Raw genomic sequence first — 104,913 nt, forward strand, 5'->3', positions numbered from 1 at the left:
GTAAATTTATTTTGAACTAAATGTGGGTTGTCTTTAGACATATTTCTTTATTTTGATCATTTATATCTCAAAATTTTATATTTGAATTTTTATATCTTGATAAATGTATTTCTTACTCATTCAAAAAGTAAATTTATTTTAAATTAAAGGTGAATTATTTTTAAATATGTTTTCTTATTTTAATCATTTATGTCTCAAAAATTTATATTTGAATTTTTATATATTAATAAATATATTTTTTTCTAATACAAAAAATAAATTTATTTTAAATTAAAGGTTAATTGTTTTTATAGATGTTTCATTGTTTTAATCAAATTAGAATAGTCTACTTGCAAAGAGATCTGTGTCAGCCTCAAAATCAAAACGATTCATTTCAGTTTAGTTCAATAAATTTGGTAATTGGTTGGAATATAGTATAAGCAAAGATATTGCATTTTGCTTATATTGTTATATTTTTAAAACAAATAATGGGAAACAATGAGATGATAATTCTTTCATGAAAGAAAAGTTCAGTAAATTTTTTTTTTTTTTAAATATACTTTAAGTTCATGTTGGAGATGGTAATAGTGCACATAATTAAGCTCGAAACAACTGTGAAATATTAATGAATCACGAGTAAAATATTGAGATAGTTTTCTTTAGCCATTTAGAACAAACACTGTATAATTATCGAATTTGTCTAAATGTATCAATTGATTGTGTTCGACTTATTCTACAACAAGAACTAGCATTTCGTGATCATGACGAGTCTAAAGATTGAAATAATCAATATAACTTTCTTAAACAATTACAATTTTTAGTATGAAAAGCTGTAAGAAATAATTATAAGAAAATATATTTTAATATTATCATTATTATCTTATTTTAAAATTATATTTTTTGTATTTAAGTTCGCCTCCACTAAATCAAAATTCTGGCTCTGCTCTTGCTCACGTGAGTTGAAAACTTATTTTATTTATTTAATAAAAACTTAACAAATTCTTTGAAAAGTTTAAATTTGACTTTTTATTTATGAAAATTTAACTGATATTTCTCAGATATTTTCTCTATATTTTGTAAAATTTATACTATAAATTCATGAAAAAGATATTTTATGAAAATATCGCAAATATTTTCAGAATATTTTGACGGACATAAAATTATACTCTCTATTTATATCGGTATATTTGATTTACGAAAATATCGATATTTCTATTGCGAAAATTAAGGATATTTTAAACTGTGGATACAGGAACAGTCCACAAGCAAGTAGCAACAGACTAAGGCTGTGAGAGACGTAGCAGCAAAGGAGAGTGAAGAGGAACAACAGCGGCTGCTTGAAATGGGGAGCATTGCGGAACTAAGTAATGACGAGAAGCAAGTGGCAGACACAAGCGAGGGAAAACAAAAGGTACATGCAAGCCAAGGGGATCACCACCTTGAACTGTCATTTTCTTGCTAAAATCATCGTTTGTGACCTGCACTTAAGCTTTACATGGTGAGTAGTACCAGAGGCAAAAATTTCACACCCGACAGATATGCAGGGCTGTATCAATGCAGACATACCTGCAACTGGTTGTAATCGGCTCCCCGTGTGGCAGATTGGTGGACCGGATAACCCAAACATGTCGTCTGTTGACAAATGATTCTCATCTTGACTTTGTTCAATCACAGGACTTGGCATTCTTAGTCTATTTGTTATCTGGAAACCTGTTACAGAGCTCAAGGAGTCTCTGCGATAATACGTCCTTCGCTGAGGTTGTTGAATGCAACGAAGTGCCTCGGCTGAAAGTAGGGTAAGGAAATTTGTTCATTTTACTGTTTGAAATTTGTTTTTCCATCTTCTCTTTCTAGTTGAGGGAACCTAAGGGTTTTGTAATTTCATCCTGAAATTAGTCTCTGGAAACTTCATTTCTGTTTGCTTTGTTACTTCTTAATCTGAACCGAATCTCTGAAGTTGTGAGAGGTCCCAGACCTTATTTTAATGTAGTATTTCTTGTCACAGTGGTTGTTGCCATCTGCTAAATTTGCTGAAGCCATTGTTGTACGAATGCAGTCATCAAACAACCACCTTCATCTAATGGGGTTTAAGCATAAGAATCATAATATGTTGTCGGGATTCCATGCATTTGATTTGACAATTACAGTGTAGATCTCATGTAGAGATATAATGGAAAAAATTACTCATTGGACCTACATTTTCGACCCACAAATTCAGACAATATATCACTTTCCCAAAGCATGATATACAGGATTTAGTAAACTGGGGTATGAGTGGCATGGTTGTTTGAGTAGGTTGTTAATTTTAAGTGGCCTGGCTCATTTAGATATTGTTTCAAGCTATATATTATGATTCCAAATATTATGAAAGTCAGGATCGTGTTAAAATGTCTTGAAACATTCTAATTTGAAGAAACAAAGTTGATTTTAAAGATTGTCATCCACAAAAGTAAAAATTACATGAAAAATAAGATATTCTCAATTTCCTTCATTTTTTTTAAAATTTGTTGAAAACAAGATATGTGAGTTCCATCTCAAGATGCTTTGGATATGTGAATGATGATTACTCAGTGCATTAGAGTCGATAGAACAAAAAGAGTATCCAAGGAAGGTAGGCGATAGGACTACTAAGATTGTGAGTCCACGAGGAAGGAAAAGCTACCATTCAACTTCAAGTATTTTCAAGGAAAAAGACAGAATCACCACCATCCACAGTAAAATTGGCACTGCTACACTTGCAGTGCCACCTACAACAAATGCTTTCAATTGCTGCAATTTACACAAGCTGTTGTCCAAAATCTGTAAAAACCAAGCCCATTGGAGAAGGGGGACAAAAATTATGCATGAATAACTCTACAATCAACTCAAGTGAACAGTGGTGCATGCACTGGAAATCTCCAGTCGGCCCATGTTCAGTCTTTTGACTCCGGATTTGTTGTCTTGTCGTCTGCTTATGGTTGTTCTATCTGGCCGTTCTATCTGTGAAGTTATCCACGGGGCAGGTGGTAGGAAAAAGTCCCTTCTGTATAGAATTTACTGATCTAAACTAACGCGTCGCATCTTACAAACAAGGTTGGCGGTTGGAAGGTCGAGCTGAATTCCCGAGTCTGACTTGATGAGGTCTTTCAATTGATCTCTTGGGGTTGAAAGGCATGCATGGAAAGTGGCTAAAACTGGAGGGATTGACATTGAAAGCGCTGAAAGCACATTGCTCAAGTACTCGATATCAGCAGAAAGTTGCTGAGCACCGCGGTCAGTTATGTACTGAATCCCCCGCAGCTGCTCCATGTAAAGGGCTGTTGCACCTTCTGCAACCTTAGGACAAGAAGAGAAGATAATTTCTGATTTTTTACCTTTTTATTGCAAAATGGACTTCATAAACTAGTATATAGAAGAGAATAAGTGTTTTATAAATAATTTCACGGAAAATTATACTTAATGAGTCTATCGTACATCCACCTAGCCATGTTCCATACAAATCCCATGTCCTATTCAAAGTCACCAATTTATAAGAAGATGGAAGTAATTTATTAAAGCAACGGGATGGCTCCTATTTGTTCTTACCACTTACAACTGCCGCCCCCCTCTATAAAGGAAAAAAGAAATGCTGAGAAGAGAGAAAGGTGGGTTACCTTGAACATCCATTCAGTTGCGAAGAACTGAGCATCATCAGCGTTGGCATCATTATTAGAAATGCCCTCAGCGAGTGGTTCCAGTTGTTGGGGTAGAGTGAGAAGATATTCACCAACACTAGTCACATAGGACTGGGGGTATGCACTAAAGCTTGGAAGAGGGAAAGCACTTGGTTCCTCAACAGACGACCAGATTGGCAGACGAGACACATCACTAAGTCGTTGCCGTACTTTCGATATGAGAACATCATAAACAAGTTCATTCACTGCATCTGTAAATGCTGTGACTCGTTGCGATGCAACTGGAAGGGCATGGAACCGGGGGTCTTTTGACTGTAACAGAATACACGAACATAAGATGGAGGCAAGATAAGTAACTCGATGCCAAATGAAAAGAACAACGGAATTTAGTGTTTGGGATGAGAAAGTATATGAAATGGGCAAAAACCATCAAGGAGAACAAACAAATCCATTCTCTCAAATTATACATGTAGGATCATTCATAAATTCTAGAAGAAAAAAAATGCAGAAATTGTCAAAATGAATGGTTAACATGGCATACAGGTTGCAAGGAACTGCAGAGATTGCCCTCTTAAATTGCGTTCAACATTAGCTTCCATCAGACCTGGACTTTTCATTTTTGTTTTTCTTAAGATTCTCTAGCTGAAGCAACCACTGCGCCAACATATATTTCAATCTAACCATTAGCATCAGCTGTTTTTGCTAAAAGTAATTCTTCCAACTAGGATCTTACTGTGAAAATCATAGACAAGGAAATGCACTTGAACACATGTATTCAGAAACACTGTCACTTAAGCAACGGAAGCCTTCCTTACAGTCCCAAATATGAGATGCAACAACTAAGATCTTAACATGTTCGAAAAAGCTTAGTCAAGTTTATACAGTGATTAAATATATGTAATAATTTCAGTTAATATTTTTATCAAAAATAATTTCAAATACAATAAAATAATTTCCAAATTTGGGTGCGAAGTACATTGCTAGGTATAATTTCAAAAAAAAAATAATTACAATGAAAAAAGAGAGAGAGAAACAAAGAGAATGAGAAATAAGAGGAAGTCACCATTTCAAAAGCCTTATTTGGCCATCACAAATGAAAGAGAAGAAGCAAAAGAAGAAGAGAAGGTTGCCAAGAACCTCCAGTGACAGTGCTTTCTTTGGCTATTGCAACAGATAGAAACAGAATAGAAGAAGAGAATGTTGCCATTGCCATCACCATTGCAGGAGGCTTCTTTGGCTATCCTCACATAGAGAGGAGAAGAAAAGGACTTCACCACTAGAGCCCCTGGGGATGGAACTATCTTTCGCTGTACATTATTGGAGGGAGGGAGGGGGAGAGAGAGTCAGGAAAATACATCATGTAGGCACTCTTTAACTTAATTGCATCAGTTTGTTGATTCCTTGATTTTGTTTATTTGGCAGCTATCCTTCTGGCCGTTTAACTTAAAAACTTTTCTTTTCAAATCATGTGCCATCTAATCTATTCCAGTTAGATCACATTATTTCATTGTTTTCAGGGTGGGTATTCGGTGACATGTACATAACTGGAATGTAGGGAAAATAATCAGATTCATCAAAGGATGGACACAAAGAAGTAGACTGAGGCAACATGAGGTTCTTCCCAACTCCTAACCAAATAGAACAGGAAATAAATGGAAAAAGGGAGTTCAAAATAACAACACAAGTATAATGTGAACCTGCTCTAAAAGGTTGAAGAGTTTCCGAGCCTTCTCAGGAATGTCAAGAAGCCTTAAAGCTGCCACATCCAAGGCCGCCCTCCCACCTGAAGATAACTCGCCACTTCTATCATCAATGGACACATGGGCATGGTTTTTTAGGTCCAGCATAGAACCAAATACTGAAAATGAGAGGCTTGTGCTAAGTCTAGCAAGAGTAGCTCTCAAGGAAGCCTCAAAGACTGAGGATCTGCTTGTTAAACAATCTGCCACAGTGAGGATCTGCAATGCACCTTGGACAATGGACCATTCCTCCTCATTTGAAATCAAGTCAGTCTTACGAGAAATATGAACTCCTTCCTTTTTGTCCAGTCCAATTTCCTTCTTTGAACCAACACCATCACCCGCAATATCCACTATACATATGGCTCTCAATGATTTCAAGGTTTCTTGCAGGATGGAAATATACTGTAACACAACATCATCAAGGGCAAGAATTAGCTCATCTGCCTCAGACCCACCAGTAAAGCTGATGCATCTCTCCACAGAGGCTTCAAGAAGAATAATGACTTGTGGAATGGATTCTTCCATTCTTCGTACTGTCTCACTAAGTTCAATTCCCTGGGCCCCAACTCCACGAGCAACAGCTCCCCTAAGATCTACTCCTGCAATCTCAGCAGAGAGGATAAGACGTTCCATCTGTCCATACCTACAATGCAGGTTATGTAGTAGGTTATCAGATGGAAAACAGGATACATTCTTGAGCCAAATAATTATGTTTCTCAAAACTGAATAATTTACTGCAATTTCCCAATTGTGATACAAGACAAAAGTAAATATGTGCTTGGTCCAACTTAAGCATGAGGCATGTAATTAACATGTACTCAACTCAGGGGTATATTATATGCATTATAATCAGAGTGAATAAGTTTTGGTTATAAGTTTTGAGTCATTCTAGACATATATATGATGAGAACATGTTCTTGAATCTGAAGTCACTATCAAGCACGATTACCAAAACATAATTCCCAAGAGATCCTGACATAGTGGGAGATTGAAGAAACAAGGAAACAAATCAAAGCTGGAACAATAACATGAAAATTAGGGTTTAACAAAACCTCAAAAGTTGAATTAGAATAATAAGGATATTTACATATTGTCTTGAAAGGTCATAGCAGTAATAAGTGCAAGTCATTTATCACAAAGGAATCCTTCTAATTTCAGCCATCCCGCTATACTAAAAAGTCATATTATAGTCACATGACTACTTGTTAAAGCTAATAATATAAATACTAATAATAAGCTAAACAACAACACATCAAGATTTTATCACTTTATATGGATTTGGCTACCTAATTCTAACTCACCAGTTCTATCTATGACCTTATCTTATGTAAGGCCTTTACAACTTATAACTTAAGTGTCTCCCACCAAGTTTTTCCTAGTTTTCCTCTGCCTCTTTTGCTAGACACTTGTTCCATTCCATTCGCTCTTCTCATAAGAGCCTCTATTGGTTTTCTTCTTGCATGAATCATCATAATTGTCTCCCAGACATCAAACTGATCTTTGCTTGAAATGAATTGATCTTCCAGTTTCACCATAAACTGATATTTTTACTAGAACTTACATTCCATGTATTCAATTTTCAATATGCTAATTTAAAATCTCTAGATTTTAAAGTGTTCCTCCGCATCTAGAGCTTAGTATTCACTTTTTTTTTTTGGCTCATCCATCGACAAAATGCCATCAGCAAATGGCATATACACCAAGGCACTATCAGAACCCTATGGTGGTTAGAGGGTTGAGATGGTAGTATGGGGGAAGTAACAGTGGGTTGGCAGTTGTAACAAGTAACAGTAAGTTGTTAGCTACAGCTGTAACAAGTAACAGTAGGCTGTTAGCTAGGGGTTTAAACGGTTGAGGGGGCAGTTAGGTGGTTGGGTAGATTGTTAATATGGTTGGAGAAATAACCACCGATTGTTAGGGTGTAACTGCCAATGATTGGCGGGAGGATGGGCCTATATAAAGGAACTTTCCCTCTCAATAAAAGGCATCAATGAATTCTTTATCAACTTTCAATTCCTTCCCTATCTCTCAATTTCCCTCTGTTTCACTCTGTCTCTCCCGTTTCTTCCTCTCTCTTTCTCTCTTCATCCCTACCCTAATTCCCCTCACTCAAGGAGAATTACCCTGTCAGGACCAAGACCCTGACAAGCACCTTTGCCTGGATAAGTTCAATGAGTTCATCCATTATTAGGGAACTGTTGACGTAATCCAATTGTAACTGAAAACATTATCTCCACATGTTTTGGCACATGTTTATACTCCATGACATGTGTCATTTGCAGCTGGAAGTCGAAAAGCCCCAATAATTCCACATGAAGTTCTTTCTACAGGCAGTCCCAAGCTCAAATAAAGGAGAATGATTGTGTTAGGTAGTACAACCAACTTAAAATTTGTTAAATCAAACATCATGGATTTTCGACAATTGACAACATAAACTAAACAAAAAAGAAAAATAAAAACACAAATAAATCAAAGAATATGCTCCAACATCAGATTTTGTTTCACATGCATCCAACTTAAGACTCTCTCTAGTGTGTGGGCACACATGGGCAGGTATCTTTAAGCATCCATAAAAATAATTAAAAAAAAAACAATATCCTAGTAGGTGCTCCATCCTTGAACTTATTGGGATGGCATGATCCACCACTCATTCTAACAACTATTGACGAAATATCCTTTAACACTTCAGTTTGTTCATTTTCATCTAATAAAACTTTAGAAGTAACTTTCTTTGAGTTCTTTGACCACCTAAAAATGCAAGACTTCTAATAGCAATTGTTTCTACAATTCCTGTTCTAGTTCCCAAGTTATAGCATCATTTGAATGAAATAGCAAAAGCAATAAATAAACAAATAAAGGGCATGCATCAAGCCCAGTCATACGTACTTCTGTTTGAATGATTCATAAGGGAAATATATTGCCTTCAGTGTGTCCAATAAAACCTGGAGATCAGATTCTGAAAACAGGTGTTGAATATTTCTAGCAAAAGACCCCGTCACATTGTGTAGTTCAATCAGTGCCTCAATATGTTTGGTCTGAACTTTAATGCCCTTTGGCATATCACCAGAAATGATATCTAGCAGACCTGCAAATTGAAAATCACAACTGCAAATGGATTCAGTACCTAAATCCAGATCCATCAAATCTAGAAATTGTCTCTCTGAAACTCAGGCTTCTAGATCAAATTTGAAATGCATAAAAGATGAAAATCAAAATGTATTAGTGAATGAGGGAGCGATTAAGGAGAGATGGAATGAGTATTTCACAAAATTATTCAATGATGATGGCGACACAAGAGTTAGGTTGGGACATCTTAGTAATTCCATAGGGAACGTGAGCTATACATTTTATCGACGCATAAGTCCAAATGAAATAAGGCAAGCATTAAAAAAGATAAAAAATCATAAGGCGGTGGGACATGATAATATACCAATAGAAGCATGGAAATGCATGGGAGAATAGGGTATCTCCTGGCTAACGAAATTATTTAACGCGATTCTTAAATAAAAAAAGATGCCAGATGAGTAGAGGAAGAGTACTTTGGTCCCTATATATAAGAACAAAGGAGATGTTCAAAACTGTAAAAATTACAGAAGAATTAAGTTAATGAGTCATACCATGAAACTCTGGGAGAGAGTAATAGAATAGAGGCTCAGAAAAGAAACAGAGGTCTTAGAAAATCAGTTTGGTTTCATGTCCGGTAGGTCAACAATGGAAGCTATATACCTACTGAGGCGCCTAATGGAAAGGTATCGGGATTATCAGAAGGACCTACATATGGTGTTTATAGATCTAGAAAAGGCCTATGATAGGGTCCCTAGAGAAGTATTATGGAGAGTTTTAGAGAAGAAAGGAGTCCAAATAGCCTATATACAAGCCCTTAAGGACATGTATCATGGTGCAGAGACAAGGGTCAGAACATGCGGAGGGGATACTGAACCGTTTAAAATTACAATAGGATTGCATCAAGGTTCTGCACTAAGTCCATACTTATTTGCTTTAGTAATGGATGAACTCACTAAAGATATTCAGACAGAGGTGCCATGGTGTATGCTATTTGCAGACGACATAGTGTTGGTGGATGAAACAAAAGAAGGAGTGAACACTAAGCTTGAGTTATGGAGAAACAATTTAGAATCTAAGGGGTTTAAATTAAGCAGAAAGAAAACATAATGTATGGAATGTAAATTTAGTAAGAATACAAGAATGGATGATGTTATAATAAAATTGGAAGACCAAATCTTACAAAGAAAAGACCATTTTCGATATTTGGGATCAGTGATTCAAAAAAATGGAGAAATTTACGAGGATGTCACACATAGAATTAAGGCAGGTTGGCTAAAATGGAGAAATGCATCGGGAATGTTATGTGATGGTAAAATCCCATTAAAATTGAAAGGAAAATTCTATAGGATATCTATAAGACCAGTTTTGTTGTACGGCTCAGAATGTTAGGCAGTCAAATACCAACATGAGCAAAAGACGAGTGTAGCGGAGATGAGGATGTTAAGATGGATATGCGGCCATACAAGAAAAGATAAAATTAGAAATGAAGTTATTCGTAATAAGATAGGAGTAGTGCCAATAGAGGAGAAGATGAGAGAGACTAGACTAAGATGGTTTGGTCATGTGAGAAGGAGACCAAGAGATGCTCCTGTGAGGAGAGTTGATGAAATGGAACAATTAATCAAAAAAATAGGTAGAGGCAGACCTAAGAAGACTTTGAGGGAGACATTAAAGTTTGATATGAAGTGTATGGATCTCAATGAAGATATGACAAAAGATAAAAATACATGGAAGTCTAGAATTTATGTAGCCGACCCCACATAGTGGGATAAAGGCTGGATATGTTGTTGTTGTTGTTGTAATGATATGACACCACAGGGCTTAAAGAAACTAGTACAGATAATCAAACAAGCAGCAAAAACCCATAGTTGTATTATCACATCAAAGACCAACAAACTCATCTAGCCACGGAGATATATTTACAATATCAGACTTAAGATTGTTGCAAGTCACTTGGCATCTTACCAAGGTTTCATACAAAGGTCCCCACTGCTAGTGAACTGTATATCAAGTTACGTGCATGTATTGGAGGATCACATACAAGTGATAAATCAAGGATTTGAAAACATGGTCGGATGATATGTTCATATATGAACTCTGTGTGCGGTTGTGTATCACAGAGAGGGAGAGAAAGAGTCTGTATATGTTCATATATGAACTCTGTGTGGCTGTGTTTCACAGAGAGGGAGAGAAAGAGTCTATATATGTTCATATATGAACTCTGTGTGTGGTTGTGTATCACAGAGAGGGAGGGAAAGAGTCTATATATGTTCATATATGAACTCTGTGTGTGGTTGTGTATCATAGAAAGGGAGGAAGAGAGTCTGACAAATAATGATTGTGTCACTTTTTTTTTCAATAACAAAACAGATTTCTTGTTTTGCTTTATCATGTATATGCTCATTAGATTTGTTGAAAAACACATGTAAAGTCTATTAGATAATAAACTTCCTGCTAATATTTTCATCTTTATTTTTTTTTTAAACAAAATGCAGGAAGTTTGCATTGACTAGACGCAGGGGCGACATACAGGAGGAAAATGTAAGACATAAACCATCAAAAAATTTAATGAGCTTCACTTCTGAAAATGGAAAGACAAACCCAACAATATATACCATATTACCCTGTTGCTGTCAAATCATGCAGAACAAAATATACTGTCTAAAAGAAGAAAATTCTACTTAATACAAACACATAGAGGTGCTAAAGCTCAACCTTTAGCCAATGCTTTTGTTTCAGGAACAACTTCTCCCGTTGCTAGGTTGGTACGGGCTACAAAACTTGAACCCACTGTTGCCATTGTGTCAATTAGAAGCTTTGGGACAAGAGTCCTATAATCATCTGGAAAAGCAATCATGCACCTGTGAATAAGACATGCAAATCCAGGAATTAAGTTCTTTCTGAGAGAAAAAGTAAATCTTATAGAATATACATTTCAACATAATATCTTCATTAGCAAACCTGAATTTCCCAAGGCATAAAATTTTCTTAAAGGAGGAATTACCAAAGACCAAAGGTCACCATCCAGGAATTATGCTCTACCTAACTAGATGATTTTGGAGATTAGAGAACTACATTAATATATATCTTTGCAGATTTAAGTAAACGCAGATCTTGAGTTAAAACACTTAAGCAACACGTAGACCACAGTAAACATTGGCACTCCATGCAGAAATGTGTATTGCAGTTATCACATTGATCCTTCATGTTCTGAATATGGCACCCAGATATGCGTGGTATCATGGTCATCCTGCATATTTTGCCAAGACACTGGTGTTTCAGAAGAACCCTCACAGTGCCTTTACTGTCTACCAAGTTAATGTAAAAGTAGAAAATACGTGTACATTCCACGTATGATAAAATACAGAACCATAAGGTCGTTTACCAGTAAAGCCTGGACAATGTAGGAAACCTTGAGACTGTAAACCAATTAATGAATGCTTCACATGCACTACCTATTACAAGTTACACAAAAGCACATCCTCTCATGATAAGAATCCCAAGAAAAAAGAGTAGGGAAGAGGATGAAGTGATTCAAATATTCCTTGGAAAGGGGACATAACCAACTCTAAAGAGGCCATAGACTTTTCTAATTACTTTACTCTATAAGTAAGGCATGGCTTATAAAAGCATAAAGCAGTTCTCTATAGTGTGCACTTATCAAGGACATTTTTAATCAGCACCCATGTGAAAAATAATATTAGCAAGAAAATCCTCAGTTTAGATATTTATTGTCCCTGTCTATCAACTCTATCCTAACAACAAAAGGAATGTGAAACAGGAACTAAAGGCATCAACTTTACCACTTCCATTCTTGTTCTAAATAAAGCAGCAATTCGTCATAGAAACTGGGCAACCAACTGGAGAATGAAACTGCAGGCAAGCTTGACTGAATATCTTGACTACTGGATATCCTTTCAAGTTCATTTTTCTCACTTACAAGCTTCATAGCTCGCTGTCTTGATTCAAAATCTTCCCAAAGCTGTTTTATAGGCTTTAAATGAACTTTAGCGTATTGCTGCTCTAAAGACTTGAACCTCCCAATTCGAATAAGAGTTCCCTTCAAATCTTGAGCAACATCGACCTGGAGATCGAGAAATGGAAGAAACAGTTGAAGAAATTTACGTGTATAGGAGCCAAGAGCAAAAAGGTAAAGAAGTCAGGCAAACAACATGAAGGCAACCAATGTAAACCAGTTTTGAAAGCATTTAACCTTGCGGTTGGATAAAGCATCTGTCAAACGTGGCTGAACCATTGTATCTAATCTGTCCTCTAAAACTTCGAGCTGCTTCCTAATATTTGCAAATTCGGCAACCTGAAAATTCAGGGCTTCAGAAAAATTGGAGATGGAGTATTACAGATGACAAACACAGCAAACTTGGCTAAGATAAATATTTACCTCACCAACAGCAGACAAACAATGCCTCATGTTAGCCAAGGTTTCAGCAGCACGTTGAAGATCACCACTAGCAAACACATCTTCAACAGTTGCACTTAATTGAGTTAACCCAGCGGCGTCCTAATTATAAATGACATAAACAAATCAGTTCCTAAAAGACCTCTTGTTGAACTGGTAGACTTTGCACCAGAAGTCAGAAAAAACAGATTATTATAATCTTTACTACCTGCAATGTTTCGTATGCAGCTTCCATCCTCCTTTTGACTGTATCAACTTTGGCTAGGGTGGCTACAGATTCCGCTGAGGATCCCTCTGCCTGTGAAAACACATTCTTTGTCTAAAAATGATTTTCTTGATTTGGTTATCCATAAAAATGTACAGATATAAGCACTTATATTTTCCTTCCCCTTGAGAAATCATAATCTCAAGCATGGTTGTCAAAGGGGCAAGGCACATTGAAGTGCAAAAGAATGTTTGGGGCCTTGGCATGAGGCACAAGGCGAATCGTAAAACTCGTGCACAAGAGGCACAAATTTATTCAAAATGCTTAAAAAATACTTATAAGCCATTTTTTTTTCAATATGTACCTATAAGGAGATGGAAGCAAACTCATAAAATCATAAATGAAAAATAACTAACCCTATAATAACAACTAATATTATTGCAGAAAGCAATTAGTTTCTCCGCACTGCAAATGAAATTAGAAGAAAGAAAAAATTACAGCAGAACACATTACAAAAAACAATTACAGAAAGATAATTAGTTTTTTCTAATTTCTTTTGCAGTTATAAGAAAGAAAAAAACTACAGCAGAAGACACAGCAAAAACAGTTAGTTTCTTTTGCAATTAGTTTCTTTTAAATTGCAAAAGAAACTAGAAGAGAGAAAAAAGAAATCAGTAGAACACACAGTGAAAAACAAGTATAGAAAAAAAATTCTTTTGCAATTAATTTATTCTAAATTGCAATAGAAGTTAGGAGATAGAAAAATAAATTAGAGTAGAACAAAGCAAAAAACAATAACAACAAAGAATTAGTTTTTTTTTTTGCAATTAGTTTCTTCTAAATTGTAAAAGAAATCAGAAGAAATAAAAATAGAGTAGAACGCACAGGGAATGCACAGTGACGCAACCAACAACCACAATTTCATGCTGGCTAACACAGAAAAGGTCACCAAGAGGGTGGTCACCTGCCTCCAGTGACTCAGTAGGTGTAAACAGGTCACCAGAGGACAGGCCACGAGCCCACACATGCAACTAGTTCTCCAATGTGTGAATATCACTGCCAAAGGATCCCGGCCAGTGGGAGATAACAAAATGGACAAGAAATAGGGTTTTAATACACTTACATATACAAGGCACATGAGGTGTGCACCTCATGCATGGCACTACACCTCAGTGGTGATGAGGCACATAGAGCTGCACCACACACCTAGGAGTGCCTCATCTAAAAACTTAAGTAGATAGAGGATTAACTTTATCTTTTCTATTATTATTTTTACTTTCAACATGTCCCCTCTCACGTGGCCAGGCTTCAATGCATAACTGGTCCAAACACATGCAACTAATGAAATATTGGGTTGGCAATGAGATCAGAACTTAGGACCTTTTGCCTGCTCTAATACCATGTTGAGTTGTTAACCACCATTTCATCTAAAAGCTTAAGATGGTAGATATAGGGTTAACTTTAGCTTTTATATTACTATTTGTATTCTCGACATTGTTGAATGTTGATTTTTTATTTAACTAAAACTTAGTCCCAGCTGCAAACTGCCCAACATGAGTATGTGCCAGCCCAGCAACCAACAAACAACATTGCCTTAAGTTGGCTGGTTGGGCTTATGTATGCATAATGCATCAACACTATACTAAACAACATTATATATATATATGTATACATATCTACAATCATCCAAGTTGGGGGCCTTATACCTGCCCCCTACTCTCCCTCCCCCCGCCACCACCACCCCCCCCCAAAAAAAAAATTAATCATAGCCTCCCTGTTAGACAAAATTTTAGATCTATACCAACCCCAAATGGACCAAATTTGTCAAATAGCGGTTGACTTAGGTAAAAATTGTCATCTCTAATAAAGGGTGTCTTCCTAAGGTTGTGGGTAGATTAGGGATAAGAGCGTTGAAAATGTTTGACAAACCTCTCTTTGATAAATGGTTATGGAGGTTTCTGTGCAACAGGCAGGGTCTTTTGAATAGGTTTAATGTTGGTAAGTGTGGGTCCTAATAGGGGTTGGTCCGCATGCCCTCTTAAGTCCCTTAGCATGGTAGGATTATGGGAGGGGATTGTGAAGGTCTAGGGAGAACTTTTTAAGTTCGTGTCATTTGAGGTTGAGAGTGGGCGTAGAGTTAGATTTTGGCTAGATATTGTAGTCACAGATCACTGTGTGACTTGTTTTTTAACCTCTTCTGATGGCCAATCATCATCACAAGCTACTAGGTGGAGATAAAAATAGTTACCCCCAGTTTTTTTTTGAGATCCTTGGAGCTCATTTATGTATGATACAGGATGAGGATAAATGAGTTCAGCATCTGCTGAAAGGAGGTGACCTTTCTTTTTGCTTGTTCTACAATGACTTTTATGACGAAGGAGGAGACCTAAAAGATATTCTGGATGTTGACAGCTCCTTCCAGCTTGGTTTGGTTCTTAGTTTTGATAATTTGAGAAAGTGAGGTTAAGTTATGGCTACTTCCCATTTGGGCCTTTTCTTTCCCATTTTGGTGTTCAATGGATGATGCTAGCTTCTATAAAATGATTTTTTAGGTCCATGGAGTTGGCTTGTCCATGTGAAAGGTAAATACTTCATGTAGCATATTAGAGAGGAACTTGAGAGCTTTTGAGGGCATAGACTCTCAGACTTTTTATTGTTATGGGAACCATTCTCATTTACTATTATTGTAGTTGTTGGACAATCCCTCCCTCTTTCTCCATTCATGTATGCATTTTTGTTGCTGAGATTTTTTCGTATGTAACTTTTGTGCTTTCTTTTGTATAGGATTTGCCCTCTTTTGGTGATTGATTCCTATGTATATTTTGTTACTTATTCAGAGAAAAAGAAAAGAAGAGCAAGTACAAGCCTTAATCTAAACTCAAGCATAGCTGACTAAAAAGCCTTAATAACTCCCAAGTGCGTGATGCCAATTCTGATACAATCAGCAGATAAAACCAGTACCACCTAAAAAAACCTAGCTATCTTTCCAATTGGATGCATTCAGATTTGGGTTTTCTATATTAGCCATTGCAAATATGCTTCTACAGCATATTAATCAAGCTATATGTATCCATATATCTACATGTAACCACAGATACACATGCTCCGGATGAATCTGGTGCAATTACTAAAAGCCTAAATCTAACACCAAGTGATTATTCTACATTAAGATACAATCCGTAGATATATGTGTGTGTATCCAACTGCCTTGAAGGCAATCCATCCAATTGGGAGAACTCTGATCCAGGCCTTTCTATATTCACTCTAACACTACTGTTTCAACAGCATATTCCATGTGTACCAACACGGGATGTCATAAATGTTAGATCCACGGGGATGTGACTAGGACCATTCACTCAAATTCATCACAAATTTTCCAATTTTTTGAGAAATTAGGTACAACGCCATCAACATGAGGCCTTGTAAGCGTCGCCTACAAGTTTTGGGGGGACGCCGACGACAGGGTGCCAGAGGAGAGGGCCGGTAAGAGCTTTAACTTAATTCAGTTACTAGATCGACGTGCAAGCGAACACGCAAATGCATACATTCTAGACCGATATAGTGAAAAAACTTGAACAATTCATCCAAACTGAAGCACATTTTCACGAATTTCAGAACAGAACATAATGCTACAAACACGAGGACTTGCGAGTACGGCGTAGATGTTACCTTCTTGAGTTTTTGGAGGATACCGGCGACTGAATGGCGGAGGGAGAGGGCGTCCTCGCGAAGGCGGAGGACGTCGCGAGTGGCGCGGGGCACGCGGAGGAGGGCGGAGGCGCTCTGCTCCTCGAGGGAGGCGGCGATCTCCTCGGACAACATCTGCAGCTTCATCTCCACATCCACGAGGTGCTTCTCCACCGGCTCTTGCGGGTGCCGCGCCTGGCACGCCGCGTTGATCCATTTCTTGGCATCGAACTTCTCATCGGAGAACGAGGTCAGATCCACCATCATATTTACAGATCACCAGATGATTCGATCTCTGTTCCACTCTACTTGTTCAATTCATCGGTTCAGTTTAACGGAGAGTTCTTCTCTTCTGTTCACTCTTCGCGGTATGAGATTTCTGTTTATTCAGGGGTGTTTGGATATTGAACGGGGTCGTTCTAATCTATGGACGAAAACATATCCTCCCTCCGGATAACAAACAAACAGGCTATGCGGATTTTTTCTTTTTCCTTTTAAATATTTTTCTAATTTGATATTGCCTAACTTTTTGATAGTCCAAATTATGGTTGGATATTACTCGTATTAGGCTGTGTAAAATTTTAGTTTAATCAAAATAATTGAATTGAATCAATTGAAATTGTCAATTCAATTCAACTTTTGATAAAATTTAATTCGATTATGTTCAATTTTAATTTTTGAAAAATCTAGCTAATTTGATTCAATTTGATTTTTGTGTTGAAAATAATTGAAATAACTAAATTAATCAAATTTACAAAATGACGTTTTTTTTTTTGTCTAAGTGCGTGCACTAAAGAAAAAAATAAGAAAATAAAAATATAAATTTGAAAAGTATGAAGATCCTTTGTTTGACTTTCCTCATTCTAGTTTTATCTTTTCTCTTCATCACGACTTTGTCTTGGCCTTTGATACTGTCTTCGTCTTTTTATTTGATCCGACCAAGGACTCACAAGTCAAATGGAGATTCGAGCTCCTTTGCCTTTGACCTTCCTCCTGCCACTTTCTCTTTTATCTTTGCCCATTTACCTTCGTTGTCCCTATCTCTTGTCTGTCGCTATTGTTTTTGTTTATCTATTTGCTCTAACCGACAATTTGTTTGTTGAGCAGAGAATCGAGTCCGTTTCACCTTCTACCTTCCTTATGCCACATTTCCCTTTGCCAACACCTTTTAATACTATCATCCACATCTTCCATTGGCTACCATCATCCCCGTCTTCCTCTTTGTTCCAACGGACAACCCACGTATGAGAGTTTTAGTTAGGATTTTTTAGTTTTTTTGGTGGGTTTGGTTTCTTCGATCTGTTTGATTTTTTTGTATTTGTTCGGTGTATTAAGTTGGTTGGATTTTATTTTTATTTTTTTCAATTTCATTTTATTCCATTTACTTTTTTTTAAAATTAATTCAATTTGTTTTCAATCATTTAATTTTAAACACTTCAATAATCCAACACACTATTTGCACAGTCTTATTAGATATCGCGTGAGAGTAGTGGCCACCCTAATCAGACACATGGTTATCACAATAGTGTAGTTTGTTCGAATAATTGATCACTTTTTCTCATCATAAGAGCACTTTCCATGATAAAAAGTTATGCAGGCCAAAGTTACTTGGGTTTGAAGTGGACAATACCCTGTTTGAGACACAACTGGAACTTTGACCGCATCAAAATGCGTCGCTCGTGACAAAACCCATATTATATTCTTTACGTACATAATTTACCTTCGGATAGATGACCTGTATTTAGGAGAAATAATTCCATATTTGGTGAAAGCCAATTAAAAGTTGTGGCTTATATATCAAATTGTCTTTTGTGATGCCTTGTTTTTTACGATAGAATTGAGTGATCATCTCACAAAATTAAAATAAATAATATAATATACATGATGTAAATAAATTTTAATTATATTAACAGTGTCATCTATAGAGAATTTATATCAATAAAAAAGAAATCTCGTGTTAAATAAAATTATTTTAAGAACAAAATCATACGAGCACACCTTAACGCATATACCATTTCAAAGTCAAAATCAAGTAATATTTTGTGCGAAACTGGACTACTAGCAACAATGTTTTTTAAAAAAATATAACAAATGATTAATTTTATCAAAATGTAGATAATATTAACTGAAATTAATGAATAACAATTCGTAGTCAACTTACATGTAGCTATAACAAAAAATTACTTTGAGTTATGTTTAAGAATAAGTTAAGTCAAACATGATCATAAGCTTTTGAAATAGTTTAAGTGAAAAAAGTTTGACTATTTATTAAATATGTGGATATGTATAAATAAATTTATTGTATGGCTTATTTTGTATTATCTAAGAGGTCAAATATTATATATAATATTTTATAATAAATAATATTTTTTATACAAAATAAAGGTGTTAATTGAAATCATTGTCATTTTTTAGTTAAGAGCGGTGAGTGGATTTTAGCTTTAAGCTTGCCATTTACTTGATAAAAAGACTTAAAAGGAGATAAGTCATTATTATTATTATTTTTTTTATCGAAATTGAGAGCTCGAGAGATTGTGCAAGAAGACTTAATGGTAGAGCAACCTAATTAAAAATGGGGACATGCTATGATTTGTACTTGGAAAATGGGGAAAGATTGGTTGTTTGCCCAAGTTAATTTGGTAGATAGAATGCTGCTGTTCGTCCTCTTCCGGTCTGAGACCAAGCAAAGCATTGGAATCAAAGACGAAGGTTATGGCTTCTACTGCCCCAATTGGCAATTGCGGGGGAAAAGGCCACGCGGAAAGCAAAGAAGAGGAATCTGAGAGAAGAATGGGTACCATCATTGCCATAGGCCTAAAGCAAACCAAAGCGAGCAACGGCCCAAAACTCGGGATCACAACACGCAGCGCAGGGGCCCGAGTTTTGAGCTTCCATTTCCTCCATCAGAATTCAGCAGCGGCTCACAGGTCCTTGAGGTCAACAGGGGAAAACAGGAAAAAGAAAAGGAAAACCTCACCACCTTTTCCTTTCGTACCAAGTAAAACCGCCCAACAACACGTCTCTCTCCGCCTTCTATATTAAATTCCCCCCCTCCCCCCCCCCCTAGTTTCTCCAGAAGCTTCGTTATCCTCCCCTCCCCCAACAAGAAAAAAAAAAAACGAACACTCCATATGTAAATCTCTGTTTGTGCTTTTGGAGTTGAATATCATCTGATCATTGGTCGTTGGAATATGGGCACCGAAAAGCTTCTGAGCGTTGATCCACTGGAGCTCAAATTTCCGTGTGAGTTGTTGATTCATTCCTCGATCGACTCGTCGTTTTTGTTCTATATACGTAACGCAACAAAAGGAGCAAAGTGAAGGGAAAAAAAATATTAAACGCGTTGGTGATTAATTCTTTCTAGGGTTTTCTAGGTTTTGATTGATTTGTGTTTTGTTTCTAATTTGGCGTGAGAAGTCGAGCTGAGGAAGCAGATCTCGTCGTCTTTCCAGTTGTTGAATAAGACTGATAATCACGTTGCTTTCAAGGTAAGCAATCTATTGTTGCACGTGATATCGTTTGGTTGACGGGACAGGCAGAGAAAATAAAATACGAGAAAATCGAATTGTTCGTTGATTATCCGCAATCAACGTGCAGTAGTGTTGTATTTGGATTTGTAACCCGGAATTTGTGCCTCTTTTACGTGTTTCCGAGACATTCGATGTTATTTATGTAAATGTGAATTGCTGCTTATCAGGTGAAGACAACCAATCCCAAGAAGTACTCTGTCCGACCTAACAATGGCATTGTTTTACCGCGATCTACCTGCAGTGTTATTGGTATCTTCTGAGCATGCCCTTCTGCGCATGTTATGGATGCTTCTGATTCTGCGAATCGTTATGAATCTTATTTGTTTACTTGTATTTGGATCTTCAGTTACAATGCAGGCCCAAAAGGAGCCACCTGCAGATATGCAATGCAAGGATAGGTTTCTTGTTCAGAGTGTGGTCACACGCCCTGGTGTCTCCTCGAAGGATGTCAGCCCGGAAATGGTGATGATGTTTTAATTAAAATGTTTGTCTGGGTTTCAGTTGAGCTATTGCCTTTTCAATTTGTTATTATGTTTGCAGTTGGTGCAGTTATGATTTGAGAATTATTTCATTTTGATTTCACTTAGTTTAACAAGGAGGCGGGTAATCACGTTGAAGAGTGCAAACTGAGAGTTGTTTATGTTTCACCCCCCAAACCACCATCACCAGTTCCTGAAGAATCTGAGGAAGGGTCTCCGCCTAGGACCTCTGAATCTGAAAATGGGAATTTTAATACCTCTGAAGTGGCTGCTGTATGCTTCTAAATGCCTGTATTTTCAATTTTATTACTTTTCTTGTCTTTCATTTCCTTATTTATTTATCTAGGTGTGATTTGTATGTCATATGTTCTCAGCAAATGTCTAACATGCATCCATGTTGATTCTTACAGATTTCAAGAGAAAATTTTGAAGTTCAGGGCAAGTCAGCTGAGGTATTTGGTACTGTTTGGAGCTTTATACACTTGTCTATATATTTGATTTATTTTGTTCACCTTCATCCTTGCATTAAAATCTGAATTGGTTAAAAATTGCTGCTGTATGCTTTTAGTTCTTTATATTTCATTTCTTGAGCTACTGACGTGGGAAAGATGATACTGCTAATCATCATAAGAGTTCATTATAGGTTGACTACTTTATTCTGTGATTGTGAAGGAGGTGAGATTAATTTTCAAACCAAACAACGACATATCAAAGCCTTAATCCTGCTATGTGGGGTCAGCTACATGAAATCTAGTTCGCTAATCATTTCTATGTATAGCCTTATCTTCTCCTTGTCAGAAATTCATCCCAAGTGTTGTTGTATAACTGGTGCAATTCTTTACTAGATATATTGTAGTATACATGCGACATTAATTTTCCTGGTCTATTGCATGAATTGTGAATGGGTCAGTAGAACAGCAAGAATACTTGTATCTTAAGTTGTGTAATTTTCATAGTCTTACCATTGCTGCACATTTTAGTGTTGCTTGATCTATTTTTAAGTATTTGAAGTATATGGTACTAAAATACCTTAGTGATGAAGCTGTTTGAGCAATTATAAGGATGCAGAAATGAGCTGGGCAAACCCTGGTTTGAGTTTTCCAGTCTTTGGTGTGGTTCTGTTCCCACTCACAAATATGTGGAAGTTCACAGCTGACCCGCATTCATTTTGGTGACCTTAGCCAACCTACAACTTGAAATGACTTCTAAAAGTTTAAAGACAATATATATAAGCTACCAACAAACTTGTGATTGTGGCAACGGAATGAAGAGTTCAAATAATGGATGAGCTAAAATCGAGGATGTATTGTGGAATTAGTAAGAGAATAATAAAATCTGGCCAGCAGGTATAGTGAATTGAATGGCAAGGCCTGCCTTACTTCCAATCTGTCTCTTTTAACAACCCACCCCCAAAAACCCCATATGTCCACTTAGAACTTTGAGAGACAATTTTCACCTTGGGATGGATGAGCCAAAGACAGAAAAATACTTGGCAATGACATACAATGCCTGCTTGCTCTTATGAAAGTCAATTACATGAAAGAAGGTGTGCTGTCTGGCATCAAAACAATTTTAATGGTGGGAGATCATAATCATCTCTTTCTGCATTTGCAGACCTTATTTTAAACTATTTTTTTTTTCTTAGGGGGGGCGAGGAGATCAAAGGTATAAAAAAAATAATAAGTAAGCACTGTCGGTGCACATTTATTTGCCCCTCGACCAGATTAGCCGCCGACCCCAATAAAGGTTTGGTTTGTTGTTGTTGTTGTAACAAACCCATTCTGCCATTCTTTCTGCTGAGGTTAGACATCCAAGTATATTTCCACATACATATATTAACAGCTATTTAATTGGAGAAAGAGGAGTGAGGATTTGACATGGCAAATAAAGGTTTGGTTTGTTGTTGTTGTTGTTGTTGTTGTTATAACAAACCCATTCTGCCATTCTTTCTGCTGAGGTTAGACATCCAAGTATATTTCCGCATACATATATTAACAGCTATTTAATTGGAGAAATAGGAGTGAGGATTTGACATAGCAAAGAAGAGAGATCATCCTAATTGGGACAAATCTAATTTTTTACATGTCAGCTCCTTTGTTTGAGGGGCGGAGGTACAGTTCAGAATCAACAAGTTGGATCTAATAAATGAGCAGGCTAATGCAGTGGCCTATAGAATTTGGTGTTGGCCATTTTATGTTTGATCCCAGTCTGTGAGAGCTCCTCCCCCACCCCCCCCCCCCAAAAAAAATATATATATATATGTATATATTACAGTCTGGTAAAATGCATGTTCTGATTTTTGTTGCTCTTATTCAGGCTAAGAATCTTTTTGTGAAGTTGACCGAGGAAAAGAATCACACTGCTCAACAAAATGAAAAGCTTCGTCGAGAACTGGTGAGTGAGATGCATCATGTATGCAAATTTGCTTTCCAAATTATTATTTTCGGCTAAAATTTCACTGGAGTATTAGTGAACTGGTAAGCGAGATGTATCATTATCATGTATGCAAATTCACTTATCAAATTATTATTTTTTGCTCAAATTGCACCAGAATATTAGTGACTTTTCTCATGAAATTAGAAGCTCTGTATTTTCTGGAATATATATGGAACTTTTGGCAAGGTTCTAATGGTGTTTAAGATAGGAATATGTTTTTTGTACATGTGTTACTCTTTTTCCAGCATACCCTTCCTCATCTCCTGCAATTTCTGCATTGTTCTCTTGATTTTATACTCTTTTATATTCGTATTTGAATTGGGCAAGCATCCTCCTGTACAAGTCTTTAAGATTTAGTGAGGTGTTAAATGAAAATATTATAAATCTTTCAACAACTTTAGAATTGACATCTAGTTGCCAAGCAATAAAGTTCTGCTATTTATTATTAATAATTAATATTTTGTGCATTCTTGACTGAGCTGTTGTTTCATTGGACTTATATAGTTATTTTTTCCCCCTTTTTGTGCTTTTCTCAAACTGTTTATTTGCTTGATCATTGAGAAATAAGATAATCATAATGTTATAATTTCTAATGCTATTTGAGTGGACTTGCCATTAAAGGTGTATAGCATGCTATAGGCATTTTAGTTTTATGATAATTTTGCTTACTGCAGACATCTCTTGTTTTTGGGGTGAATCATGAATGTTAAGCATTGTGGGCAGAATGCATGGAAGGTCTTTCTTAATTTTGTAGTGTTCTGGTGTTATTCATGTAGACTTAATGACATGAGTCTTATGTCCATGAGAGTTTTCCAACAACGATACTATTGCATAATTGGGGTCATAACATTTCTTGGATTTCATAGCTTTCTATTCTGATATACAACTTGGTAATGAAAGATGGGTTCATGAGCATCTGTTTTTCATTTTTATACAGCCATACGATTTGCAACTTTCCTCAGTTCTGTGGCACCAAACTGACATCTTGTTAGAAGTTCGAACTTTCAGTTAGTGGAGGACCATCTTTTGGAATTTTCTGATAGTTCTATTTCAAGATCTACCACCCTCATCCCCCCTATTTCCTGCATTTCCATGATCACTTTTATATGTCTTTCATATTTTTATGACAGATGCGTAGACTTGTTCAATTGTACAATGTCATTTGGTGGTCTATGCAGGAAATGTTGAGGCATGGTAGTACAAAAAGCAATGGCGTACCTTTCCTCTATGTTGTCCTTATTGGCTTGCTTGGCATTCTTCTGGGTTATTTTGTGACTAATTCATGATCAGCCCTGGGTATACATCTCCTTGTTTCTTATTAGTTCTCTCCACCAACCACCGAATGAGGAACTGATAATCATACGAAGAAAGATCTATAATCTGTTAAGGGTGACGCATTTCTTGTTTATAAGTTGTGTCTGGATTTAGAAAGCATGCTGAAGGCATTTGTAACTGAAAATCATGTGGGAATGACATTTTATTTTCTTAACATGGCTACTTTTCTGTAATAGGTAGTTAAAAAACAAATCCTGATTCCCCCCCCGGGGGGGTCTCCTATAGGCTATAGCAATTATTTTATGAACTATTTTCGCAAGGAAAAAAAAATCTTCATGCAATAATGTTGTATTATATTGTTTTTATGCAAATGTCAGGCACAGTAATGCAGAAGTTCTATGTTCAGACCTTTTGTTTGACTTAAAAAGATACACCTTCAGGATTCAATCTTATGACAGATTTAGGAAGGAGTCTTATGCGGGGGGGATTATTTTCCCTTCGCTCCCTGGCTTAGTCACGGAGGCCACAAGTCTTTAGCTCTTTCGGGTGGGTTACATACTCTTAAGGCCCATAGGAATGGCGCCCTCCGGTTTGAGCCTGGGACCTTCTTTTGTAGATTGCCCGATTATTTTTGTGAAGCAGTTGAGTTATTTGAGGGGTGTCTTTCTCTGTCTTGAAGCTGTTTTTAGCCAAAAGTGAGAGAGATGAGGTTTTAGAGGTTGAGGATTGGCTTTGGCTGTATTGCGGGTTGTCTAACTTCTACTACTCTGGGTCCTTTGGGGCTCCCTTAGAATCTAAAGGGGGTTGGAATGGGACTCTTGACTGGTGTGAGAGAAAATTAGTATCCTAGAAGGGCTTATACATTTCCAAGTGAGGAAGATCTACTCTCATCAAAAGCTGTTTGCTTGTTCTCTCTACTTAAATTCTATTCTTGTTCTTGGTTCCTATTTCTATATGGTGATGCTAAAGAAGCTTCAAAGAGACTTTCTCGGGGCTAGTTCTAGTTGAGATAAAATTTGTGACCTTGTCTTGCTCTCAAAGGCAAGATTTGGTATCTAATACTAAAGTTTGTTTAGTTTCATAAAATATTTTATAATTTTTTATTTTAATTTTATAACCAATGATATCGCAACATCTATATTCAAAAACTTATGACATTTATTTATTTTTTTAAGTCTGCTTTCTTTTGTCTTATATAAGGGTACTTTTTTGCGTTATATGGGTGTATGTTGTGCAATTCACTTTTCGGTCAAAGATTAAATATTGTATCTTCCATGATTTCATGCGTCGTTTCCTAAAAGCGAAAAGAGTTAAGCAATGGAATGGAAAATTAAATTCTTATACAGTTTATTAAAATATATAAGATGATATTTTTATTTATTTAGTTAGTTAATAAGATAAAATGTAAGGTTGCCATAAAATTTTAAAAAACTATTTGAAATTTAAAATTTAAATTGCTTTCATTTAATATTCTTTTATTTGAAATTTTTACGTTTAAAACTTAATTATTTGAAGTTCTGGATAATTATAAATTATTATAAATGAAAGAACTTTAAAATCTATCATTTTAAATTTGGATTAATGTTAACATTTTGCTATCATGAAGTTTAAGATAATTGTAAAAATTTTCTTCGATATTTGTAAAAAAAATATATCAAATACTTTTGAGTTTTTCTCTGTTGTTATCCTAGTTAACTTTTAAAAAAAATAAATATTTTTATATTTTTAAATTTTTTATTCTTCATTTTTCTCTATTTTTCTTAAAATGAACTAGACCAAACCTAAATATTAATTAACCAATATGATATCTGAGTTTTATTTGCAAATCCAAATTATGAGTTTTAACCATTAGTTTGGTGATGGCATGGCGATAGAAGTAAAGATAAAATTTATAATAATAATTCGTTCTCTCTTAATTTTTAAAATTTTGTTTTTTGAATAACTTTAAAAATTGAATTTTTTATTCAATAAAAGAATGGATGGATTTTAATCATTAGTTTGGACGACCACACAACAATAATGGCATAATAATAAAGATAGAGGTAAAACTAAATGAAGCAACAGGAAATATCTCTCTCTCTCTCTCTTAACCTTAGGAGTTTTGTCACTGAAGAATCTAAATTTTAAGTTCTTTGTTCAATTAAATAATCCAATACTATTTCTTCATGAACCCAAATAAAATAAGATAAAAAAAGGTTCTTCAATCTTCTCGATTTGCAAATCAAACACAAATGATTCATCTAAGTTTGATTCACAATGCAAACTTAGACTGTCATGGTCATTGTTGGTTGTTAGTTGGTGACCATTGATTTTTTTTTAAATCATAAAAGAGATAAAGAGAAAAGAGATGAGAGGTATAAAGGGTAAAATAATTATTTTATCAATATGAAAAGTAATTACTAAAATGTATAAATATACAACAAATTCTAAAAAACGTAATTGTTTGTGTATATATATATATATATATTATAATAAAGATACATATGTTTTTCAAAAATTAGGTATATGTACAATATCAAGTATATGTGTACATGTCTTAATTGACCATACGTTTACTGTATATAATTTTAGATCTATGTATACACAATATGTATTGTAATATATGTTAAAAATATTTTAAATATTAGATTTATTCCTATCCTATTTAGTTTTAAATCACATAACCATTCCTACATATGTCATTTTAGAAAATATTCTAATGAAAGTTATTTTAAATGCTCTATTTCTTTTGGGTCCAAATCTAAACACATGGGAGAAAATGTACCCAAAAGAGCCAAAACAAATAATTTGAAGAGCCAAATTCAAAATGATGGGGTTTAAACTCAAATATAAACACATTAGAGAAAATATGTCCTAAGGAAGAATATACTGAACAGTGGCGGATCTAGTAGTGAGCTGCCCTGGGCTGAAGCCCAGGACAGCTCTCAAAAAAATTAAAATTTATAGTGTAAATGTTTTAATTTTTTAGTAATAGCCCACCCCAATTCATGTGCCTAGATCTGCCCCTGACACTGAACCTGTCTAAAGGGTAAATTAAGTCAAATAAGAAAGTATTGAAATTCAAAATTTTAATATTTATCCTTATAACAAATCTAACAATCTAACTCAAATTAACTAGAAATTCTTATGTAGACTCACTAGATTAAGCCAATTAGGAGTGTTAAAATTTAAATTTTATATTTATATTCATCTAAAATCTAAAAATTTGACTCTAATTTAAAAACCATAAACAGTTCTAGTCGACTCACTTTACCTTTAGTAAACTGAGTTTATACAAGAATTTTTCAAAACAAACACACAATGATCCCTTTTGCTTGGTTTAGTCTCCCTTCGCGACATAGAATAAGTCTATACAAAAATTTCTTGTTGGGAACAGTTTTGTATAGGATTGGATTGGTAAAAGAAACCAGTATTTGAGATGGATACCTGCATGAACTCTCCCAATATTTAACTTATTTTCCTACACAAATGATTCAAAGTATCAATATTTAACTTATATTTAGAGAAACATCACAGAGATCATAACAAAAGCATCCAACCATCAATTTCTCAGAATTGATTCATTCTCCCATTCTAATATCTCTATAATCTCAACAAACTTTGACCAAGCGCCACAGACCATAGAAAGGATCAATATCAAAATATTGGGGGAGTGGAACCTGCAGGGTTCACACCAGAATAACCATTTCAATCTACAACCATCAATTTCTCTATGTTTGTTCAGTTTCCACTACAAAACACTCAATTGCATAAATTTATATATAAACCAACACTTAGATTAAAGAAACGAGGCCAAGAAAGGAGCAAAAGATACATTGGATCAGTAACAAATCAGTGTCAACGCTCAATATCTGTGTATTCTCCACATATTTTCAAGTAGTCGTCCTACATAAACTATAAAAAGCATCAATATCCAAATAAATGTAGGAGTTCATAACAGAGACATGTACTAAATCAACCAACCATTAATTTCTCTGAATTTGTCCAGTTTCCTTAACAAAACCCTCAACCACATGCATTTTATAGAACCAACCAAATTTGTATATGATCCAGATGAGAAAGAGTTGGGGGGGGGGGGGGGGGGGAATGATTGATCAGTATGTAACCATAGCCAGAGATCAATATTGCTGCAACATCCACGTATCATCATTTCTCATAAATAAATTATAAAAAGTATTGACGTTGGAATATATGTACAGAGAGCTTGCAAAGGCCATAATTAAAACCTCTACTTCAATCCCCCATATTACTATTTCTCTGAATTGATTCTCTTTCCTAGAAAAAAATCCCTAATTGCATTAATTTATATAGAATCCAACAATTTCTAAAAATGAACCAGAAAAAAGGGAAAGTGACTCTCCCAAAAACAGCCCTCATTTGACCCTTCCAAAGTGAGGCCTCGTGCACTAGGGACATCCTTTTAGTTAAAATTTCTGTAGCTTGAACATATTTTTATCTCTGACATGGGTTTCTTATTGGTCCAATCATTTTTCTGTGCCCCAACTTTAACTAATTCTCATAAATAAACCATAAGAAGTATCAATTTCAGAATATATGTAGAGAGAGCTCAAAGAGTTCACAAATCACAACTAAATGGCTGTTCCAATCCACAGACCATCAATTTCCCTTGACGTTCATTCACTTTCCTTAACAAAACCCTCAATTCCATCAATTGATAAAGAATCCAACAGTGTCATATTTGACACCAATTGAAAGGAACATAAAAAAATGATAAGAGTTAGTAACAAATCTGTATTGGAGATTAATAATCTATACAATCTCCACGAATTTTAACTAATTCTCATACATGAACTATAAAAACTATGAACATCAAATAATGTGGAGAGAGATGAGACAGAGTTCATAATAATAATAAAAAAAATTCTCAATCCACCAACCATCAATTTCCCTGAGCTCATTCACTTTCCTCCACAAAACCCTCAACCACATTGACTTTTACAGAACCAACAGTTTCATATATGACCCAGAGGACAAAAAAGACTGCAAATATATATATATATATATATTGGATTGGTAAGAAACCTATGTTAGAGATCAACATCTATAAAATCTCCACAAACTTGACCAACTCTCATCTACAAACGATTGGAAATTTTATTCCCACTCCGGGAGTGTTAACCAATGTAGTTTTTACCACACCAGCGTAGAGTGCGGTTAACAATTTTTGGAGTGAGAACAACAGCAGCCCTCAATACAAGTATCAGTACTCACATGTATGTATGTAGAGAGAGCTTGCACAGTTAATCACTAAAACATTGTTCCAGTCTACCAACCATCAATTTCTCTGAACCAATTCACTTTCCTTAAAAAATATCCATAATTGCATCAATTGTACATAATTCAACGATTTATTATATGAGCCAGATGAAAAAAGATGGCAAAAACTTATAAAAGAAAACGATTTGATCAGTGTGAAACCTGTGTTATAATCAATATTTCTGTAATCTGCACAAACTTTTAACTGACACGAACCATTTATCAGTATCCAAATACATATAGAGTGAGGTCGCAAGTTCGTCAATGTCTCTTAATTCATTCAGTTTCTGATGAAAAGTTAAATAAAGACCCTGAATTGAATCGATTTATATAGAATCCAACAGTTTCGTAGAGGAATCGGATGAAAAAAGGGGCAAAAAAAAAAAAAAAAAAAAGATCAGATCACTAAGAAACCTGTGTCAATAATTTCCACAAACTTGAGTTAGGTATCGTCGTCGCCTTTCTTGGGCTTGCGGTACTGTTCTTCGACGTGCTTGGCCTTGAATAAGACTTCGTTGGTGAGCTTCTGAATGTTGGGCACGTTGTAGTTCTGAGCTATGTATATTCCGCACACCGTCCCGGCTATGAACGAGAAGCTGCTCCGTATTATCCCCATCCCTCTGCTTCCTTCTCTCTTCGCCTGTGGATCCGAATCGAACCACCGGAAAAACGTCCGGCGAGGCCCTCTAGGTGCTCTGTCAATCTAGGTTTCTCAGGAGAGTGAAGATAGCGCTCGCTGCTCTGGAAGGAGACTTTTCTGAGCAGTAGATATTACGAGTACGACACCTTGACTTTGACCCGTTTGGAATAAATTTTAGAGAAAGCTACTAAAATATTTTATATAATAATAATAATAATAAAAGTATGCTTAATAATAATAATAATAATAATAATAATAATAATAATAATAATAAATACTTTAAGTATATTTTTGTTAAGTTAAAAATACTTTAAGTACAAAACTATAGGGTTAAAATAGAGTCAAAATGAAAAATATGTTTTTGTAACTATTCATGAATTATAATGAAATCATAATTTTAGTGATTCTAGAACATAAATAATAAATTTAATTAATGAGATTATTAGTCTTTTCAATCGTTATTATTTATTATAGATAAAAACAAAATAATCACAATTTAAGAAATAAATAAATAAATAAAAATTAAATGAATACAAAGATGTAATATTTCACTATTGATATTAATGTCTTTGTCTTCTTCACACTCTCTACCTCATTGATATTTACCAAATTTATTTATTTTTTTGGCTATAATTTTGATTTTCTATTTATTCTCACACCCAAAATTGAAGGTTTCAATGAGAAGGGTAAAAATTTGAGAGAGAGAAAATTGAAAGTTGCAATGGAAACTTAATGTTGTTGGATAAGACCAGACCATGGTTGTTACACGAATCCAAGGATTAAATATCTTTAAATGACTTTGTAATAAAGGGAGTAAGAGAAAAAAAAAAAGTTAAAAAATGAGATAAAAAAAATAAACTTGTAATTGCCAATGAAGGAGATAAAGAGAAGGATCAGGAGTTGTCCAAATAGACAAAGGAGGAGAGAGAAAAAGGGTATCTTGATTATTTTAATAAATTTAACCTAAATAATAATATTATTATAATAATAATATGATGATAAAAACCATACACTATTTATAAAGTGATGTGAGATTTATATTTATTTATTAAAACATAAAAGTAATCGATATATTTTTACTAAATTTCAAATGTTTTACGGATAATAATTTACAAAAACAATAATCATGTATATATATATATTTCTAGAAATAATCATTTATTTGTTTTTTTTTTTCCAAGTAAACTTCAGAATAACAATTGAGTTTTCTCTCCCATTAGTTTTACCTTAACGCAAAAACAGACTTGGCTGCCCCCCCCCGCCCCCCCCCGGTGATTTTCCCTCCCCAGTTCCCCCCCTCCTCCCTCTCTCTCTCTCCCCCTCTCTCTGACAAAGCATAATAGGCGAAGGGCACAGAAACTCGCCCCGACGCCAAACGCCTTCGCCTTGAGATCGAAACAGGTTCTCAATTCGCTCGCTTATCCCTCTATTTTATCTCGATTCTCTCAAATCTGTATATATTTCACGTATTTTTTAACTTTATTAAAGAAATTATTAACAAATGCATCTTGAGATTCATGCCTCGAATCACTGTTTTTCTCTACGTCGATTCTATACGCGAGTTTTTTCTCGTTGATTTGTTTGGCATGTTTCCTGGTCAATATTAGGGTTTCCGGATCGTCCCTGTCTCGGTTTAATCCGGAGAATTGTGCATGAATTTTTTCTATACTTAACGATCCACTAGGAAGTTCTTTTCGTCAGTTCGGGTCATTATTTTATTGGATGTTTGTAGATACCTCGAATTTCAAATTTTCAGAAAAGCATATTTTGTACTCATTATTGTTTTTTGTTGGCTTGTAAGTAAAGTGAAGGTTCTACATTTGAATTGTGGCTATCTTTTCCTACATTTTAGTATATTGCAAAGTGACAAGCGGTTTTTGCTGGTGTCTACACCAACTTGGCCTAGAAAGCACTTAAGAAATTGCTTTCGGTGCGAGTTAGAGACTTAAGTTCGTTTGAGAAGGGAATTTGTTCCGTATTGAGGCGTTGCCAGGGGGCAACAAAGTAAGAAGCATAATTAGCAAATTACTGGTTACATTGGAGGGAAGGATGGGTCATGACCTATAGTGTATGGGTTGCATAAAAACTACTGGTTCTGCCGCTTCTGTGCCCAAGAAGATACAACAAGCATTATTGATTTGAGGCTTGAAATGATAGAGTATATCAGAAACTAGTAAATCCAGAATAGAACGAGGTCAAAATATTTAGGGATGTGTTTTTTCGGGCTTTCATAATGGAGGCAATGTTGGTGGGTGGGGGGCTGCACAACCTGTAGCTCTGGATGGAGGGCTAGGGGTGGTATCTGCTTGGGGAGAGGAAGGATGAATAGAAGAATGATGAAAAGAAAAGCAACAAATCTCAGCCTGTTAGGTTATTGTGGTGGCTGTTTTCTTGTTTCTTATGTAAATTTTATTTTGGTTTCTTTAAAAAATTAAAGTTTATTTTAGGTATTGCAAAATTTATTTGAATGATATTAGAACAAACCATTACATCTCATAAAGCAGCTTGATGGCAAAAGGGAATTTGAAACTAAGAATGAAAGTAGGGCAGTTAATCCAGTTTTCCAGAATTAGAGGATACCATTTGCATCTTAGAGTCTTACTATTGATACTAAAAATCAAAATAAGGGAAGTTAATGATTATTATTATTTTTTAAATTAGAGGATATCACACCGTTATCATCTGCATCTTAGATGTACCTTGAGAATGGTTATAATACATTATGCTAGCAAAATTGTGTGAGAAGGTCCAAGACCGTGGAGCCTAAACTTAAAACATCCTAGCCTATTTGTGTTATCTATGAATATAATTATGTTTTCCTTTCAATTTTCATTGCAGGTTATTGTTTTTTCTGCTTGGGGTAGTTTCCGAATGATTTAAGGCTCTGGAGAGTGTACAAGGTAAGCCATTGTTTTGCCCTCTGCAGCTTGCTTCTATTTGATATAAGTTATGCAACTAATGGTCATACTGACTTAGGTCTCATGAAAATTTGTAACATTGGTTGTGGCAAAGAATCTACTGTTGCTACCCATGGCTGTGAGGTACATATCGATCTCAGCCGTCTGCACATTGTTAAGCTTCATTAGCCTCCAGTACTGGACAGATCTGTCACTTGGGAAGCTAACATCAGACGAATTAGTTAGCGAGGATTCTATTGAACATTCAAATACCCACCATGCTTCACAGCTGCTTCTGGGTTCTCAAGCCAGAACCCTGTTGTTGGCCAATTTTGCACTGAATGTATTTGTTTTGCTAATTCTGGGTCTCAAGGTAACTGTTTATGGTTTTTGGTTGCTTTCTCTTATCAGATTGTCGATTACTATTTCCTGCATGAAAGGCTTGAAAAACCATACATATCCCATCAGAATTAACTTTTTTCCATTGGGGAAACTAGTACTATAAACTCATATAAACGGGTGGTTTTGGTAATGTTGAGTTATTTCATAATGTATCTTTGACAATGAAGCTGAAAGAGTTGATTTATTAGATACTATGGTCTTTATCTTATGTACATGCCTCAATGCAGCCGTTATGCGTAATCTTTTCTTTTGTTGAATAAATCAGTTGAGCATAACTTCAGTCTAATCATTTAATGGAACGTTGTACATACACATTGATTTTCTGTTTCAAGTTATCATGTCAGCATGTCAAGAAGCAAATTAACTTGTCAAGCAGGTATTATGGACTAGATTGGTGCCGGAACCTTTTATTGAATGTGGATGGTGAATAACCAAGTATAACATTAGTTGTTAATGAGATATATTATGATGGACAATTTCAGTGTAAAGATAACAGCTTTAACAAACTTGATGCATATATAATCTTTGCTCTTTTTGATAAGTTCACGTATAATCCTTTTGGAGGAGAGGGCAATATATAATCATTTGTGAAAACACAAAAAATTGCAGGGTCAGATGTAGTTGTTTCTAAACAACTACATTTTTATTCTTATTTAAACTGCTAAATTTCTAGCACTTGGGAATGAGATCTTTTAATGTTGAGTATATCCATAAATTATGATACTAATCAAGGTTTGCAACTGGGTTGGTATCTTTAAAGGCACAATAATGTTGCCTAACATATTTGACCATGCCAAATCATTTCACATTGTACAGAAGAAGCATTTAATAATAACATAAGTGAATAGCAGTAGCTAATAATTAGTAACTGATTGGTGATAACCATACTTATGTTGTCTTATTAATTAAACTATTGATTCTGTGAAGGCTTGGGGGGTTATTCTATGTCTCTTGTGGTGTAGTTATGGGGTTGGAAGAAATATAAGTACCTTTTCCTGGTCTGTACTCTTACGAACCTTTTGTTTTATCATGTGAAGGCTGTGGGTCTGCCCCTCTTTTAACCCTGTAGATTTTTGGATAGCTTTCTTTTCCTTTGATTAATTATGTATTTTGTACCATATTTCACTTGTATTTGGTTGGTCATCCTTTTGGAATTTTCTTAGGATATGCAGATATTTAGAAAACACAGAAATATTATTCTATGAACATTCATCACTTCCTTTTAACTTAGCTGTGTATAATAGATTCTGTAAGGATAATAATGCAGTGCGAAGAAGAATCAGCAAAAAATAAGTGCAAGATTTGGGATAAAACAGCATTAGATCAATTGTGCAAAGATAATATGAAATTCAGGGTTGAAGAAAATCTCAAACGTTGAATTAGAATAAAACAACTGCCTAAAAAGTGTCTTAAAAGGCTATTTATACTAGGGTTACAACGATGATAAATCCTAGCCATTGATCACAAATGAATCTTTCTAATCTTAACCATCCATCTATATTAAAAGTCATATGCTAATTACATGATTACTTATTAAAGCTAATAATATAAAATACTTCCTAAAACCCAAGTACTTAAATACTAACTATAACTAAACAAATAAAACATTAACAAATCAAAGATATTCTCTTGGATCAGATGAAGTCCCTTTGAAATAATCATCTCCTTTCTGCAAAAATGTATGTTTTAGTGCAACTTCATGTCCATTTATTTGTAAAATTGTATGGCAAAATGAAATAAGTGTGGCCCAATGTTGCTAGCTTTTGTAACATTTTGTTACCTAATACCAGGTTGCCCAAATTTTCAGCGTGGTACTCTCTGGATTTAGATATAGTTATTAACTAAGTCTGATGTAGCATTACAGTTGTAAAATACCGAAACGTACAAGCAACAGAGTTTTTTTTTTCTTGGCTTTGTAAGCAACAAATAATTTCATGAATGTTGTTTTAGTGCACTTTTGTTCTCATTCACAAATGATTATGCAGGATAAATTTATTAGGGGATGCTTGTGAAGATTGGGGACGCACATCAGAGTCAGCATCTCAGAGTTACATGCTATATAGCCATGTGACAATTAGTTGGATTTAAGAAGTTTATGTAACTATTTAAGTCCATATAGACAAGAATTGGTCTGATATATCATTATAATTATTGAAATAATGAAACATTTTGTCCACCAACACGTCAAGCCTTTGTTCTGTTATGCGGGGTTGACTATATGAATTCTATTTCATCAGAATTTTTGTGAATGTTGTTTGTTCTCATTCATGAATGAGTATGCATGCTAAACTTATTTATCAGAGACTTGTGAGGAATTGTGGGTGCACATCAGAGTCAACGTCTAATAGTCATATGCTATAGCTGTGTGAAAATTAGTTGGGTTTAATAAGTTTATTTGACCATTCATTTGTCAGTGTTAATCTAACAGAGTATTTGTGGATGTTTGTTGCATATTAGTAACTAAAATATTTTTGAAAAGGTTCAGTTCATATTTATCTGAGTTGTTTCTTTTTAATATTTGTCTGAAGCTTCTTGAGTAACTTGCTCCTCTCTCCCTGAATAAGAAAAGGTCTACATGGGAGACTGACCAATCTTAAAATTGAATTGACGAGACCAACAAAAATGTATGTCCCCTAAATGGAGGTCAATCTTTCCCAACGTTACCCTTTCCACAATTTGTTTTTCATCTGCAGGGCCTATTTTCATACCTCAATCTTTATTAATGTCATAGAACTTGTCCCTGAATCCATTCTAACCACATGATCACAAGTAAGCTTTAAATTGTACTTTGAATACAATTGAGGCTCTTAACATTGCGAAATTTTAGTAGTATATTCCAGTAATCTTGTTATACTGCTATTAAATTACAATGGTTAGATGTATTGTCATTTGGATGCTCAATTAATTGGATATATGAATCCTTCTTGCAAAAATAACTCTCCTTTCAGATTGGGTTTCTTGATATTGGAGCGATCTTCACATACCAATACATGTAATGTGCTCTCATAAGTTTTTATTTGCACTGACTGATGGGCGTATAAGTGTGCAAACATATTTATTGTTCTAAATGGTGTGATAGAGATAGGTAGAGAAGAAAGGCGAAGCAAGACATGGGGGAGAAAGTATATCCCCTTTTCACGTGTCTCAGTTATAGAATAACATCAAAATAGGAAACAACAAGAGGAGGGGACCAGATGTAGGGAGATGACTCATATCTTTTTGCTTTTTCTTCTAATATAAATAAACCTCGAGGCTAAATGGTTTTGCACAATGATAGCCTACTTATAGGCTTAAGTAAAACCATCTAAAACTCATCTCATCCCATAAGGTAATAAATAAAGCACCAAACTTTATCCCAAGGATAATTAAGATCTATGAAACAAATCCTAAAGTAACTAGTTTAATAAGCCATCTCATAAATTTTTGCATCAATTAAAACCATTGTCTTGTGACCTCCATTGACTAGACAGATTACATTATCATGATAATGCCATTGGTTGGGCATGCAGAGCTGCTGCATGCTCTACCGTATATCACTGGTTTTGGTTGATGGGTTCATCTTGGATTATTTTCATTAGCTTTTGATTTTATTGGTGAAAATAGTAGTCTACATTAATGGCATTTTTTTTGGTTGACACAATCAATTTTATGTTCTGCAGACTGTATTCTTTGTGGAGCTGTACCCTTCTGAAATTCGAAAACTAGCAGAGAAACTTATTAACTATATTATCTACAAGGTAAATGTTTATAATCCTAGATGAAGTGGATGCACTTATTTTCATTTCGTGTTTACCACGTGGTTGTGATGACACACTGTTGTTTCATGATTGCTATTTCCATGTTTGTTTGTCTGCCTTTCTGTTCCCTCCCTGGTTGAGAATCTAGGTGGTTTGCTTGGGGTACAATTGAGTACTGTTAAGATGTTTTCTATTGGAAATAGGAGATATTAGTTTTCAGGGAAAAATGAGAATGAAGTGTATTTTGTTAATAGGACCAGGTTTACATTAAAAAGAATTAGAATATTGTTGTGAGCAGAGTATTATTTTCTCTGTATTACATGCATACATGTTAAGCTTTTGAGATTGAAAGATAAAATTAGTGCAACAGAGATGGAAATAATGGGGAATTTCATAGAGATGAAAAATTGTTTTGGACCTTTATAGTTCTAGTTATGTTAGGTTTTTGTTCATTTAGAAACTGAAAAGTATAGGGATTATTCAGATTTGAATTATTGATTGTTGAATATAGATTGATACTGGTGTATATTTTTCTTCCCCTAATTTATTCTCCTTCGATATTATTTTCTTGTTCTCTCTTTTCTTCTTCCCTTTCTGCTTCTTCATCTGATTTTTATCTTCTTCACTTCTACTTTATGTAGGCCCCCCTCCCCCTTGGGGCGCGTGCGGGCAGGTGAAGGAAGCCAAAACCTGGATCAGGGTATTCAACCCAAATTGTGAGAGGGTCAGAGTGAGGTTGAAGCAGGGTCAAACTAGGATTTGTTTTATTAAATAAATAAGTACATACAAATTCATCACACAATAGTCAACACTATATAGTCTATAATAGACACTTAAAAAATTTGTGAAGTATCATTATATTACAGGCAATAATTACAAATTGATTATACATCAACAATATCCAAATTACATAAATACTTATCATTATAAATATTTTTATTATGTTGTCCGTTATTTTGAATGGGATTTGATCCACCAAACTTATAGATAATCCAAATGGTTGATATTAATTCCTTTTGGATCTTTCAAATTATTGTTATCTTCTAACATTAAAAAATAAAATAGAAATTATAAAAAAAAACTTTCGTGTTTAATTGAATCAGTTCTTGATTCAACTGGCTAGTTTACGCTTTAAACTGGCAAAGACCACTTTTTGCTTCCAATTCGACTGGTTTATTGACTTGTTCCTGATTTTCTCAGTTGTTCCAAAAATCTGGTTTGATTCTCTTAACATTGGCCCTCTCTAAGCCTAAAAGATAACAACCTTTTTCCTTGTTCTTTCTTCTTAATTGGCAAATTGTTATTGCCCTTTTTTCTTTCTTACCTTTGCTCTCCAATTTTCTTAAAGGCGGGAAGGTAGCTTCTTGCTCTTTCTCTAAACGCTACTGTGACTCCAATGCAAATAAGAACACTTGGGCAGGTGGCTTCTACCAAGAAGTTGGGGTCAACTGTTGGAGAATAGTCAACTTGTAGATAACATATCATCATCATCATCATCACCACTACCACCATAAGCCTTAATCCCACCAGTGGGGTTGTCTACATGAGTTTTAGCTCTCCAACCATCTTTATTTATGACCAAGTCTTCTGTAAGACCATTATATATAATTGTCATGTCATAGGGCTTTTCATCATGTTTTCCTTGGTTTTCCTTTACCTCTTTATCTATGAACTTATTTTGTTCTACCAACTTGCTTCACAAGTGTCTATTAGTCTTCTTCTCACATGTTCAAACCGTAGTAATCATGTCTTGTGTATCTTATCTTCAAAGGCTGCCCCTCGAACTTATGATGGATAATCTTGTTTCTTTTTTGTTTTTGTTTTTGTTTTTTTTTTTGGGGGGGGTGGGGGTGGGTGTTGTATGCCCATACATTCACTACCATACCATTCTCATCTTGGTAACACTCATATTTGATATATTTTGGTATTTAACTGTCCACATAGTGAGTCATACAATAAAGATGGTCTTATAGTCCTCTGATAGAACTTTCCTATCAGTTTTAAAGGAATTTTGTGATTGCATCTAATGTTAGGAACACTTCTCTACTTTAATTATCCTACAGTAGCATTTTCAAGTGGCTCCACATCTTTTTTAGCATTTGATCTGATATATGAGTTGATCCTTTCTATGAATAGCTTGATTTCCAAGCCTTAACATGGCATCTTCCACACTTCTCTTTTTGTTAAACTTACATTTTGTGTCTTTGGTTTTTGACTTGCTCAACTTGATTCCTTTGGATTGAAGGTGTTCTTCTGTAATTTGAGCTTTTCATTCACAATTTCTTTTGTCTTCTTCACTAAGATAATATCGTATACAAATAATATACACCAAGACATCTCATCGTGAATATACTTGTCATGTACCTAGGAGTATAGGAGGGTCAATGTTGTAATAGGAATATAATAAAAGGGGGGTAATCTTGTAATAGGTTTATAATAACTGTTAGGATATATTGTTAGCAAGTGGTTAGGCTGGTAGAAGTCAATGATGCCTATATAAGGCTGCTGTTAGGAGTTTATTGGATATGCTTGAATTGATGAATTGAAATCTCTTATTTCCCTCTCTAATCTCCCTCCAATTTCTCTCTAATCTCTCTCTTTCTTTCCCTTTTCTTTCCCTCACTGTTTTGTTCTCCCTAACTTCCTCCCATCTCTTCCGATCTAACTTCCGAATTCCTTCTAATTACATCTTAAACCAGTCATGAACCCTAGGGACATGACAATACTTTATGAGCTGTCCATCACAGGAGCAAAAAGGTAAGGGCATTAATGCAAATCTGTGATGTAATAGGTAATCCAATTATAATTGAAAAAGTTTATATATTTCCTCTACAAGTTCTAACACACATTTTTACTTGATGAATGATGATACATGTCCTTAATAACCTATATATAAGCAATACTCCTTTTTTCTCAAAATTCCCCACAGGTTTTCTGTGGGGACTCTGCCATAGGTTTTCCTCCTAGACTCCTAGTCTATGAACACCATATTCAGATCCTTCTGATTATGTTTGGACTTTTCCATTAGACATCTCAGTAGATAGATAGCTTTCATTGTTGACCTACTGGGCACGAAACCAAATTGATTTTTTGCAACCTTGGTTTCTCTTATAACATTTGCTTAATCACCCTCCACCAAGAAGTAAAATTAAGCTCTGATAACACAATATGTTCACTTAATTGTTGTTTTGTGTTATTGGAAAAGTACGAAGTCTAACAAGGTGTAAGAATTAGTCGGGCATTGTCATTATCTTGTTTGAGGTGTTGTATGAGAGGACTACATGCAAATAAAAAATTGAAATCCTCTGTAGCAAATTTTCTTGATAGAAAGATTTCAATATGTTTACTGGCATTGCTATTCTTGAGAAGATTAGGAAGGATTACTTTGTGTTTTAACTTGCAAACCAACTAGTCTGCCACTGGGGAGACGTTAGTTTCATATTGATGATGTCTTACCTGATGCTGTGTGGATGTGATATAAGTTGATGTTATCCTAGATCTTTCTCAATTTTCAACACCCTCATATTGAACAGTTGAAGTGATGCAACTCCTTTTCCTTTTGTAGCACGATTTATCATGATCTTGTATCCAAGCTATAAATTTAATTTCTTGCATGTGTAGTAGCTTCCTGCCCTCTGTTTCCCTTCTTATTTATTTTCACTTCAAATTCTGTTTTTGGAGGAATCTAGTTCTACCATACATTTTCTCATCAAGACCCATTAGGTCTTGTCATGGTTTTCCTGATAGGTGGGAAATCAAGAGAGGGAAAATGTATGGTTCAACTATTTACTCAGGAAATAAAGGGGATGGAAAAATTTATGCTATTTGGAGTACTGTACATTTCAATCCCCATGCTTAGAGGATTGTTTCAACTATTACTTTTATTAGCAAGCTTTTTGGCTAATTTCAACTTTTTTTCAGTTCTTCCACATAAGGGAATCTTTGCACCACATTTACTCCATTGGAGTTGGAAATTAGAAAATGTTTTCTACAACTGAACGGGCCCTAAGTATTTCAATGAAAACTATATCTATCTATGAGTTTTTGGCTATCAGATGAATTGTATTCCTCACTATTATCAATACTGATTTTTGTTATTGCCTAATTTATGTCTATATATTGATTCTGTTGAGCAGGGGTTATTTCTTCCCTTGGTTGTCCCACCAACAATATTTCAAGCAGGCCTTTGGTCAACATGGTTGACTATACTTTGTTCATTGAAGGTATGTGGATTATATTTAAGAGAAAACTGTGGCATATAATTCAGTCTAGGTCACCCTTTGTGAAATGTACAGATGTTCCAAGCTTTGGCAAGAGATCGACTTGAGCGGTTGAATGCTTCTCCTTCTGCAAGTCCATGGGCATATTTCCGTGTATATTCTGTGTTATTATTGGTTTTATCCAGTGATTTGCTCTGGTACGACTTAATATGTTCAATTTTCAATAATCAGTCACGCCAATTGCTGTGTTTAGATCACGGTTCAAAAAAAAAAAAAAAAAAAAAAAATTGCAAGGATTAGATGATCTGTTGATATTTTCTCTCTCTTGTTTTCTTTCTTGGTGTTTGCAGGATAAAGCTGTGTGTAGTGATATATGGAACATTGCAATCATCTATGTTTCTTCTGTTGTTCTTTGAGCCGCTTAGTATTGCTTTTGAGACATTACAGGTAGTCTGACTGGAGAACTTTTTCACCTTTATAATTGATAAATCTATCCATATATCTTATAACATTTCACTATGGAAAAAAATAATAAAATCATGATGAAAGTTCTCTGGTCTGCATATTGTTTCTGTAGGCAATAATGGTACATGGCTTTCAGTTGCTTGATATATGGATCCATCACTCAGCAGGGAACCATTCAAGCTCAAACAATCATCAATTTAAACTCTTTGATGTATCGGCAACAGGTAGTTAGTAAAACTCTCCCATGAAATCATTCCATTTTTGTTGCTATGTTAGCAGCTGGTTGTCAATTCTGATACTTATATCCCCCAATATTCATCTACTTTTCTTATCCATTAGTAGCTCCTAAAAATTTTCATTGCTTCATCCATTTTTCTATTCTTCTCTGTATTCCTTTTATCCAGCTCATTATTCCATGATCTTGATAATAACATACATTTTTGTGAAGCATGACACTTTATGTTTTCTTTATAAAGTAAGTTGTCCCTAATAAATTTTATCTAGTTCCTTTCCTTTTTTTTCCTCTCTAGAAATATAAAGTTATTTTAATTGTAACTAAACACGTTTTCCAACAAAAGGATTATCTATCAGAAAAATGAGAAAACAAATAAGGGGGAGAGGGCCGTTTCTTGGTGCCAAGGTAGTTGAAACTTGGTTATTAAGCATAAGAATGTAGGTCTGTTTTCCCAGATTAGACACTTCAGGCAAATAGAAAGTGTTTCATTCTTAACGACATAATTGACTAACACTTCTTAGTGTCTCTTTAAGTTGAGAAATGGGGGAATATTGGGGAAATACTAGGTGCCTGATGATGGGATATAGGACTTTCTTCTTTTTGCTATGTTGAGCCTTCTGGGGTAGCGTACATTTCAAGGAAATGTGGCACTTATTACTTTAAAAGAATAAATGTTTATAATTATTTAAATTGGACAATCTTTTGGTTGGTGGATTGTTTTGGTCATTTATTAATCTTGCCGGATAAAGGAGAAGGGTTGTGTTAGGTAGCCGACAGCTAACGTAAAACTTAGTCGGATCCAAAACATGAACTCTAGACAAATTATGAAAAATCGTTTGGGCGTGGGCGTAACCTTTCATAGCAACGCGCTACACTGCCCCCGTGTAGTGACAAGTGAGCTAGAGCCGCTGCATTGGCGCCCGGATGTAGTGATAAATGAGCAAGGGTTCCTGCATTTGCTTGGACGGATGTGGGTAAAGAAGCTAGTCCAAAATCAAAATCAAAACCAAAATCAAAATCAAAATCAAATCAAAATCAAAAACAAAATCAAATTCAAAGTCAAGGCCAATAACAAAATCAAATCCAAAGTCAAGGCTAAAAACAAAATCATAGATTAAGGATTGGGTCATGGAACATAGGAACATTAATAGGCAAAGCTATGGAAGTGGTGGATGTGATGATTAGGAGAAAAATTAATATTATGTGCCTTCAAGAGACGAGATGGGTAGGGAAAAAAGCAAAAACTTTATCAGAAGCTGGATATAAAATATGGTACACAGGAACTGATCGAGCGAAAAATGGAGTGAGGATTATTATGGATAAAAGCTTAATAGATGAGGTAGTGGATGTAAAGAGAATAGGGGATATGATTATTATGGTGAAGATTAGTTTAGGAAGAATGACTATGAATATCTTTAGTACATATGCACCACAAGCAGGGTTAGGTGATGAGATAAAAGCAAAATTCTGGGAGGACCTAGAGGGATTCATACAAATGATACCAAGAGGAGAGAAAGTGATTATAGGAGGTGACTTAAATGGGCACGTGGGTAGAGACGGAAACGGATATAGAGAGGTACAGGGAGGGTATGGATTTGAGAAAATTAATAATGAGGGTAAATCTATCCTAGATTTTGCTATGGCATATGAGCTCATTATAACCAATACTAGGTTCAAAAAATGGGACGAACACTTAATCACATATAAAAATATCACCTCAAGCACCCAAATAGATTACTTCCTCATGAGACAAGAGGATCGGTTATGTTGTAGGAATTGTAAGGTGATACCGGGAGAGTGTTTGACTACTCAACATAGACTTCTAGTACTTGACGTCTAAGTAAGAAATTGGAAGAGAAAAAATCACATAAAACAAAATCCAAGAATCAGGTGGTGGAATTTAAAAGGGGAGAAACAACTAATCTTCAAAGAAAAATTAAGGGGTAGAAGGGAATGGAATGGAGAAAGACAGACAAACCAAATGTGGAAAGAAATGACTAATACTCTGAGAAGCACGGCAAAGGTAGTCCTTGGAGAGACAAATGGTAGAGCCCCTAACCTTAAGGAGTCTTGGTGGTGGAATGAAGAGGTACAATGGAAAATTAAAAATAAGAAAACTTGCTATAAGGCAGTATATCAATGCAACAATGAAGAAAATCAAAAAAAATATAAAGAAGCAAAAAAGGCAGCAAAAAGAGCTGTTAGTGAAGCAAGGTCAAAAGCATATGAGAATCTATATAAACGATTTGATACAAAAAATGGAGAAAGGGATATATATAAATTAGCTAAAGCAAGAGAAAGAAAAACACGGGATTTAAATCAAGTGAAATGCATAAAAGATGACAATCAAAATGTTTTAGTAAATGAGGGAGCGATTAAGGAGAGATGGAAAGAAAATTTCACAAAATTATTCAATGATGGTGGTGACACAAGAGTTAGGTTGGGACATCTTAGTAACTCCGAAGGGAATGTGGGCTACACATTCTATCGACGCATAAGTTCAAATGAAATAAGGCAAGCATTAAAAAAGATGAAAAATCATAAGGCAGTGGGATCAGATAATATACCAATAGAAGCATGGAAATGCATGGGAGAAGAGGGCATCTCCTGGCTAACGCAACTATTTAACGCCATCCTTAAATCAAAAAGATGCCAGATGAGTGGAGGAAGAGTACTTTGGTTCCTATATACAAGAACAAAGGAGATGTTCAAAACTGTGAAAATTATAGAGGAATTAAGTTAATGAGTCATACCATGAAACTCTGGGAGAGAATAATAGAGCAGAGGCTCAGAAAGGAAACAAAGGTGTCAGAAAATCAGTTTGGTTTCATGCCTGGTAGGTCAACAATGGAAGCTATATATTTACTGAGGCGTCTAATGAAAAGGTATCGAGATCATCAGAAGGACCTACATATGGTGTTTATAGATCTAGAAAAGGCCTATGATAGGGTCCCTAGAGAAGTATTATGGAGGGTTTTAGAGAAGAAAAGAGTCAAAATAGCCTATGTACAAGCCCTTAAGGACATGTATCATGGTGTAGAGACAAGGGTTAGAACATGCGGAGGGGATACTGAACCATTTACAACTACAATAGGACTGCATCAAGGTTTTGCACTAAGTCCATACTTATTTGCCCTAGTAATGGATGAACTCACTAAAGATATTCAGACAGATGTGCCATGGTGTATGCTATTTGCAAACGACATAGTGTTGGTGGATGAAACAAAAGAAGGAGTGAACACTAAGCTTGAGTTGTGGAGAAACAATTTAGAATCTAAGGGATTTAAATTAAGTAGAAAGAAAACAAAATATATGGAATGCAAATTTAGTAAAAATGCAAGAGTGGATAATGTTATAATAAAATTAGAAGACCAAATCTTACAAAGAAAAGACCATTTTCGATATTTGGGATCAGTGATTCAAAAAGATGGAGAAATCCACGAGGATGTCGCACATAGAATTAAGGCAGGTTGGCTAAAATGGAGAAATGCATCGGGGGTGTTATGTGATGGTAAAATCCCATTAAAATTGAAAGGAAAATTTTATAAGACAGCTATAAGACCAGTTTTGCTGTATGGCTCAGAATGTTGGGCAGTCAAATATCAGCATTAGCAAAAGACGAGTGTAGCGGAGATGAGGATGTTAAGATGGATGTGCGGACATACAAGAAAGGATAAAATTAGAAATGAAGTTATTCGTAATAAGGTAGGAGTAGTGCCAATCGAGGAGAAGATGAGAGAGACTAGACTAAGATGGTTTGGTCATGTGAGAAGGAGACTAAGAGATGCTCCTGTGAGGAGAGTTGATGAAATGGAACAATTAGTCACAAAAAGAGGTAGAGGTAGACCCAAGAAGACTTTGGGAGAGACATTAAAATTTGATATGAAATATATGGATCTAAATGAGGATATGACAAAAGATAGAAATACATGGAAGTCTAGAATTCATGTAGCCGACCCCACATAGTGGGATAAAGGCTGGGTATGTTGTTGTAAATTTCTTTCCAATTGCATGTTTCTAATGTTGTTTCTGCATTTGCTGAAGATCAAGGGTTCCTTTGATTCTTGTTTCTCATTGAACTCATCATGACTGTTTTACTGGGATCTGCAGGTTCATTGTGGGAATGGAAAGGCATTCTTATCCGGAACTTGGGATTTCTTCTAGACATCATGACGTTGTTGATGGCACTTGGTCATTATGTGCATATTTGGTGGCTACATGGCATGGCATTTCATGTTGTGGATGTAGTTCTTTTCCTAAATATACGAGTATGTGTTTCTTGCTGTTTAGATAGTTTATATCAAAATTCATTTGACTTGGCCACTTGGCTTTTAAAAATCCATTTCATTTTGTTTTTTTTTTTTTTTTTCATTTTTTGTTTTGACCAGGCCTTGTTAAGCGCAATAATAAAACGCGTAAGAGGATTTATAAGATTGAAGATAGCTTTAGGTGCACTTCATGGGGCACTTCCTGATGCAACATCTGAAGAGATACAGGCATATGAAGATGAATGTGCCATCTGTAGGGTTAGCTTCTCACCCCAGTTTGCTCTCCAGTCTCTGTTTGATATTATGTTTATCTCAAGCTTTAATGGGTGTGCTAATGGCAGGAACCAATGGCAAAGGCAAAGAAACTATCTTGTAATCACCTTTTCCATCTAGCATGTTTGAGATCTTGGTATGATCTATGTTGATTGTATTGGATGATCTTGATATGTAAATTAAACTGTGTAAAGTTGAACATAATACTGACAATGGCACATCAATATTAGGTTGGATCAAGGTCTAAGTGAGAATTACTCTTGCCCCAATTGTCGAAAACCACTTAACATGGGCAGATCTGAAGAGGAAGCAAACCATCTTGTGGCTGATGTTTCAACTGATGAGCAACTTGCCCGTCAAATGAGTTCTGGACTTGATCGACATAATCCTCCCAGTAATGCCTTGCCAACAGGAGTGTTCCCCGATCAGATGCATAACCCATTAGAAACTGGTCCTTGGAGGTCTGTGTCCTTACACATGTAAAGTTACTTTGAGATGTATGTTATGCCTCAAGGTTGCCCTTTTAGCTTATAGCTGAGATAAGCCCCTCATTGTTCATATGCTGTGTTGTTTCAAAGGTGCTTTGTAATCTTCCATTCTATGCTGTTTTCTCATGTATTTTTGGATGAGCAAGATAGCAACTGCTTTTGGCATGTGCAGGTGGAATTTACTTGTGCACATAATTCTACCGTTTTAAAATACAAATTAGCTTCGGCATGCGGATTATAGAGAACATTTTGATAACTGTGTAGATGATTTTGCTATGCAATAAACCTTTTGCATGCATCACAAGCTAAGTAATTTTTTAAGGCTATTATATGCAAGATAAATACGAGTCATGGTCTGTTCCCAAGAAAATGAAGGGAAAAGTATCAATGCTTACATGCCCTATTCTGTCTTACTTTGACTTTCTACCTTAGGGTCATTTTCACATTTAAAAAAAAAAAAATACGTTTCTTGATGAATAAAGTCAGTGCTATTTATTCTCTAATATTTCTTCTCCTTTTGTTTTACATCCTTAGTGGCGTAGGGCTTGATTCAAGTTGGCTGAATACATGGTCAAGCCAGGGTCTAGATGGGGCTGGTCCATCTACTGGTGCAAGATCAGTTGGACTAGGAAGAGTTCAGATGATGATGCGGCATCTTGCAGCTGTGGGAGAAACATATGCCCAGACTGCTCTTGAAGACGCAGCTTGGAGCCTTTGGCCTATGAATCCCTCTCAGGCTGGTCCATCTGGTTCAGCCCTTCATCATAGTGGTTTTGTCAGATACCCTGGAACTGCTGGTGGTTTACATATGAGGACTACCTCACGAGCTGCAAACAACAACATGGCAAACATACTTGCCATGGCTGAAACTGTGCGGGAGGTGCTTCCCCACATTCCTGATGAACTAATTTTTCAGGTATAATTTGGATTCAAGCAACATCTTCCTAAGTTCTAAGCTGTCCTCCAGTTACATAAAACTTGGAGGGGCATTGAGCACCCCCTCCTTCCCTGCCTTTTCTTTTTTTGATAAAACATAGTTTAGCTTGGCCCATTAATCCTATGGAATATGACAATATATGGCAACAATAAAGATTTTACCCTACACAAATATGTACAGGCGGGCTCTGATAAACATCTTCTATTGCTTGGCATGGTTTTGTTAAAAAGGATGGCCTCATAACAACAGCAATGGTTGTTCCATTGCGACACTGTCGTGGCCCTCATTCTTACATTGTAGTTGCATGTGGGGTTGGGGCTAACAACCTCTGACTGTCTGCAACTGTGCTCTGGGTGGTCCTTTACATTTTTTTGATATTTAGCACCAGTAAGTGGCTAGTATTGGCTTCTTTTCTTTTACATATCTGTTTTTCTCGCTGTAAATTTTTATTTGTCTTTGTTTGGTTTGTTCATAGTCTTCCAAATAATATATAGCAATTTAGTTATCTAATTTGAAAGGGAAAAGATGATATTGTTTAACAGTAAGTGTCAAAGACTACAAAATGTATTTTGCTGCCATTCTACCTTTACGATCTAGTTCCGTTTTCATTTATAATCTGTGCAGTGGATTAAGTGGCTGCTTATTGTGTACAAAAGTATAATTCTTTTGGCTTAAAGTCCTCTTGTATTGCTTAATGGTAATCCAACTGTCATTAAATTTTGCAGGAGTTGCAGCGCACAAATTCAGTTACCGTCACTGTGAATAATCTGCTCCAAATGTGAGTTGCCCCCGGAGACTTGCAATCATCTAAAGAAGGGGAGGGCCCGGTGCCATCTTGCTGTCCAATTTTCCGGAGTGTTCGATATATATATATATATATGCATAATATATAATCACAAGCTTGCTTCACCAACCTCTGTATATACTCTCTCTCTCTCTCTCTCTCTCTATATATATATATATATATATAGGACAGGCTGGCTATGTATGGTAAAAAATGAAGAAGTGTGGAAGTATATATTTCTGGGCCTCCTTCTGGTCTGGTTGAAGGAAATAAATTTGCTCTGTTGAAATGTGGGCAAGCAGTGCTTTTGCTCTGTTAATTGACATATATCAAACTTACAACTTACTACTGTCTTTTATCTTATGGTGCCAAAATTCTACTGTATTCTTTTGGTTTAGCCAGAGAGAAGTGAATGATTTATGATGTCTTTAAGTTTCCATGAAGCTGGGCCATCTCAGTTGTATTTTCCCAGTAAACAAGTCAATTCATTCACGTGGCACGTTTAACAGGGATTCATTTCATCAGGCTTTGGGATAAATTAACAAGTTTTTAATTTTACAATTAGAGTTGATGGGCCGAAACCTTCCCCCATTAATTAGGGTTTTAGCTGTCTCTGAACTTTTGGAAAGGCTAAACCTCATTTTTGGAATTATCATTTTCGTGTGATGTCTTGCTCTCGTGTCCTCAATTTCGAGACTAAACCTCACTCCTAATTTGATTCAACTGCAAAAGATAAGTTATTTGGTGGCTTTAGCCAGTCGACCCCACGCCATACAAAGGAAGGAAAATTGAAAACGAGAGAAAACATTGGTGTGATGCGGTGAGCGTGGATCGAACACGCGACCTTCAGATCTTCAGTCTGACGCTCTCCCAACTGAGCTATCCCCGCTGTTGGTATGTCTGTAACGTAAGAAAGGATATGATGATGATATCTTGTTAGAATTTAATAATACAATCGGTGATTTTTAATAAATTTAAAATATCAATTATCTTATTTATTTATTTATTAATTTTAGTAATTTGAGATGCATAAAAAACTTATTAGTATTTTATAGTGGGTATCATGCATGATGTCCCTAACAAAGTGAAAGAGGTATTTCTTTTAGTTTGTATAATATAATATAATGAAGAAAAAAAAGGAAGGTAGCTTTGTTTCTATTTCTATGCGTGTAATGTGGGAAGGCTACAAAATTTGGGTTGGTGTGATGATGTGGACGACCGTGCAACTGCAAATATCGCTGTCCCTTTGTGCAACCCTTTGGTTTATTTTTTTCTCCATTTCTCATTACAAACTTTTATTTAGTAAAAATTCCGGATAAATCTCAAATTTTTCTTTCTGTGAGAACGTGGAATGTGTGTGTGTATGTGTGTTTGTGTTTTCGGATTCAAGTTCTCATCAGTGTCAACCACCATGATCATGTCTCTTGCCGTCTTTCTTTCCCTTCGTCTTCTTCTTTTCATTGTTCCCTTCCAAAACATAAATTATTAAATTCGCATTCACACGTTGTATTTTGTATATTATTACGTCTGCAATCCCTCCTCGCTCCCTGCAATTTCTTGGGTTTTGGCTTAAGAAATTCTGCAGCTTTTTTTTGATAGGTGGAAGGTGATGTCATCTCCCTCTCCGTTTCTATCAGCTTGTTTTTCGAGCCTTTTCTCGCTTCTCCTTCTTCTTCAACCTCTTTACTGGCTTATTGTTTCGTGTTTTTTGTTTCTTTCTTCAGAAGCTTTGGATCTTGTCACCTGCATTTCAAGAACTTAAACGGGTTTGAATTTGACTGGAGAGCAGGCTCGCGAAGATTAATGTTGTTGACTACCATTTATGTTTGCGTATCTTTTGCTTCTTTTAGTTCATGGTATGTTCCATAAACTTAAACCCCTACTACTCTTCATTCATCATTAAGGAAGGAAATATCTATGTACATAATTATCGAAATATAAACTGTCATTCCCTATTTTCTGACCTTTTCTGGGTAAATAAGAAAGATTTATCAAAGGGTATTGGACGTTTTCTTATACTAGGCTTTTATGGAAAGGAAAATGAGATTGGTTGTGTATATGTATATGTGTATGGGTTTAGAAAAATTATTTATTAAATTTTGTTTTCCTAACACAATTCCTAATTCCAAACACCGCATCAGCTTTTACTTCTTGGTGGAATGTGGGTAAGAAACTTGTTTTCTTCATGTGAAACTACATTTAGTTCATTATTTTGCCCCAGATTCATCAAGTTTTCATCTGGGAAAACTATACCAAATTTCTTGGCTAACAAAGGTCACTTGTCTGCAATTAATCAGACAGAGAGGGAGAGGCTGATGTGATATGTTCGTTGAATCTTCAATTAATCTTTGTAGTGTTTTATATGCCCATGATTTGTTGGCTAACAAGGGTCACTTGTCTGCAAGTTAATTTATATCACTCTCCACCTCTCATTGTTCAAATCAGAACATCTTTGACAATAATTCCATTCATTGCAAGTTCTCTTTATTCTTTGTTGTTCTTTTCCCGAAACTCTTGTTCATTCTAGTGGTTGCAATGAGATGTTGGATAGCAACAAAACTAATGTAACATTGTTTCTGTATGCTATATCTAAACTGCTGGTCGTGTTGGGTCCATATGTTCAATAATTACAGTGCTGGAATTTGGTTGCATATGCTGTTGTCTTGTTCTGCACCATGTGGGCTAGGAAAACTCTCTATTGTATAAAACCACTAGTTCTGAAAAATTTTGCTACTGAATATCAGTTGTGGGCCATTTTTCATTTCTGAACACTGTTTCCTCACCTCTTCTTCTCTATTTCCCCCTCCAAACAAACAGACTCACACGCAGGTAATTTTTCGGATGATTGAGCGAGTCATCTTCTGTTGCTGCACGTTCTCTTTATCTTAGCTATAAATAGAATCTAGACATCTGTTCTATTTTTTGGTCACATTTCATTAATGTTGGATGGTGAATTGTTGGTCTTTCTTCCAAACACTGCAGCTGTTGCAATGAATTATTCATGGATTTAGGAACCCATGATGCTTGTTAATTGACGTATATTTAGCTCATTCTGAGTCTTATCATATTAAAAACTGCATGTATAAATAAATTCTAGTGAGCTTGGATGTCCCTTAACCATAATTCCTATGTGTAGACAGATATATGACTTCCAACTTTCCATTTTTAGGTTCTCAAATGAAGTTTGGCATCATGATGTTCCTGTATTCAGATTTATAAGAACTCTTGGCCGCCAATTCTTAACTAATTGTAGCATTGGACTGTTATGTGAAGCTGGAGATGATAAATATCAATGAAACATCATGATGTTTCTATACTGAAAGTAGATGGAAGACTTTTTTTTCATTCTCATGCAAAAGGTTCTTTTGCCATGAATTTATGTAATGAGAAGGCGGCTAGACAGGAAAAAGCAAGGATAATGAAAAATCATGGAAGCGGAAAAACTTTCTTTTCATCCCTAAATATCCTCAAATATTTTTTTTGACAATTTTGGCCTGTCTAGAGATTAGAAGATGATCTAATCTTACTTATTAGCTGTGTCTGGAAGAAAAATTCTTAGATTTTCAAATTTATTTGTTGCTTTACTGTTTAATCAGTACTTTAGAACAATTATTCTTCTTCTTTTGTGTGCGTGCACGTGTTTGCATGGATATCTTGTGGTTACTTTATCTTGATTGCCTACCCTTCTACTTCGGCTTACCAATTCTTTTTTTTTTTTTTCAGTTTAGCAGTTCTTGCTTTGTAACTTTTTGGCAGATATCTTGTTTTCTTAGCTTTTAAGGACATTGGTTGGTGAAATGAAGATTTATGTGTAAGACCAAACTGTGTCTTTGTTCGTTCTCTTCTTTTGATTGCTCGTTGACTCTTTGATTTGATTTGTGTCAACGTCATTAGTTTTCAGGCGGTTTCCTGATTGATGGACTACTCTCCAAGCAATAGTGACAAGAAAACTTTGAAGAGGTGGTTTTTCATTGACAAAAGGGTTGGATAAAACAGCTTTCTGAGTTTGGTGTTTGAAAATTAACTAGGTTGCATTTGCTTGGACCAAGTGTCAATTATCACATAGCATTTAAGGTTGTATCTTTCTCAACCTGGATTTAATGGATCTTAAATCAGACCACAGTGCTTCTCTACTCACTGATCCTGCCCCCATGAACGAATCAAGATTAGGGATCCATTCTAGTTTATACTCGCCCCCAGCTGTTGTTTTCTCTTCTGGAATCTTCTCGACAATCCCAAGGAAAAAAACCCTCATACTTGACGATGTCCGTTCCAACTCCTGGCTGGATGCCATGAAATCCTCTTCCCCTACCCATAGCAAGAGACAGACTGAGCTTGTATCAACTGATACCGATGCTACTTATAGCAATTGGATGGTAAGCTGCCTCCACCCCACCTTTTTCTGTTTAAGATTTTGCTTTTTGCTTGAATGAAATATTGGATTTTTCTTTAATTTTACCTCCTCTTCTGGTTTATGAAGCTTACATATCCCTCGGCACTTGCATCTTTTGAGCAAATAGCAAATTATGCAAAGTGCAAAAGAGTAGCATTGTTTCTTGATTATGACGGCACTCTTTCCCCTATAGTAGACAATCCGGACTATGCCTTCATGACTAGTGCTGTGAGAATCTACTCCTTCAACTTGTAAAATACAGAAATCTTAGATGAATGCTCCTTTTTTGTCTCTGTTCCACAAATTGTTGATGTGCCTTTTCTGTCTTAGATGCGTGCTGCTGTGAGGAATGTGGCACTATGTTTCCCAACTGCAATCATTAGTGGGAGAAGTCGTGACAAGGTGGTTGAAACTCTTCTGTTTCAACACTAATGTCTTATTGCCATTATGGTTTATTCTCTGCTTTTTTGTTTTTTTGGTTATCTTCAACTATGCTCGTTGAACCTCCATTTGGACCGTAACTTCATTGATCCCTCAGGTATACGAGTTTGTAGGACTAACGGAACTCTATTATGCTGGTAGTCATGGAATGGACATTATGGGCCCTGTTACGCACCAGATTAATGACCATCTGAACTGTATTAAGTCCATAGACAAGCAGGTACAAATATGCATATACAGCTATCCTTCTTGCATACCAATATTGCCTCCAAATTGTAATGTCCCTATTGAAATGAGTTTTTGATTTGTTTTGTTTTGTGATTTTACTTCATGTGAACCTAGGGTAAGGAATATAATGTGTTCCAACCTGCTAGTGGATTCTTCCCTATGATCAATGAGGTTTGTAAATGTCTTCCTGCGTTATCTATTCTACTGTGTATTTCTGACAGATAAAAAACTTGACGATACATCAATACTGGAGCAGGTTTTTAGATCCCTTGTAGCAATCAGCAAAGAAATTAAAGGAACACAAGTGGAGAACAACAAGTTTTGTGTCTCTCTACACTATCGTAATGTGGATGAGAAGGTATTGTATTAGCACCAACTAAGCTGTTTCAATGGCAGTTCCCTTTCACTCCCTTCAGATCTTTTGCTTAACATGCTTCTTGTATTATTTATTTTCAGAATTGGGCAACAATCGCTAAACGCGTCCAAGAAATTTTGAGGGACTATCCAAATCTGCGATTGACGCATGGCCGCAAGGTTTCTTAGAAAAAATTTAAAAAATCCTGCTCATACATCCAATTCAAAAGTTCAGTAGTCTCTGATTTTCATCCCCTTTTTCCAATGTTAAAATAGGTTTTAGAAGTCAGGCCTGTGCTTGATTGGGATAAGGGTAAAGCTGTCCAGTTCTTACTTGAAGCACTTGGTGAGTGGATCTCTTGGTCTTGCTCATGGTCGTAAACAACAACACTAACAACATATCTAGCCTTTATCTCACTATGTGGGGTCGGATACATGAATTCTAGACTTCCATGTATTTCTATCTTATGTTATATTTTCATTTAGGAGCATCCACTTCATATCAAATTTTAATGTCTCTCCCAAAATCTTCTTGAATCTGTCTCTACCTCTTTTTTTTGACTAATTGTTTCATCTCATCAACTTTTTTCACAAGAGCGTCTCTTGATCTTCTTCTTACATGACCAAACCATCTTAATCTAGTCTCTCTTATCTTTTTCTCGATTGGCACTACTACTTTATTATGAATAACCTCATTTTTAATTTTATTTTTTCTTGTATAGCCGCACATCCATCTTAACATCCTCATCTTTGCTACGCACGTCTTTTGTTCATGCTGGTATTTGATTGCCCAACATTCTGAGCCGTACAACAAAACTGGACTTAAAGCTGTCCTATAGAATTTTCCTTTTAGTTTTAATGTAATTTTACCATCACATAATACCCCTGATGCATTTCTCCATTTTAGCCAACCTGCCTTAATTTTATGCATGACATCCTTGTGGATTTCTTCATCTTTTTGAATCACTGATCCCAAATATCGAAAATGGTCTTTTCTTTGTATGATTTGGTCTTCCAATTTTATTATAGCATCCTCCACTCTTGCATTCTTACTAAATTTACTTTCCATATATTATGTTTTCCTTCTACTTAATTTAAATCTTTTAAATTCTAAATTGTTTCTCCACAACTCAAGCTTAGTGTCCAGTCCCTCTTTTGTTTCATCCATCAACAATATGTCATCTACAAATAGCATACACCATGACGTTTCTGTCTGAATGTGTTTAGTGAGTTCATTCATTGTTAAAACAAATAAGTATGGACTTAGTGCAGAACCTTGATGCAGTTCTATTGTAATTTTAAACGGTTTAGTATCCCCTCTGCATGTTCTGACTCTTCTCTAGGGATCCTATCATAAGCATTTTCTAGATCTATAAACATCATATGTAGGTCATTCTGACGATCCCGATACCTTTCCATTAGGCGCCTCAGTAGATATATAGTTTTCATTGTTGACCTACTAGGCATAAAACCAAACTAATTTTTCGAGATGTCTGTTTTTTTTCGGAGCCTCTACTCTATTACTCTCTCCCAGAGTTTCATGGTATGGCTCATTAACTTAATTTCTCTATAATTTTTACAGTTTTGAATATCTCATTTATTCTTGTATATAGGAACCAAAGTACTCTTCTTCCACTCATATAACATCTTTTTTTATATAATGATCACGTTAGCTAGCAGATGTCATCTTCTCTCATGCATTTTCATGCTTCTATTGGTATATTATTCGGTCTCATTGCCTTATAATTTTTCATATTTTTTAATGCTTGCCTTATTTCTTTTGAACTTATGCGTCGATAAAATGTATAGCTGACGTTCCCTTCGGAGTTACTAAGATGTCCCAACCTAACTCTTGTGTCTCCACTATCATTGAATAATTTTGTGAAATACTTCTTCCATCTCTCCTTAATCGCATCCTCATTCACTAATATATTTTGATTTTCATCTTTTATGCATTTCATTTGGTTTAGATCCCTTGTTTTTCTTTCTCTTTCTTTAGTTAATTTATATATATCCATTTCTCCATCTTTTGTATCAAGTTATTTATATAGATTCTCATATGCTTTTGATCTTACTTCACTAACAGCTCTTTTTGCTTCATTTTTCACTTCTTTATAATTTTTTTAGATTTTTTGCATTACTGCACTGATATACAACCTTATAGCAAGTTTTCTTATTTCTAATTTTCAATTGTATCTCTTCATTCCACCACCAAGACTCCTTAAGATTTGGGGCTCTACCATTTATCTCTCCAAAGACTACCTTTGCCGTGCTTCTCAGAGTAGTAGCCATTTCCTTCTACATTTGGTTTGTCTGTCCTTCTCCATTCCATTCTCTTCCCTTCTACCCCTTAATTTTTATTTGAAGATTAGTTATTTCTCTCATTTTAAATCCCATCACCTAATTCTTAGATTTTGTTTTATGTGATTTTTTCTCTTCCAATTTCTTACTTGGAAGTCAAGTACTAAAATTCTATGTTGAGTAGTTAAACACTTCCCCGGTATCACCTTACAATCCCTACAACATAACTGATCTTTTTGTCTCATGAGGAAGTAATCTATTTGGGTGCTTGATGTGACATTTTATATGTGATTAAGTGTTTGTCCCGTTTTTTGAACCCAGTATTGGTTATGATGAGCTCATATGCAATAGAAAAATCTAGAATAGACTTACCTTTATTATTAATTTTCCCAAATTCATACCCTCCATGTACCTCTCTATAACTGTTTCCGTCTCTACCCACGTGACCATTTAAGTCACCTCCTATAATCATTTTCTTTCCTTTTGGTATCATTTGTATGAGTCCCTCTAGGTCCTTTCAAAATTTTGCTTTTATCTCTTTATCTAACCCCACTTGTGGTACATATGTATTAAAAATATTCAGTCATTCTTCTTAGACCAACCTTCACCATAATAATCCTATCCCATATTCTCTTTACATCCACTACCTCGTCTACTAAGCTTTTATCCATAATAATTCCCACTTTATTTTTCGCTCAATCATTTCCTATGTACCATATTTTATATCCAATTTTTGCTAAAGTTTTTATTTTTTTCCCTACTCATCTTTTCTCTTAAAGGCACATAATATTAATATTTCTTCTAATCATCACATCTACCACTTTCATAGCTTTGTCTGGTAATGTTTCTATGTTCCATGATCCAATTTTTAATTTATGATTTTATTTTTGATTTTGTACTAGCTTCTTTGCTCGTATCCGTCCAAGAAAATGGGAGGGCCCTTGCTCATTTGATGGTTGTAAATTATACTTTTTTTTTCTCACAATTGGACAACCATTAAACCGTGTAGGATTAAGTAACTGTGATAACGTGCTACCAATTTACATTGGGGATGACCAGACTGATGAAGATGCATTTAAGGTAAAATGCTGGACTGGCCTAGACATTATTGACCAGTTCAGTTTTCTTACAAATATACTCATTTTCATGGGTTTCTGAACCATTAACAAACCAACAAAATGGTTTTTGCCACAGGTTTTACGGGAGGGAAATTGTGGTTTTGGAATTTTGGTGTCTTCTGTGGCCAAGGAAAGCAATGCTGGCTACTCTCTTAGGGACACATCAGAGGTACTGTTTATTCAGAAACCCAGGTTCATCATCTTCTCAAAGGACCTAATCAAATCCCAAATGTGCAGAAACCAGTTTTTACCTTCTTGAAGAATAAAATGAAACAAAAACAAAAGGGGCTCATGCTTTGCCTCTTATGTCAAATCATTTTCATTTTTAACTGCAAAACCGCGATTTGTATGGATAAGAAAATTGTTTCAAGTATTACAGGATGCTATTTTAGAACTTGTTTCGATTCAAATTTCATCCAGCAGCACAAATCTTGCCGAGAACAAAGCCTTTTTAGGCCTTTTTGCAGTTCTGTAACTAGCCTGTAATAATGTTTACCCGTGCAGGTGATGGAGTTCCTCAAGGCACTGGTAGCTTGGAAGAAGTCAAGTTCAGTATGAACATGATACAAAGTTAAAAGACTTTGATATCAATAAGTCCACATTAGACAGGCTATGTGTGCTGATATTTTACAGAATTTAAGCAAATATTACGAGTTGGGTAGCTGGTCGAGTAATCGAAACAGCTCCATTCCATTTCAAATTTTGCCCATGAATTCCTCTTTTGTTCTTAATTTTTCTCTGTAAATCCTTCTTAATGTTTGAAATTTGCTTCCAAGTTTAATCTTTGCAGTTTGCAGCCTAGTGGATTGGTATGTAGGAGAAAGATCTTTCTCTGTTCATATTATGAGTTACATTTGCTGATTAATATGCCCTGCAGTCTACATGTTTTGAGTTAGATTCAGCCCCTTGGCCGATATGGACTCGGCTCACTCCATCCCCGGGCACCTCTTTTACAATCATAAAAGAATTATTCTAAACACCCTCTCTCCCCCTCCCCCCTTTTGGAACAAAGGGTCATTAGATAGTATATATCAAGGAATTATAGTGTTTACCTAACTTCTGTCTTTCTTATAAGGTTAGGTTTTATGGGCCAATTGTGACATTTGATCAGTTACTCACCTTGTGAGAGTATCATTAATTTATTTATCTTCTAATGTTTGCTCAAGTATGACAAATGATTACGCAAATTTCATACAATAAACCGACGACTATGCTCAAAACTTCTAATTTTTAAAATAAACACTTTATAATAAACGTAAAATTATAGTTTGACTTTCAGGCCCATGTGAGGCTTATGTCAAACTTTACCTTTTGAAAGGGGACGCTCAATTGCCCAAGCAGTTGAGGTGTATGGGGCTGGCTTACCAGTGCCAGTGGTCCATAGTTTACTTTGATATTAATAATTTCATTACCACAGCCACTAGAAGATATTTTTTATAATGGGGATAATATAACGTGATATAATAAATTAGTTATATATATAACACTTTTTATTAGTAAATAAATCACGTTGAACTTATTTATTTCTAAAATATTATTTAAGATCATAGTCTACAATATTTAAATAATCTAAAGTAACGCTTCAAAACGTAATAAAATTAACCAATAAAAAAAATCATATTATTTTTATTCCTTGAGGAGAGATCTGGACAGCAGGAAGCATATGTAGCATACAGTTAATTAATTTGGTAAATAATAAAAAAACGAAGGAAGAATAATCAACAGAGAGGGAAGGGAACTGATCCAATACAACACACCCAATCAACCCAGCTAGCCCCATTAGAGCCCGGCCGTGAATGGCACGCCCGTTGCCGGAAGCCACGATCGGCCGGCGATGAAATTCGCGACGGTGAACTTTGACGCTTCAGTTGAAGTGGTGATGACTCTGTATCCACGCCACTTCACCCGTTTTTGGGTGGAAGAACCAGGCCCGGAGTTCTTGTACTCCCCGTAATACAATGTGTTGAGAGCAAAATTGCCGTCCCATTCTAGCCACCCCGCCGGATCAATCAAGCTGTCAAGATAAGTCTGCAGATAAACGGTTCTTGAGTACTGCTTCCACGGCCTGCCCAGGAAGGTTTTGAAGGAGCTGAGAACTGGAGCTAGATCAGAAGCAGCCATGACCCGGGAATTGTGGATGGAAATGCCGGTGTTCTGGTTCGGGTCGGTTCGGCCTTGAGCAGTGATGACATTCTTCTGTTTATCCATTGGTTTTCTAGCGTAAATCATGGAGTTCTGGAGGACGACGGCGGCGTTGCCGAAGATGAAGTCAACGGTGCCGTAGATGTAGCATTCTTTGTAGAACTGGCGCTGGGAGTGGACATAGAGGGTGTCCTGGTAGCCCTCGAAGCCACAGCGGTAGAAAACGGAGAGGTCAGAGCCCGATCGAAGCGCCACCGCTTGGTGGTTTTGTGGGCCAGCGGTGTTGCGGAACGTTATTCCCCGGGCGATGAAGCCTTCGCCGGTCACCGCTGTAGAACAAAAACCAAAAAAAGAGATTATTTCTTTAACTAACTAACCATATATATGCATGACTATTAATTTTGTTCAGATTACTACTTATGAGCGTGCACGTTAGACTATTTAATTAATTAATTTATAGAACTTGTATATGAAAACATGATTAAAATTATGTAGTAAATAAATATTAATATTAAAATTGTGATTAATTTTGCAGCACATAATTAGTCAAGCCTGCTGCAATTAAAGGTCTTCGCTTCTAGTTCTAGAGAAGAAGCTGAAAGCTGATCAACTTTGTAAAAATATGAATTGAATGAATGAAATAGACTTCCTAACAAATTAAAGAAAGAAATAGACAAATTCAAACACCCAGCTTTCAGATGATCAAAGCAACTTTAATTAAGCGCCCGATCGAGGACCTGTAAACTTTATATATATAATTATGTTATGCCCAATAAAAAATAAAAACTAATAAATTAATGATAGTTTCGTTCTGCTTGAAAGTTTTTATTTTTTAGTGTGTGGCATTCGAGAAAGCTTAATTACGTACCAACGGTGGAGGAGTCGTAGGTGGTGTAGCCGCCGCCCACGCTCCGGCTGCCGGTGATGATGGTGTATCTCAGGCCTTCGCCAACCAGCATTATGTTCTTCATCTGGTTGCCAATCTCAAGGTTCTCCTTGTAAACGCCTCTCTTCACATGAATAACGAACCTGCCGCTGCCGCTCCTCTTCGCCGCCGCGTCCAGCGCCGCCTTAATGGTCCGGTAGTTCCCCGACCCGTCCTGGGCAACAACAAGATTAGCCGCCGGAGACGACGACTGCAAAAGCTTCCGGTCGCCGGGCGAAACCCAGGTCGGAAACCCGTCTTTGTGATAGGTTTGGTTCTCGCCGGCAGTACTGGCATTGTTCTTGTTAATGGCCAAGCTGTTGCTGATCAGCTCCGACACGTTGTTCCTGGAAATCAGAGGCCACATGAAATCCGAGACGCCCAGCTCCGCGAACCCGGCGCGGCAAGTTTCCAGGTTGGTCAAGGCGGTGCTGAGCCAGGTCTGGGCGTCGAATTCCGAGCACTTGGAGTCGATGGTGTGGTTGAGCCGGAGAATGGTGTCTTCGTAGAGCTTCAGGCAGTCGGCCCACGCCGCCCGCTCGCGGCCATTGCGGCACTTGGCGCCGAGCTCCTTGGTGAAAGCCTCGGCGTTGAGGGCTCGGTCCATGGCGGCCTGAATGGCCATCTTTCGGAACTCTGACTTCTGCTTGGGAGCCAAGGGGTGGCGGCCGCCGTGGCTGAGGAAGCGTTTGCAGGGCTCCGGGTGTGGGGTTTGGTTGCACCACCAGTCGATGTCATTGGAGGCGGTGGCCGCGGCGGGTGAGAAGAAGAATAATGAAGAAAAGGAGAAGGATAGAAAGAGTAAGATGAGAAATTGGAAGAATAAGTTGGAGGAAGCCATTGATGAAAACTTAATTAGCTTCTTCTTGGTTGAATTGGGATGCATGTGTAGAGTCTGCAAATTGGGTCTGTATATATAGGTGATCAATGGAAGTAGCTAGCTAGGTGGCTGACATGACAGCTTGGGTTGGATTCAACAATGGCCAAGTTGACATGTCCGGGGCGTAGCCAAATGGCATCCAAACACAATATTTAAAGATTGATTGAAATTGGTGATTCTTCCTTCTCCATTTCAATCATATATTAAAAAAAAAAAATTAATATCAAAGTTGACATGTTTATTTTTTTGCGTCCTAAAATTAAAAAAATAATAATAAATTAATGCAAGGAATCATATATTTTCTTGTTAGATCGATCGATATCCCAGTTTAATGTAAATATATAATATTATAGGATGTCACGTTGAGCAATAATTTTTTCGTGCCATATAATAATTGGACCACCGTCACTGTCAACATTGATTGCTGGAAACTTAGAACATAAGATAATTAAAGGGAGTTTGAAGTTTAAGAGATCAAATATATATATATATATGTGTGTGTGTGTGTGTGTGTGGGGTTTAGCATAAGATATTATCTTAAAAATTATTATTAAATTAATGTAATTTAATTAATAATTCAAACATAGATGAATTGTACGTACACACCAATTACCCGCGTACGACATGACATGTACGAAATTTTATTTGAACAGATAGCTAGCTAGCATCCCATTTAATTAGTTACATTATTAATCCACAATTTTTTAATCTAAGTTTTATTGGGATGCTTAATTGGTTTAATTTAAATTAATTAAAAAAATACAAACGATATACCCTTTAACATTTAGTTTAACAGTAAGTGGTACCTTCTGAAGTGAAGTACCACTAGGTATAATAAATAATCCTTAATACATAAATTTATTCTTGAAGTACCACTAGGGATAATAAATATTAATCCTTAATACATAAATTTATTCTTGTATTATTAATTAAGTAAATTTTAATTGAATTTTTCAAAATAACAAAACGACTTCATCTTATTTTTCTCGATCCATTTAAAATTATGTTTGAATATCAACCCATCTTGTTATGTCCGTCCTATAACTTTTAACAAGATAATTATCTCTCTTTCTAATTCATATATATTTAGTTAGGACTACTTGATTAACCATTAATTAATGATTTGTTGAATAATCAATAATTATTGTCTATAGAGTGAATAATAATCACTAGAAATTAACTAACTGGTCAAAAACATTAATTATAAATGTTGGACAAAATATCAAAATTTTGTTCACGCTTGACCCCACAGCATGGGAATGCATGGCGATATGGCGGGCGGGAAATGATTCAATGCGGGCAACCTCCGGGCGGCAGAATATATTAGACTCCTCGTAGATGTTGCGACTCTTTCAATCAGTTGACTTAGTGAGCCAGCCGCGTTTTGGGCCATCCATTCTATTGGAATTGGTCTTTGTTCAGCACAGCACAACCAAAACTACTAGAATCCAATCAGACTACGCAATCACTTTATCATCATCCATTCCCAGCTGCCGCGGACCGCCAACGGATGGATAGCCGTACTAGTAATAATAATTATTATTTTTAAAATATTATATGAGACTAATTATATTTATAGCTTAATTAGAATCCGTTTGAATTATGAAATATTTGAAATGGCTCTAACAACACTTTATTTTTATACAATTTATTAAGAGATATTTTAAAATATATTTTTCTCTTTGTTAAGTATTCTGGAGGTATATTTCAAAACATTGGATTGGATATTATAAAAAAAATTTATTTGTTACAGCTGCAATCCGATCCGGTTTTAAGAATTTCTTACGTTAACTGGCGCCCGGCCGGAAAAAGACAAATCTACCGACCACGAACATATATGTTTTGGGGAAAGTGTATTATTAGATAATGTATGGTTTGGTGGGGGGGGGGGGGGGGGGGGGGGATAGGATTAGTAAAAAAATTATTTTTACTTAATTGTCATTTAAAATAAAAAAATACATTAAACTCTTCTTCATTTAATTGGTTATTATTTGAGTTTAAAGTGACCAATTTTGCAATATATATATATATATAATCTCTCATGTTATAATTGATTTTTATAATAGTAAAAAACTAACTTTATTTACAGACCATTTTGATTGTGGAAAGTTTATTAAGTTTGGATGAGACAGGTAGGTCTGGTCCCATAATTAATTGTGGTATAATTAGAAAATTTTAAGGGTTAATAAAGGAAACTTCTTTTGATGTTCAATTACTAATAAATTGGTGTCTTTATCACAATTATATACTTTGCACCCTGAATTTGTCAACCTCCCAAGCCGACCGCCATTTCACCTTATTTATACACACCCCATTGCCATCCCAATTCAACCAAGGAGATAGAAGCTAATATTAAGCTTTCATCAATGGCTTCCTCCAACTTGTTCTTCCAATTTCTCTTACTCTTTCTATCCTTCTCCATTTCTTCATTACTCCTCTTCTCACCCGCCGCCGCCGCCTCCAATGACATCGGCTGGTGGTGCAACCAAACCCCACACCCGGAGGCCTGCAAACGCTTCCTCGGCCACGGCGGCGGCCACCCTTTTGCTCCCAAGCAGAAGTCGGAGTTCCGAAAGATGGCCATTCAGGCCGCCATGGACCGAGCCCTCAACGCCGAGACTTTCACCAAGCAGTTCGGCGCCAAGTGCCGCAACGGCCGCGAGCGGGCGGCGTGGGCCGACTGCTTGAAGCTCTACGAGGACACCATTCTCCAGCTCAACCACACCATCGACTCCAAGTGCTCGGAATTCGACTCCCAGACCTGGCTCAGCACGGCCTTGACCAACCTGGAAACTTGTCGAGCCGGGTTCATGGAGCTGGGCGTCTCGGATTTCATGTGGCCTCTGATTTCGAGGAACAACGTGTCGGAGCTGATCAGCAACAGCTTGGCCATTAACAAGAACAATGCCAGTACTGCCGGCGAGAACCAGACCTATCACAAAGACGGGTTCCCGACCTGGGTTTCGCCCGGCGACCGCAAGCTTTTGCAGTCGTCGTCTCCGGCGGCTAATCTTGTGGTTGCCCAGGACGGGTCGGGGAACTACCGGACCATTAAGGCGGCGCTGGACGCGGCGGCGAAGAGGAGCGGCAGCGGCAGGTTCGTTATTCATGTGAAGAGAGGCGTTTACAAGGAGAACCTTGATATTGGGAACAAGATGAAGAACATAATGCTGGTTGGCGATGGCCTGAAGAAGACCATCATCACCGGCAGCCGGAGCGTGGGCGGTGGCTATACCACCTTCAACTCCGCCACCGTTGGTAAGTAAGCTTTCTCGAATGCCCCACTGAAAAATAAAAACTTTCAAGCAGAGCCAAACTATCATTTATTAGTTTTTATTTATCTTTGACATATTATTATTGTAATTAAAGTCTATAAGTCCTCGCTATCAACAACTTGACTAAAGTTGCTATTACATCTCTTTCAATTTGTCTATTTCATTCATTAATTTCATACTTTTGAAAGTTCAGCTTCTCCAGAAGCAAGACCTTTGCAGCCTGCAACCTTGACAGTACTGCAAATATATATAAATATATTTTCTTACTACAAATATATTATCAAAACAATTTATAATTTTGTGATCAATATTACTTCACTTAATTTTAATCATGCTTTCATGTACGAGTTCTATCAAATATATAGATTAATTAATTAAATAGTCTAACAAGCATGCTCTTAATTTTTATTTTGTTTTGTTTTGTTTTACAGCGGTGACCGGCGAAGGCTTCATCGCCCGGGGAATAACGTTCCGAAACACCGCTGGCCCACAAAACCACCAAGCGGTGGCGCTTCGATCGGGCTCTGACCTCTCCGTTTTCTACCGCTGTGGCTTCGAGGGCTACCAGGACACCCTCTATGTCCACTCCCAGCGCCAGTTCTACAAAGAATGCTACATCTACGGCACCGTCGACTTCATCTTCGGCAACGCCGCCGTCGTCCTTCAGAGCTCCATGATTTACGCTAGAAAACCAATGGATAAACAGAAGAATGTCGTCACTGCTCAAGGCCGAACCGACCCGAACCAGAACACCGGCATTTCCATCCACAATTCCCGGGTCATGGCTGCTTCTGATCTAGCTCCAGTTCTCAGCTCCTTCAAGACCTTCTGGGCCGGCCGTGGAAGCAGTACTCAAGAACCGTTTATCTGCGGACTCATCTTGACAGCTTGATTGACCCGGCGGGGTGGCTAGAATGGGACGGCAATTTTGCTCTCGACACATTGTATTACGGGGAGTACAAGAACTCGGGCCTGGTTCTTCCACCCAAAAACGGGTGAAGTGGCGTGGATACAGAGTCATCACCACTGCAACTGAAGCGTCAAAGTTCACCGTCGCGAATTTCATCGCCGGCCGATCGTGGCTTCCGGCGACGGGGGTGCCATTCACCGCCGGGCTCTAATGGGTGTAGCTAGCTGGTTCTATACGTTTGTTGTGTTTGATCAGTGGTTCTCTGGCTGTTGATTATTGTTTGTTCTTATTATTTTTCTTAGCTTGTATGCTTCTTTGCTTTCAAAATTTCCACAGAGAAAAACATTAATAAGATGAATTGAATTTAAATATATTACATCACACATTATTTTAAACAGCCAGCCCCATGCAACTCATGCAGATGCTGTGGTAATTCAGATCAGACTCCTTCCGAGAAAAATAGCTAGCCTAGATATGATGCCAGTAAAAGATGTTAAAATAAATATTGTTGTTAATATTATATAGATAAAATATTACACACAATAATTATATGATTAATTGATATTAATTGGTGTCAAAATGAATATTATATATTGTTAAATTATTCAAATATTTTTACAAGAAAAATCCTCGTGTCTACGTACGTACGTATGTACCACTACATAAAATCACAACCACCATAATGTAAACCCAATGTAAATATATATACACAACGCCATTATTTTATGGATTATTATTATAGATTAGAGACCAGTGGCGAACGGCACTCCCGTGGAGCCCAACCACGTTCGGCCGGCGATGAGGTTCGCTGCAGTGAACTCCGCCGCCACTGTTGCATCTGTTATCACATGGTACCCTGGCCAATTCACTCTCCTGTCCGTCGAAGCTCCCGGCCCGAAATTCTTGTACTCTCCATAGTACAATGTGTCTTGAGCAAAGTTTGTATCCCCCCATGCCGACCACCCTGCCGGATTCACCAAGCTGCCCATATAGCATTTTAAGAAAGCTGTTCGAGAAAATTCCTGCCATGGCCGCCCCAGGTAAGTTTGGACGTCGTCTGTCAGGTCGGCGGCGGCGAGGATCCGGGAGTTCTGGATGGATATGCCGGTGTTCTGAAACGGGTCCCCCCGACCCTGGGCGGTGATCGTGTTGGCTTGGCCGGGGAGGGGCTTCCGAGCGTAGAGGTTGCAGTTCTGGAAGACGACGGCGGCGTTGCCGAAGATGAAGTCGACGGTGCCGTAGATGACGCAGGATTTGAAGAACTGGCGCTGGGCTTGAACGAAGAGAGTGTCCTGGTAGCCTTCGAAGGCGCAGGCATAGAAGACGGAGAGATCGGATGCCGACCGGAGCGCCACCGCCTGGCCTTTTTCCTGCCCCGCCGTGTTGCGGAACGTGATTCCGCGTGCGATGAATCCAAAGCCATCTACTCCTGAACATTCCATATATGTGGGTAAAATCTTCAAACGGTTTAACTGTATTATTAGTTTTATAATTGTAAATTAATTTGACATTAATTTTTTTAATTAATATGTGATTATTGATATGTTATATCATTTTACGTAAAATATTATTATTTTGTATGATTTTTTATAGAACATGTTATAGATTTTTAATAATCATACGTCAATGGTAAGGCATAATTGTAAACCATACTACTTGGCAGAGAGAGTGCGCCGACGGCCGGCGGACTTTCTTACCGACGGTGGCGGTGCTGTAAGTGGTGTAGCCCATCGAAACGCTCCTGCTGCCGGTGATTATGGTGTTTCTCAGCCCATCTCCGACCAGCGTTAGGTTAACCACGGCTCTGCTTATGTCAACGTTTTCGCTATACACACCTCGTTTCACGTACACTATAATCCTTCCATTCCCGACCTTCGTTGCCGTCGCACGGTTTATGGCCTCCTGAATCGACCGGAAACTTCCCGACCCATCTTTCGACACCACCACCGTAGCCTTAGCTTGCAGGGACGACGAAGATTCCAGAAGCTTCCTTTCACTACGAGAAACCCAGCTGGGAAACCCCTCGTCTTTGTCCTCTCGCTGCTCAACCTGATATCCTCCAAGCAATAAATTGTGTATTATTTAAATATATTATTATTATTATTATTGAAAATATTTAAATTTGAATGACACCTACGTAAACATTTCAAAAGAAATCCTTTAAAATCCGAATCTTAACCTAAGAATAATGAATTTATATGGTGTTCTATAGAAAAAGAAAAAATATTATACCAAAGCCCCATTGATGGCCAAGCAGTTGCTGATGAGCTCCGATACATTGCCGGAAACCAATGGGAGAATGAAACCGTCTGACAAGTTGAGGTCCCCCGATCCCCGCCGGCAAGTCTCCAGGTTGGTGAGGGCGGCGCTGAGCCAGGTCTGGGCGTCCAAATCGGTGCAGCTTCCGTTGGTTTTCAGGCCGTGGAAGGTGGTGTTGAGCTGGAGAACCGTGTCGTCTATTAGTTTGGAGCAGTCCGTCCAGACGGCCCTCTCGTGGCGGCTCCGGCAGCGCCGCCCCAGCTTCCGGGAGTGGCTACGGGCGTGGAGGGCTCGGTGCAGGGCGGCTTCCACCGCCGTCAGCAAGAATTCGGCCCTGCATTTTGGGCGGGAGCGGCGGGCGAAACGGCGGCAGAGGTCGGGGTGAGGGGTGGTGCTGCACCAATAGTTGGTGTCGCCGGCGGGTTCAGTGGGCGGAGCTTGAGAGGAAGAACAAGATGGAGTGAAGAAGGAAATGAATATGAAAAAGAAGAAGAAGAAGAAGAATGGTAGCCTCATCTCCATATTGTTAATGGTGTTAATTAGAAGTGCAAATTAACTGCAGGGTTCGCTTTTTCTTGTGATCTTGCTTGATATCGGTGTTCACAGGAACCGGAGAAGATTTGTTTCTTGAGGGATTTGTGATGATATATTTATACATATATATATATTGAAGAGAGAAATGGGAGAAGGAAAGACAGAAGCTTAACAGGACAGCTGTGCTGGCTGCTTGTTTGGAATGCAAGAAAGCAAAACATTTGACTTCCCACCGTTGTTTCCTTTCAATTCAATTCTACTCACACGATTATCTTCTTCTTGTTTACGTTATTGATGATGAATAGATATATAGGGTTAATGCCATCTAACAAGGATAAGAATTCTTTTTTAATTAATTATATACATATATTTGTTACTTGATATGAGCATGCAAAAGGTGTTTGGGGGGGGGGGGGGGGGGGGGGGGGAAGGCAGTGTTGTACCTAAGATTTTGGAGCCTTAAGGTGAAATGTAAAAATGAGCCCCCTGAATCTAATGAGCCAATCGACAATCAAGAGGCAGCGAGCCACTAGCGACAGCGAGCGACTAAGCAAAAGTCAAGAGCGGCAAGCCACTGACCACGAGACCCAGCCGGCGAGAGTGCAAAACTGTTATCGTATGATAGAGCGAGAGAGAGAGACAATGAACAATGGAGAGATAGCAATTGACCAGGTGGCCACGAAGGTGAGGCGAGCGACGAAGCAGCGAGAGTGAGAGGGCGAAGGGCAATGGAGTAGCGAGAGGCAAAAGGGTGAGAGCAAGGGCGAGGATGAAGCCAGGAGTGACAGAGCAAGAGAGACAAGCAGGGCAACGAACGAAAGCGAGAGGGACAGAAGGGCAAGAGCGAAGCTATGTTTGTAGAGAGGGAGAGGGTGGACGACTAGGCAGTAGGCCCTTACATAGAGGGAAATATTCATGGGTCTTGAGGCGACCGTCTCATGGGCCTCATAAAAGGTTTGGCTCTGGAGGGAGACATGCACCCCTCTTATTTTGTTCGCATTGGGCAAACGTTACGTTGTCTGACACGAGCAACATAACATACTTGTAATTATATATTTTACAATAACTTTTAAACAAAATCTCTATACCAGAAAATAGAGTTACCTAACACAATATCATGATAATTTTTCTTAATTTCTCTAATGAGTACAAGGTGGCTTTGTTATTGAGCTTTTAACTTATAAATTTACAAGACCAAATAATATAGCTAAGGCCTCCTTAATAAACTGTATTCAAATGTTACACTGTAAATCCAATTAATTAAATTGCTTAGCAGATGGGGATGGGGTGGTGGATTTCTTAGGAAAGAAACTGTGGGAGGATTGAGTAACATGTAATGCATCAAAGGGTATACCGTATACGTATCCATCTCACCTCACCTCATCCACAAATTAAATTAAATTTAATACGTTCCGTACGTGTTAAATTATTTTAATTAATTAACAAAAAACATAGACGCTGAGACTCAGAGAATGTCTGTACCCTTCAATCTCACGTTGCCTAACTAAATAAATCAACATATACTAAATTACTAAAGTGGCACTCCTGAATTGCCAAGACTAAGTTGAAATAGCATCCAAACTGGACTGGGCTTACAATCCTAGTGGATTTGTTATGGGTGGCCAGAAACTGGGCCATGGCCCCATAGATGCTGGTGGATTAGAACTCAATTGGCCCAAGATGGGTGGTCTGTTCGGCTGTGCTTCGTAATCATCCTTCTAATATAGAGATGTATTTGAGATTGAGATAGTTTGAATAAAGATGCATTTGTGAGGAAAACTAGACAAAAGAAAGAATGCATATTAAACCATGTAAAGAAAGCTTTAAAAAAATTGTTGCAAGATAATATATATGTGATATAATAATAATAACAATAATATCATATAATAATAGAATAGTAATAAGATTAAATAATCATATCTTATGTTTAGTACGTATTCTAAGTGTAAAGGAGATTGGTACAGTAAATCTGAAATCACCTATAATTTCACATTAATGAATAGAGAGAAGATAAATATTTTGTCCCATAAATTTATATATCAACTCATTCTTAAATAAGTTCAACAGTTAGCAGCAGAGAAGACGTACTGTTACAGCACCTTGTTGCCAAACCAAACCAACCTTATATAAAAGTTATCATTTTGTATGTGTGTTTAATTTGTAAATGCATTCATGTTATTATATATATATATATATATATACATATGCATATGATTTGCATTTATATTATTTATTAATTATCTTATCATTAATCCCATATAAATAATAATAACAGTTGTCAGCTCCTATGATAAAGATTTAGTTTTAAGTGTGTGTTAGTTAAGATTCTATCATATTCAATGGATGGAATGAGCCTAGACACATGGATGACTTTATCTGTAAAATTTTCATTATAATTAAATTGTTTTTTGCCTAGAAGTTAGAACTACAAGGGAGGAAACTTAAGTAACAAAATTATTGATTTGTTAGTATAAAGTTAGAATTAATAGAAGCAACAATGACCAATGTTAAAGGATCCTGGACATCATGATGATATATAGTCAACCCCCTTTGACTTTTTTTTTTTTTTTTGGTTAATGAATTATAATATATTTTTATTATTACAAGCATTACTTATATTTATAACTAATTCTTTGCTCAGTTTTGAAATTTGAATTGGTCTCTGTAATCTTTTGTATTTATTAATTATCTTATCATTAATCCCATATTGATAACAGTTAGCTCCTCTTATCATAAAGATTAATATTTTTTTTAAGTGTTTGTTAAGATTCTGTCATATCCGATGGATGGAATGAACCTAAACAGACGGATGAAATTGTTTTGTTTTGTGAATGAAAGGGGGAAGAATGACTTGAACGACAAAAAAAAATATTTGTTAGAATAAGGTTAGAAGCAACCGGGTACGGATGTATTGTGTTTTGCGAAGTGGATGGGTAAGATTATATATATTAAGAGATACTCTAACTAATGGGCTCATAACTCAAACTAATTAGACGTGTACTAAGTAGTTTTACATTAATTAATTGTCAAAATGAGAGAGAGAGAGAGAGAGAGTCAAACAAGTGTAGGGTAAGGAAAATGTACCGAGTTTGAGTAGCATTTTATCAGCCACCCAATAATCAAACTATCTAAGCAACAAATAATCAGCCAAATTAGCACCACCCCTATATATATAGTGACCAGGGGGGTTCAAAGTGATGGAGAGAATGCATTCATGTAATATATATCTTCTTCTTTCTTCTTCTTGTTCAGTCCTATGAATCTATTGAAACGGTGGTGATAAAGAAAATATGATGGAGATGGAGAAGATGATGATGATGATATTTGTGTCGATGATGACAAGTGTGATAGTGCTGGCTGCTTCTTCTTCTTCTCCACATGATTATGGAGATGCCTTGTCCAAGAGTATTTTGTTCTTTGAAGGCCAGAGGTCTGGCAAGTTGCCCCCTTCCCAGAGAATCACTTGGAGGAAAGATTCTGCTCTCCGTGATGGCTCTGATGTTTCAGTAAGTCTCTCTCTCTCTCTCCCTCCATCGTTAGTTAGTTCACAAGAGTTCAGCCTAGCCAGCTTCTGCTTGAAGATGTTGCTTATCTTATGGCAATCCATTTGTATGTTGCAGCCATTCTACAGCATATGGAAGATTATTTATTTAAAGCATATTATGCAGTCACTATATATAATTAAGTTATATATAACATATTAATTAATGCACATTCAGGTGGATTTGGTTGGTGGCTACTATGATGCTGGGGATAACATGAAGTTCCACTTTCCAATGGCCTTTTCAACAACCATGCTAGCTTGGGGAGTTGTAGAGTTTGGCGAGTTCATGGGTCCAGATTTGCAGCATGCACTTGAAGCTATTAGGTGGGGAACTGACTATTTCCTCAAAGCCACCACTGCTCCTGGTGTTGTGTATGCTCAAGTCGGCGAACCTCATAGCGACCATAGCTGTTGGGAAAGGCCTGAAGACATGGACACCCCTCGAACCACTTACAAACTAACCAAAAAAAACCCTGGTTCAGAACTCTCTGGTGAGATAGCAGCTGCCCTAGCTGCCTCTTCCTTGGCTTTTAGGGCTTCTGATCCCCGCTACTCCAAGTTGCTTCTTCAGAGGGCTTCCATGGTAATTTACTAGCTCTATATGCATGATTCATCATAACCCATAACCATAATTAATAAGATACATATTGATGGATCTTGATAATAACTTAATCAATTACCATATATATATGGAACTAGGTTTTTCAATTTGCAGATAAGTATAGAGGATCCTACGATGACAGTCTTGGAGACGCAGTATGTCCATTCTATTGTAGTTTCAATGGCTACCAGGTAATTGGCAATGTTAATCCAAAGTGTACTAAGCATTTGGACACATGATCATGTATAAGGCATAACTATTACACGATGAGTCACAAAAAGAAGTACTGTTACATCCTGTAGGATGAGTTGATATGGGCAGCAGCATGGCTACACAAAGCCACTAAGAAAACTTACTACTGGAACTATGTTACAAATAACATAACAAGCATAAAGCTGGGTAGTTTGGAATTCGGATGGGATGCTAAGCACGCTGGAATTAACATACTTGCTTCTAAGGTAATTTACCTTCATTGATTTATTCTCTCTCTTTTTTTTTTTTAATTTGGACAAGTAAGATGACTATATATATATATATATATATAAATTCTTTGGTGTTTACAGTTTGCGATGAATACCAACTTAAATGTCACACTCTTCCTCCCCAATGCCAACAAATTTGTGTGTAGCATATTGCCCGAATCACCATCCCTAAGCATATCTTATTCTCTAGGTATCATCATCTCTGCATCTTATTTATTCGCATTATCAATTCTAATTTTATTTTTATTTTTTTATAAATGAGTACTGTTTAAGAGCTCAATAATGAAATCATTCATATATATATGTATTGTAGGTGGTCTTTTATTCAAGCCTGGAGGAAGTAACATGCAACATGTAACGGCTTTGTCCTTTCTTTTACTTGTATATGCTCGCTATTTGAATGTTGGCAAAAGAGTTATTCATTGTGATGATGTTGCTGTCACTCGGGCCAGACTTGTACGATTTGCAAGAAGTCAGGTAACTACTAACTGACTGGATTTCATATACAGAAAATACTATTAGAATTACGTGACAATATACATATATATATCATTTTCTAACTTGTTGATTATTAAAGAGTCACATATATAAGCATAATTATGAACTATTTTAAAATTTCCAATTGATTGATGCAGGTGGATTATATATTAGGAAACAATCCCATGAATATGTCATACATGGTGGGATATGGCAACATGTTTCCTCAAAGGATACACCATAGAGGATCTTCATTACCTTCAATTGAGAAACAACCAGAGCCTATCAGATGTGCAGATGGAACTCCATTTTTCTCAAGCAGTGATCCCAACCCTAACTTGCTACTGGGGGCTGTTGTGGGAGGGCCTAATATGGAGGACTCATATGTTGATTCAAGAGCAGATTTTGCACATTCGGAGCCCACTACGTACACAAACTCACCCCTTGTTGGTATTTTAGCCTACTTTAAAGTTCATTAAGAAGTCTTTCATGACGTTTTTTGTCAAGTGAGAGAGATCAATGATTAAAAGGGGGCAGTGCGTATATAGCTTCATATTGATGCCTTGTGTAAATAAAATTATTCGTATTTGTTTCCACCCTTATTTGTGTACAAAAGTCATGATAATGAGAAATATTATTTTGGCAGTGAAATTTGTAGTTTAAGCTGAAGTATAAAATAAACCTTTTTACTTGATATATTTACCAAAAACATCTACTTCATATATTTTTAATATTTTTAATATATAGGTTGATATTTGTTTCGATTCAAACAAGAATCTTTGACTATAAATTATTATATAAAGCCGTGTATTGTCCAACTTTTGTAACGACGAAGACTCAATTGTTAAGGGCCCATTTGATGGCAGTTTAATTTTTAATTTTTGTTTTTAGTATTTTAAAAATGATAACAAAAACGAAAATTGGCGTTTATTTACTTGTTTCGTTTTCCAAATACAATGGTTGATTGTGACTACAGGCAAACATTCAATCAGTTCGGTGAATTGCTGAAACCGAAATAGTCAAATCTGTATAAAATCGATTGAATTGACCGAACAAATTAAAAATTAAAAAAAATCAAACAAACACAAAAAAACTGAACTGATCGAAAAATTCAACTGAATAGTTGTTCAAATAGAAAAAACTAAAAAAAAATAAAAATAACAAAGAATATTACTCTGACTTAAAATAATAAATTCATAAAACGTAAAAAAAATAATATGTATAAGTAAATCCACAATATTACTAATACCAGTAAATAAATTTAAAAAAAGGGAATATGCTAATTAGCAAAAGAGAAATGATATTATTATAGGTTTATATCTAGGAAAGAGGAAATATTAAGAATAAAAGTAAGAAAAGAACATGAGGCTCAAATCAGTAGGTTTGAGATAAATTTACCATTTCAGGATGCGTGACCTATACAGAATAAAATGTTTTAGGAATATACAAATTTATTAAAAATTAAATTAAAAAAATTCACACATGCCTTTTCACAATAGCAAAGCCAAAAATTTTCAACAATAATGTGATAGTCATGGTGATTCCTTGGAGTGAGTTATTGAAGAAAAAAAAGTGTCTATATGTGAGGATTGAGGATAGGAGATCATGGTGCTTGATTCTGAGGTAGTAAGTGGAGAGCAGTGACACAATAGGGTAGTTGTAAAATTAGAAACAGAAGAGTATTAGTTGGCGATATTGTCAGCATGAGACGAGAGAAGCCCAAGGAGAGAGGGCAAAACGGTTAATTGATTTATTCTAATCCATTATTGTATCCAAACATCAATTTCTTGAATATATGGGTCTGAGAAGCAAACAAGAAAACTGTATTAGAGTGTTTAGTCGAGCAAGTGTTCCATTTCTTCATAACAACAATGAACAGAAGATAAAAGAAGAATTGAAAGCGGGAGCATCAAGAGAAATAGGCCTTTAGCAATGAGATATGTGAATCATGCAAAGTTACAAAATGCCATCAAGAAGCTCTTTTAGGAGGAGACATGTTACCAACAAGAGAAACTGTTGTCCTTATCGATAATGTTTGCACAACCACTCCTGCCAACATTTAAAAGGTGAAAATCACATTTGAGGTCAAATAAAATATGACATAGAAGGGGCCAAATGAGGACAAACATGGGTACATGAGTATCAACTATAATGATTATTCATTATTCAACAAAGATAAAGGTGTGTAACTCACCAAGTAGAACTGCTGCAATCTTGAGAAGTTCAAACTTATGTGCTCCCAATTGACTAGAATCTTGGATAGCCTATAATTTTCCATGCAACAATCAGAAAGTTTTCCGTAATTTCTACAGGTAAGATTATCATACTAAACTCTACGTTATGGGTGTGAGATGTAGGCATTTCTAATTCACGGTCAAGGACACGAATAAATCCTATGAGTTGGGTTTTCTAAATAATGTTATTTATTTAAGATATAGTTACAAACTTGTATAGAGCAATTTATGTTAGAATAACAGTTACATATTCCCATAAAAACTAATACAATTTATCATATTTTTGAGTCCATTCCAAGTTGCCAATGTCAGACATGCATCCTATTTCATATTCCAAGTATCATGTGACCAACATGATTATTTCATCATTTTAGAAGAATCCATGTAATATAAGTTAGATTTCCTAGAAGTCAAGACAATCAATTGTTATCTTTTCTCCTGATAGAAAAAATTGAAAGTTGGGAATTTGCAAGCAAATCACTTTTTTTAGGGTTGAAGGCAAACATTACATGACTACAAAGCAAGTTGTCAAACTGCAGGGAGAAAAGAGATGATTAATAAGGAGTACATGGAAGAGAAATTGAGAAAAAACAGATTTTTGTTTGCTCAAATTGCATGCAAAAAGTGTGCAAGCAGAGTTACACTTTTACCAATAAAATAAGGCACTAATCTATACACAGTATCCTTCTTCTAAGGAAAACGGATTTATGAGCACACACAGTGGACCTTACCTCAACCAAGAAATTATTCCTAATGACACAAGCAATTGAAATCAATATGGCTATAGATGAAGCAAACATGTAAAACTTCAAAAGGCTCACTTTGCTACTCCTTCGGCCTTCATGACAACAAAAATGAAATGGAATTAGTTTTAAAAGAAGCTGCAGTTCTGAACAAATTCAGGAGTATAGGTACTTGCGAGCAACCTAATTCTCCTACAAAGAGAGCGAGGAAACCAATAATAGTGGACAAAACAACAAGCACGTCGGCAGTCTCCTGCTTCAGTGTTGATATCAAAAAGCTCAGACCTCCCAGCAATTGTACAATGCCCTGTAGTGTACAACTAAAGCATATCAAGATAGTACAAAAGATACACTACTAGAAATGTTACAAGATTCATAAACAAAAACAGAAACTTTCAGAAGATATGAAAGAAACAAAAACCAAATTTAACATTAAAAATAAGAAGGGGGAGTGAAAACCTAATCTGGAGACCTTAATTAGAGTAGCACTCAACTGATTTCAAAGAATTTGTCCAGCCAAATGCTTGGGATAACGAGCTTGGCTCTATAAAATGGCCTAAATTGTTCTCTATTCTTCCAAACATTACATCAACACGTTTTTTTGTTTTTTTTTTAAAGGGAGTCTGAAAAACCAGTAAGCACAGCAAAAGAAATCACAAATTACATGCAAAATTAAGACCAAAAATAAAAAAACAATAAACTAGGATAAAAATTGATTGTATACATATTCGATTTCAGGAAAATCTTGGAGAAATCACTTGAATTCACGTATTAGAGAGAGACGAGAAGATAACCTGAGCAGCAATGAGCCTACAGAGGTGAGACTTCCCTTTGGCTACCTTCGTATACCCTATGATTTGAAATGCATTTGATGTGTAAAACCCTAGAAATGGAAAAACAATAGGATCAATGAGGAAGATAAAGGGAGAAAGCTCACTGGAGTCGACGACCATGCGGTAGGAGAAATCAGAACCGTCCGTTCCAGACGGTCTCCCACTCCCAGTCGCTGATTTCCTCTGCTGCATATCTCTCTCTCTATATCGACCTTTTCTGCTATTTCAACACTGAGAATCGTGCGACGATTCGTGTTGCACGGAAACAGCAGCACCGGGCAATCGGAGTTGTGAATCGATTTGTGTTGCACGGAAACGGTGGCACCGAGCATCAAGCAACCGGGCGGCAAGGGGGAACGATGATAAGGGGACGGTCGGAGAGATAGAGAGTAGCTGCAAGCTGTGACGAAGATAAACCTGAGAGACAGAGAACGGTTCGCAAAGGGCAGCACTCGAACCAGAATTAACAATATGATGGTTAGAGACGGAATTTTTTCCGTCTCTAACTTCTATATTTTCCTAAATTATGAGATCGCCCCGAAGCTTTTCTAAAATTATAGAAATGATCCCAAAATTTTTTCCTTTTTTGTTTTTCGATGTTTTAATACACAAAACATTGAAACAGCACACCCTAAGACCTTTCTATGCATCATAGCAATGCACCAAATAGATAGACTTGTGTGCTTATGCATAAATGGTACCTATTTACATCTTTTATGGAAATTTATTCAACACTCATGTTTAATTACTATACATATAAATTTTATTTATTTATTATATCCATATCTAGTTTATTAAATAAAATTTTAGATTTGATACTAACCTCAAAACATTGACAAAAATTTATCAGATACTTATTAAATTGGATAAAAATTATCATCCTCGTGCCTAAATTCTCATATTTTAGGAGGGTATTTGACATGACTTCTAATTTTCAAATTTTTGTGTTATTTTTCATTTTAGGTTCAAAAATAAAAATAAACTTAACATGGTATGGTGTTCGATAACTTTAAATGTGTTACTTTTAATTTTTTACTTGATTTGTCTTATTTTATGCATTTTCTCCTATCAATTGAAATGTTCGAAATCCCCATTAAACTTTTTTTAACATTTGTTATTTCGATTGATTTGGATCTTCTGGTTATTTATTTTGGTCATTCTAGTAATTTCAATTAGATCAATTTTTTAATCTAACCCTAGCTATGATTTTATCTGAAATTCCCATTAAATTATTGTACTATTAATAATATTCTTGTTGTAAATAATACAAAAGGAAAACTTAATAAAACAATAATGATTAATAATAGTATCTTAGTGATATTTATAATTGATTATTATTACCATTGGAATATTAGCAATATTATGAAATTGAATTGGTTTAATTGATTTCATATTATTATTGAAAATTATATAATTTAGTATAAGGGGAAAAATGTGCTTAATACCTCTTAAACTTAAAATAAATACAGTATGTACCCTAACGTTTGAAAAAAAAATATTTTTATATTTTAATACTGTATTGCATATTCCATCATACTGTTAACTAACCCCAATTAAAATTTTGAAAATTATCAAAATATTATTATATTTTACAAACCTTTTTCCTCCCTTCTATTATTCTTTTTCCTCTCTTTTCTTCTCTTTTGTTTCAAATCAAGTAGTCAAGGATAGTTAGTTTTCTCCTTCTTTCCTTTTCTTTTTATCCATCTCCTCTTTCTTTTTTCCTTTCAAATTCATCTTTGCCATAGTTATTGTTAGTTTCTCACATAACTTGAGTGTTGACCAAATCACAAAAACAAGTGTAAAATCATAAAAGATATACCAAAAACATAATGATCACAAGAACATGAGATTTATGTGTTTGAATTCATAAAGAGAATCTTACTCACGATAAAGGATTCGTCTTTAGTCAATTCACTAAATATTTTATCGATTACAACAAATTACATTGGTTTATAACAAGAACTCAAGAGAATACAATATTGCAAAGAAAATTGTAGAACTTGAAACAAGTACATAATATTCAAACATCAAGAACTATCTGTACAAACAGTCTCTTTACCTCAACCTCTCATGCCTCAGGCGTATTTACAATAGAGATTATGCAATAAAAGTAGATTTTACAAACAATAAGCCAATTAATCAAATGAAGGGATTCATAAGAGTGTATCTCTCTTCATGCGCCAAAATATAGGGTTTTCAAAAAGAGAAATAAATAATTTATTGATTAGGACATCAAAGAGCCATTATATAGCAATGAGAAATTGAGTTATGCCAAAGAGAAACACGCATGGGCCACACATAAGCTCGGCTCAATAACAGATTTCGCCCCATATTGAGAATGTAGATGTTAGCCCACAATATTAATCAGCATATTTACAAACAACAAATTATATATACACAATAATTGCATTTAAATGTAAGTAAAATAAAAATCCAATTACGTATAAGAGAAATGCAAACAGAATACACATGAAAATTATAAATGATAAAAATCATTTTAATGCATTTTGAATCACCTTATTTAACAATTGTCTATCTTTCTTCGTTTCTTTATATGTATGACATTCATTTCTATCTTGCTCAAATCAATCTCGACCAACCTACATTTGCAATTAGCGATATCTCATTCAATATCTTTCTTTTCTATACCAAGTTGGTTATTGTTTACTTGTCACTACCATTGCCTTTGATCTCTGCCAAGAATCTCTTTATCTAATTTCTCTATTATTTTGTTTTACTCTTTTTTCTTTCTTGTCTATGTCTATTTTCTTCTAAAAATTGTGTTGTACTCTATTTTTGATTAAATTGCAATTTTTTTAAGAATTTGGAGTTCCTTGTTTTGGTATTCTTTTGGGGTTTTCAATCTAGTGTTTTGATCTTACTTTATTTAAACTTAGAGACCTAATAAGATTTTGAAGGTAATTTGAGAAAGAAGATGACGATGAACATAATGGACCTAAAACATGTTCTAGAGTATGAAAGATAGTCTATTAAGGTACAAAAATTGTAAGTTTATTATCACAACTACAACTGCAAGAAAATGACGACGAGATTTAGATGTATAGTCATGTGGTGTTCTTTTTTTTTTTATCTTATATTTTTAACAACATAGGTAGTTTTTATTATTTTTAAAAAATGAGAGGTATTTTTATAATTACATCAAACTTCAAAGATGGTCAATCTAATTTATCCTTAATACAATAATTTACTAATATATTTTATTTTGTATGACAAAAAATAGTATTTTATTAGGAAAAGTTCCAAATAAGGTATTATGCTTTAAAAAAAAACTAAAAAAACTTTTATATTTTAAGATTTGGTGCTAAATTAATCACTGTAATTGAAAAAAAAAAACACAAAGCGTAATTGTGTGGTATTTTTTAAATTTAAATTTGGAGTTTAATTTTAATTGAGAATAAAATTAATGTCGTTAACAAAATAAAAAATGATAATAAAAATATTTATAATAATAATTAATATAATTCTGAGTCTAATGATTAAGTTGTATATCATATTTCCAAAGGTTACATTTTAAAATGATTTTTTATTTTAAAAAAATGAGATGGAGAAGATGACGGCACGAGATAAAGAGAATCATGTCCATTCTCAGCGGCTGGGCTCCAGCAGCGATTCCCGCACTCCACGTCTACACGGCGTGCGAGCGGCATGTGATTGCCTGCACGTCTTCCGGTGCCTCTGACGTTTCCCACGTGTCCCGATCTTATAGCCCAAACCACATGGCCGCTCCTGATCCTCTGTCTCGTCTTTCCATTTCTCATTCCTACGCTAAATTTTAAAACTGGCAACATTATACATAAAAAAAAAAAAAAAAATCTACATTATTCCTACAAAAAAAAAAAAAATAGAAAAGACAAATGAGTCATGAAGAATTGAATCCATGGACTTGTCTACATTTCAATTTCTTTCAATAGCCCGATGGCCCTAAGCCAATAGCATGTGTATTTGACAGCCAATTTATGTATATTTTATAATGTTCACACCTCATCCTAAGTGCCCATCTACTCTACAGTTGGTAATTTCAAATGAAAGTTTTATTTTTATATCATCACTTCTAAACAAATTATGAGAGAATAATTGTATCTTAATCCGTTAAAATCTTTCACAAATAAAAGGGGTTTCAAACAAAGAGAGAGCACCTTTACCGTAGTTAGCAAGCCGGCCGGCCGGCCGGCCCCACGACTGTACTGTAGCATGTATAATATAATTCATGATGATTATGATGGATAAACTTTAAGAAACCGTTACCCTATAAAACTGTAATTGATCCTCCCCCTCTCTCCAATCCACCATTTCAAGTTCACAGATCGATCTCGATCGAGAGAAAGAGAGAGAGAGAGATGAAAGGGATCAGGATTCCGGCGCCGTTCCTATTCCTCACCGCTCTTCTTCTGCTAACTTCAGAAATTACACTCCTCCATCCAGCCTTCGCCGCCGCCGCCAACACGACCTACATAAGAATCTCGTGCCAAAACACTACCTACCCAGGCCTCTGCTACACATCCCTCTCCCCCTACGCCTCCGCCGTCCAGACCAGCCAGTGGCGCCTCTGCAACGCCGCCCTCTCCGCCACCCTCCAGGCCGCCCGCAACGCCTCCCTCTCCGTCGACAACCTCTCCAAGCAGAACGGCGTCACAGCCCATGAGGCCGCCACCATCAGCGACTGCGCCGATAACATCGGCGACAGCGTCGACGAGATCCAGAAATCCATCAAGGCTTTCGCGAGCCTTCGCCGCAGCGGCGTCGACAAGAAGTTCCAGCTGGCTAACATCAAGACCTGGATGAGCGCCGCCATCACCGACGAGTACACTTGCACCGACGAACTCGCCGACGGGAAGGTGAGCGCCGGCGTGAAGAAGCAGATCCAAAAGAAGATTGGGCGCTTCAGCAGGCTAACGAGTAATGCTTTGTCTCTCATCAACCACCTTGATTACTAATTAAGAATATATACGAGGGGTTTCGAAATGGTTTAAATTATATATGGCGTTAAGTTGATTCCTCCTAATTCTGTGTAAGTGTTGATTAATGGAATTCGTTGTATATTTTTGGCGCTGAAGCCATTGATGAAATAGAAGCATTGCTTCATTGAGGAGTGGGATTCATCGATCGCCACCCCCTATGAATTTATCATTCTTAATTAATTATATATTCTTCATTTTTATGTAATTCATAAACTATATAATATATAGAAAATAATATAATCTCACATTAGATGTTAATTATGAAAAAAAAAAACAATCCTTCCAACTCTATAAGATTTAAGAAAAATTATTTTATCTTACATAATTTAAACATTAAGACTCCGTTCTCTTTACTTTTCAATTTTTAATTTTGAGTTTTAAATTCATTTTCAGTTTTTTGTTTTGGTAGTCTGTTTTTAGAAAATTGAAAACGCATTCTCTTTGTCATTTTGAAAAACTATTCCTCAAAACAGAAAATTAGAAAACACGTTCTCTTTGAAATTTTGAAAATAAGTTTTTAATTATATTTTATTCAATAAATTTAATTATTCAATAAATTAAAAATATTTAATGTTAATATATTATTAAAAATATATATACATTTAAAGTTAATGAATTTTATAATATTTTTTTCCATTACAATAATAAAATATGAATAAATAAATAAATGTGTTTGGAGTTTTAAGTTTGTTTTGGTTGAAAACACTCAAAATAACTTTTTGTTGTTTTGAGTTTTCTTTATAATTTTTTTGTGTTTTCAAAAATACGTTTTTAAAAATAATAAAGAGAACGTGTTTTCATTATTTTAAAAAATTAAAAATTAAAAATAATTTAAAAACAGTAAAAGAACACAATCTAAACATTTAACTCACAGAATTTACCATTAAACTATCAACTTAGTACTAAATATGTAAAATAATTATTTTTATGTAAATATCATGTGATTTACTATTAATATTAAAGTTTATATATATATATATTTTAAAGAAGTCAAGATTTTCTATTCAATCCTTGGATTTTAATTTTGATATTTTGAACATTTATGACTTAAAATAAGTTTTTCTGATTCAAATTGGACATAAAAAATAATTTATTTGAATTATGAGCTTAACATATGAGAGTCTTAAAAAAACCATACGATCTTAAATGATAAAAAAAAAAAGTATTAAAGGGTTTTATAAAAATAAAATAAAAAAACACAAATTAGAATAAAATTTACCCAAAAGTTAAATCCACGCCTCCAAACTCTGTTTCAAACTATCTAATCCGACCCGACCCGACCGAAACCGAATTGCTGAGATGCCCAACCTCACCTGCAGGCTGGAGTTGGCATTTAAACGCACCATTTTGTGAGCGAGGGTTGCTGCAATTCCTTCCCGTCGAATAACTTCAACATTGAAGCACAGCGAGAGAGAGAGAGAGAGAGAGAGAGAGAGAGAGAGAGAGAGCGCGCAATCATAGAACCCTGCATTTCACTTCTGTAAGCCAATTTCTCTTCTATTTGTTTTTTCCTTTACCTGTCTCAGCAATCGCTTCTTCTACATCCTTATATGCATATGTTCGTTTTATTTTTGGGTTTATGATTGTACTCTTAAATAGGGGCATTTGATTCTTGATATATGAGTTCTGAAAATCGCTAGACTTAGTCGTCGATTCGTATATATATGTGTTTGTAGTTGTAGAAGTCAGAAGTGGCTAGTGCTTTAAACCAAACTCTTGCATAAAGAGAGGACGCCAAGGTCTTATTTACCAATATTATCTTCCACTAATTTTTGTAGCTACTCTATTAAACATGTTTATCTGAAGTAACTTGTAACTGATTGAGGATCAGTATGGAAACTAAATTTATCCCGGATTGAACTTCCACCAATAATTAATTGCCTCAATTTGTTTGATCTTTCTTTTTAGATTTACAGACAGATAGAGAGGAAGAAGAATGACCTAGTGGGGACAGAAAGAAATAAATATAAGTTAGACATAGAGGGGAAGAAAAAAATCTTAGAACAAAAGAACGAAATGAAAAAATAAATTGAGATAAGGCACACACACTTGTAAAGTTGCTTCTAGTTTATGTAATATGTACATCTGGTTTCTGAAAATTGGTTTCTTGTGTATTCTCTTTTATAAATTCTTTTTCTTGTCCCCGTAAAATGGGGTCTTCTAAACTTTCATATCATCACAAGGAAATCAACCTCCTTGCTGGTGCAAGCTGCTAAAAAATGCCATTTGATTTGAGTAATGCAAATAACCTTCCCTTTTATGAGAATATTTATATGGAAAATGGAAAGGCTGAAGGTGTTAAGACCTCAATAATTATGTTTTTAAATTTTGAGGTTTGATGAATAAGCGTAACATGATTGATGTTTTTCTCATAATTTACCAAGTGGCACACAACCTACTTTCTTTCTTCATGGATCAAGCTGCCCTTGCTGGTAGAAGTGTGTACAGGTTCGCTTCAATCCTTTGAGTTAAAGCCAAATCATAAGTGGTTATGCATAATATATTTGTAATTATCTTCGGCAAAGTGATAAATGCATGATAAGAGCTCTTCTATGGGCAAACAATATATATACATGTTTATTAGCTCGTGTCCCTAAAAGCACAAGTGTTTATGCTCTTGTGCATTTCCAGTATGCCTTGATTAAACTATTTACTATTACTCATTGTTCATTGCAATTTTTAGTTCTTGTATTTGACATGAATGTTTTATGTCTTTTTTCTTTCATTGCTGTGTATGGCAATTAGTCACTAGGGACATGAAATTCTTTATGCTATATATGGAACTAGAATTTGAAAAAAGAACAAAAATAAAATAATCTGTTTGTATTTAAACATGCGCGCACACACATATATATATGTAACTTCATTTTTTTTTTTTTTTTCATTTTTGTTTAATAACTCCTAGTCTCAAACATAATCTTAATGCACCTTATAAATTCTCAACTGCAGGCTTTGATGTGGTAATGTCTGGAAAAGTTCCTGCTTCATTAAAATTCCTAAGTAATCCAAGATATGTTTCTCTTCCATCATCCAGGAGCTTCCAATCAAAATTTCTAGTTGTTACTTGCCCACATGAGACTGTTTTGCCCATGGAGTGGAGAGTCCACCCATCGTTGTGTTTCTCTCTTGGAGCTCGTCATTCATCAATCAGCATTTGCAAGTAAGTCCGACAAGTAAAGTAGCTCTGCAGAGTTAGGAGGAAAATCTTTTGAATTACATGAATTTACAAGAATAAACTTGCTTTCAGTTTTTATTTACCCTAGGAGTATACCTTGTACCTTCTGATGGACTTGATGCTTAGGTGTAGCTTGTAAAAAATGAAAAGGAAAAAATGCTAAAATAATAGGAATATTTTTTATGTGGTTATCTCCACAAGTGCCGTGTAACAAAGATATTTCTCTGCCTGTTTTGTTTAACTTTTCTGTATCCTCTTAAAGCATGTTTCAGTGAACTTCAGCCTTGTCTGGCCAATAATTTTAACATGATATGCATTTTCATGACTACAAATACATTGGCAATCATAATTGTATCACTCTGCATCCTGTTCTGAATCCATTAACATGGTACAGCAAATATCTATATTTGGAAATAACTCAATAAGAGATTTGAATTATCCCTTCTCTAATTTTAACAAGACAAAAAAGTCTCGTACCACTTCAAATTGGGTTATCATGAAGTGGGACATCTTAAATAAACATGTCTTTGTCTAAGTAAACTGGCGGTATGCTATGACACAGTCTTTTTCTTTTAACGTTTATGTTTTTTTTTTTCATAATCATACCTCAAATGGAAATTGAAGCAATAATTGCCAAAATAGGAAGTGGAAACAGTATATGGTAAAGAAACAGTAGCAGGAAATATGGCCAAAAAATATGGAGGAAATGAGAATTGGAAAAGGTGAACATGAATTTAGTGAGAAATTTGATAATAATTAATAACTTTTGCAAGACTAAAAGAAGTCTCTATGAAATCTATTAAATTGTTATGTATACTTCAGAGGGGCAAACCTTAATAGTAATTGTAGATCGGAAGCTGTTAGGCCGAGCTGCTGAGCTAATGGTCGAAATGTCGAGTTCATTATTTGCTGATTTATCTTCCATGATTTATATTACTGTTGTATCTTATGTTAGTTATTTTTTATTAGATTTGTTTGTATTTAAGGTTGTTGTAATATAATCCTACAAAGTAGGAATCTAATCTCTAAAATCTAGGAGAATTCTTAGGATCCATTGTGTATATATTTGTGGCATTCCAAGGGAATCAATATAGTGTATTATTCACCCAAAAAAGAGAATTTATGCATGGTATCAGAGCAGAAGTCTTTTCTCCCTTCTCTTTGTTAACTCTAGCCTTTATCCACCCCTTTTATAGCCGCCGAACTTGATCGACTTACATCATGGCCGGCAAAAGCAGCCAGTCATCCGAGATTATTCCTTTCCAAACCACCAATTATGTAAACACGGATAACAACAGTCTGTTTACTATCACCGGTCACAAATTGAATGGCCAAAATTACATTCAATGGTCACAATCAGTGATAATGTTCATATGTGGAAAAGGAAAAGATGATTATCTAACCGAAGTTGCCAGCAAATCGAAGGAGGAGGAATCACAGCACCAGATTTGGAAGGCCAGAAACAACATGGTGATGTCTTGACTAATTAATTCAATGAACAATGAGATAGGTGAGAATTTCTTGTTATGCGACACAACAAAAGAAATTTGGGAGGCTGCAAGGGAAGCCTACTCCCATATTGAGAAATCCTCCGAGTTGTTTGAGATAGAGAGTAATCTCGATGATCTAAGGCAAGGTGAGTCTCGAGTCACTCAATACTTCAATTCTTTGAATCAGTTTTGGTTTCAACTGGATAAGTGTGACACTATTCAATGGAAGTGCACTGAAGATTCAGCACAATACAAGAAAATAGTGGAGAAGAAGTGGATGTATAAGTTCCTAGTTGGTTTAAATAAAAATCTAGATTGCGTGACAGGTAGGATTCTTGGCACAAAACCTATTATCCCAAATTTGATATTCAGGGGAAGAATACACCAAACAATCCTCAAGAATATCAGTTTTGGGAATACCAACAGTAGCCTGAAATTCAGCCACCTGCAAACCCTACAAATATGTCTTCTCCTCCCAGCCTACAATCTGAGGAGTCAGAAGCAAATTAGTCTTCTTCCAGTTCACCTCCTATTGGTCATAATCCTTCTTATCCTCATGAATTACAAATTTATTCTAGAAAAAGTCTAAACAAAAAGAAAGTGGGGAACCGACATGTCCTAGGACTAATCAAGAGTTTGATCCTAACCCAGATCCAGAATTGTTACAGAAGAAGAATACCATGATTGCTGGTGAGAATTCTGAAATTTCAGCTATGGATGAGGATTTACATTGGCCTATAACATTGAGAAAAGGAGTACGATCATGCACTCAACATCCCATTCATAATTACATTTATTACAAAGGTCTCACCTAATTTCAGAACATTTATATCAAATATCAGTAAGGTGTAGGTTCCTAGAACTATTCTGGAGGCCTTTCAACATCCTAAGTGGAAGGAGGCGGTTCTTGAGAAAATGAAGGCCTTGAAAAAGAATGGGACTTGGAAGATTACAGAATTACCCCGTGGAAAACATCCAGTGGGCTGCAAATGGGTATTTATAGTCAAATACAAAGAAGATGGAAGAATTGATAGATTTAAGGCTCGCCTAGTTGCGAAAGGGTTCACTCAATCTTATGGTATAGATTACCAAAAAACTTTTGCTCTGGTGGCAAAATTGAATACTATCAGAGTCTTGCTATCCCTAGCTGTAAACCTGGATTTGCTACTTTACCAATTAGATGTGAAGAATGCTTTTCTAAATAGAGACCTCGAAGAAAAAGTATATGTGGAAATTCCTCACGGATTTGAAACTAACCTCACAAGAAACAAGGTATGCAAACTAAAGAGATCTCTTTTTGGGCTCAAACAGTCTCCTAAAGTCTGGTTCGAGAAATTTACAAAGGCAATCAAGAAGTATGGATATAGCCAATGTCAGGTAGACCATACCTTATTCATCAAGCATTCTTTGGAAGGTAAAATATCCATTCTTATTGTGTATGTTGATGATATAATTGTTACAGGAGATAATATTTTTGAAATTAAGGATCTTAAAGAAGTCCTGGCGAGAGAATTTGAAATCAAAGATTTAGGAAGCCTAAGATACTTCCTAGGCATGGAAGTAGCAAGGTCCAAAGAAGGAATTTTAGTTTCTCAATGAAAATATACCCTAGATCTTCTTGCTGAAATAGGTATGTTGGGATGCAAACCAGCTGATACACCAATGGAAACCACTTCAAAACTAGATGTTGGCAAAGAAAGTGCTCCAGTGAATAAAGGGAGATATCAAAGATTGGTGGGAAAACTTATATACTTGTCACATACTAGACCAGATATAGGTTTTTCTGTAAGTGTAGTAAGTCAATTCATGAATGATCCTAGAGAAGACACTTAGAGGTTGTATATTGGATTCTGAGATATTTAAAATTGACTCCAGGCAAGGGTTAATGTTCAGGAAAACAACGAACAAAGGGGTGGAAATCTACAGTGATGCTGATTGGACAGGTTCAATTTCTGATAGAAGGTCAACCTTGGGATATTGCTAATTTGTTTGGGGAAATTTAGTTACTTGGCGCAGTAAGAAGCAATAAGTGGTTTCTAGGAGTAGCGCAGAAGTTGACTTTAGATCTATGGCTCATGAGTTTTGTGAGGGTATGTGGCTAAAAAGGTTGCTACAAGAGTTACAAGTGACTATGGCACAACCAATCGGTTATCAGTATTGCCAAAAATCATGTCCACCATGATCGGACAAAACATGTAGAAATTGGCAAGCACTTCATCAAAGAGAAATTAGAAAAAGGAATTTTTCAGCTAAACTACACTTCTACAAACAATTAGGTCGTAGATATTCTGATTAAGTCATTACAAAGAAAAGTATTTAATGAGCTAAGTACCAAGCTTGGCTTGAATAATATATTCAGTTCAGCTTGAGGGGGAGTGTAAATCGGAAGCTGTTAGGCCGAGTTACTAAGCTGATGGAAGGTCCAGCTACCAAGCTAATGGAGGGCCAAGCTGCCGAGCTGATGAAGGACTGAGCTACCGTGGTAATGGCCGAAGTGCCAAACTGCTGAGCGCGTTATCTGTTGATTTATCCTTTGTGATTTATATCTTAATTTATATTACTGTTATATCTTATCTTTTTTAGTTATTTTTTATTAGATTTGTTTGTATTTAATGTTGTTGTAATCTAGTCCTACAAAGTGGGAATCTAATTGTTAAAAATCTAGGAGAATTCTTAGGATCCATTTTGTATATATTTGTGGCATTTCAAGGGAATCAATATAGTGTATTATTCTCCCAAAAAAGAGGATTTCTGCAGTAACAGTAAGCTTGCTTCTTTATGACTGAAAGGTGATGGGTTTGAGTTACGAAAACAGCCTCTCGTGAAGGTAAGGCTCCATACAAATGACACTCACTAGGCTCTTGCAAAGCAGGAGCTTCGTACACTTGGGAGTGGGGACACCTTTTTTAAGAATATTCTAACAAATGCTTTAGTAAGTAGAATGGATATCGAATTGGAACTCAAGGGGAATTAATGTGTTAACTAAGCACTTCAAGTTTCAAATAACTTTCTCAAACATTTTTTAGAGGTTTTCCCATGAATTCTATTAGTTCCCTTCTTGGGTATCCTAGCCATATTGTACCTTTTTCCCTAAAATATCTGTGACAATTTCTTGAAATATCTGAAACCTTTTCCTGAGAGCGAGATTGGTAGAAATGACAAGGTTGCTTTTTGGTAACTAGAAGGTCACAGGTTTGAGTTATGAAAATAGTCTCTTTGCAAAAGATGCAAAGAGTAAAGGGAATGCTGCATGCAAACACCACTGTCTCCCAAATGTTGCAAAGCACGGAGCCTTATGCATCGAGGATTCCATTTTTTATCTGGAACATTTTCCCAAAAGGTTCAATAGAGTATCAAACTATATACTGATATCATAATTCATTCGAAGTGCATGTCACCACCCAAATAAGCCCCGGTAACTATGAGGAAACCTATCAGTACAGGAATCCCCAATCAAATGAGGATTGATATGTTATAAGTTCAAAAATTGTTACATAGGTTGCAATCTGATCCTTGAATTAGATGTTCGCATGTTTGTGACATTTCCTTCCTTTTTTTTTTTTTTAAATTAATATCCTCCTAGTTTGTGGGGAAAGAATAGGAAAATGGCCAGACTAACTCTGTAACATCTTTTGAATGGTTTAGGAGGTTCGATTGGTCAATCAGGAGCAGAACAGATGGCAATGATTTGGATTCCCCTCCAGGTAATGACCCAAGCAGTAGGACCCGACTGTTTAGGGCCATTCAAGCTCTTCTGGTGAAGGTGAAGTCAAGAATCCTGGAAATCAGGAGGGGTTTTTTCATGAAAGCACTGTTTTTCTTGATTGGGTTTTATTGTGCAACAGCCTTTTCGACTGTCATAGGACAAACTGGTGAGTGGGATATATTTTCTGCTGCCTTGGCTGCGATTGTGGTTGAGGGCATTGGTGCTCTCATGTACAAAGCTTCTTCTTCTTTACTCAACAGAATTAGGAGTCTCATTACCATGTTTAATTATTGGAAAGCTGGGCTTTCCTTGGGCCTTTTCTTGGACGCATTTAAATATGAAATAGATAACATTCTTGGGTTTCCCAACCCTTTTAATTTTGAATTAGATGCGTTTCCCCTGTTCTTATGAAATTTTGTTCATTCAAAAGCTAATTTTGCACTCATTTCTCTTGATGATAATCTAATAGTAATTGGGACATAGGGTTTGCTTAAGAAAATGATGACATAATAACTATTTACCCCTTTGGGGACACCAAATGCACTTCCTCAATTAAGGTTGTCAGAGAGTAAAAATGATAGTATAAAAAAATAAAAATTAACTTTCTATCTAACGGATTAAATTTTTAGATAGAATTATGGTTAAGAACTCAACAAAGATATTGAAGATCTAATTCCATTATGTTAATTATCAGAAAATGCTCAATTAGGTTTGTTCTTGAGAATGCTCAAGGGTGTTATCTGTGCGCCAAATTGAGCTAAAACTTAGCAAAGCACTAAGGGTACTTGTCCAAATTTAGGCTAGCTACTCTTGAGTTGAAATGTATGTATGTTCATATATAGATACATGTATTCACATGTTTGTGGCTTATTTAGAAGTGTTCGTGTAACCCTGTCTTTAATTGGCTCAAACTTATCCTGTGCATATAGTTTAATCAAGATGGATATAGTAAGCCCTAGATTTGGGTGGGAGGTACGGTACTTAGTTTCTGGATCATTCTTATTAGCCTATTTCCCTTTTGGTATGGATTATATATATACACACATGCATGTATATACATAATGTATAAAAAAAATATTTTTTTAACGATGTTGTGGGTCTTAATATTTTATATAGTTAAAGGAATTTATCATTTTTAAATAAAAAATCAAATAAGGGTAATTTTAAAAAAAGAACATTAATTTTCAAGAAATTACATTTAAACCAAACATAGGAAATTAAGATTTTTATAAAAAAATATTTAACATTGTTGAGAATGTTTAAATCTAACCAAACATAAAATTATATAAATATTGGGAATCAAATATTTTCCTAATATGAATAAATTTAAAAAAATTTCCCATACCAAGCGTCCTTATCTTTAGGGTGTTATTCCCTTACATAGCTAAAATAGATAATTAGAAATTAATTCAGTCAAACCCCGTTTGCCAAAATTATCATTAATCAAAATAATTTGGGGATGAGTTTAGATATCTGTGTTTATTCTTTATCTTTTTGTTCTAGTAACTAAAAGAGATGGCAACTGCTACAAATTTGGCTCAAATGAGGTGAGTTTGGAGGTAAGAAACCACAAAAAAGAACTCTGACCGGGGACTTATATATAATTTAATTAATTTTTTTTATTTTATTCAATTTACATATGCTCTTATTTGTCTCTCTAGGTATAGATATAGGGTTTTTTTTTCCTTGAGATATAATTCTTTTTAAATCTATTCGCTTCCATTACCAATTTTAAATCAATATTACATTATATGTATATATTATTTTATTTTAAGTCATTTTACACCTTCACAATTGCCAATGATTTCCATCATTTTCACTCTAAATTTTCAATTATTTAAGGGTTAATCATAAAAATAATTTAATCATTTTTACTCAATTGTAATCTTATTCAATTCTTTTAATTTTGATAATTGTATTTAAATTAGTTTAATTAGATATAATTTTATCTAATATATAAAATTAATTTAAAAGGAGGGTGTTTTTATTGATTTGATATATTAGGTGTTATATAATAATAATAATAATAATAATAATAATAATATTTATAAAACTAACATGTATATATATATTTATGTGTAATACGTTATATTTTTTTTGCTTGTGTGTATATATAATTTTTATAAATATTATTATTATATGATATTTACCATGTAAAGTCATTACAATCACAATTATTTTAAATTAATTTTAATTTAATTATTAAAATTAAATAAAATTATAAATTAATGAAAAAAATAAATTATTTTGATGAGTAGCAACGAAAATTTTTCATTTTCTCTCCTCTTGAGATATATATTAATATAATAAAGTTACGTGGTTGTCATAATATTTTTTTATGTAAAAATGTTTTATTCGTGCCTAATTGCTAGGGGTGCAAATGAGTCGACTTGTTTGCCCTTGATTTAGTGTTTGACTCGATAAAAACTCGTTCAAATTTATTTGTTAGGAGAAATGAGATAAACTTGAATTTAACTTTGAAGCTCGATTTGTAAACGAGCTAAACTTGATTTCAATAAAATTTGATTCGTTAGTTTTCGAGTTGGTTTGAATAGAGGTTCATGAGCTGGCTCAATTATAGGCTCATAAATTGTCTCGAATAGAGGCTCACGAGCTAAGTCGCTTATAGACTCGTGAACACCTTGTTAGTTGATATTGGTAAAAAATATTAATTTTTATATTTTTATATATATAATAACATCACTGAGATTTTTCTGTCACACGAAACAAAATAAGATATGTGAGTCTTGAAAGCTTTTGATGTGTTGGTATTTTGTAGGTTAATATATGTGATTTGATATATAATTATGATTATTGATTAATATTATAATTTCAAATTGCTGATTGATATTTGGAGCAATTAACTTGAAGTTGAATTGGAAATATTTTTGTTGTGTTATAATTTTGATTATGTTGTATTTTGAAAATAACTAGACAAGTAATTTAATCATCTTTTTATACGATAAATAATATTATGTTTATTATAATTTATAAAATTATTATTACTTAATTATCATGTCGATGTTATATTTATTGATTATCAGGTTAAGTTTATTTAGATATATTTGTTTATTATTAAATTATTTATTTTTATTGTACATTAATTATTAAATAAAATTTTCATAATAAATTATAATTCGAGCTGGATCGAACTCAAGCCAAGCTTCTAAACTCGACTCAAACTGGAGCTCGAATTTGTGTCGGTTGATTTGCACGCCTGCTCACTGCCACTGCCACTGCCACTGCCTCTATTATTATTATTATTATGTTAGAAAATCTTAATGAATCCCCACGACAGCATGATCATGAGTGAAGAAAATATTATAATACTTTAGCGATGATCACTAATAATAAAGTAAGTAAGAATGATGCTTGGACCAAAAGAAAGAAAGAGATGGGTGACGTGGCCTGCTTTGTTTGTCGCCTTGTGCAATTTTTTTAATATTTGTGTCCTTCCTTGTCGCAATTTTAATACGTTGGATGATGAGAGAGATTTGGTTGGAAGAAAGACCCAGATCTCATATTTGGTCTTAATTTGAATAATGTTTTTGAATTCCAATATATTTTGTAATTTTAGATGGTGTTATGTTATTGGGTATAATATGTATAAAATAAAAAAAACATAGTGTATTCCTAAATTGCCCAAAACCTATATTATATTATATTATATTATAGCATTCAATGGCACTGTATATATAATATGAAAGCTGTCACTATTTTGTATGATAAAATATATATATCTATTATTTAATACTATTTTATATATATATGACATAATATATAAAATAGTATTAAATAAAAGATATATTTTTATATATATATATATATAAAAGTTACGATTCTTAAATAAAAGTAGGAAGAATTAGTCTTGCTTTAGCAACAGAGAAGGAAAAATATAGCAGTAGTCAGATTCAGGACTCAACAGTTCGTTATTGAAAGAACCTCTCTCTCCCTCTCTCTCTCTCTCTCTCTCTCGCCATGGCTTCTTCTTCCACCTGTTCCTCCTCTCTCTACCAGGCCCTCCTCTCTCGCTCATCGCCCAACCATGGCTTGGTCAAAACCCGACCCGACCACGTCGTTCTCACGGCCTTCAAGCTCCGGCCCTGCCCCTCACGCGCCGTCACAATCCGGAAGCAATCCGGATCACGGCCCGCCACTGTCAGGGCGGCTGCGGTGGGGACGCTGGAAAGCGCTGACACCACCTTGGTTGAGAGGTCCGTCAACACGATCCGATTCCTGGCGGTCGACGCCGTCGAGAAGGCGAACTCCGGTCACCCGGGCCTGCCCATGGGGTGCGCTCCTTTGGGTCACATATTGTTCGACGAGGTGATGAGATTCAACCCCAAGAACCCCTACTGGTTCAACCGTGACCGGTTTGTGCTCTCCGCCGGTCACGGCTGTATGTTGCAGTACGCTCTTCTGCACCTTGCCGGGTATGACAGTGTTCAGGTACACTTGTTTAATTTGTTTCATTTCCTTTCTCTGCTGGAAATTTCATATTTCTTACTTGGAGTTTATCTTGATCATTGATTGTGTTAATTTTTCTAAAATAAAATTATACCACTTAAATTAAGTGGAAGAGTAACTGAAACTCACCTTATATTCACCGAACTTAAACTCTCGATCTCCAACTAACCAACATACCTTAGGCTATAACTCCATTGACTAATTGTGTATATTGGGATTATTATTGGCGGTTTTTAGGTGTAACACTTAATGTATCCAATGCACACATGAAAAGTAATAATTGTGGGTTCTTATTATTACCCAAAAATAAATAAATAAAAAATTGGGTTGTCTCCGTTCTGGCTATTTTCAGTTGGATTTGTCTCCATTCTGGCTATTCTCAGTGGTGTGAGTCCAGTTGTGTTTTGTTTTGTTTTGTTTTCCTCCTGGCTATATTTGGACGTTTGTTTTTGTTCTGAAAAGGATTTTGTGACAGTGTCAAGGTTGGTTGATAGTGACCCGGGACTGGGTTTGCTTTTGCTTTTGATTTTGAGGGTTTGCTTATGTTTGTTTTTCCAAAGCTGGCTGAATATTGAGAAGTAGGTATCTGCGTGCTTGGGTTGGATTTTTCTTATGCTATGCGTAAAAGATGCTCTGTGATTTGCGAACTAAGGGGTCAGTCCTGAATGGAGTTGCTATCATACAATGATCCTAATCATATTGGCAAAGAATATTTGCAGTGAAAATAAACAGTAAGAAGGGTGTAAACAATAGAAGGTTGAATAAGATTGTACTGCAGAGTTTTCTTGCAGCTCAGTTAATTGTCCAGGAAATTAGAAATTGAAACACAGAAAATTTGCTATACTTTACTGAAATATTTCTGGGTAAAGCAACAATTTTGGCTGTCAAAAATTAAGCATTCATTTGGCGTTTGGGACAAAGTTGGGTTCGGGTTGCGATGAAGCAAAGGATCGAAAACCTGCTGAACTGTGGGATGCTGATGAAATGCGTAAAAATGTCTGTCTGTATTACTATATTCTTTTTCATGTAGCCTGTTTCTTTTTAATGATGAAGCAGAAAGGAAAGATAATATTTGTCATCACTGCTATTTTCTATTGAATGCATAGCATTATAAAGATGCGTAAATTGCTTAATGTATTTGGAAGGCACTTTCATTTTATTTACGTTGTGTTCTCTTCTAAAACTTAAATAAGTTTTATTGAGATACTTATTCTGTATTTTATTCAAATTTTGAAACTAGGAAGCAGACTTGAAATCTTTCCGCCAATGGGGGAGCAGAACACCTGGTCATCCTGAGAATTTTGAGACCCCCGGTATTGAAGTAACAACAGGTTGGCTCTTATTCCTTAAATTGTTCACATATGTTAAAAGTTACTACTTTCAGACGTTCGTAACTTGCATTTTCTTGTCTTTGTAGGACCTCTTGGGCAGGGTATTGCTAATGCTGTAGGCCTGGCCCTGGCAGAGAAGCATTTGGCTGCTCGATTCAACAAACCCGACAATGAGATAGTTGATCATTATACGTAAAACTTGTTGCATCCTATCCTGTTATGTCCTTTCATCTGCTTAATTATAGATGATCACGATTTTTTGTTTTGACTTATTTGCAGCTGAATTAGTAGAAGGAAAATGTATTCATTTAAGTAGGCTAAAGCAAATAGAAGGAAAAAGTAGTTGGATAACCGTTCTTGATGCTTGTATGTTTCTTTCGCCCCCTAAAACATGTGAGGTTTACTTGTATGTTTTCTTAGGTATGCTATATTGGGGGATGGTTGTCAAATGGAAGGAATTGGGAATGAAGCTTGCTCCCTAGCTGGACATTGGGGCCTTGGCAAGTTGATTGCTTTCTATGACGATAATCACATATCCATTGATGGTAACACAGAGATTGCATTCACCGAGTGTGTTGAGAAGCGCTTTGAGGGACTTGGGTGGCATGTTATATGGGTGAAGAATGGCAATACAGGATACGATGACATTCGCGCTGCCATCAAAGAAGCCAAGTCTGTCAAAGACAAACCTACCTTAATCAAGGTCTTCCCTCCCACCCAATAATACCAAATTCCTTATATGCTGTAAATTTTTTTCAAAATTTTTGTTACAAACGATTTATTTTTTACCATTTGTCGTTGCTCTTGTATAGCTGACGACTACCATTGGCTATGGGTCCCCGAACAAAGCGGGCACGCACAGTGTGCACGGAAGCGCATTGGGTTCTAAAGAAGTGGATGCCACGAGGAAGAACCTTGGGTGGCCATATGAGCCATTCCATGTGCCGGAGGATGTTAGGAAGTAATATGTTATTAACAAAGTTGCATCTCCTCTACCCCCAGTACTTCAACTTAGACTCTTATATTGAGTTTCTTGAAATTGGCAGGCACTGGAGCCATCATATCCCCGATGGAGCTGCTCTTGAAGCAGAGTGGAATGCCAAATTTGAAGAGTACGAGAAGAAATACAAAGGGGAAGCAGCTGAACTAAGATGTATTATTAACGGCGAATTGCCTGCTGGTTGGGAGAAAGCTCTTCCGGTGAGTGATGCATTAATGCTTCTGATCGTGCATGTTAATGAATGCTGCACCATTTCTGAAGCTCGATTTTTGTGTCCTTTTGTGCTAGACTTATACGCCGGACAGTCCTGCTAACGCCACCCGGAATCTCTCTCAGCAATGTCTGAACGCGCTCGCGAAAGTTCTGCCGGGGTTTCTTGGTGGCAGCGCGGATCTTGCTTCCTCCAACTTGACCCTGATGAAAATGTTTGGCGACTTCCGGAAGGACACCCCCGAGGAACGCAATGTCCGGTTTGGCGTTAGGGAGCATGGCATGGGTGCCATTTCTAATGGCATTGCTCTGCACAGCCCTGGATTGATCCCTTACTGTGCTACCTTCTTTGTCTTCACTGACTACATGAGAGGAGCCATTAGGCTCTCGGCTGTGTCTGGAGCGGGAGTCATTTTCGTGATGACCCACGACTCCATCGGCTTGGGAGAGGATGGACCCACTCACCAACCGATAGAGCATTTGTCGAGCTTCCGGGCGATGCCCAACATTTTGATGCTCCGGCCGGCTGACGGGAACGAGACTGCTGGAGCATACAGGGTTGCTGTACTCAACAGAAAGAGACCCTCAATTCTTGCTCTGTCAAGGCAGAAGCTCCCTAACCTTCCGGGAACATCAATGGAGGGGGTGGAGAAAGGAGGGTACATCATCTCGGACGATTCTGTAGGTAACAAGCCAGACATTATTCTGATCGGAACCGGCTCAGAGTTGGAAATTGCTGCCAAAGCCGGAGACGAGCTACGGAAGGCCGGGAAGACGGTTCGGGTCGTGTCGTTGGTTTCTTGGGAGTTGTTCGACCAACAACCCGATGCATACAAGGAGAGTGTTCTGCCAGCTGCTGCTTCTGCGAGGGTGAGTGTTGAGGCTGGATCCACATTTGGGTGGGGGAAGATTGTTGGAGACAAGGGCAAGGCAATTGGGATTGACCGGTTTGGGTCCAGTGCCCCAGCGGGAAGGATTTACAAGGAATTTGGAATTACTGTGGAGGCTGTGGTTGAAGCGGCCAAGGCCCTGTGTTAGGGCATCTTCACTTCTTAGTTTCTGCTTCTGCACCTTCGATATAGATATTAGATAGCAGCTCTCGATCGAAAGAACGTTGAAAATAAACTTCTGTAGCTTCGTTTTTCCTGAATAAACGGTCACGGTCTTCTGCGGTGAAACTTTTTGCAAAGTTGAGTTTTGTTGTAATTAAGATTTGTGATGTGATGTTTTGGATACAAAGTTTGGAAGATGATCGTTTCACGAAGGATTTGAATACATGTGAAACATGGTTTCCCTAATGGGTTGGTTGGTTGTCACTAGAGAAGCATTCTTTAATTTAGATACGTAGGAGGGGGCGGCAACTGGAAATTGATTGCATCACCAAATCAACAGGCTAGAGAGAGAGAGAAAGAGAGACATTTTCAGGCAGAGTCGGAATATAAGAAGACAGAGCATTCAAACTTCTTAAACTTAACACAGTGAATTTGTCATATGCCTCCAAACGTCAAACTTTGACATTTTAACTATCAAAAATTGTAATTGCAAAACTCTCGCTACAGAAGTTCTGATGGAAATCTCAATTCCATGATCATGTTGGACAGAAATAGGCTACTCCTTTTTAAGAATCGGCAATGGTGACCTCAACTTCAACACCGGGTTCAATGGTGATGGAGGTGATCTGCTTAACCACATCCGGGGAGCTGAAGAGGTCAATCACTCGCTTGTGGACACGGAGCTCGAATCTGTCCCACGTGTTAGTTCCTGTAAACAAAATGCCATGGTCAAATTTGCCTGTCATAGGAACAATTGCAAATTCTATTATCATCGGCGAGCATAAACCAAGCTATGCCCAGCTGCACTAAAAATCCCCAATAGTAAGAAGAAAAGTACGAACACTGCAAACTTCAACTAATTGACACCAAAAATGGGCACCCGCCGTGCACAGGTTATTTTGAAACTAAAAAACAAGAATGACTACCAATATCAATCTCACTCAAAACTAGCAAATTGTTATTTTGAAACTAATACCAGGGCGTGACCCTTGCACACTTGTAAGATAATGGACAAAGGCTTTGAATGGAGGAATGAGTTAAAACCAAATCAATATTAACACACTTGCTATATTTTTGACAATAATGTCACACGCCTAGCAATGGCTTATGATTGGAGGAATTTGGGGAGCAAGCATAAAACCACAGGTCAAAGCTGAAAAGGCAGTTTTCAGCAGTTTTCTTTAGGGTCACTTGGCCACCAGCCTTTTTCTTTTCTAAAGGAAAGCTGGCCATTTTCAAGCCTAGCTTTCTTCAGTATAACAAAATTAGATAATCTATATTTTTCATGTAACCTCCTCTATGAAATATAACATTCATTTATCTGAAAGTATTTATCATTTTAAAAACATGCCTTCTTCCAAAAACCATCACAGCAAATGGCTATTTAGCAACCTGTCAACCAATCATTTAAATATGTGGAAAAAGGAAGGGAACGAACAACTGCTATTCATCAATTTTGCTGCATAAAAATATTGGCTAAAAGAACTAGCGAAGGGAAAAAACTATCTTTGAGAGTGATCAGGCAGAGTGTTCAACTGAAGGGGAAAAACTATCTTTGAAAGGGATTGGGCAGAATGTTCAACTAGAAGATGATAACACTGCCTTCCAAATAATCTTCCCTTTCAAGATTTTTCAAAATTATAATATTATCTTTATTTTCTTTATAGTGCTAATGGAAATACCAAGGTAGTCAAGGGCAAAAGGCGCCCTTAAGGTGCTATGAACCTAATATCGATTGAGGAGGCACTAAATTTACAAAAAAAAATTAATAAAAATCTATTTAATGTGAATAAGATAATCAGGCAACATAATGTGCAACATAAACACACAAATCTAAGTTACATAATAAATGTTTAATACTTATATAAAAAATAGGCACTGTTAAATTCTTAAAGGAAAGAAAACATACAATATAATATATAAAATGAACACACAAAATATAAGTTATATTATGACTAATATAAATTTATATAATATATCATATTCACAATATTATAAATAAAGTTATTAGGTTACAGTGTTACAGGGTTCCAGTTATAGCAAACAATAGCTGAGTATTGACTAAAGTAAAAACAAAAATGGAGGAACTCAGTGTGAGTTTTGATCAGTTAGGTGAACAACAGAGGAGCCAGGTGCATTTGATTTTACTCTTTTGTTTTTTTCATTTTTCTTATTACAACTGAGAGACCTTTTGCATGCCTTTTTACAGACAACCCCTCACTTCAGTTTTTCTTTTGATTTTGATTGGTTACACCCTAGGCGAGCACTTGCAGCACTCACACCTCAGCAGAGATGATCAACTATGTGACGCCTGAGTAAAGGAGCCTCACCTAGCAGTAGGCTGCTTGCCTTTGACTACCGTGGGAACTACTAGCATAATTGTTCTTTTTTCCTTGTGTTGGTGGATAATTAGTTTTACTTTTTCTCTCCAGTGAAATTTAAGAAAACAACAACATATCATATTGTTGGCCATTCATATCTACAGATGAAGAGGGTTCCAAACACCTACAACACAAAGATCATAAGCACAAATTTCAAAATGAGGATCGATTATAAGCCTACTAAACTATTTTGGCTCAATTTTTGCATTTAAAAATACTAAAAGAGCATATACCATCCAACATATTATCTATTAGTTATTAAAAGGTAAAATCAAAAGGTTTAACTTAAACTAGTCCCAAACAAGGTCAAGGTCATATATTGACCAATGACCACAGAGGCATTGATCACACGGCACCCAAAAGAAAAAAAAAACCACCACTGAACCCATCCAAGGAGACCTCATCACATGATTAACATAAAAGCACATTCAAAACTCAAATAAAAATGATGTAACTAAAGTTGTGTTTTCTGCAACTACAAGCAAAAACCATGCACCATGGCAAGCTCAAGCACAATACAGATAAAAATAGATAATTTCCAAAATGAGGATTGATTATTAGCCTACTAAACTATTTTGGCACCTTAATTTTTGCATTTAAAAATACTAAAAGAGCATATACCGGCCAACATATTATTTATTAGTTATTAAAAGGTAAAATCAAAAGGTTTAACTTAAACTAGTCCCAAACAAGGTCAAGGTCATATATTGACCAATGACCACAGAGGCATTGATCACACTGCACCCAAAAAAACAAAAACAAAAAAAAAACAACCACTGAAGCCATCCAAGGAGACCTCATCACATGATTAACATAAAAGCACATTCAAAACTCAAATAAAAATGATGTAACTAAAGTTGTGTTTTCTGCAACTACAAGCAAAAACCATGCACCATGGCAAGCTCAAGCACAATACAGATAAAAATAGATTATCTAGTCAAGAAGTTCAAAAAAACAGTACCTTCACCACAAGGGGACTTCCTTGTAGTGATATGAAGAACTTTCGTGGGCATTCTCACAGGTCCCTTCACCCTCAGCCTCTTGTCCTTGGCACCACGAACCAAATCCGCACACACTATCGAATTGTAACAAACCCAAAAACAATAACATATTATCAACTGAGAAATATCCATACAAGAGGTACGATGGAAATTTTTCATCAAATACCTGAAATTCAGGTAATTGTAGAAACTAGAAACAAATAAATACAGATAAACAAGGCAGTTAATGGCATAGACAAATTGTTTGTGCTCCTAACATTCAACTGAAATATTGTACTACAATAACAAAGGTTTGAAAAAAAAAAAAAGGAACCATAATGCCATCTAGCTTACCGCGTACGGTGTCAACAGTATAGTCTAATTGGATAATAAAACAAAATCAATGTGAACATAGCTGAGTAAATCATATTCAGGTTTGAACTGTTGACACGAACTTTCTCTGATATTGGATCATTCTAAGAGCTAATTACAAATCAAAATGCCTGGAAAACCAAAAAAAATATGATAAAAAAATGAGACCTTTCTCAAGGTTCTTGACGTTCTTGGAGGAAAGTGTGATCCTGATCTTGTGAATCTGCTCCTGGGGCTCCTCCAGCCCGGGCTTCGTCGGCTTCATCGCTGCGTACGCCATTGTTTCTTCGCCTTCTGCATCACAATAGCAAATCGAACAAGAACGCCAACAACAATCAATCAATCAATACAGACTTCTCAGATCCACACTAGGAGACTAAAAGACACTATACATAATCGAACGCGAACACAAAGAAATCATCGCGTTCAGAGAGCGAAAGAAAGATACCCGAAGATGTGTGAGAAGAGGTGCAATAAGCAGAGGGGACTGAGCCGCTTCAACCTCTTCAGATGCAAATGCAATCCGAAGCTCGAGTAGCCCGCGGGACGAATATATACGTTCAGTTAGGGCTAGGGTTTTTTGTTTGGTACAAGCTTGGGCCGGGCTCCAAGTCTGGCCCATTTATTGGTTGGGTTGAGCCCTATGATAAAAGGAGCCATTTGACCATCGTGCGCTCTAAACAGTAATTAACTAATTTTATTTGTTTATTAATTTAGTTTGTTATTTATTATTATTCACTAACAAGGAAAAATATTATCCAGCTGAACGAATAATTCACCTTCAATCATTAGCAAAGGAAGAAAATCTTTGTGCTTTTGAGACATAGATCAAGTGATGATTAACTGATACATTGGAATTAATACTAATAAATCATGAGTTTGATATTCAACTTAAGTAAGGATCAAAGGTCCGTTTGTGATTTACTTCATTTATCGAAATACAGAACACGAACAACAGAACACCGCACAAGAACGATAATCGCGAGAAAAAAACCTTTAAACAATGATTAATTAATATTGAAATCAACTAAGTTTGAGTTTTAACTTCATTTCGTCTCTCAAATAATGAAATTAACGAAGGCAAAAATTAAGCACTGATAATAAGTTAGGACAAACACCTTTATCACCACCTTATTGGTGCCGGTTATTAATTATCTCGATAGCACATAAATAATTTAAATAATTAAAAATATAATCTCATTGATATTTATTACAAAAACGTCAAGCTCATAATAAGTAAGTTAAGTTCATCACAAAAAAATAAATCATTTTATCATAACTAAATCTCTTAATAACTTTGTTATTTATCAATATTGTAGTTAGCTAACAATAAAAAGCATGGCAACAATATGAGATATGATGTTTTTGAATATTTTATGTTCTTTAATATATTTTTACATCTTTTTAAGGTTTTATAATCTCTTACTTAGATATCAAAAAATCATTTCAAATATATCTTCTTGTGATTTTTTGTTATGGCTTTTGACCCATATCAACTATTAACATGTAATGCCTAACATTAGATTTCAACTTTTTTAGGTAGTGTTTGTTAAAACTAATAAAATAAAGTCATATCAAAATAATGTTATAATGTTTTTTTTGTATAAAAATATAAAATGATTAAAATAAAATTGAGAAATATTCTAAATTTTTTATTAAACTATTTGTTAAAATTTTTAAAATACACCTAGAAGACACAAGTATTATTTTTTCCTATATGTAAGGACCAAAATATGTTTATCTCGATAAAGAAAGAGATGAACATATTTGAAAAAATTTAGATAAGAAGTCACGTGAGTTATTTTTTAAAATTCATCAGATAAATTTAAAAAATACATAAAAAATGATAAAAATTTAAATAATTTTTTATATCTTATCTTTTTTTATTTATATTTTAATTAAAAAAGATTACTCTAATATAAAATTCAATCAACACCTTATCCAAACAGGAAACGGGGATCCCATAAACGGGCCCCATATCCAAAACTAAAAAAAGCTAGA

General features: G+C 35.8%; 12 protein-coding genes, 1 non-coding gene and 1 pseudogene across 22 annotated transcripts; 7 read left to right on the forward strand and 7 right to left on the reverse strand.

Annotated features, from left to right (window-relative positions):
* Positions 1-2,593: 2,593 nt before the first annotated feature.
* Positions 2,594-17,140, reverse strand: LOC127797776 (conserved oligomeric Golgi complex subunit 7). The gene is made up of 10 exons (XM_052330917.1): positions 16,732-17,140; positions 13,066-13,155; positions 12,840-12,959; positions 12,654-12,755; positions 12,244-12,524; positions 11,156-11,301; positions 8,261-8,459; positions 5,330-6,017; positions 3,612-3,944; positions 2,594-3,294 (listed from the first exon to the last, which is right to left on the reverse strand). Exons 1-10 carry the CDS (start codon positions 17,014-17,016, stop codon positions 3,013-3,015), a joined length of 2,526 nt encoding a protein of 841 aa, XP_052186877.1. The 5' UTR covers positions 17,017-17,140; the 3' UTR covers positions 2,594-3,012.
* A 2,242-nt stretch (positions 17,141-19,382) lies between these two features.
* Positions 19,383-24,683, forward strand: LOC127798075 (vesicle-associated protein 1-1-like). The gene is made up of 8 exons (XM_052331376.1): positions 19,383-19,992; positions 20,167-20,237; positions 20,447-20,528; positions 20,626-20,741; positions 20,867-21,031; positions 21,169-21,210; positions 23,075-23,152; positions 24,373-24,683. The coding sequence occupies exons 1-8, from the start codon at positions 19,941-19,943 to the stop codon at positions 24,478-24,480; spliced, it is 714 nt and encodes a 237-aa protein (XP_052187336.1). The 5' UTR covers positions 19,383-19,940; the 3' UTR covers positions 24,481-24,683.
* A 3,283-nt stretch (positions 24,684-27,966) lies between these two features.
* Positions 27,967-30,513, reverse strand: LOC127797702 (uncharacterized). 2 transcript variants are annotated; one of them, XM_052330811.1, is made up of 2 exons: positions 30,161-30,513; positions 27,967-28,128 (listed from the first exon to the last, which is right to left on the reverse strand). In XM_052330811.1, exon 1 carries the CDS (start codon positions 30,360-30,362, stop codon positions 30,189-30,191), a length of 174 nt encoding a protein of 57 aa, XP_052186771.1. In that variant the 5' UTR covers positions 30,363-30,513; the 3' UTR covers positions 27,967-28,128; positions 30,161-30,188. The 2 variants fall into 2 exon arrangements, with proteins under 2 accessions (XP_052186771.1, XP_052186772.1); XM_052330812.1 differs by lacking the exon at positions 27,967-28,128 and adding an exon at positions 28,345-28,363.
* Positions 30,514-31,653: 1,140 nt separating this feature from the next.
* On the forward strand, positions 31,654-49,437 carry LOC127797116 (E3 ubiquitin protein ligase RIN2-like). 2 transcript variants are annotated; one of them, XM_052329676.1, is made up of 14 exons: positions 31,654-31,787; positions 33,225-33,286; positions 33,363-33,656; positions 37,345-37,422; positions 41,559-41,645; positions 41,718-41,839; positions 41,993-42,089; positions 42,220-42,331; positions 46,453-46,610; positions 46,731-46,868; positions 46,952-47,019; positions 47,114-47,344; positions 47,906-48,287; positions 49,034-49,437. In XM_052329676.1, the coding sequence occupies exons 3-14, from the start codon at positions 33,417-33,419 to the stop codon at positions 49,088-49,090; spliced, it is 1,770 nt and encodes a 589-aa protein (XP_052185636.1). In that variant the 5' UTR covers positions 31,654-31,787; positions 33,225-33,286; positions 33,363-33,416; the 3' UTR covers positions 49,091-49,437. The 2 variants fall into 2 exon arrangements, with proteins under 2 accessions (XP_052185636.1, XP_052185637.1); XM_052329677.1 differs by having other exon boundaries at positions 33,399-33,656.
* Positions 49,438-49,908: 471 nt separating this feature from the next.
* Positions 49,909-49,981, reverse strand: TRNAF-GAA (transfer RNA phenylalanine (anticodon GAA)). Its single transcript has one exon. It is a non-coding gene; the product is annotated as a tRNA-Phe (tRNA).
* A 561-nt stretch (positions 49,982-50,542) lies between these two features.
* LOC127797523 (trehalose-phosphate phosphatase A-like) lies at positions 50,543-58,719 on the forward strand. 7 transcript variants are annotated; one of them, XM_052330501.1, is made up of 14 exons: positions 50,543-50,698; positions 50,817-50,948; positions 52,816-52,903; positions 52,987-53,468; positions 53,573-53,713; positions 53,816-53,887; positions 54,024-54,146; positions 54,269-54,325; positions 54,411-54,512; positions 54,611-54,688; positions 54,785-54,854; positions 57,819-57,889; positions 58,004-58,096; positions 58,432-58,719. In XM_052330501.1, the coding sequence occupies exons 4-14, from the start codon at positions 53,193-53,195 to the stop codon at positions 58,483-58,485; spliced, it is 1,137 nt and encodes a 378-aa protein (XP_052186461.1). In that variant the 5' UTR covers positions 50,543-50,698; positions 50,817-50,948; positions 52,816-52,903; positions 52,987-53,192; the 3' UTR covers positions 58,486-58,719. The 7 variants fall into 7 exon arrangements, with proteins under 7 accessions (XP_052186461.1, XP_052186460.1, XP_052186463.1 ...); XM_052330500.1 differs by lacking the exons at positions 50,543-50,698; positions 50,817-50,948 and adding an exon at positions 51,767-51,921; XM_052330504.1 differs by lacking the exons at positions 50,543-50,698; positions 50,817-50,948 and having other exon boundaries at positions 51,928-52,903; positions 52,987-53,120; positions 53,209-53,468.
* Positions 58,720-59,575: 856 nt separating this feature from the next.
* Positions 59,576-61,888, reverse strand: LOC127797521 (pectinesterase 2-like). Its single transcript, XM_052330497.1, has 2 exons — positions 60,938-61,888; positions 59,576-60,398 (listed from the first exon to the last, which is right to left on the reverse strand). The coding sequence occupies exons 1-2, from the start codon at positions 61,878-61,880 to the stop codon at positions 59,707-59,709; spliced, it is 1,635 nt and encodes a 544-aa protein (XP_052186457.1). The 5' UTR covers positions 61,881-61,888; the 3' UTR covers positions 59,576-59,706.
* A 2,335-nt stretch (positions 61,889-64,223) lies between these two features.
* LOC127797522 (probable pectinesterase/pectinesterase inhibitor 17) lies at positions 64,224-66,435 on the forward strand (annotated as a pseudogene).
* A 203-nt stretch (positions 66,436-66,638) lies between these two features.
* Positions 66,639-68,930, reverse strand: LOC127797952 (probable pectinesterase/pectinesterase inhibitor 59). The gene is made up of 3 exons (XM_052331191.1): positions 68,292-68,930; positions 67,757-68,108; positions 66,639-67,488 (listed from the first exon to the last, which is right to left on the reverse strand). The coding sequence occupies exons 1-3, from the start codon at positions 68,838-68,840 to the stop codon at positions 66,803-66,805; spliced, it is 1,587 nt and encodes a 528-aa protein (XP_052187151.1). The 5' UTR covers positions 68,841-68,930; the 3' UTR covers positions 66,639-66,802.
* A 3,144-nt stretch (positions 68,931-72,074) lies between these two features.
* Positions 72,075-74,471, forward strand: LOC127797892 (endoglucanase 8-like). Its single transcript, XM_052331087.1, has 7 exons — positions 72,075-72,358; positions 72,572-72,979; positions 73,096-73,188; positions 73,300-73,455; positions 73,561-73,669; positions 73,793-73,956; positions 74,115-74,471. Exons 1-7 carry the CDS (start codon positions 72,143-72,145, stop codon positions 74,433-74,435), a joined length of 1,467 nt encoding a protein of 488 aa, XP_052187047.1. The 5' UTR covers positions 72,075-72,142; the 3' UTR covers positions 74,436-74,471.
* A 1,212-nt stretch (positions 74,472-75,683) lies between these two features.
* LOC127796188 (uncharacterized) lies at positions 75,684-78,221 on the reverse strand. 2 transcript variants are annotated; one of them, XM_052328200.1, is made up of 6 exons: positions 77,871-78,221; positions 77,728-77,783; positions 77,117-77,240; positions 76,922-77,028; positions 76,151-76,220; positions 75,684-76,005 (listed from the first exon to the last, which is right to left on the reverse strand). In XM_052328200.1, the coding sequence occupies exons 1-6, from the start codon at positions 77,956-77,958 to the stop codon at positions 75,926-75,928; spliced, it is 525 nt and encodes a 174-aa protein (XP_052184160.1). In that variant the 5' UTR covers positions 77,959-78,221; the 3' UTR covers positions 75,684-75,925. The 2 variants fall into 2 exon arrangements, with proteins under 2 accessions (XP_052184160.1, XP_052184161.1); XM_052328201.1 differs by lacking the exons at positions 77,728-77,783; positions 77,871-78,221 and adding an exon at positions 77,428-77,721.
* Positions 78,222-82,036: 3,815 nt separating this feature from the next.
* On the forward strand, positions 82,037-91,530 carry LOC127796351 (uncharacterized). The gene is made up of 3 exons (XM_052328442.1): positions 82,037-82,686; positions 85,698-85,908; positions 91,059-91,530. The coding sequence occupies exons 1-3, from the start codon at positions 82,128-82,130 to the stop codon at positions 91,528-91,530; spliced, it is 1,242 nt and encodes a 413-aa protein (XP_052184402.1). The 5' UTR covers positions 82,037-82,127.
* A 3,540-nt stretch (positions 91,531-95,070) lies between these two features.
* Positions 95,071-99,374, forward strand: LOC127797147 (transketolase, chloroplastic-like). The gene is made up of 7 exons (XM_052329740.1): positions 95,071-95,568; positions 96,827-96,917; positions 97,004-97,109; positions 97,338-97,620; positions 97,730-97,878; positions 97,964-98,117; positions 98,206-99,374. The coding sequence occupies exons 1-7, from the start codon at positions 95,098-95,100 to the stop codon at positions 99,163-99,165; spliced, it is 2,214 nt and encodes a 737-aa protein (XP_052185700.1). The 5' UTR covers positions 95,071-95,097; the 3' UTR covers positions 99,166-99,374.
* Positions 99,375-99,561: 187 nt separating this feature from the next.
* Positions 99,562-103,494, reverse strand: LOC127797149 (40S ribosomal protein S20-2). Its single transcript, XM_052329744.1, has 4 exons — positions 103,361-103,494; positions 103,081-103,206; positions 102,522-102,635; positions 99,562-99,888 (listed from the first exon to the last, which is right to left on the reverse strand). The coding sequence occupies exons 2-4, from the start codon at positions 103,190-103,192 to the stop codon at positions 99,746-99,748; spliced, it is 369 nt and encodes a 122-aa protein (XP_052185704.1). The 5' UTR covers positions 103,193-103,206; positions 103,361-103,494; the 3' UTR covers positions 99,562-99,745.
* Between the last annotated feature and the right edge of the window lie 1,419 nt (positions 103,495-104,913).

The sequence above is a fragment of the Diospyros lotus genome, chromosome 3 (assembly GCF_014633365.1).
Source record: "Diospyros lotus cultivar Yz01 chromosome 3, ASM1463336v1, whole genome shotgun sequence".
Taxonomy (NCBI): Eukaryota; Viridiplantae; Streptophyta; class Magnoliopsida; order Ericales; family Ebenaceae; genus Diospyros; species Diospyros lotus.

Excerpts from the sequence above, each read along its gene's own strand:
- LOC127797523 (XM_052330501.1), top strand. The coding sequence starts at position 53,193 with ATGGATCTTAAATCAGACCACAGTGCTTCTCTACTCACTGATCCTGCC. Across the intron at positions 53,469-53,572 it reads CTACTTATAGCAATTGGATG|CTTACATATCCCTCGGCACT; the intron begins GTAAGCTGCCTC and ends TGGTTTATGAAG. Across the intron at positions 53,714-53,815 it reads ATGCCTTCATGACTAGTGCT|ATGCGTGCTGCTGTGAGGAA; the intron begins GTGAGAATCTAC and ends TTTCTGTCTTAG.
- LOC127797702 (XM_052330811.1), bottom strand. The coding sequence starts at position 30,362 with ATGGGGATAATACGGAGCAGCTTCTCGTTCATAGCCGGGACGGTGTGC.
- LOC127797149 (XM_052329744.1), bottom strand. The coding sequence starts at position 103,192 with ATGGCGTACGCAGCGATGAAGCCGACGAAGCCCGGGCTGGAGGAGCCC. Across the intron at positions 102,636-103,080 it reads CGTCAAGAACCTTGAGAAAG|TGTGTGCGGATTTGGTTCGT; the intron begins GTCTCATTTTTT and ends ACAATTCGATAG. Across the intron at positions 99,889-102,521 it reads GAAGTCCCCTTGTGGTGAAG|GAACTAACACGTGGGACAGA; the intron begins GTACTGTTTTTT and ends TTTTGTTTACAG.
- LOC127797147 (XM_052329740.1), top strand. The coding sequence starts at position 95,098 with ATGGCTTCTTCTTCCACCTGTTCCTCCTCTCTCTACCAGGCCCTCCTC. Across the intron at positions 95,569-96,826 it reads CCGGGTATGACAGTGTTCAG|GAAGCAGACTTGAAATCTTT; the intron begins GTACACTTGTTT and ends TTTTGAAACTAG. Across the intron at positions 97,621-97,729 it reads ACAAACCTACCTTAATCAAG|CTGACGACTACCATTGGCTA; the intron begins GTCTTCCCTCCC and ends GCTCTTGTATAG.
- LOC127797521 (XM_052330497.1), bottom strand. The coding sequence starts at position 61,880 with ATGCATCCCAATTCAACCAAGAAGAAGCTAATTAAGTTTTCATCAATG. Across the intron at positions 60,399-60,937 it reads CTACGACTCCTCCACCGTTG|CGGTGACCGGCGAAGGCTTC; the intron begins GTACGTAATTAA and ends TTTGTTCTACAG.
- LOC127797952 (XM_052331191.1), bottom strand. The coding sequence starts at position 68,840 with ATGGAGATGAGGCTACCATTCTTCTTCTTCTTCTTCTTTTTCATATTC. Across the intron at positions 68,109-68,291 it reads TGGCCATCAATGGGGCTTTG|GTTGAGCAGCGAGAGGACAA; the intron begins GTATAATATTTT and ends GGAGGATATCAG. Across the intron at positions 67,489-67,756 it reads TTACAGCACCGCCACCGTCG|GAGTAGATGGCTTTGGATTC; the intron begins GTAAGAAAGTCC and ends TGGAATGTTCAG.
- LOC127797116 (XM_052329676.1), top strand. The coding sequence starts at position 33,417 with ATGGCTGTGAGGTACATATCGATCTCAGCCGTCTGCACATTGTTAAGC. Across the intron at positions 42,332-46,452 it reads CTTTGATGTATCGGCAACAG|GTTCATTGTGGGAATGGAAA; the intron begins GTAGTTAGTAAA and ends TGGGATCTGCAG. Across the intron at positions 47,020-47,113 it reads CTAGCATGTTTGAGATCTTG|GTTGGATCAAGGTCTAAGTG; the intron begins GTATGATCTATG and ends CATCAATATTAG.
- LOC127797892 (XM_052331087.1), top strand. The coding sequence starts at position 72,143 with ATGATGGAGATGGAGAAGATGATGATGATGATATTTGTGTCGATGATG. Across the intron at positions 72,359-72,571 it reads GTGATGGCTCTGATGTTTCA|GTGGATTTGGTTGGTGGCTA; the intron begins GTAAGTCTCTCT and ends ATGCACATTCAG. Across the intron at positions 73,957-74,114 it reads TACGATTTGCAAGAAGTCAG|GTGGATTATATATTAGGAAA; the intron begins GTAACTACTAAC and ends TGATTGATGCAG.
- LOC127796188 (XM_052328200.1), bottom strand. The coding sequence starts at position 77,958 with ATGCAGCAGAGGAAATCAGCGACTGGGAGTGGGAGACCGTCTGGAACG. Across the intron at positions 77,241-77,727 it reads GTAGGCTCATTGCTGCTCAG|GGCATTGTACAATTGCTGGG; the intron begins GTTATCTTCTCG and ends TGTACACTACAG. Across the intron at positions 77,029-77,116 it reads TCTCTTTGTAGGAGAATTAG|GCCGAAGGAGTAGCAAAGTG; the intron begins GTTGCTCGCAAG and ends GTTGTCATGAAG.
- LOC127797776 (XM_052330917.1), bottom strand. The coding sequence starts at position 17,016 with ATGATGGTGGATCTGACCTCGTTCTCCGATGAGAAGTTCGATGCCAAG. Across the intron at positions 12,756-12,839 it reads GTTTGTCTGCTGTTGGTGAG|GTTGCCGAATTTGCAAATAT; the intron begins GTAAATATTTAT and ends CTGAATTTTCAG. Across the intron at positions 6,018-8,260 it reads TATGAATCATTCAAACAGAA|GTATGGACAGATGGAACGTC; the intron begins GTACGTATGACT and ends CCTGCATTGTAG.
- LOC127798075 (XM_052331376.1), top strand. The coding sequence starts at position 19,941 with ATGGGCACCGAAAAGCTTCTGAGCGTTGATCCACTGGAGCTCAAATTT. Across the intron at positions 20,529-20,625 it reads ATCTACCTGCAGTGTTATTG|TTACAATGCAGGCCCAAAAG; the intron begins GTATCTTCTGAG and ends TTGGATCTTCAG. Across the intron at positions 21,211-23,074 it reads TTCAGGGCAAGTCAGCTGAG|GCTAAGAATCTTTTTGTGAA; the intron begins GTATTTGGTACT and ends GCTCTTATTCAG.
- LOC127796351 (XM_052328442.1), top strand. The coding sequence starts at position 82,128 with ATGAAAGGGATCAGGATTCCGGCGCCGTTCCTATTCCTCACCGCTCTT. Across the intron at positions 82,687-85,697 it reads GCGCTTCAGCAGGCTAACGA|GCTTTGATGTGGTAATGTCT; the intron begins GTAATGCTTTGT and ends TCTCAACTGCAG. Across the intron at positions 85,909-91,058 it reads TCATCAATCAGCATTTGCAA|GAGGTTCGATTGGTCAATCA; the intron begins GTAAGTCCGACA and ends TGAATGGTTTAG.